The sequence below is a fragment of the Platalea leucorodia genome (assembly GCF_965183815.1).
Source record: "Platalea leucorodia genome assembly, chromosome: 7".
In the NCBI taxonomy this organism is placed as follows: Eukaryota; Metazoa; Chordata; class Aves; order Pelecaniformes; family Threskiornithidae; genus Platalea; species Platalea leucorodia.
The window spans coordinates 11,695,174-11,809,394 of record NC_138829.1 but is presented as its reverse complement, the minus strand read 5'-3'; the positions used below and the strand labels follow the sequence as shown (position 1 = coordinate 11,809,394).

Below are 114,221 nucleotides of genomic sequence, written 5' to 3'. Positions count from 1 at the left end.
AAAAGATGTACGTAAGCATTAAGTCATTAAAATGACTTAAGCCTCTTAATCTTCTCAAAAACAGATTAGGCTAGATTTAAACAAAACATGACATGAAGTCCAATGTTGGTTTTATACACTATGTATCCTTGGTACAGAATTCAGTATGTACAGTTCTGAAAACTGATTTTTGTAAGATAGTATAGATTCCTAGAGTCTCCAAAATATAATACTAGCTATGGAGTTACTTTAACAGCTATCTGCAAAAACCACTAATGACCCATCCTAGTAATACATAAATGACTTGTAAATTTTCAGGAAAAAGGAAAACTCTTTGAAGTCAGTGAAGTGTTTGTTTATGCTCATATTAACTGCTGCCACAGTGCGTGATTTCATTGTTCCCTTTAAATTCTGAGATTTTCATAGGCTCAAATGGCAGATGAAGGCCCACGTAATAGCAATTTTCTCATACAATATGGGCATGTTATTACTTACTCCTCTGACTAAAGGAAGAACCTGTGAGGATAATTCCTTAGCTCTACTGAATTTGAAGGACAAAAAAAGATAGTTGCCAATGTACTTCTTAAAAACCTCTGTAAATATTTTGCATGGTGTTTTAATAACAATACAGCTTTTGCTTTTAAACCATGCAGAACTAAGAACTCTTTAAAAAAATGTGAGGTTTTAAAAAGAACTTTTTGTACCCTTAATTATTGCACCACAAGTTGACAAAAAGCTGAGAATTAAGTCCTCACCCTTAGCATACTATAAAATGACATTTTAAAGGTAAATGGAGTATTTCAAAAGTTCTAGTCAAAAAAGATACCATTAGGAGAAAAAAAAAAAAGGCTTAATGCTATTGTAAGAAATGTTGGCTAATTCTGTGAAGTTTAGTTATAGAAATTTGGTCTCCTTCAAAGTACTATTGAAAAAGTTTAACTTGGAAGAACTGTAGAAACCAAAAAATGCTTATTTTAAAAATTAGGTTAATGATACACTCCAGCATACTTTGTCCAACATGTTTAATTCCTTGTTGCTCAATGGATTTATTCTTTCTCTAATTACAGCAGATGGATCAGGTACAGTTATAGAATTAACTTCCCTATAGTTGTAACTTGCTTCATTTATAGTAAAGATGACGAACCACCAAATTCATACTCCCAAGAAGAGAAGAGGTCTTTAATGATGGCCAGCACCAGAGGACTCTGAAACAAAGACACGATGTAGACTGTTCAAACAGTAGAGCAAATCAATTCAGGAACGTAGTTCAGAACCTAGAACAGTCAACTGTATCTACATCTGAGCACAAGAACTGGCAGATTCAACTGCCCTGTGAAATAAAACCCTCGAACTGCATACATAGTATTGGCCAAGTTTAAAAATCCTCGCTCGCAAGTTTTAAAGCACTATTATAGGCAAACATCCATTCTTCCTCAGTTTTGCTATGGTTCTTTCTAAATTAAAGTTTATTCATGCTATTATCCTTAAGTCCACTGGGTAGTATTTTCACTAATTACACATTTAAAAATGTAAATAATGTTTACATATACGATTCAACTGGGAGCAAATGGGCTATCTATCATGGTGCACAAAGTTAACCGAGATATAGCAGCTCATGAAAAATGAAATTCCAATGTGGTGTCAGAAGAAACTGGCCATAAATACCTGAACACTACTTTATAGAAATACAAATTCAAAATACAAATTTAAACTTCTTAGTTTCTTGACAGCTAAAATAGCTACTCTTGAGATTGTGCTGATTTAAGTAATTCCATTAAATGGTTGGTACTATTATTTAAGAGTTCCTCCCTGCCCAATCAAGGCATACAACTTCCATTCTACTCCTAAAACCTATGCAAAAGACAATTTAAGACAGAGAGAGCACCTGTACGGATTCACAGATGTTTCTAGGTTATAAAACCATCAATACAACCAAAACTACATATTTTGAAGTAGTCTTTAAGCATTTTCTAAATCCGTAACTTAAACCCCAAACTTACATAAAATATGCTGAGCTACTTTTTACTGCACTCGTTTAAGAAATACAACAGGGTATTAGATATTTAATACTTACTGTCTGCCACTGCTTTTTTGCCTGGAAAAGAAGAAAAAACAAGCTGAACAATGACAGTTTAAAAAGATATTTCCTATTCATTTTTTGCAGATAAACTTCAATTAGATTATACTACTTATGGTTTTCTAATTTAGCTTGAACAAGATTTAGAAAGTGTACAGCATGTACTTTCCATGGTACATGTCAGTAAACGTTATATTGATGTTTTAAAAGTTGTTTGTTTTTAATTAACCAAGACTTCATGCATTTAGAAACTGTAGCCATCAAGACTCCTCCTGTAATTCAAAAGAAACATATACAGAATGGTACTATTTTACATAATATATGGAGATACATACACAACATACAGATGTAAACTGAAGCGATAAGAATACACTTCACTTTAAAATATTCCTTTGTAAGTAAAATAGCTTATTTTACATTCCCGTTGTAATTGTTCTCCTAAAATACCGAATCACAGTGATCAGACAAAAATAAATAAATAAATAAATGAATGAATGAATGAATAAATCCTTCGTAAGGAAGGCAGTCATAAGAGGCTGTGCAATCTCCACTCTTGGAAATAGTCATTTGAATTATGAATAAGGCCATGAGCAACCTGATCTAACTTTGATCTAACTACCTTAAGCAGTGGTTTGGACCAGGTGAGCTGAAGAGGTTCCTTCCAATTTAAGTTATTCTACAACATACACTTCTATAAATATATGTATCATTTGCAAAACTGCTCCCTAAACTGCGGGAAGGTCTACAGCTATTAAAAGCTATTTTTGCTTTAAAATAATGTTTAACATACAGTTGCCCCGTATCAAGGTTTTGGCCCTCAAAACCCTACACCACCACGTCTATTAGCTAAATCATAAATGAAAATAAAAGTAGCATGACATGAACACAAATTTGACAGTCTGTCAATTTGAATTCTCTTTGAAATTAAAGAAGTTAAAGCAAAAGTTAAACTATTTATTTTTTCTCTCTGGATGTTCAAATACATATTTCCTTAAGCTTGTAAGTGTAATGTAACAGTTTTGGACATGCTACAAGTTATTTGGACAAAGCTAGAGAAATGTTGAGGTAACATCACTCAGCTGTTCCCACAGTGAAGGGTTCCTTTCCTTGTCAAGTTTGTCTACAGTTTATAACATTTCATTGTTCATGACAGTTAGTAAAGGGTTTGACTTGGAATTTTTTCAGCATAGTCTAAATTGAAGAACAGGACCTTTACGACACCATAATCTGCTGTACCCTTCTGCTTTGAGGGACATGGCCCACTCGCATTTATTTTCACATTAGATGCTGTTTCTTCCTCTGAGAAAGTGATCCGATATTACGAAGTAACACACATTTTAATGTTCAGTGATGTACCTCACATTTTTAGGTGCATCAGCCCAAAATAAAGTAAGTGCTTTAACTTTCACAAGTTCACATGGGAAAACCTTTTAAAAACTGTATTTTTTTGCAGATCTTGAGCAAAACCTCAAAACCACGAGGATTCTAAAAAAATTTCTAATCAAAGTTCAAAACAGTCTTACATTCCCCTTCAGGCCAAATCTACAGGAGAAGCCTCTGGCTATACGTTGCAAGTTAGATGTGTGTTTTTAAAACCAATTCCTACATTACCTAATCTTCATAATGTAAGCACAGTTACATTGGTATTTGAGTATTGGTATTTGCGTATTTTTGTTAGCGTAACCTTCTACATTGAGCATGTTAAAACTTCTACATTTTTATGGCAAAGACCTGGCCTTAAGTAAAAGTGTTAATTTCTTATTTGCTGGATATTTTCAGTGACTGATTTCTAACTGTTAAGGATATTCTCATCTATAAACCTTATCTATAACAGCTAATGAAGAATATCACGTGTAACTTACCGCCATATGAAATTTTGTAATAGACATAAGCTGTTAACGCTACACCAACCCATATTTCTTGATACACGGTAGTGAAGTAGAATTTCATGGCTCTCAATGACTTTGGAAACATGGTCTGCACCATCTGAAAATCACAAGAAGTTTTGCCATGGTGAGTTTTGCGACTGTATTCTTACCTGCTGTGTTTTTAATATATATACACATATATATTTATGTATATACATACTCCTGATACATATCAGCAGCAGTTTACAGGTTAAAAAAAATCCTCAAACACGCAGAAGTACTTATTCCAAAGCAAAGCAATGAAAATTCAGAGTTCAGGTTACAATTTATGGGCTAAGACAATAAAAAATAATAAATTACAGCTGACCAGAGTGTTCAGAGATGACTCAACAGTGCATTTACAGAGTAGCGATAACTAGGCTGCTCTCTCCCTATTAGTGACAGCTTTTTTTTTAATGTTTCCAGATTCTCTCAGGAGGAAAGCCTTGCTCCAGACAAGCAAGAGAGGCTCCTTCCTTGCACTACCAAGTTAGTTTCCCTCCCGCCCCCACAGCTAAGATGTCTCTCCCAACATGGTAATTTCTATTCAAAATAGCAAAATAAATGATGCTAAGCTACTGAATTCATGATTTATCATGAATATTTTACTTTCAAAATATGCCCCAAGAGCAAGAAGCCCATCAATGATCTTTTCCTTTCTATGCAGCTTTGTTAGACAAACAGAAAACTGTAAGATGTTTTAAAATAAAGCTTACCCTAACTCCCACACAACATGTTAGTACACATTTGCACCACATTGCACTGAAATCCTACATGTTCTACTGTCTTACATACAGCACTTCACTCCAATAAAGTCACTATTTACACTTATTACAACCCAGTAAAGTCAGCTATATACACATATGGACAGTACATGCTAAACGAGTCCCAGGAAAGAAAAGCAGATTTAAACTTCTATGAGGTAATACTTACTTATTTACTTATTTGCCATTACTAAATGTAAAGCATCCTTTGGCAAGCATCAAAGAGAAAAGGATGCAAGGGTAGCCAATGTCAAAACAACTGGAAAAATCTCAGTGCTTCTTAAAGAATGGAAGAATCTTAATGGCAATTAATGTATAATTGTAGACAAACCCACATTTATGTTTAATTGTTTACGGACAGACACTTCAATCAAATTTATTGTTGTGGACGGATTTCCTGAAACAATGTTGTGCTTTCACCAATTCTATTAAGAACACTGCACCTCCCCCAAAGTTTCCAGTATTTGTAGTTTCAGATGAACAGTGCCATAATACCAGTAATTCTGCTATAGCAGAATATCAAGGCATACTAACAAACAAGGAGGCTGAATAGAAAGGAAGGAAAGGATTTTCCCACCACTAAAAACCACGGAGAATAAGCAGTGCTATTTCCAATTAACCTGCTAAAACCCGGCAGAGACCTTTCCCCAAGGCCTCGGAGGACGCGGCGTTGTTCAGGCCTTTTTTCTGAAAACTATCCGGAACAACGCTAAATTTGCTTTCTCATTGATCTCCCCGCCATGACCCCCCCGCAGCCCGGGGAACCCGCCGCCCGCCGGGGCCTGACCCACACAGCTCCTTCCGCACGGAGGGGAGGGCGGTAACGGCAGAGCTGCCGGCCACGCCGCTGGGCTCCCTTCCCAGGCTGAACCACAGCTGCCTCCCCGAGACACCCCCGAGCGATGCCCGCCGACAACCGGCAGCGCTGGCTTGGGCCGACACCCACCGTTAGAGCCGGGAGCGCGCGGGCCGCCACCGAAGGTCACCGAGCGGGGACGGGCTCCGCTACCGCCGCGGGGGATGCTGGGAGAGGACGCGCCAACGAGCGAGGGTATCAGACCGAGAGGCGCCGCTGCCGCGCAGCGCCCCCTACGGCTGCGGAGGACGAGGTCCCGCCCGAGCTCCGCGCCGGCGCTCCTCAGGCCCTGGAGGGCGCGGGGGAAGCGGTCCCGCAGGACGCGCAAGTCTCGTCACGTCCCTGCGCCCCCTCAGCCGCTGCGGGGCCCTCCGCAGAGCTCACGTCGCTGTAGAAATCCACACTCAGTCCCAGGGTCCGTCTCATCGCAGTGTTTTGCCCGTTCTGCGCCTCACTCCTGCTTCCTGAGAAGGGAGCGCAGCCCGCGTCCTGGGCAAGGAACAATGCCGGGAAGGGCCTGTCGCGAGTCTTTATGTCGCTCTGAGAACAGCTTGTCCGGGAGGACCGGGAGGCACCCGCTGGGTCAGACTCCCGCGGACTAAGGCGCCTACGTGCCTGCCGGCCACTTCCTCTAGACGGGGGGGAAAGAACAGGGCGACCGGGATTCCAGAGCAGCTCCCGGCCATTGTTTTGTGGGTGTGAGGGGGAAACCTGACTGCCCCGCGCCTCTCGTGGCTGACAAGGGAGAGAGCCTTAGCCTGGGGAGAGCACGGGAGGGAGCCGGCGGGGCAGGCGGCGCCGGGACACGGACAGCGGCGACCTCCCCTCAGCTGTGGCGGCGGAGCGAGGCGCCTGGCCCTTGGGTCACGTGCCAGGGGCGGGGCCGGGCCGAGGGCGGGAAGAAGGCAGGGCGGTGGGCCGCGTGCCGCCGCCATCATGCTGCGGAAGCTCACCGGGGAGCAGATCAGCGACTGGTTCACCATCGGCAAAGCCGTCACTGCCGTCGAGTTGTTGGGCGAGGGCGTGCAGGCTGGCGCCCTGTGCAGTCCCCTCTGCCGTCCCCCGGACCCCCTCGCAGCACGGGAGCCATTAACGGCTGCGGGGTGAGTGCGGGGCGCCGGGCCTCTGCTCTTGGCACCCCGCACCCGGGGTGAAGGGCCATCTGTGAGGGCACGGGTGGCCTCCCCTCTCCTGCGTGTGTGCCCGTGGCCCCGGCTGTGCAGTGCATTTCCCCAGGCTCTGGCTGCCCCCTCTGGCTCCCCCGCTCTTCGTGGGCTTGGGGTGGTGCAGTTGTTTGATTCCAGCCTAACACCCTCAGTAGCGTTTGTGGCTGTAGTCCAGGTGTGCATAGGTGTGTTTTTGTGGGTTTAATGCTTCAGTTACTTTCTGATTTGCTGCTTACCTCCATTGATTATCACTAGACATGGTATGTGTAGGATTTGCTTCCTCTGAAGTCCTTTAGTGCTGTTGTGCAATTGCAGCAAGTGCTGCTGAAAAACTGTGGAACATTTAGAAAAGGCCTGGTTTATTCTGATTCAGGTGTGTAGTGTAGGAGTTTTGGCAGTGGCAAGTGATAAATAAAATGAGATTCAGGAGTAAACTTATTTGTTCATAAGGGAATAATATTCTCGCAGAGTGTGTTTTTATGCATTAACTATTAAATCAATGAGCAACACTGCTCATTTGGGCTGATCTTTGTTTTCCCCTCATAGCCTATTAACAGTATTACTGGCTTTTATCGTGTTGTTTCAGTGTCTAATCCTTGAATGTCAAATAATTATTTTACAGTACATAAATTTTCTGACCAGTAGTGTTTCATATGTTATTTATAAGTAAGCACTTTTGAGTAGATTTGTGCTTTGTTTATACCAAAGTTTGTAAACAAACATTCTTAATAATAAGTAGGTGTTACCTACCCTCTAACTTTGTTGATAAGTTTAATTCATTATGCTACAAATCTGTGAAAATTTGACTTATTTGTTACCTGTTCTTCTTGCTTCCTCTAACGTTCCTCTCCAGCCAGTAATTTTCCAGCAGTTGAGATACTGATGTCACCTACAGCAGATGTTTTCAGTTATTTCAAACTGAATCTTTGTTTGCTTCCCTATAGGAGCTTTTCTTTTCTCTGAGCAGCAGTTTACCATCTGTTGTCCTAAATCGACTGTTGTGTGTTTTCTAACTAAACTGTGTATGTTCATTGCTCTTGTGACCTATCTGAAGCATTTAAGTTACCAGGGTAAAGCTAGTTCAAGGTGTATCAGTCCTTGGATGTGCTTTATTCTCAGATGGCAGAGTTTACAGCCAAGGAGGAGAAATGTATGTATATTTGCATAGCAGCCAAGTACATTTGGTTTTTCACTAGTGTCTGGGTATTGGGGGAAGAAAAAAAAAAAAAACCTTTCCTCTGGATGCTGCCTAAACTGAAAGGTGTTGTGGCAGTGCATAGTAATCTTAGTATTTAGATCATATTTGGTTAGTGAGTCTGTAGTGGCTGTAGAAAAGTGTTTTGTATGCACTTTCATATGCTAAAGTCTTTTTCAAAATTAGCTGGAGGTATAGTTTAGAGCAAGTGTTTTTCTTTTCCTGTATGATGTATAGCAGTGTGGGTCACTGTGTTTCAGGAACTCTCTTAAAGGGTATACATTGGCTTCTGAGAAAGAACAAACCTTTTGCCTGACATCTTAACAGCAGATATTCTGACAGTTCAGCAGAGACTGTTCATGCTATCGGTTTCTGTCTTTGCTTCAAGGAAAGGACAAAACTGGCATGTCAAAGTACCTCTCCCCTCTCATCCTTTAATGTAAAACTGCTGCCATTAGCAAGCTCTGAATCTGACTGAGAACTACTTGGTTTTAGGCATGTAGTTAAAATTTTCCGGAAGAGACCAGGCAGAATTTTGTATTTTTTTTAAGGTTATTTACTGTGAATGTAATTCCTAAAGCCAGTGTGTACAAGATGTCTGGGACTTCTCGGTCTTTATTTAGTTGCCAATAACATTTCTGTGGTACTTGGGAAGGGTTTGACAAGAGATTCTTGAACCCCACTGAGCACTAAGCCACTGAAATCTACTAAGTAACATGAAGAAATTAGCAAGATTCATCAAACCTTGTGTGCCTAGGCAGAGGCAAATCTTTATCTTTGGTTAGACAGATACCTCTTTCCAGATAACCTAATCACGGGATTTGACAGTTGTGTTAACAGAAAGAAGTGGGTTTTTACAGTGGGTTTTTTTTTTTCCCCTCTTTTTTTCTTTCCCACTTTAGAAATAGCGGGGGTATGCATCCTAAATAGCCATTTATGTAAGTGTGGACAGAATTTGCTCATCATTAGATATGTATAAAATCTTTGAGCATAGATGATAGGTGCACATGTGTGCTGCTGCAAAATGAAAAGAACCTCTATAAGAAGGTGTGTTTGCTTAGATGTGTTTTGTTTCCATATATGCTTCTGTTTCACAGTTCCGGGAATGTGCTTACATTTAGAGAGTTTTTTGCAAAACTTGAAGAATCTTGAGAAGGTTTAGATTCAAGTAGGAAATGCTTAGATTTGATTCACTGGCTTCTTAAGAAAGAGTTTGAAGAGCTGAAAACAAAAGAATTTCTCTCCTTTTGTTGAGGCTGCTTGTAGCATAATAGTTTATTTTAGTATTTCCTTGAAAACTCTTGGTTTGTTTCTTGGGAAAATCAAAACGGAAATTATTTCAAATTTTTCAGATGCTTATTTATTTTTATGTCAAGCCAGATACACAATTATTGATGGAGACTGTCTTCCTACTTCTTTTGTCTAAATTTATATGTAAGAATGTGTAGGATTAATACCAAAGTGGTGACGGTAATAACAGGTGTGTTATTGCACACGAGTGTGTGTAATAACTAATATTTTATAAAAATGTTACTGAGACTGTCTAATAGGATCTAAAAACCTCAGGTCTCCTTTAAAAAGAGATGTAGAATGTGTTCTCTTCCTTTACCAATGATGCTTCATTTTCCAAGGCTTTTAAGATTATCTTGTTATCTGAACTACCTCTAGAGTAGCAGTATTAGTAATTGAGCTTGTTAGGAAAAGATAATAGTTCTCAGAAATTGTGGTTGGAATTTTGATCCCTAAATAGCTCGTTGATTAACTTTTTAATTCCTCTGATTATGTTGAACTGAATGAAAAGAAATTTAGACCCTTAAATCCTTCCTTGTTATCAAAACAATTGTGGTTGACGTCAAAACACTTAAAGGCTTAAGTGTGGAAAAGGTGGTTATTCTCTCTTTGATTTCTTGCATTTCAAAGGTGCCTCTCTCACCAAGTTAGCCCTTTTTTATAGCCAGCTTATTTGCGTAAAAACATTGCACGCTGTTTGTTCTGCCTGACACCTGTACAGGTGCTCTTTGAAATGATTACCACTTGCCTTTCTGTCACCGGAGTGGTTTGTGTCAGCTGCCTGCCTGCATCAGAAATATCAGCTGGGTTAGTGTAAAGAACAATATAGGTTCAGATCACCTCATGCAAATCATGTAGGACATAAATAAAAAGTGCTTAAAGAAACAGTTGAGTTCTCAGACAGTAATCTTCAGCAGAGAAATGATGACTGGCCTACAGCCATGTTACTGCTATCTTGATATAGTTGAAATCTAAGTGTAAGCTAAATCCAGAAAATAGCTCGTCGTAGCTGGCGGACTGAGGTACAGATTCTTTGTAGCATGTTGCAGTAAACCTAGCAGATTTCTTTAAAACATGTTTTTTTTTACTTTGTCTTCTTGTTCTTACACCTTTGCTTTTTCTGTGCTTTTCTCTGCTTTTTTTTTCCTGTACCCTCTCCAGTTCTGTTTCTCTCCCTTCTTTCCCCCCAAGTGTGGACACTAGAACTGGACGCAGTAGCCTGGTATCAGTTTCATCAATATAATGTGCACATAAAAGTAGGTAAGCCTTTTTGTGCGTTTCTTTAGCATTGCATTGGGATTTAACATTGAATTGGCTGTGATGCCTAGATAATTTTTTTAACTATTCTTCAGCGACTGCCTTTTAGCATATGTTATAGTTGATAGTCCTTGTTTCTGGACTTAGAAGACTGCATTCACTTACATTAAAGTGAAATTAAAGTGAAATTTATGAAGAATGGATAAGTTGTATCTGTGGTTATCTTGTAGGGTTGTGTTTGTTTTTTTTTTTTTTTCCCCTACCTGTTTGGATGATCATAAAGGTAAGTGGACCTTGCATGTTTACTGGCCTAACGTTCTCCATAAACTAAAATTTGGAAGCTAAATTTGTAGGGCTTTTTTTCACCCGTTTTCCAGTAGAAAGCTGTGAAGGTACCATTTTAAGAAACTAATTTATGTGAATTACCATTGCAGGAATCTTGCACGTTTGACCAAATAAAAATTATTTTCTGAAATCAGCATTGTGGATGTTAATTCTCAATGTAATATTAATTCTACTAATGCCTTTTATAGGCTCAGTACTTGTTACTTTCTTTCCAATGGAAAAGGTACTTAAAGCTCCCCAGAGTTAAACTTCATTGGTGAGGAAAAACCTTTCTTTCAAACCATCCTGACCTCATGCAGGGATCTGTGTCTGGATTGTTTAGAACTGCATGAAAAGAGTCTGATACCCTTTATTCTGCATCAGTAGGGCAGAGTAAGTTGAGATCAACACTTTTGTTATTTATCTGCAAACCAACAGCTGCACAAAAGGAGGGCAAAGAGTTTATACCAGCTCTGAGTGCAGATATAATGAGTTTCCACATGCTTGTGAAGTTTTGTGTATTTAGTTTATGGAAAGTGGAAGGACTGGTTACTTCTGGTATTGAGCTGCAATTTTTTATTATTCTAAACCTGTAGGAACTGATTTGCTCTAGTCCTCTGGTGCTTTGTCAGCTAGATGTATGCAAGAGTTCTGATTATTTCACCTTCTGTGTATATTATGTTTTACTCCTCTGCATGAAATGTTCTGTAGATGATAAGCTTTCAATTTTTTTTTTTTAAATAGTATTTTTATCTTTTATGAAGATAGTGTGCCTTTTGTTTCACCCAATTTATTTTGCATTATTAGTAAATTCTTTCTTGGGTGGGGTATACAACTGTGGAGCATAAGGAGATATCCTTCAGTTCTATGTTACCAACTTGAGGAAATCTGAATGTGTGCTTCAGTATGTTTGAAGAAAGTATCAGAGGAAGCAGTTTTCTTCTGTGTTTGCAAAATAGTGCATTTTGTGAATGGGGCCATGTGAGTCTTGCCCATTTTTTATGATATGGCAGACAGATTAAAAGGAAAGCTGGAGATGAAGAGGTTACATAAAAGACATGTAAAAATTTGTTACGTACAATAATGGGAGCCCAATTGGAAACATAGCAAACTGAGTTCTGGCATATGTTTTCATTGATTTTCTGCTCTAATTGTCTCCTGTGACCGTAACTGCTACGTATCCAATCAGTCTTGTAAAACTTTATTATGAACCCACAGTGATAGATGATGGCAGCTGAAAAACATGAATTTTTTTTTAAATTTAAAATGATCTCCTCTTGCTTTGGAAGTGATCTGTTGAATCTTTTGCTATTCTAGAAAAGTACTGTGTGATTTGATCAAAACGTTTAATGCAGAGTCTGAGTTTTAGGTTAACTTGCAATAAGTCAAATGAAGTACAACTATTTGAAATAAAATAATTCATTAATTTCTTAAAGAATAGAGAGCTAGTTGTTAAATGTTGTTAAATATCCAATGTTTTCATTTAGTTGTCTACTTTCACAGTATTTCAGCACGTGCAGAATACAGTTTGGAAAAAATACAGGAACAGTACATGCAGCCTGTTACAGCTTTTGACATTGTTTTTACTTTAGAACTTATTCTTGAAGTTAAGAAATAACTATTCAGCTCCAAAAAGTATTTATCAGTTTATTTGGTATAACTGATATTATATTAAACTAATTACCTTACGCAGTCTGAAGTTCTCATAGAGCCTAAAAGCTATGTGGCAAATACAGAAGTTTCTGCCTAACACTTTCTGGATTGATGCTATTTCAAAACATGGAAAGCAGTCTTTTCTTGTTTAAATACATCTAGCTGTATATGGCTAAAAAATAAAATGTTTCAGAGTTTTTTCAGAAACACCTACACTTTTGGTTAAAAGGTGCCTTCAAACACAACATCTTTAAGGAACTATAAAGACAAGAGGGGAGTTCATACTTAAAGTTGTATACTGCATACTAGCTATAATCAAGGATTTTAAATTCTGATCTTGGAAAAAAGGGGAGCGTGTCACATTTCTTATTCCTATGTTTGTGAATGGCAATCACAAGAAAGGAATGCAAACACTACATGGTTTTTTGAAAGAAACACAAACAAACTTAACCTGATGGGTAGTAGTAGGGTAGATTCCAGATTCTATGAGAGAAGGTGGGAAACATGCTTCGTGTGTTTTTGTCGACGTAACTTGAAACTGTAGGGATTTCATCTCTGTCTGATTTGTTAGAACTGTTGCCACGCAGGCTGAAATGTTCAGAGCAGTTTGTATTCCATGCATCTGCCAGTTGGTCTTGTTGGTTTTCTCCCTCAGTGGTAGTAAGAAAATCTTTTAAAACTTGCTTGAATATGTAGACTATTTCCCAAGGTAAAACATCGTTTTCTGCCAAAACTTCACGAAATCTAGAAACAAACAAAAATTGAAATCTAATCATCAGCATTGAAAACTCTTCTGTTTCCTCTCTGCTCTTGTGAGGGGAGGGGAAGGAGGAGGAAATGACTGCATTCTGGTGTCATTTATTCCTTGCTGCCACGTTTCCCCACACACCTCTCCAAAAAGATTGTAAGAGGAAAAGAGCTCTAACAATGCACTGGATGTGGTCCAGCTATTATGAGGATTGAAAGCTATTGTTATTGGGTATGCTTTTGGTTGGTTTTTTGAGAGTTGTTTGGGTTTTTTTGGTTTGTGGTGTTTGGTGGGCTTTTTCTGTGTGTGTGGTTGGTTTTGTTTTGTTTTGTTTTTTAATTTTGGTCCATCTGTGTAACTTGATTTAAACTGACTTTGCCCTTAGGTATATTCTGGGCTTTAAAAGGCACATAGGCTTGTTCTGTCATTTCTACGTGTCCCTAGAAAATTTATTTAACATACAGGCATATAAGAATTTTTCTTTGTCACATGTGGGGGGTTTTGTTTGCTTTTAAAAAATGGGATTTTTTTTTTTTTTGACACTTATTTACTAGTTTTAGAAGCTTTCAGGTATTTTTGGACAGTGAGTCTGGGTTTCTGTGTAACAGTGTATTGCATTAGTGCTTTAATTTGTTTTTTGGTTATTGGGTTACTGTTTAATAAATATTGTGGATAAATAACAGAGAAAAAAAACTGAAAGTATTGAGAGGTCACATGTTTAAGCATGTGAGAATTCCCTTGTTTTGGATTAGACCAGGAAAATCCTGATTAAAAACTTCCTTCAAGTACAATGTATTAAAGTAAAGATGTAATTTCTAAAACATCTGTAAAAATGTGTGCCAGTTGCTGGTCATTGTTACTTTGGAAGAAAGATCAGAGCCAAATATAAGCTTGGATTAGGTAGAAGAAACATTTTACGACAGAGTGCTCACAGTTAGAGAAATATGAAACAATTACCTGCTGAGAACAGTTCCCGTTTGGCAAGGCTGAATTTGTGAACACAGAACTTCGAGCTGCCGTTGCTCAGTAGCTGGAATTGTTGCTTGAGGGTTTTGGTAGTTCTTCAGCCAGTTGTAATCCATGCCAGTCTTCTGGACTTTTTGTTCATTTTCAATCTCTTGCACTAATCTTTCACGCTCTTTCAGGTGCCATTTCAATTCCCTCAGTAGGGTTTTTGTAACTACTTCTGATCCAGGATATCTTGTGGGTTTGTAGGAATCATTTTTTGACCATTTCATCCAGCCAAAAAGTGGCATTTTTAGGCTATGAGGGGAGAGAAAAAAAATAAATTTTGCTTGTTTCTGTCCGACCGATAGTATTTATACCTATGGACTTCCTACTTAGCAGCTGGATGTTTAAAAGAAACTTTATTAAAGATTCTAAAGTATTTTGCAGCACAGTATAAGTAGTGATAACAATAATTGTCAAGCCATAATTAAATCTGACAAGCCTCACATTTTATAATATTTTCTGTCTGTTTTATGAGTTAACTATGTGAAGTTTACAGCATTTCAAAGTGCACATCTATCATCTTGGAAATATTTCATTTTTTATCCTGGTAGTACATATGGTTAAAAAAAAAAAAAAGGAACAAAACAAACAAACAAAACCAAAACCAACCAAACAAGAAACCCCTCCAAAACAAAACAACAAAAAAACACCAACAAAACGCAAAACCCCAAACCTCAAAAATTGGAAGTAACCTGTACATTTAAAAAGTGATTAAATAAAGTTAGGTGCTGGAACTCTGAATGGTCTGTTTTTAAAACTTCTGTTTAAATTTTTACTTTAAATAAATTCTTGTTTACATAATCTGGAAACAGGAATCTGGTGGAATAGGCTTTTAAGTTGCAGTTTGTTACGAATCATGCAGACACAAGCATACAAATTGGAATAAAATAACATAAATTACCTTTGCAGTTGTCTGTGAACAGTGTTGTTTCAGGTGAGTTTCCTTGAAGGTCTCTTATTCTAGCATATCCTGTTTCCAGGCTGTTACTACTTCTGGAAGAAAACAAGGTTTTTTCTTTTTTCTCTCTTTTTTTTTTTTTTTTTTTTTTTTTTTTTTCTTTTCATTTATTCAAACTGTGCTTAGAAAAATGACTTTCTGTACTGAATATGACAGTTTAAGTTTTTCTGCTTTTAAGGTTCTTTTTCATCCTCTGTACCAGAGAGAAGTAGTAATCCATTTAACCTAACGTGGTCTCTCAAATACTTTCTACAAAGTCCATTAAGATCTCCTACCTTTGAATTGAGTTCTGCCGATAGCAGCAATTTAAAAAAAGATGGTAACAATTTCAAATGCTTGTTGCTAAATCCATCCAAAGGTATTGTTGGTAGTGAGATGAATAATGATAGTCTGAAGCAACTACAGTTGTGCTTCTAGCTAAAGTTAAGGCTGTCGTATGATGTGATGCTTGGCTGTGCATAGCTGTAGGTCACAGTTTAGAGCTGTATTTTCATGCCTGTAGAGTGCTAAAAATAACTATGTTGCTTTTATCATCAAACTAAACTTTCAGGCCATTGAGATGCTGGAAGACTTTTCTCCCATTAGAGGGGGATCAGGCTGCTATCCTGTCATTTTTAAACAGCGAAGAATAGTCTTTCTCTAGTAAAGATCATCTAAAGCCTTTGTTAAGTGAGTGTTGACAGAAAAGAGCTATTTGACAGTTGCCCAGGATTTTGTTGCTATATTAAATACTTCCAGATGAATTTCATCAATCTCATGGTACACGTTTTCATTACTGTGCATAGCTGTTAACATTTTCAATTAACATTTCAAATGCGTTTAAAGAAGCCAGTCTGTAACACCTACAGTGTGCCATGAAAGACACATTAATCTAATTAAAGGAATAGAATGATAAAGAGATGCAGATTGAGGTCAAACTGATGTAAAAAGCCCAGAATTGTAAGTCTTACCATAGACTTTGCTTCTCTCTCAACTGGCAGTCGGTTGCCTGCTCCAAGCTTCATTTTCAGGCATTGCATCGTGCACACTAAAGGTCGCTGAAGCAGCCATTTTCCGTTCCAGTTATCTGGTCTCTTCCTATTAATCTAAACAGTAGGCATGGTATACAAAATGCCTTCTCTTCTGCTCTTTCTTGTTCTAATGACTGTCTTTGCTCCTGTAAGTATTTTTCATTCCTACTTTTTTGCCTCCACTGGTGTGTTGAACTGTTGGGAGAGCAAGGGTTCTGTAAATTTGTTCTAGATGTCATATAATATAAAGGATGACATGTATGGCTGTTATTAAAGCTGATATTACTTATACATTGGAAAAATTCAAATGTCAGTATTAATCCTCTTCAACTGGAAGGTTTTCACATTGCATTGTATGTGGTACTATGAAAAAGGAAGGGAGCTAGGTTTATGATGACAGAACTGTCCTGACAGATTTTCAGATGAAATTAAAGTGCTCCTTGCCACCTCCTTTACAGCACAGTTAACATGTCACCACTTTTTTTCCACTGTATCAAATCGGAAAGTAAGCTGCTGTACAGTATGAAACCATTGTAGTGTCTTTGCAAATTAAGGAGATGCATACTAGAAGGTGTGCAAGTTAATTGAGAAACCTACAACATTTTTGTTTTGTTTTGGTTTTTTACCTAATCTTTGGTTGCATCATCAAATTTCGTGAGGCAGGATACTGAGAATGGTATTTATCTTTCCATTGGTAGGAGAAGGTTAAATCTGAAAATTTGTATTCCTTCTACTTTTGTATGCATTTCAGATCTGTATTCAGGAAGAGATGACTGCTCATTTGAGGCTGGCATTGGGAACTGGAACTTCAGAGTAGAGCAGCATTTTATGCAGTGGCTAGCCAGTGGTTAATCCTGGAAACTTTGTGGAGAGTTACAGTTCCATCCAACTATCCCTAAATGTACTCATGGTTCTCCAGCACTGTGTTGGGATGGAAGTTTTGGCCTGACTTTGGCTGATAGTGGGTCTGTTCCCTGAAGGCATTACTGAGTTTGTCTTTATTAGTAACTACTGTTATTGTTATGATTTAACCTGGGGGGGAAGGCTATATTTTGATTCTTCTCATTAATTTTCAGGCAGTTCCTGAAATTACAATAATAAAATTACAAATGATATGAAGTCTTTACTACTTACCTTTATGTTTCTTGCTTTTTCTTGTTTGGTTGGGTTTTCGTTTGTTTGTTTTTATGTTCTTTGACTCTGTCATTATTGGGGAAAATCCTTTTTGTCTCCTTGACATTCATCTAGCAATCTTGCACTTTCCTTCAGTCTGTAAATTTAGATAACTTAAAGATGCTTTGTTTTCAAAAGTGATTTATGGTCTTAAGCTTCTGGATCTCTCTTGTCTTTGGCCCTTCATCTCATTACTCACTTCTCCAAACTTTCTAAAAGTTTCAGTTCTAGCACTTTTGATTTCTTGCTGTAGCATACCAAACCAATAATTTTATAGTTTTAATTTCCCTTTTCTGAATTTTTCTTTGCTGGTATTAGTGACTAAAACACATAATACTTGAGTGAGACCATAACATTAGTTATATAATGATGAGTAATTTTTGTCTTTTTTTAATAAGCCATAATTTACTCTGCCACTCCAGCAGAGCAGTTGTTTGCTAATTGATTTTTTCCCCCTCTGTAAATTAACCCTAATTGTCTGTGTGTATAATACAAAATGTAAACTGGAGATTCTTTGAACATTTTTTTAAACTTTCCTTCAACCTTCTTATTTTACTTTGTTTTCCTAATTTTCAAGGCAAGGAATGTAATGAATTCCTAAAGCATCTTTTGCTTCTAGAACTTAACAATTTTCTTTGAACTGCAGTGAATGATATCTCCACTTATGTAGGTAAATCAGACAGGGTGTCTTTGCATCTAAGCATTTCTTATGCTTTCTCTTAAGATAACCTTTCCTTTTTCTGTAGCCTATTTTAGGCTTGTTTTCTGATGCTGTTCTCAAACTGAACTGAGGGAGCAGCAAGAGTTGCTGGAGCCAAAGTGCAGATTTCCTTTCATAAATCAATTCAGACAGTTTTAGTGGTCTTTCCTTTCTTGCTATGGCAGATCCAGGTTCATCAGTAAAGAGCCTTGTTCCAAAACAATAGCCTTTCAAGAGCACATGCTAATTGAAAATTGATTAGGTAAATAAGGAAATAAGGGTGGCAGCCAGTGGATAAAATGGAATCTCTTTTCATGCATGTAAGACACACAGGTTATTTCTTTCTATTTTAAAATGGCTATATACAAACCAGACTTTTTTAAAACCTTGGTGATAGCTTATTTTTACCCTGTGGAATTCTTGGTACCAAAAAAATGTATTCCAAAGTGTCAATGTCTTCCTCTTTCTCCTACACTCATCATTCTCCACCCAACCCCAAGTAAGTGGGAGGTTCGCATCAAGCGGTTCTTACTTTTTGAACTAATTCTCAATTCTACCAGTTTACAAAGATGTTTCTCTCTTAGGAAGTTGGCTAGGAGACTGCATAACCTGGTTTGTGGAGATGTTAGAGGAGTGGAAGAGAAAAGAGGAACATCTCATTTTTCCTCTTTCTTAAGAGAGTACAAAATACTTTTTCTGGCAATTCCGTAAACAATAACTAAATGATTGTATTGAACTGCATGTATGGTTTCCACCGCGGATTACTCTAGCTATGTAACTTAAATACTCATGTACTTCTTAGAAGCCTTTTTCTGAAGTAACAGTAGAAATGGAGGCCTGTGGAGAAGCTCTGATTGCATGGCCATGCAGCTACATGTATTGACTTGTCTCCTGTGTTTTCAGACCATGTGAAGAATAAATGCTTCACCTTAAGGGTGGTTGAATAGAGCTAGGCAATCTAAAATAGAGGTTTGCATGGCAGAGCTCCTGTGTAAGGAGGTTGTTAAACTTTTGCATCGGTAGGGGTGAGTGAAGACAACACACAGGAAACGGGAACGATCTAAATGCCTCTCTGCGATAGTCACTCTGCTTTGTGGTGAGGGTTTCTTATGGGTTATGGTGGATATATTTGGTTTCCCCATGGCTTTTAGCTGTGCTGGTTTCATGACATTTGGCTTAAAAATACAGAAGCGAGGAATCATTGAGGTAGCTTAACTTACGTTCCCATACTTATGTGAGTACACAAAGTAAGCATAATTTACATGAAATTACTCTAGAATAGATTAATATGGAAACGTGTGGCGTTTTTTCCCTAGTGGCTTCAGTAAACATAGACACAGCCTCTAATTTAGAGGGTGATCTTCTTAATGACTGACTCTGTGGTTCACCAGTCAGAATAACGAGCATGCCCTGGTGCGTGTGGCAGAACAGTTCCTACTGGGGCCATGTGCTCTGTTTATTCTATTATTTTCTTTCACCCTTAAAATAAATTAAACATGAGGCACTGTTCCATTTACTGCTTGATTCATTCTGGTTAGTAGGATGCATATTTAGGGAGTCTGTTACTAGTTCTTAATTGACTGAGGGGAAAGGAACATCGATCTGGTGTGGTATTAGTACGTGTCACCTTTAAAGAATTCCTTCGGAGACAGTGCTGTATCAATGGTGGCAGCTACGTTCTGGGTGTGTTTTGCACTGCAGAGACGCATCTAAACCCGACACTTGCGGTGAGAACCCTTGGTTTCGAAGTGGTTTTGTTCAGCCATGTGTGGGGCTTGGTGTGAAGGCATGGAAGTCCAGTTCATGGCTCTAATCTTTAACTTAGAAATGACTGGTACTCAGAATGTCTCATCTGTTCTGGGAGTTCCTCTTTTGCCGCTGACATTACAATTGTGAGGGGGAATTGATGATTAAGGTATTCTGGAATCAAATACCTGGTGTGAGGCTGCAAAGATTTAGCGTCTACTTAAGTAGAAGTATTGCTTGCTTGTAAAGTTCTTCAAGGTTAAAACCTCTGAATCTCTCCTTGTCAATACTCTTACAGCTTTGCATGTTACCAACTAGGAGCCCTCAGCTCTATGTTGAAGGCATAGCCCAACTATCTATAGTTGTAAGAATATTTATGTACGCTTGTGATGAAAGTACAACAGACAACGCGTGGATTTAAATAGCTGAAACTTACCACAGGGAGACAGAGTGAGTCAACGTGGGATGCATGTTCTGAGGGTGCGGGATATACCGGCATTTTAGCTTTGTTGATACAATGCAAAGCACAGCCCCTCCAAAGGAGTTCTTGAAGAATAACAGTGAGGTGATTTTGTGGATGTTTACAGGAAACTAGTATAAGCAGTAGCATTAGAAAAAAGTGGATTCTTACTTGAAAATCATCATAACTAACCTTAATACCAGCTACTTTAGAAGATGGGACTGTTTATGGCAAGGTAATATTTCTTAGCTAAGAAGAGGTGACAGAAGGTGTGTATTTTATCCTGTCTGATGCTTTCTGAAATCTCTTGAAAGCTTTTTATTTTAAAAAAAACAAAACAAAAACAAACAAAAAACCCCAAACAAAAAAACTACACAAGCCCACCCCCCCCACCCCCCCCAAAACCCCAAACACTAAGTAAAATAATCTCTAGCACAGGAAACTTAGATATTTGCATGATGTGTGGTTAAATGAGTTTTATGTTCTGATTATGACCTTTCAACACCACTGTAATAAATAATTTGCTATAATGCAGAAGGCATATTCTTGAAACACACATAATTCTTGCAAAATCTGAAATTCTCACAAAGAATAAATGTTTTCTAGGGATCAGCTGTTTTTCCAGTGTAGTGTTTTCTTGTGAACAAGTATTGTTCTGTAACCGTATTCTGGGAGAAAAAAACTGCAAATCCAAGTCAGCTCTGAGTACAGCAAGAAGACTTTAGCCTTAACATGTGTGTCTTAACTTCACATATGGAAAGGAACTTCCTAAACTGACAACCAGGTCCTATAATAAAAAAGCAGTCCAGTTAAACCTGGAGCTACTACTATGTGAGAACTACAAATTCAATCTGTGTCTGAGCTGATTGAGTGTGCTGTTGGACAGCAGGCTTTTTTTTTGACAGAAAGCTCGTTTGAGAAGTTGTTGGTGCTGCACAGCAGTTAGGTCTCCTGTCCTGTTGTGCCATGGGGCTGTGCTTTTGAACTGCCTCGCTGGAGTGATTCTAGGTAAAAAAGAAACCAACCTTTCAAAAACTCTTCCATTTCACCAAATATTGCACTGATGTTAGCAACAAAGTAACAAATGGTTTGAACAGGTGGAGGAGAAGCTTCTTATTCTTTATTTTGGAAGATTTTATGGCATCTACTGTCTGAGATGCTAGTGACTGTTACAATGGAAATAGGCAAGAAGTATATCTCTCTTCATGTATGAGACTCGTAATGACACACCAAGAAATTATCATAATTCTTATTTGACGAAAAGCGTTGATATCAGGTCATAACTATTGCTAGCTAGCTAGTATTTCAACGCATGGGGCAGAGTGGCATATGTTCCATATTTCTTTGTTAGCATCTGTGGGTAATATAGTCACCTACTGTGGTTTGCTGCCTCGGATTTTGTGTGAGGGGCTGATACTTCGTTGTTGTGGGTTAAGCCCAGTAGGCAGCTACGCACCACACAGCCCCTCACTTATTCCCTGCTCACCCCCAGTGGGATGGGGGAAGATGAATGGAAGAGTAAAAGCAACAAAACTTGGGGTCGAGATAAAAACTGTTTAGTGTGGAAGAAGAGAGAAAGAAAAGAAGTGATGCAAAGGCAGCCATACGCTGCCTCCCACAGGTAGACCAATGCCCAGCCAGTTCCCGAGCAGTAGATGGCAAACCTAACTGAACCCCTCGGCTTTTCCCTTTTTATTGCTGAGCATGATGTTATATGGCATGGAATATGTTTTTGGTTAGTTTGGGTTATCTGTCTGGTTGTGTCCCCTCCCAACCTCTTGCGCACCCCCCAGTCTGTTCACTGGGGGGGGGGGCAGTGTGAGAAACAGAGAAGGCCTTGGTGCTGTGCGAACGTTCTCAGGAATAACTAAAACATTCATGTGTTAGGAGTATTGTTTTGGTCACAAGTCTAAAACACAGCATCATAGAGCTGCTGTGAAGAAAATAAACTCTATCCCAGCCAGGCCCAGAACGGTTACATAGAAAGGTTACCAATGCTACCAGTCGTCTGAGAAAAACGAGATTTCATTTTTGTAGCTATCCATAGCTAGCAGGTCAGATGATTTGCTTCCATTTATAAATGCAGCCCCAGTCTTTGGATTTAATGATCAATTTTGCAGTGTATTTTTCTTTTGATTTGACAGAACAACTCACTGTAGCTGTTTCAGGCTGCAGACAGATGGTGAGTCTACCTCCTCGGATCACTTCAGGCAACGTTTGAGTACTGCTTTCGCTTTTTAACAACTATGAACAAAGCTTGTCATGAGCCTACACGAGAGGCCTCTTGGTAAGACTCCTTGTTTGGTCCTTTGCTGTGACAGGTAACAACAGGAATAATTCTCTTTTAGTAGTGTTAACTGACAGAAAGTTGTGTAAGCTATCATTGTACTTCTTTTGTTGTGATGAGTAAAATCAGGACATGTTTGAAGCTGATTTCTTCCCGTTGGACTGTCTGTAGCATTAATCTCTCTGGTGCTGGTGACACTTTGCTAATAGGCAGGGGAGTTACAGGTGTCAGTTTGAAATTGAGAGGATCTTGCATTTGATACTGGTCTTCACAGACATTTTTTAATTCAGCACAGTCTCTTACTTGCATTGTATTTTATTCAGACATTTATTTAACCTGGAGTTTACCGAGTTGATAAGGAAATGCTTTTGTCTTAATTTTCTTCTTATGGGGAGGGTTTTTTTGTTTGGTTTGCTTTTTGTTTTGTGTTGTTGGTTTTGGTTTGTTTTTTGTTTTGTTTTGGGGTTTTTTTTGCTATTTGGTCAAGTTCCTTGCCTTTGTGGTTAGAGGGAATGAATTTATGAATGAAGTTTTAAGGAGTGTAGATGTTTTGTGAATGTTCCTAAAAGATCAGAAACAGCGCTTGATAGAGGAACTGTGCTTATGGTTTAAGTTAATAAATACAAATACCCATCAAACTTCTAATTCATAAGTCATTATAACAACATTAATTTACAAAATTAACTGTTTCATGTGTGGTAGAGAGGTAGTTGCTGTGTGGCTTTTCACCATCTGCCACAGGTAATAGCTGCCTTCTTCCAAACCTCCCTATTTGAGCTATGGCTGCAGAAAAAGGAGCTCATCAACAGCTCATCTCCAAGAAAAGTCCAGTTCTTTGAAGCCCAGCAGTTCATCCCAGTCCTCCCCACTGACATAAAAATCCCAGAGCAGTAGACAGTAAATTGAGGATTTGGGCTGTTTCATCCTGGCATTTGTGGTTGTTATTTTTCTTGAATTTTAACTGTGGGTAGGGTGGAAGATGGAAGATCTTACAGAGCTATTAGTTTGACATGAAGAAATATTTCTGAGATGCTGAGTTTACATAGTCTGTCCTAATCCAAATGTTGGCATTTGAGTTTTTCAGGATTTTGCAAAGTAGTTTTAGTGTGCTCCCTCTTTCTCTCCCTGTCCCCAGCTAGTTAAGGTTTTAAAACAGGAGCTCTGAATAACTGCTGTGAGGAAGAGCAGTGCAAGCCTTTAAGACACCTCATCTGAAGACACTATCACTATATCTAGCTAATTGCCTTTTTAGAACAGCTCTTTTGAGTGGAAAAAAAGCATGTACCTCATTGATTCTTAGATTCTTAAAATAATCTGTAAACCACTTTAAAATGTTTATTTTAGTATTTAATAGTTTTCACTTATTCTGAATTCTATTAATAATCTTCTATTTTTGCGACTGAAACATTATGGTTTTTGAATGACAGTACAATATTTCTTTAAAGTTAGTGTATTTCTGCAGGTAAGACCAGTCTTCTAAAAGTATGGAATGCCAACTGCCAGTTGAAAGGAAAGTAATTTTTAGTATGTCCTTCTATAAACCCAGTGGAAGGTTATTTACTGTCATGGCAAATGTTCAGTTATGTAAAGTGTCACATTATTTTAGTTTCAGAAAAGAGGCTTTGAAACTGTCTACTGTATATATCATACTAAAATTGTACAGCAAAATATCGCTCTGTATGCTATAAGGCTAAGTGTGTTTTCAAGTGATTCCCCCCCAAAGGTCTCTAAGCTTGTGCGTGCGATAGAAGCCGTGACTTAGGGCAGTCCTTCTCTTGTGATCTGTGAAATGAGTGACACTAGTTTTATATTCAACTCCCAGTCCCATGTGAACGGGGATTTTTATGTCAAATGAGGCGGAACATAAATAAGCAAAAAGTACATCGATAAGAATTTTTTAAATTGTAGCCCTAGAACACTTCAATTTTTCAGTTGTTTGTCTCTAAGATGGAGATGTTCTTGAAGTTATATGGCCTTCTTCAAGTTATATGGCCTTGAATAGGAGTTTCTATCCCCAAATTAAATAGTTAATAGAAAATTATCTGAAATCTGATAAGCAAGCATCTTAATCCTTGGAATTTCGTTACATACTTGAATATTTTCTTTATACAATCAGGTTTGCTGCGTAAGCAGTGTTAGTTTTTCATGGAATAAGACTGTATGTATCTGTTCATTTATTAAGGCTTTTTTAAACATTGCTTCTAGAGACATTAACTGTGTTCAGTGTATGCATTGGCATTGTAGTATAGGTCACTGAAAAGAGCCAGATAAATTACCTGTCACAGTTATAGTTGAGATTGGGCAATTGATTCTATTTTTGATAACTAAGTGTATGCAAAAATGCTCTGGTTAATATTTCAAATGCTCAAATACAAAAATTTACTGAGTGTACTCTGTTATGATGGCCTTGTTGACTTTATTAGAGGTCATTCTATAGCTTGAAGAAAAGGAAGACCTTTCTCTAGCTGAATTTATTTAAAGAAAGGCACCCTGAGTGTATTTGAGAGCATTTCCAATTGGATGTGTCAACAATTTCTGGTGTTAAACTGTGTTTCCGTTCTAGTAATTCCCCTGAAGTGGCAGCTGTATTTAATTCTGTGTTTATTACACTGAATCTTCCTTTAAACCCAGATAAGAAATATTTTAAAAGATTTTGTCCCTTTTAAATATTTAAAAAGATTTTGCTCAAAATTAGTTCAAGTAGTCATATGTGCCAAGATAACTCACACTTCAGAAAAATGTTGTACTAGTTAAACCACATGGTAAGGAATAAGGAAAGTATCCCATTATCTCGTAAGAAACGGTGTTAATTCTCTTCCAAAAGGAGGCGTGCTGTGTACTACCTTTTTGCCTGTACAGAAAGCCTCTTACTGGCCACTACCTGTCAGGCTCAAAGTTCCCACGTCTGCTACTTCTGAGGGTGTTCTCCAAAAGAGGTAGGTCTTGAGATGCGTACACCTTCATAGGTAGCTGACGTGTTATGTTTTACAGATGCTAGGACATATCAAGAGTTATGTGTTGTTGAATGACATTACCGATTGATCGTGTTCTCAGTGCTTTATAGTTTTGTCTGCCTTTGTCCACTTAGGGTGGACATAATATCATATGTTTGCAGGTTCAGCCACAGAAATCTGGCTGCTTTTGAGGATGAAATGTGCCTTTGATTTGAATAAGATCAAACTCTCGCCTTTTTTTAAATGAGGGGGAAGGAAAAAAAAGGACCATCTGAAGTCTCCTGCATTTCCTTAAATTGATGACTTTAAATTTTCAGTAATTGTGTTAGAGTCAAAAAAATGCTTTTTACTGCCTCCTAATTTGGTAAAATTCTGAATGTGTTTCATATATGCAGCTGAAAAGTTGTTGTTTGCCAATGTTGTCGTGTATTTGGGGGATCAAAAGACCTGGGGGTGTCTAAAAGTAGGTGAGCGCCAAGGCTGGAATCTGGAAAGCTTAAGGAATATATGCTGTAACATGGCAGGTGTACTGAAATGTGGGTTTTCACTGTGTTAGATGGAATAGAAATGGGGAAGAGATAGCCGGTGTATTGACAGATACATGATTCATAAGTAGAATCCAGAAAAGTCTCTTCATTAGTGTTGTCCTTGCCTGGCCTGGAATGGATCAGAATTTTCTGAATCTTGCCATTCCTCTGCTATCAGCAAATGTTTGTTGAAACTCGTTAGAAAAATGTTCCATCCCTTTCTGTTTGTCCAGGTATGTATAGGATGATACCTCCTACTGATGGCTTATTAATGATTACTTGAAAGGATTGTATCATTCTAATGACTTTGGAGAGCACCAGAGGGCTTCATAATGATTTTTTTTTTATTTTGCTTAAAAAATAACATTATTCTGTAAGCTTTTTATTTTATTAAAGCTGCAAAGTTCAGCATTAAAACATTGAGAAATGATGTAATGAAGGTTGGTTGTTCATTTCATATGCCCATATGCAGTTTTCCAATTGCATATGATTTTCCCCAAGACTGTAGTCTGATTCAGTGCATCGAGTGAGCAATGTTCATTCTTAATGACTGGCTATTAAATATTTTCTTTATTCATTGTGTAGCCTGAGGTTTATTTACTGCATGCTGTTCTGTGAAGATGGAAAACCTAATTTCTGAAAGAAAATACCCAAATATCCAAACAAAAAAAAAATGTATTCTCACAAGTCACTGAGGTCATACTGTCCTTGTTTTCCTGGAGCTGTACAAGCAAAGGTCAAAAGCATATACATACTTCTGTGAGCCCATTTTGAAATGCTTAATACTCCATCTCCAGAAGCATTTAGTTGAATATATCTGGTATTATATAGAACTGTTTTGTTAGCTGACTTCAGCTGCTGCTTAAATACTGATGCTTCTGCAAGGTCTTTACAGCAAATGAGGAACACCTTTCTCACCCTTAGCCCCTACCCTTCAGTGGAAGTTTTTTGGTGAAGTGATTTGCTTGCTGTTGCTCAGGGCTCTGACAGTCAAGTAATACCTGCTCCTCCGTGACAGCATTTACTGTCTTCATCAGACGGCTTTTTTTCTTGCGGAGGACTGAAGGACAAGTTGTATGTACTGCATAACCAGGTTATGTTGTCAGAAGACATGTGTCCAGTGCACTTGGTGAGGCTGTGGTTTTATGGAAATGAAAAATAATTGGTTATATCACTAAAATCTGTATAGTATGTGCATACAGCGCTGCCAAATGGAGATTGTGCGGCCAAGCTTAATTATATTATTTTTAACTACTGAACGCTTGACTTCAATACCTTCATTGTATTTTGGGGTTTTACTTGTGTTTAATATACATTCAGTGGAATAACCTACTTGACAAGCGGTCTGACATGACGTGTATGAACTTTTCCAAATTGTACCTTGGATTCGGGCCTGTTTTGGAGTGTTCCCTGTCCCAGCTGTTGCAGAAGGGTTAGAGTGGTAAAAGTGGTGTAGCCTGCTTGCTGAAAGTAGGCAGCTGTTGCTCACGTAGCGATTGTGTAGATGCGTGCAATCCTGTTGAATCCTGTGTTGAGATACTTGAGAACCAGGGAAAAATTGCCTTAGCTCTATGCCTAAAATATTGTTAAAATAGGATAAGAAGCCATTTCTTGGGGGTTTTTTTGACAGCAGTAGGTGATAAATACTGCGTGTTTCCTGTACAAGGAAATAATGACTGATCTGAATGAGTAGTCTGTAGCAGAGCCAAGCTGGCACAGAGTTTGCCTTGTCAGAGAAGGTGGGTGCTCTGTAGCATCAAGATATTGTGAATTACTCTATGATGAGAGCTGTGTGACATAGTGCCATGTTAAAAGTCTCGTGTTGTTTTCAGCTTAATTGTTTTTGGAGTAAGTGTTGCTTATTTGGGTCAAGAAATAGACACTTCTGCAGCAGTGTCCTTTTATAAAATGTCTCAGATGCACCTACAGAGAAACAGATTTGCTATGCTTTAGCAAATTATTGCATAGCAAAAGCTTGCACTGGGCCCAGAGCTTAAATTAAAGTGCAAAAGCATAGTTTTGACTTCTAGTTTGTATTTTGTTCAAAAAACAAACAAACAAACAAAAAACGAAAACAGCTTTTGCTGTGTCCAAAGCTCTTCTACATTTAAGTGCATTTATGATTTAATAATCATACAATCATTGTATATATGCTACTTTATTCTCTAGTGAAATCCATGTGGTTTTCTTCACAGTGCTTATGTAGAAGAGAATTTTTTTTATCCCATTTCATTCTGTTTGTCATAGATGGACTTTGTCTTGTGTGTAATAAATTTCCATAAAATTCACTGATTGGGTGATTGTGTTAGGTTTTGGGTTTTTTTGTTGTTGTTTGGTTGGTTTTTTTTTTTTTTTCCCCCTGGCCACCGTCATCTCTTGGTTCAAAGACAAGAATTCTTTCTTTAAATCAGTGAGGTGATTGTCTACTTCCCCTGTCTCCAGGGTATCATGCAAGAATTATGTGTATTTTCTTAATTGTGTTGTGTCAAGTATTGGTGAAACAGAGGTATTTCATCTTTATTCAGAAGAAATCATAGACTTTCATTATGAGAGAAATTCTTAGGTATTAAAAACTTAGAGGATGATATTTTGGGAGCTCAACATTTTCGAGTCTAAACAAAAAGATTTAATGTGGCACTTTCCTCAGGCTAGTATCTAACTGCAGAGACAAAATTTATTTCTGAAGTTTGTTCATTGAAGTAGTTCCTGCATGACATGGAGACTCTGCACTTACTGTATAATGCTGTTATTCCCAGAGATATCCATGACTGTTAGATTAGGAAGCATTTATTGATTTGTCATTTCTTTCCTCTTCAGGCTGCCTATCACAGAGAGTGGTGGAACCGAATATGCTGAAAAATACGGACAAGCGGAGGCCCAAGAGCTAGATGTAGTTGGAAATGATCAGCTTGTCTGTAAACCAGGTAAAAAAAAATATTTATATCGGTTCCTATATATGTATAGGAGATATATAGATATATATATATATATATATATATATATATAGGTTCCTGGTATAAACTCAGATATACCCGCCCTTTTCCTCCCTGTGGGCTTTCCTCCCGTCTCCTTCCCTAAACAAAACCATGAAATGTTACTGTGTTTCTTGTTTGATGCTGTATGTGCATTTGTTTGTTTTGTATAAGGCATGGTATTAAAAAGTAAACACCCTATTTTCTGGAAGCCACAATGTATAATGCTGTTGCATAGATATATGTGCATAAATCTGGTTTATTGTATCAATAAATGTAGATATATCATTGAAATATATCTGCAAGGAAAAAATACTGTTCATTGGGTTCATGTCTTTCTCTATTCTGTTTTCTCATTTTCTGTCCATGTTATTTCTGTGTATACTCGATTGTTGCTTTGAACTGCCTTCAGAGAGAAATTTGATTGCACTTCTTTCCTAGGAGCTCTCGTAAAAGCAGTATGAGGCTGACTCACTTGTCAGGACAGCTCAGCTTCAAACTCTTACTATGCCTCTTAATTTCCAAATTTGTTAATGTAGCTGATTTCCCAAGAAAAGGACACTTGTGTGTTTTGTCTGTTCTGCGTGTCATTCTCTGTAATACTTTTTGTATCCCTTTGCTGATATACCAAAATTTGTCAAATTGAGAAATTTTCTAGAAATTACTGTCCTTCAGTGCTTCTGCAAATTATATGGAAAACCTCTGGAACTCAGGTAGATGATGAAGCCATTTGTTTGGTCCGTCATCAGCTGAGAGGCAGTAGATGCAGTTGGCCTGTCCAACATGTGCAGTCCAGCATCTGACCATCTGTCCTAACCACAAAATACTGTCTCTTGTTCAATTGACATTACATAAAATATGTAGGAGAGGAGGAGGTATTGAAAGGTGAAAATGGGGGAATAAAGGGACTGGAAGACCCTTCGCATGTTCTAGTTCAAGAACGTGGTGTTCCATAGTTTTTCATGTGCTTTACTAGCAAAGGAAGGACAGCAGTGAGTTGACTAAGCATAAGTTCCTCAGATGTTTCTTTGAAAGTATAGTGGTATTGATAATTCAAGGAAATAGTGTAAATTATTTAGTGTCCTTCAACTATTACATTGGAATCCTGCCTAGGGTAGGCCAGCAACTTAATTTAGGAGCTCTAGGGGCCTGCTTAATTTTGAATGGAACTGATGCTAGCAATGTTCCTCCTGTAAAACAAACAGGGTTATAACTTAACCTTGTTAGGAAATATTTCTGCATAGCCATCCCGGTACTTTGTTTTATAAATACCTGTTTTCTCTTGGTCTACCCTAAAATGTTTGTCCTTGAAATTTATACCTTCTAATATTTATTCTTGCCTTCCAGTTGTAACTTACTTAAACAGCATCTAGTTAGCAAACAACCTTAAAAAAATTACTAAAAAATTTACTAAAATATTAGCATATACATACTCTGGTCAGTGCTCTGCTCCCAGATGTAAGTGATCCAGTGGGGGACTCTAAGCAGACTGGATAGTGATGGGAGTGGAAGATTCCTATGGCATTCTGAGACCTAGCTGCTATATCCCCCCTGTAGAATAACATAAAAACTTCAGAAAATCCTGGTTCTTATTGCTATCAACTTTGACTTACAGACAGATTCAGGAATATTATGTTAGGATAATATAATAAAAAAGCTCAGTGAGTGAGCATGAGATTGTAATGTTAATTTTATTGCTTATGAATTTATATGTTGTTAGCGAGACTGCTATTCTCAAATAATAATATGTTCCTCATGCAGATTTCAAGAGCTCCAAGACCCATGTGTAACTATGAGCTATATCAATCTGGAGGTGGATGTTCTATTTAAGAACATGAAAAATTGTCATAAATGATCAAGGATTTATCTAGACCAGGCCCTACCACTCTAGCTGTGTTGAGTCCAAATGTAGTCAAGAAATAAGCAGCACAGCATGGAAATGAGAAGCTGATTAGCCCTGAAGGTTTCAGAGCTGGTACCCCTTCTGTTCCTCTTTCTTTCTGAATTGCTGTTCTATCTGTAGATGATATCTTCCATGCAAATTGACAGCCTATTTTAAATCTTGCAGAGTTACTGAAACTGTTGAGGTATTTGCTTGTGCCTTGGTGTTTTATGAAGTTCTGTTGAGCTTAAATTTTCTGCTTTTCAGTTTCTTTGAACGAGCCTTTGCTTTTATACTGAGAGGACAAATATAAATACCTAATCTGCTTCTCCGTTGGGAAAACTGAGATTGTCAGGGAACTGTGCTTAGAGTTCTGGCTTCTACAGAACATGGCAGAAATGATACTGCTGTGAAAAGGAAGTTGAAGTGATTAAGTAAAAGCAGAAAATACTTTGTCACAACTGTTAGCCAAAACAAGTAGAGCATTAGCAGTTCTTCCTCCCTGGCCCATTGGGCTAGTTTCACAATTGGTAGTGGCTGTTTCCGAGTCACTTACACACACCTTGGGTTCAGTGAGGTCACAGGATGTTGTGCAGAGGGAAACCTTCCAGGGCTATGCGTATGGGACTCTTGCCTACTTTAAGCATCCTGTGGAAAACAGATGGTTTTTTGGTTGGTTGTTTTTTAGGGTTTTTTTCCTAAATCTGGGTATTCTAAACTGAATGTCCTTCCTTTTAAAGGATGCTTATATCATTATTTTCATGCAGCTTTGTGTATGGCAGGCTTTTTTCCTCTTTTATCTTCATTATTTTCACACCATCAAATAGATCTCTTCTGGGGATCTTCTAGGTCCCAGGTGAAGTAATTGCTTACAGAGAAGAAGCAATTTAAACATTGTTTCTGATCGGGTTACTGAAATATAAAAAAACTTAAGGTATAGAGTTCCTTAAATGTTTTGGATTCAGAACAGATGCATGCCAGGAAAATTAATCATAGCACAAATCTTCATCCCAAATTCTTTTGTATTCAAAATATGTGCAAGTTGAAGAGGCTTGCAGTGGAGAACAGAAGGCAAAGACTAATTACTTGTGGTGTTTTCTTAGGAATTTTAACGTTACCTGAGGGCATCCTTCAGCAGTCAAGACTTCAAGACACAGAAAACTGTTAGCTTGTTTTCCCCAGTCAGGAAGGATAATCACTTTGCCCAGCCTCTGGATTAAGCTCTTCAGGGCTCAGTCAGCAGCAGCTTCATGTACTTCGCGTTATGACTGAAGTAGTGTGACTTACTGTGAAGTCCTTATGCTTTGTGGCTCACTGTTGGAGCCTGGTTGTTCCCTGGGACTTTCCTGTGAGCTTGCTTGCTAACTGTAAGCCCTTTGTGTGTCTGTAGCTCAGTCGAAGAGTGATCAGTGACATAGTAAGCATCTCATTTGACTCCCCTAACCAGCGCTTTCAAGTATATATCTTTTTATGCATCTCATTTTAATTTGGTTAGTGGCAGACACCGAGATCCAGCTGTATCCTATCTTCTCCCAAAACTGGTGAATACAAGAATCTTCTGTTAAAGAATCTCTTCAAATCCAATTCAGGAAACAGGTACCAGAAGGAATACATCTGCTATATGGGCTACAGTAACTGAGATGTTGGAAAATTGCTCTTTCCATGGGCAGTAGACTGTTCTAGTCATGGCAGTCAACATATCTCTACAGAACTTTAATAATAATTGAAAGGGAAGTGAGCAAGCAAATTAATCTTTCCCTTAACTGAGTTTTCAGTTTCTTTTTGCACTGATGCTGAATAGAGAAATGAATATCCTTATTTATTCTGGATTAGCATTAATGCTTCTTATACACAGAAATATTTTGCTTGTCATAAAATAGCATGGTGGGCAGTCACATGCTTCCTCAATTTACTATTTTCAGGTTGGAAGTTGCCTGCATTCTCTGTATGTCGGAATCCAAAGCTCATGTTTGAGCATGATGCCTTACAAAGGTGTGCACTGGTTGGGTTTGTTGTCCCAGTCTTAATAATGTTTTCCAGAAAGTATAAGCAATTGAAAAAGTGAAACTTTGTGCCTTTCTTGCTGATAAATATGTAGTTCTGTAGCTCCTTGAATCTGTAGATGCCTCTGTATTTGCTGAAGTGATCTGTTTTTTGAAAGACTGGTCCTTATTTTGGGATTTATTACACAAATAGATGTAAAAAAAAAAAAAAAAATTCAAACCCAAACAACAACAGTTGAAGGTAATTACACTGTGTGGTTTAGAGTCCACAGCTGAAAGGCTATTTAAATGAGTAGAACAACCTTGGAGCTTTCATAGGGGTGTATATTCAAGTATTTCTATTCTGCAGCGAGTCTTCGTTGTTCAGAACAACACCTTTCATTTAAAATAAAAAAAAAAAAAGTGAAAGTTTAACGTCTTTGAAGATGGTTACCCAAGTTTCCAATCCCAGTTTTGTTTTTTCACTAATAATCACATTGGATTTCAGAAAAAGTTGGTATCCTCAGTTTCTTAGAGTGGGACGTTTGATGGCTGCTTGGGTTGCATCAGTGTTCATGTGAAGCTGCCAGTTTACTCTGAGGCCCAAGACTGTACCGCCTGCTCTAGATAGAAGTCCCACAGCTGTCATGGTATTAGTTCCCCAGGCAAACTCAGGAATGTTTCTTTCAGTTTAAGCACAAAGTACATGTCTTGGAGAGAGGAAAAAAAAAAAAAAAAAACCCAAACCAAACACCATACAGTTTTTAGTACTTGCAGCATCTACTAAACAGTTATATGGCTGCTAGTTCTCAAACTCTGTGTATTGATGGTGGCTAACATTGGATGACCACTTACTTTTGGTATAATTTCTTTCCAAACTTCTGTGCTTAGGAGAAGGTAAGACATGGCTGTCATAAAACTGCCATATAAAAAGTGATATTTAAAAAAACCTGCATTTCGTCAATGAAAAAAATGAGATATACAAAATTGATTAAATTGATCTGGTTATTCAGCAGGTACGTGGATACTGGTGGTGGTTTATTTGTTTCTGGTTTGTTCCTTTGTATTTTTTAAATAAAATTGTTAATTGAATTTTAGGTTAATGATTTCTTATTAATACACTGGGTTTTTACCGAGTTAGAGAACCTTATAATGTGAATCCTACCATTTAGATTTTTTTTTTTTGTCCTTCCCTTCTTTTTTACAAGCACTATTATAGAACTGCTTCTGTCTTCTGTTGCATACTTTTAACACATTTTTAAAAATTGCAGTTGTTACATGGAAAACCTGATAGAGGTGGGAAGGCTATGTTGCTTTATCAGGAATATGCTGACACTGGGATCTTTTCCCTAGCAGCTTGAGCCTTCTTCCAGCATTGGTCAGGTCATGCGGAGCCACTGGTGTCTCAGTAGTGACATGTTTGTGCCAGAGGGAAGCCAGTCAGCCTTTGTACAGTGTTGCTGTGACAGAACGCTATGTATGAATTTTCCTGGGGAATATATTTAGAAACTTGACCAAAAGTATTTTAAAGAGGACAGTTAATATTTTCCAGGGTTGCTGATATTAAGTTCTGCTTTGTATGTATTTAGTAAATAAGTAAATCACTGTGCAGTGATCACCTATAACTGTTGCATTACACAGAATCTAGGTAAAGAACCTTTCTTGCTGGAGAGGATGGCTGCAGGAGAATTATGTTTTTTAGTGCTTTATGAAACTGTATAAATGAACTGTCCAGCTTTTGGGGGTTTGTTTTGATGTGGGAATAACTCATTTTGTATTCCTTGACACCTGAAGAAATTTGGGGGGTTGGAGCACATTCAGGTATGGTTGTTCTGCCTGCTTCTGCTTCACTGCTGTGTGAGATTGTTAGTAACCTTTCCGAAGAAAGGAAGATATAACTGTATAGTCAGTTATTTAGTTTATAGCCTTTGTTATAGTAAATATTTCCTTTGTAAAAGGAATACTAGATTTCTTTCCCACTGCTGTATTTCTTAAAGTTTTTATTACTTGTATGTAAATAAGTAAGTAAATTTCACCATAGTACCTGGTGAAACCCATTTGAAATAGAAATCTTTTCCATCTTTGATTTCAGTACAGTGGGGGTTTTTTTAACCAAATTGTTTAATTGTAACTTGCAAAATTGTCACCAAAGTCTTGTCCTGGTTTTCTCCTTCTACACCTGCCTCATCACCTGTTCAGTCACTATTTTGTTTTTCATGGTCAAACTGACAGCAGGCTGCTCAGCAGAAATTCATGGTAGCACTGTAAGATTTTTGTCCTGTATTTCCCAGTGCTAACAGTGACTAACTCGTGCCAAGAGACTGCAGAATGTAGTATCACATCGAAAGATCATCATGATACTTACCGGACTTGTTTTAAATGCCAAGTGGTAGAAATACAGTCGTCTTTGTATCAAAGTATGGGTTATTTTGTACTGTGGATCCAATAGGCTTTAAGGGAAACAACACATGGGTACATGAATAAGGCATATTTTTTCAGTATTGTCAAAAATGTTCTTGGGAATAGGTAGACTTGGCAGTTGTAATGCAAACTATGCAAAAATACTATTTTTTTTAATTAAGAGTAAAGCATATAGAATTATAGAATTGTATACATTCTTGACACTGATGGTGGCTTGTAAGCAGAAGCAATGTCTGTCAGAGCTGCTGCCAGTAAAAGAGCAGTTGCATAAACACAGAATATCTCTTCAATCTATTAATATTAAAAGGCATTAATTCTCTTAATACTCCTAAGTATGTGGTTCAAATTTGGTAGAAGTTAGGTTTCCAAATACTGTGATCATATTCTCCTGCTGGTCTTTCACTTTCTCTGTTGAAGTAACTTACTCTTGGTTATTTTTATGCCTAGATACTTCATTGTCTCAGTGTGAATCAAGTGATTGGACTTCTATACCGATAACTAACCATAAATATGTGGATATGCCTATAGCCAAACACAGGGAAGAGGTAATTTCATTGTACTTGGTCTCATTATGGAATAAAGCTGAAAATCATGTTTTGTTTTGTTGTTTTTTTTCTTTTGGTGTGGAGTTTTTTTCAGAAGGAAATTTCTATTCCTGTTTTAAGCATTGTACAAAACCTTTGCTCATGGTACAGAACCGTTGTATAAGAATTCTTAGAGGAAGAAACATTGCTGTTATACTTTCTCTTTATATGTATTTATATAAAATCTGTAAACGAGTGCATGCCCATGTACTTTTCTGTGGTCTTCCAACATGTTTTAGGAGTCCAGTTATCTACAGATGCCTAGGAGATGATAGAAAATATAGCACAATGTTTTACAGAGATTTGATATGTGGCCTGGAAGCTATTGATATTTCAAATCTTTTTGAAATCTGTTTTGAGTTGTTTTGTAGACTTACGAGTTTTCTTGAAAAATTTTTTCAGATAGTGTCTTTGATAGAAAGCAATTCAGTTGTGATTGTACAAGGAGCAACTGGCAGTGGTAAGAGTACACAGATTCCACAATATATTTTGGATTATTGCATTCAGCAGTCTATCTACTGCAACATTGCTGTTACCCAGCCTCGGAAAATTGGTGCCAGCAGCATTGCCAGGTGGATTAGCAAGGAACGATCATGGACACTAGGTGGATTTGTAGGATACCAGGTATAAGAAAATTTCAAATTGTATTTAAAGCTATATAAAAAAGTACTGTTTTGTGAATGTCCTGTCATTTCTTAGGGTCATATTTATATATGTTTGCTAACATGCATTTACATCTTTCTTTTTCTTCATTGGTCTGCAGCTCCAGGTTACATCCGAATGTACTGCATATGGTGCCATTTATGTATGTTAGATGCTTTCTCTTTGTTACCCATAAACCCGATTTTGTCCAGTTCCAGGTCTGAGGGGTTTTAATTTTTTAGTCGACCGTTACAGAGTTGTTTATAGCATGGGGTCTACAGTGCCAAGCTTCTCCCTCATCTGTTAGACCATGTTTGCCGCCTTCTACTCTGCATCCTGTGTCTCCACTTGCTAAGGTCTCTGCTACTGTACCAGGCCTGTATATCTCAACACTACACTGAATTGCTATCACAGCTAGACCAAGTAAAGCAAGGGTAGAGGCACATCAAGAAAAGTTCAGAGAGAGCAGGCCTGACATGCCTTAGTCCCGAGGCCTTGCAAACTCAGTACAAAGCTTATGGCCTGTTACTAGTAATAGCAATACGATATTACAGGGCAACACAGGTATATCAGCTTCGTTTTCACACCAAAAGGATCTTTATTGTCATCCTTACTGAATACTGTTCTTTGTCTAAGTGTCAAATCTTAGCAGTTTCTTTTGATATATCTACAACAAATGCTATAGTAGGAATTTTTTTTTTTTTTTTTACACTACTCTCAAGTTTAATTTTTCCATAGGTAGGTTGGAAGATGAAGTAAAAATACTCTTTACAGTCAGTCACTTACTAAAAGAAGCTTCAGTTCTGAGAGGTGAACATTCTGGATAACTACGTGGGAAATATGATCTGACATTATCTCAAATCTTAACTAAGCCAGTATTAATAACCTTCAGTTATTGCTTTGTAGAATTACTGCGGGTTATGTATGTTGTGTTTTTCCAAAGTAGTTTCTAAACAAAGTGTTTTATATGACTTCATACCTTGAATTACAGAGTTATAAAATTGCAAAATTGATTCATTAGGGTAATGAGTCTTAAAGGTGTTAAACGGTGCTGTGCTTCTAAACTGTCTTCGGGACAGAGTATGTGGATGTGCTGTGCCTGCTTTACAAGTGCTTGTGTGAACTGAGCAGAAGCGGAAGTAGAAGAACAGTTGAGTGTAGACTTGTCTGCTTTAGGCTGTTTTAAAAGCAGAAAGTGAAAAGATGGTCATGGCTCTGCCTATCTGCCTGGGTAGGCAGCATGTGAGATAGCTAAACTTACAGAATTATTTTAGAAATCATAAATCCATTGTTTAACATAGGGTTGTAGAACTTCCCTCTCAAGAATAAGTTGCCTGGTCTTGATGATATCTTATACCCCTTTCCTTTTCTCCTGTCCAGTAAGCAAATTATGTTTTGGCAAAACCTCTTTCTTCCTTAGTGGAAAGATCTGTGTGTGTACCTTTAAAAACCATCAAAGAATTCTTTTCAGGCTATAACCCCTAGCAAGAAATTTTGATCCTTTATTTTATAAACTTCTGGGTTTTTTTAATTTCTCCCAAATAAAATCTTTGCTTCCTGAGTTAGCTGATTCTGGGCTTTAAAAACATATTTGTAGAGAGGCTTTTACAAGTCTGAATAAATAATTCTCATGAGTTTACACTATATTTCATTTTGGAGTTCTTTCAGATGCATAATTCCTGTAAATACATGAACTATCTGTTCACATCTGTATTTTTCTCATTGTGTTAGGTAAGTTTAGAGAATATTTCCACAAAGGAGACAAGGTTGCTGTACATGACAACTGGAGTTCTTCTTCAGAAAGTAGTTTGTGCCAAAAGCCTAGCTGAATTCACACACATTTTCATTGATGAAGTAAGTTGGTGGAAATAAATTTAAATTTCATATTAAGAAAATCTTCTTCTTAGTCTCTTACCATGCTAGAGAAAAAAAATGTAGACATCTGCTTGTAAAGATGCTTTGTATAAGTTGTCCCAGCTAACACTTCTTTAAACAGGCTTGTCTCAGTGTTCCTTTGAGCAATGAAGTTTAGAACTGGGGGGGGAGGAGGGGGGGGAGAATGTTTTGAGAGTGCTTAGTTTTTGATATGAATGCCTTGAAATGTTTTCTGAAATCCACTGCCTGGATTCCAAGAATGTTTCTGGCTAGGCCTGTGAGGAGGAGGCGTCTAGTTTTTACTCTCTTGGCTGTTACCGTCCTTAGAAAGAGTCTTTACTCTTCACAGATGTCCTGAAAAATAAAATAGCCCTTTGAAAATTCTGTGTCTTCTGGCTGGATTTACAGTCTACTCCTGTGGATTCATCGTTATTGCTGTCACTTTACTAAAAAGCTAAAGAAAATATACTTGTAGGATTTTTTTGTCATTTGTGTGGTTTTATGCTTATTTTCTGAGATAAACAATATTTGACTTTTAAATATAGTCAGATGTGAAATTGTGCTTTTACAAACCATGAATGTAAATCACATGTAAGGTGTAGGACTAAATCTTGGGATATAGTGGCATAGAAGAGGACTTTTTTTTTTTTTTAATGCTGGTTTTCATTTTTATTCCATTATGGTATTGTAGCTGAGAGTGACTGTGATTCTTGGATACTTGAGGAGCAGGGAGACAGTACTTAGTATACCATTAGACCATTGCAGTAATAATGAAGGCTGTCATGACCGCACTTTAGATGGCACATTGAAAAACTGGAAAAGATTAAGCAAATAGGTATACTTTTGTACGAAGAAACTTTAGGACTTCATTCAAACAGACAAAAATAACCAAAAACCCCCAAGTCCTACAGAATTGTACCAGTTGTTTTCACGGGAAAGATTTGAGACTGCTCTAATGTATTAGCAGGGTCTTGCAAACCTTAACATTTTTAAGCCTAAGGTAAGGAAATGCAGATTAGATGCAAGACACAGAAGTTTAACAATAGAAGCTGCTTACACAGAGAAGTGTTAGATTGTTCCTTTATTAGGTACGAAAATTAATGAGTTGAGTTTTGTGGCCCCTTATGCAGGAGAAGAGATTTATGCAGAGGTTTGAAAAACCTTGTTTGCTTGGGTGCTGTAATTTGAACTGATGATACCAGCTTGTACCATTACTTCAGTAGCTCTTAGCTTTCAATACTGAATGTTTTTTTTGCTTCCCGAGCCAAAATTCCAGTCCCTCCTGTTTCCCATATGCTGCTTTTTTGTCTCCGCATGTACCTTGCAAATTGTGACCTTGACCCAGTAGTAACCATTTTTTGAAGCTGTCCCTGCTCATTTCAGGGGCGTTGGACTAGGTGACCTTTAAAGGTCCCTTCCAGCCCAAACCATTCTATGATTTTAGCAACAAGATATTTTCCACTTCATTCCTAATTGCAGGTCTCAGCCCTGTTAGAGTGCTGCAGGTGTTCAGGAACATCCATAGGCAAACCTAAGTCTGAAAATCATGACTTCTCACAGCAAGATCTTGCTGTCAGCCTGAAAACTGCCTTAGCTAAATCTTTTTTGTAATGGGTCAGTATAGAATATAAGTATATCTTCATATGATGTTAGAATATGCTAATTATCTTACAGGGGATGAACGTTGACCTTTGAAGGTTAAACTCTGGAAAAAGCTGCTACACTTAATATATTTAAACTGTAATAATTCAAGAAAGGAATATGATTATCATCAATAATGTTGAGAAGAAGTATTTATTGAACTGCAAGGAGCAACCAGAAAAAGTCAGGTGCTAGGGTATATAAAGAATCATATGGAAAATAATGTTTCAGAAAGCAGTTGTGTATTTTGATCATAGCTAGAAGCCATTGGGAACACGGGGAGTCAATTCAATTTGCTTAGCTGTTAGACAAGGTGACTTAGTGCCTGTCTGGATCATTTGTGGTCTTACGAGTACAATTGACTTACCCACCTTCAGTATCACTTCGGCTGTTATTGTTTGTCAATTCTAGTAGAGCTACTGGCTAGAGCTCACAATTGGTTTTCTAGTCATTCTACAGTTTTTATGACTTAATAGTGGCATATAATTTTTCTCAAAGGGTAGTCATGTGAAAAGCTGTGTTGGGATTTTAAAATGTGATTAACATGCATAGTCTTAAAAGGTGTGTTTTCTTCTATGAAAATGTATTGTTGTTCCAAGTTACGAAAATAAAGCATGAAATTGAGTAGCAAAGGAAGAGATTGTCAAAAAGAACAGCATGAATTAAGGAGAATTAAATTGTGAATAATGTCTTCCAGGTGCATGAGCGTACAGAAGAAATGGATTTCTTGCTCTTGGTGATCCGTAAACTGTTGCGTACAAATTCACAATCTGTAAAGGTAGGTTCAAAGTACATTCTGCTACTTTTTCTTGCAAGAATAAATTTTTACATGTTTTTGATCTACAAAGGGCATGTTTTAAAGAACTTACCTTAAAATGTGTCATTATTTTTTACTAAAATATTATTTAGTTGCTGTTCTTCATAAGCAAGCAAGCTAAAGGGCTTTCTTTTTCTGGCTGCTGTAATGTGTTCTGAGAGACTTTTTTTTTTTTTCCTCATGTTAGAATGCATTAGTTTCTAAAGTCTGCTTAAGGCTAAAAAATGCAAGATGGATATTTGACTAGAATTACGTATTGGGTATTGAGGGCAGTGCTTATCCTTGGTTAAATATGGTAGCGTTAACTCTTGGAAATACTGAGCTTTTTTTTTAAATGGGACAACATATTTTGAAAAACAATAAAGCGTTTCTGGCTTTTGCTGTAATTTCTATGTAGAACTGGTAAACGTGGCTGAGATTTTTCTCTGCATGTTAGGTAATTGTGCTTTGTACTAAAGCAGAGTTTGCAGAGATTTAGCATGACTTATTTAGTCTTTGTGGTCTCAAAGTAATGGACTCTTGAATTGCAAGAAATTAAATGCAGGTGATAGAGTTAGGCTAACTAGGTATATTTCTGTGCAGCTATTTGGGACTGCAGAAATTTTGTGAGACTATATTTTCTTTAAGTGCTTCAGTTAATTGTTCAGTTAATGCAAATTGTTCTGTTCAAAACAGATATAACCTGAATCTATGTTGGCTATTTTTGTTGCTATTGGAAGGGAATCTGTTTTCTTCTGTACAATCCACTGCATTGATTCAAACTCAGATAACTTGGTCTTTAGATCTTCCAAGCATGTTCTCACTGAAAGTACCCTTCCAGTTAGCATAGGGCATGTCTGTGCACTTCACATCTTTTACTTTTTATCCCTTTTCTTGCCGTTAAGAAAACTCACTTGTCTTTAAATTCAGACACAGTAGTGTGAAGCTGTTCAGCCTCTTGTAGCACTTGTCTCTGTCTACTAAGAATACCAAATAATTTGATCGTACTCAGTTTGTGAAAAGTTTGCCCTTGATGCTGATTATCTGGTTGTTGTCAATGGCCTACAGGTCCTATCATCTTTTCTGTTAGAAAACATTTTTATTTTATAGGTTCCTGAAAGATATTTTTTTTTCCCTATATAATTCTGATTAAATCTCTCAAAATTGTCACTGGAAAATTTTATCTCCTTTATATCCTTCTCTGCAGTTGCTTCTTCAGATGACACTTTCATATTGTATAAATCTGAGACAATCTTACATTTTGGGGGAGGGGTGTCCCCCTTTGAATTTTTTTTATGGGGAGGAAGGGGGACTCTTGATCTCAATTGCTGAGTTTTAGCAGAGTGGAACAGGTAATTCAGTTTGAATTTATACACTAAATGCAGTGTCTCCTACTTCATCCCTTTTTAGACCCTTTTGAAAAACTATAAAGGAAGGGAGTGTTGATCATGTGGCAAATTCATTTAGAAAATGCAAGGTTCTCCTCCCAGCCCCCCTGAATTCATGAAACAAAAGGGTGCAAGGAGGCCCGTTTAAGGGAAAAAATATATTTATAATTCGGGGTGATATGAAATACACGAGGTGTTTGTCTCCTAATCTGGACATTGCAGACCACAGAAATAGCAGGTAATTCAACATTGCATCAACTAACAGGATAGCAAGAGTGCTTCTGACATATGGAGGACAAGATCTACCTGTTGTGGTTCACCTACCAACTCTGCTGAATTTTCTGGCAGATGGCTGGTGCAGATTATTGCTTTTAGATCACAGGGCAGACATCTGACTGACTGTTCTAAGGTTGCTCTTGCTGGGATGGGGTTGTTGTAAGAAAACCTACAACTGTAAGAATGGCTCTACTGGGTCAGACCAAACAGTGCAATTTCCAGTAGTGACTAGTAACAGCTGCTTAGGTAGGAAAGTAAGAACAGGATAAAGATGGTCGTATTCCCAAGTTCTGGTGAATTGCCATTCAGGGACATCTGAAGTCAGAAGTCGGTACTGTGCATATTTTTGGTATCGTATGGTGGGACTTTAGACATGCTCAGGCTGCACGAGTGTTTTTGGACTGCTGATCTTGAAGAACTGTCTACTTCGATTACCCTCTATTCCCGTGTGTTCCTCTGCCATGTTGGTGATACATGCTTGCTGAATTTCTGCTTTGCGAGTAGATCAAACTCTTGGTTTAGTAATGTGATCCTTCAGGCACTCTGTTAGGAACCTATGGTTTTCCTTACAGTTTGGAAGAACTCCATGCAGATTAGAGAGTGCAAATTACAAAGAATTGTCTAGGAGAAGAGTTAATTTAGTATTCCTTGCCTGTAACTGCAACAATAATAAAGGATAAAAGGATAATTTAGATTGGGTTTTGTTTCAGTAGCCTTCAGGCAAGGTTACATTTAGCTTACTTTCCTAGCATAGGTGAGCCAATATCTATTGGGCCATGAGGCAGTTCATGCTGTAGTGCGACAGGTTTCATATAATATTTGCAGAATTATGTCCTTTCAGATTTCTTCTCCTTTCAGGATCATGTTAAATGACTTCATGATTTAGTCTACCCTCTCCATGTATTCCTTGTGCGTTTACATGTGCTTTGGAGCTGAGCACGGTGGTACAATGCCCACTTCATTAGCTTGCCTGCCTGTCCCTTCATAAGGGGGATGCTCTTGTATTTCATTGCATTTTTGGTTTGGGTGTTGATGTCTTTATTTCATTCTATTTTTTTAATTCATGCAAGGTGTCAGGAAAGCAAAAGAAGACTGACTGTGTCCCATTTTACAAGTACTGCTTAGAGTGGCTCAGAAGACCTGGAGATAAAGAAGCTGAACACTGCACAGTTCATTATAATTCCTTGGCTCTTTGTCCTTTTTCAAGTTGAAGCTGTCTAGTTTATTCCAGCTGGCTGTGCAGAGCAGTGGGAGCACATTCCAAATAGAAGGGTTAGAGGATAAATAGCCATAGCCACTAAGTTACTTCATTCTCTCCCTTCTCCCATTGTGTACATGCCGTGCTGTCTAACCAGGGAGAAAACAGTAAAGCTGTAAATTCTGAATTTCATAATAATTGAAAGAATTTGCTGCCAGGTAGCAAATGTGATTTCTGTTCTTCTGTTTAGGTGAATACAGGTTAAGAATCTTGACAGAGTCAGCAAACAGAGCGAGGAGCTTAGTGGGATCCTCAAGAGTTTTAAGTTGCATAAATTAATTGAAACTGAGAGAAAACTTATTTGGCATGTTTCAAAATCTTTATAGTAACATTTTTAAGGCTGGGTTATAATTACAGTTACTGCTCTGACAGGTGTAAGCCCATCTTTTGATGGAGCTAAGGGCATTGATATCTAATCTAACTGTTTAGTAAAACAGGAGTTGAAAATACTTAGTGTAGACTTTTTTCTTTTAAGGACCATGTAGAGATCATAAGCTTAAGGAAGAGTACTAGATGTTTTTAGGTTGAACTTTTACCACAGGAAAAAGTTTTTCAGGTTGTCTGCCCTAGGCATCTAGGCTGAGCCGTTCTCTTACAGATGGTTACCTTTCTCCACATGCTACCTAGGGAATCTTAAGCATTTAGCTTTGATTGTCTTAAATGCGCCTAGGATACATACCTGTAGTAACCAAAATTAGGCCATTTTAGCATGAAGAATAAGTGGAGATTCCAGCGTAGTGTGGCATTTTGTGTTAAAATTGATGTTTTACATTTGCTGTGCAATTTTTTAACAGGTAATATTGATGTCTGCTTCCATCAACTGTAAAGAATTTGCTGATTACTTTGCACTTCCAGTTCATAACGGTCTGAATCCAGCCTATATATTTAAGGTAGAAGGCAAACCTTATGCAATTGAAGAATATTATCTTGATGATTTGAAGCACACTGTTCATTTCAAGGTATTGTAAATATAACTTTATTTCTTTGGACATAGTAAGAAAGAAATTGGAATAGTCAATTGAAAGCTGTGTAATAAAATTAGAAATAACCAATTTTACATGACAGTTCTAGATAAGAATTAATATATGATGATAAAACAGGAGTCTCCTTACCAGCAGCCTGGTTTTTCTTTCATATAACAGAAATGGAGTGTAAAGGGCTGGGAATGTTAAGTAGTATGTGGCATTTTGTTCAGTAGGTTGCATCCAAGAACAATGTAAAAGTCAGTGCAGAAAGTAACATATGAGGATTTATAGATCTCTATAAATACAGCTGACAAACTCAGGGAATATTTCCTGGGTTGGTTCATGTTGCTGTTATGTGTCAAAGGCAGAAAGAGCTAGGAAATGAAGAGAGTCATCAGAAAAGAAGCATTTATGATTAGAAGTTGATATTATCAAGTTGGCTCCTCTATCAGCTGAGGCTCATGGGCTTCCTATTTTTTCCTTTTTTCTTTTTTTTAATACTCCCAGAGCTGTTATGCAGTAGTTTTGAACATATTTATGTTGTAGCCATGTAGGCCACCATGGCAAATACGTAATTTTGAGTAATGAAAGTATGTTAGAACAATAGATATTCACCACATCTCTGGTGGCCACTTAACAGCCTGTATGGCTTGCACTGGAGAATTGCTGCTCTAATGCCTAAGGAGGGTAGTAATGGCTAAAGATTCATTTACTGTGTCAATCTTCAGTGTATAAACTGCACAGTGTATTTGTTTGTAGAACTCCTGACATGCTATTGTATAGCATGTAGCTGCATGGACAGCAGATAATGGAGGAATAAATGTAAGTTTCTGTTAATCTGGTGTCTGGGCCCGTGCGAACTTCATGAAGTTCAACAAGGCCAAGTGCAAGGTCCTGCATGTGGTTCGGGGCAATCCCAAGCACAAATTCAGGCTGGGCGGAGAATGGATTGAGAGCAGTCCTGAGGAGAAGGACTTGGGGGTATTGGCTGATGAGAAGCTCAACATGACCTGCCAATGTGCACTTGCAGCCCAGAAAGCCAACCCTATTCTGGGCTGCATCAAGAGAAGTGTGACCGGTAGGTTGAGGGAGGTGATTCTCCCCCTCTACTCTGGTCTCATGAGATCCCAGCTGGAGTACTGTGTTCAGCTCTGGGGCCCCCACCATAAGAAGGACATGGACCTGTTGGAGCAAGTCCACAGGAGGGCCACGAAGATGATCAGTGTGATGGAGCACCTCTCCTATGAAGACAGGCTGAGAGAGTTGGGGTTGTTCAGCCTGGAGAAGAAGGCTCCAGGGAGACCTTAGAGCAGCCTTCCAGTACCTGAAGGGGGGCCTACAAGAAAGCTGGAGATGGACTTTTTACAAGGGCATGTAGTGATAGGACAAGGGGTAATGGCTTTAAATTGAAAGAGGGTAGATTTAGATTAGATCTAAGGAAGAAATTCTTCACTATGAGGGTGGTGAGGCACTGGAACAGGTTGCCCGGAGAAGCTGTGGATGCCCCATCCCTGGAAATGTTCAAGGCCAGGTTGGATGGGGCTTTGAGCAACCTGGTCTAGTGGAAGGTGTCTCTTTCCATGGCAAGGGGGGTTGGAACCAGATGATCTTTAAGGTCCTTTCCAACCCAAACTATTTTATGATTCTGTCTGTGGTTTTATAATAGGAGTTTGTTTTATAGTTGAAAAACAGCTGTGTAGGAATTTACTTGAGTGTCTGAACTCTTTCAGTATTATGGTTCAAGGCAAAATAAACAGGTTAAAGCAAAGCAGAACAAATGCACTCGGGCTTTAATAGTGACAACCATTCTAACAATAACGGGTGCATGGGAGTAGTTATTGGTCAATTTTGATAATTCAGGACACTGTTATAATGTTAATACAATGAAGAAAACAGGGGATGCACTTAAAAGGTAGCAGTATGTGAACATACTGTTATTCTTTAGGTTTCATCCCTTAATTCTACAGAAACTAAATTAGAGAAATAAATAGGTAGTTTATGGGAAACCCAGAAGTAAATAATTGCTTATGCTGTACACAGCACAGGCATTGGTTATGCCTCGACACAGGCAAGCTAAAATAAAAGGCTGTCAACTGTTGAAGTTTTAATGCAGCCAAAAAAATAAACTAAATGCATATAGCAGTTGGCCTGTCAGTTTTTATACATCAGTATGGCAGCTCAGATAAATAATATGGAGGACATTACGTAATATATGAGTTTTGTAAAAGATTTTTGATGATAGATGACAACAAAAAGATAACGAAGAAATTTAGTTAGAGGTCTACTTCAGTCAAGTTGCATCTGTCATAGCTGCACTTTGAGCTGAATGTCAGCTGCCACACCTTTCACCTCAAAGGTCGCAAACAAAAGGAACAGCTTTCAGTGCTTATGCCTTTTTATATTTTTTTATTTTCTCTGTGTATGTGAGCATTTAACTTTGATTTTATTTTTTTTTTAAGTTTTCATCTGTTTCTTTATGTCGTGTTGTCCTAGCTATAGCCATTGTGTTGTTCAGTAGAAGAGTATGATTGTTCAAGAAGTTATTTGTACCTTAGGGCAATAATAGAAGCACATAAGTACTCTTGATTTTCTTTTTTTTTTTTTTTTTGTTTATATGTATGAAAAAAAGAAGTAGTAGTTGAATTAGAAAGCACTGATGTTTGCTCTCACATCCTTTTTATTATGGCACTATGTGTGGAGACTTTCTCTGAATAGTTTTATTTAAAAAATACTTAAAAACATAGAAAGTCTAAGAAGATTTATGTAACATCCTAATAAAATGAAAGCGGAATCTGAGTGTTAAGGAAGTTAATGAGTTAACGCTGTCATGCGGAAGCAGGCGCGCATCTTTCATCACACTAAAATCAAAGTCAGTTAGATAACTGCCTGAGGTACAGGCTCCAGGCTTTAGTTCTTAATATTTTATTTTTGCCTATAAAAGCCTGTAAAATTCACATAAAAGAATACAGAAGTTAAAAGAAAAACGTCTTTGCTTTTTAGGTAAACAGATTTTTTTTCCAAGTTTCATCTTGATTTTAAAATTAATAACTATAAAATCAGATGACATAAATCATAACTCATTCCTTGAAGCATGTTGATTGGAATCAGTTTAGTCCTTTAACTGTCTCATTTGCTGTGAGGGATGACCCTTTGTCCCTTTGCAAAAAAATCTTAAAATAATTGGATGTTACTGTATAAATGTAGAATTCCTTTATGAATCCTGCAGAGCTCTTTGCTTGAATATGTCACTCATTTCTGTAGGTGATAATGTTTTAAAACTATGCTTGAAAATAAAAATTTTCTTTGAGCAATTCTGACTTGGATAATTTGGGAATTTACTTATATCAGTTGTGATTTGGAAGATAAATAGAAATGCCAGTCATTATTTTTCGTCTGTATGCGTGTTTGCACTAAGCCCTTTGCTATGGCTAGATAGACGTCTAGCTGAATCAAAGATAAAGCTTTCCACTTGAATTGCTTCATTTGTAGGAAAGAATAAAAATAAGAGGGAAGGAAGGGAGAAATACTCTTCACTGTAGCACTGGCTACCCTTGCCCAGATATTGGGTCACTTATATATGCTACTGTTTAATTTTTGAGTATAGGTTTATAAAAAGTAGTTTCTCTTTCTTTTGGCATAATGGCCTTTGTAAGTACATTGTTCTGGATATTTAACTGGATCATTATTTTCTCATATCAGCACCTTCTAAGCCCCAAGGCATCAATGAAACAGGTTTTGATGAAAAATGCATGAAGGCTGTATATATAGGCAACTTTAAAGGTAGTGTGTAAATGCTTACCTATTGCTGTAGTATAGTATTAGAGATATCAGATGCAAATTAATTGTGTAGTTAATTCTGTGAGCAGATTTTTAAAATGTAAGCAACTAGGGGGTCTAGATGTTAGTCTTTGGCAGTAGATCTGTGAAATTCCATGTCTTTTCCCTAAGGCAAAAAAGAGAGTCGTATTTTTGGCTTGCAAGTGTAAGAACTCCTTCATATCCCTGGAACTGAAGTCAGAGCCCAGATGAAAGGTAGCGAACTGCTGTCAGAAGCCATTCCGATTGTGTTGTACTATTTCAGTCAGCTCTGACTGGGCTTTTGGACTTGCTGTTTGTCACATCATTACCTTTTATTAGGAATGATGTGGCAGCCTTGTCATATTAAAGAATGCTAAAGGTACAATCGGTAACAAAATTGAAAAGTCAAATTTGACAGTTATTTAAGCAGGGGTAATCTAAAACCAAAAATCTTACGTTCGAGCAACCCAGAACAGATAAATTCCTTAGATTATCACATATATTGGGGGGAAAAAAAAGTACTACTACTCAAAACTACTAGAATGTTGTCTGTGGTTTCTCGTGGACTAGTCAAACTTCACTGGAAAAGCATTACTATAGTGGGTGTAAATAGCAGTTAAGAAGCGCTGGGACTGACAGAGTTGTGGACCTGAAAAGTCTACGTTGCTATTTGATTCAAGGGGGTCAGAGAAGTGGAAAGAATATTGTCAAGTTCTTGCAGATGGCTTTTCTTGATCTTCCCATCCATCCTCTACCAGAACAAAGCAGGATAACTTTCTCAGGGTTTTCAGAAAGGAGTCCTTCTGCAGACACCAAGGTGACACATGATGTAGTGTTACAGGTTGGCTGTTCTGGTAAAGGTTGGAAAGCTGAGGACTGAGATTGCAGTAGCAAAAGCTAATCTAAATCATTGTTGCCAAATTAATGTTAGCAGTGGTGCTTTTGTGATTCCATCGTGAGCTGCTTTATAAAAGGAAACTGGCAGAAAAACAACTAACATAATTTTAATAGTTCAGATAGTTCCGTTTTCTGTGGTTTTTAGCTCTCTGAAACATCTCTAAATGTGTACAATGTGTACAATTGCAGGCAAAGGATTTCTGATCAGGTTAAAACAGTCTTGGCACTGAACCTTGAACTTGGTGTGGATATGCAGTCCCAGTCCTGGAGCTGGGAAAGGAGCAAGTGAATGGACACTTCTGCTTCCTGCTGCCTTTTCTCCCAAGAACACCTTGGGAGATTGTGACAGATTAGAGCCAACACTGAGGGGGTTTTTGTTTTGTTTTGTTTGGGTTTTGTTTTGTTTGGGTTTTGTTTTGTTTGGGTTTTGTTTTGTTTGGGTTTTGTTTTGTTTGGGTTTTGTTTTGTTTGGGTTTTGTTTTGTTTGGGTTTTGTTTTGTTTGGGTTTTGTTTTGTTTGGGTTTTGTTTTGTTTGTTTTTTTAGCTTAAAATAACTGTTTTCCTTCCCACATTCTTATTTACTTTTGGATAGGTTTATAGGTAGCAGTAATATCTCTTTCTGACTTTCATTTTGCTTTGTTAGATAAGGTAAGTCTTTGCGTTTCTCCTTTTACAAGACAGTGTCTTCATTCTTGTGGTCATTGAAGTAGTCATAATTTGCATCTGTTCAAGTTCTGGCTGATCCCCTTAAAACCTGGTAAGAATTACAGATATATTTTCAGTCCCCACCAGTTTCCCTAGCATCACAAACTGAGTAGCTTTTGGCTTCAAGAGTTTTTTTTTACTTCAAGGACTGACAAGTATGCTGGCTGAAAACTTTGACACGATTTGAGTCACTTGAGAGCAAGGGGCAGTTCTGTACAGTGTCACTAACACATCACACTCTTAAAATAACCTTTTCTGATTCATCCTAGAGTCATGTTTGCCTTTCATTCAGCAGCATTACATTGGAAGATAGCTATTTTCTTATGACCAAACTAGCTGGTTCAGGTGGTTCTTTATTTTCAACCAATACACTGTCTGCTTGTATCCAAAATTTGTAAACCCAGATGCATAGGTTTACATTGTCCTATTGGATTTTATCTTGCTTCAGACACTTGAAGGACACATTAAATGAATTATAGTCTTACCAGTACACATATGGTGCATTCCAACTTTATCAGTATATCTTTCAATTGCTTTTTTTGCTCATTGAAAACTTTTACAAAATCTTATTTTGCTTATATGATAACTGAATTGGAATAAATGTGTAATCCTAATTTTGTGCTTGATTAAAATCAAAGCCCTGTGAAATGTGGAGAACTGGAACCTTCTGCTTCTTTTACAGGGAAATCTGGCATATCTTAGGTTTGTGTGTAGAAACCTTTGAGTATTACTCTTGGCCATTCAGCTTCCATTTTGAATTTCTTTCCAGGAGAGGCTTTTTCCTTACACTTTATATCCTTGTTAAATGTCCCTGGCTACCGCTGCGTCTTATCTTATGTTGGTATTTATCTGCACATATTTACCAATTACTACTGGCTACTGCATTTTTATTCTTATCATGCAGTCCAGTTCTTATGGAGTGTTATGCTTAAAGCACAAATGCTCTGTTTTCACTGTCGCTTCAATTATAGTACCATTCCTTAAAAGTAAAAATAAGACGTTCAAGCCTAAATAAAGATATATTTGAATGCTGAAATACTATTGTAGTGTATCAAGCAGCAGGTGAAAGTGAGTGATAGGCTAGGAGAAATACTTGGTTGAGCATAAAGGTATAAACAGAGATTTGTTAGCTAGTGAGAAAATACATGATTTCTTAAAGCATACACACACAACCTGCAGAGAAAGACTGTAGAGGTTGATCACTTGAATCTACTGTTTTTCTTGGGAAAATCTTGGATGACTTATGCTGAAATCTATCAGTTTAAATGTAAATAAAATATTTCGCTTGAGGGTGGAGAGAGGGAAGAGGAAAGAACTTCAAAGGCATAACATAAGGGGGAGAAGCGCAGTTTGACACTGGGATTTCTAATCATGTGAAGTATGTGAAGGGCAGATTACACTGTAATACACTTCTAGAGAAGTTAGAGATAGCAGTTAGTCCAGTAAAGAGTTTCCCGTAGAATGAGGAGAAACCCTGAGAGTGAAAGGTGAGCAATGATCAAAAGTCTTTTTCCCTACAGGGGACAATGTGTAATACTACAGACCATTCCCAGAGCATGTCTTGTTCATTAAGCATTTTCTTTTTAAAACTGAAACATGATTAAATTATTGTCTTTGTTCTGAAGACTTGATCATTTATGTTCTCAAATATTAAAGCCCTGAGTTTGTGACAGAATACTAGAAAATGGTGGAGATATGACTGATCACGGTTATATTGTGTACAACAGAACCATAGTTCTTTGATAGGATATGACCTAAACCACAAGATCCATTAAATGCAGAGATAATTTAATGAGAAGGAGGTACATGATTTATTCAGCAATCAGGTAGAGACCTGCATTATAGCACCTCTGTGAAGGATTGTGCCTGCCTTATATAAATTCCTCTCCTTGATGTCACCCTGTTCCCATGGGTTGTGGTTAGTCTCATGTGCTTAACATTCCTGGGTAAAGAGCGTGTCCTGCAAATGTTAGGGTATGGAGTGTGGGCTAGTGCTTATCTTAAGTAGGTAAATAGCAGAAGTATTTCTTTAGCAACAGAATGGTAGGATGCTTGAAGGAAAATGTCTGTTTAGAAGGTAATGAAGCTCCAGATTAAGTTACTTCTTTGTACAGCTGTGCTGGATCAGTTTTAATCGAAAAGCACTTGACAAATTGACACACGCCTGTGATCTACAGTCTTTTAGCCTGTTGTACTGTGTTAACCTCAATACTTTCTTCTCCACACAGCTTCCTTCTCAACACATTGAGGAACCAGTGATAGGAAGGGAAATGTATGAAGTAGCAGTGTCTTTGATTCAGTCATTTGATGAGTTGGAGATGAAGAGCAATAGGTAAGATACAGTTCAAGATCTGGAATCAGTGGTTCTTTGGGGAAATGAGACACTAATTAAGGTACAGCAGCAGCCCATGTATTATAGTTATTAGTAGTAACAATTTTCTATGCATCTCTGCTTTTATGTTATATATTTGTGTGATTGCTACTCAGGTTAGTCATACTAAGACTGCTTTGTAGATCTTGCTGAATGCCCTGGAGTGTAAGTAACCGTTCAAGCCAGCCACATCATATGGAAACTAGATTCTTTGCTGCAGACCAGAGCTGAGTATTATTTATACAAAGAATAAAACCAGAACTACTATTTCGTATTGTAAACTATAACATACATTAAGCCATGAAAAAAGAATACAAACTAGGCATTAATTGTCACTGGCTGGTTAACTAATGGCTTACTGTCTTTTGAAATAAGTGAATATTAATTTGTGTTACTCTCTCTGCATTTTGTAAATTGATGTTTAGTATCTGAAAATGTAGTACTCATAGAATCATAGAATGTCCTGAGTTGGAAGGGACCCACAATGATCATCGAGTCCAACTCCTGTCCCTGCATAGGACAACCCCAAAATTCACACCATGTGTCTGAGAGCGTTGTCCAATTGCTTCTTGAATGTTGTCAGGCTTGGCGCCATGACCACCTCCCAGGGGAGCCTGTTCCAGTGCTGTTCCAGTGCTCTACCACCCTCTGGGTGAAGAACCTTTTCCTAATATCCAACCTAAATCTCCCCTGGCATATCTTCCTGCTGTTCCCTTGGGTCCTATCATTGGTCATCAGGGAGAAAAGATCAGTACCTGCTCCTCCTCCTTCCCTCGTGAGGAAGCTGTAGACTGCGATGAGGTCTCGCCTCAGTCTCCTCTTCTCCAGGCTGAACAGACCTAGTGACTTCAGCCACTCCTCATACGGCTTCCCCTCTAAACCCTTCACCATCTTTGTGTCTGTCCTCTGGACACTCTCTAGTAGCTTCATATCCTTTTTGTACTGTGGCGCCCAGAACTGCACACCATGCTCAAGGTGAGGCCGCACCAGTGCAGAGTAGAGCAGGACAATCCCCTCCCTCGACCGGCTGGCAACACAGTGCTTGATGCACCCCAGGACACGGCTGGCCCTCCTGGCTGCCAGGGCACGCTGTTGGCTCATGTTCAACTCGCTGTTGACCAGAACCCCCAGATCCCTCTCCACAGGGCTGCTCTCCAGCCTCTCGTTCCCCAGGCTGTATGTACATCCAGGGTTGCCATGTCCCAGGTGCAAAATCTGGCACTTGCCCCCATTAAACTCCATACGGTTGGTGATTGCCCAGCTCTCTAATTTGTCCAGATCTCCCTGCAGGGCCTCTCTGCCCTCGAGAGTGTCAACAGCTCCTCCCAGTTTTGTGTCATTGGCAAACTTTGATAACAAACCTTCAAGTCCTTCATCCAAGTAATTTACGAAGACATTAAAGAGCACGGTCCCTAAGATGGATCCCTGCGGAACCCCGCTAGTGACTGGTCACCAGCTAGATGTAACCCCATTTGCTATAACTCTTTGAGCCTGACCCGTCAGCCAATTGCTCATCCATTGCAATATGTGGTTATCCAGCTGTATGCTGGACATTTTGTCCAGGGGGATCCTGTGAGAGCCTTCGGCTGGGGCTGCGTGGCTTGAAGGCGCGTCCCCTGGGTGGTGGATAGGGGATCCCTCTCTGGAGGGTGCACCGGATAAAATTGAAGAAGGTGCCGCGAACCAACGCAGCCTAAGGGAAGGCCACCCTGACAGAAAAACCACTGGCCGTCCAAGTCATGGGGGTTGGGCAGGAGGCCAACTACCTCCTCCCAGAAAAAAAATAAAAAGTTGCAGAAACGACGAGCATCAACTCGGAGATAGAGAAAATCAGTAATAAAGTGAGGAGGAGGAGATGGAACCGGATCGGTCATGTCTTGAGGAAAAAACCAACAGAAGACTGCGCTGTGGCCCTTGGGACTCCAGAGCACGCAGCCGCAGACCGATCGAAGTGGAAGAACGATGTTCGCGCCTTGTGTGCCTCCTGGCACTGAGAGAATTCAGATCAGATCCTGTGAGAGACAGTATCGAAAGCTTTACTGAAGTCCAAAAATATATCGACTGGCTTCCCTTGGTCAACTAGCTGGGTAACATTGTCATAGAAGGAAATCAAGTTTGTCGAGCAGGACTTTCCCCTCGTGAATCCATGCTGGCTGGGACCAATGACTGCGTTGTCTTTCAGGCGTTTTTCAGTAACTCCCAGAATAATCTTCTCCCTGATTTTGCCAGGCACAGAGGTGAGACTGACAGGCCTGTAGTTAGCAGGGTCATCCTTACTGCCCTTCTTGAAGATTGGGACAACGTTTGCCAGCTTCCAGTCAACTGGGACCTCTCCAGATTCCCAAGAGCATTGAAAACTCTTTGAGAGAGGTCTCGCTATGACATCAGCCAGCTCTTAAGTACCCTCGGATGAATCCCGTTGGGCCCCATTGACTTGTAGGGATCCAGCTGGATCCAGTTGCTTCTACAACTTTGGTCTAACACTGTGTGTATTTACTTCAGGAATGGGTTTTGTTCCCATATATACTAATCATTTATAAATATATGCTGAAGAAATTTTGTTTTGCAAGCTTAATTTTTTTCAAACTTAGTATTATGTAAACTTTGAAATTTTAAGAAAGCATTACTTAAGCTCACCTGAGCAGTTATGAAGTGAACCACTGAAGTACAACTATTGATGGAGGTACATAAATACAATACTTTGGGCACCAAGTTTTTTACAATATATAGTGACTTCTGAGCTTTTTTCTTTATGATTTCTTTTGATCTTTTCAATTAAACTACCTTTTACTAATAAGTTACATTTTATAAGCAAACATGAAGGCATTAGCATCTCAGCTTTCAAATACCAAAAGGGCTATTACAAACATCCATTGTAATGTATCTTCCATTAAAAACTACACTTTCTGTTCATTATATAGTTTGAGAGTAGAGACTCTCAAGATGCCAGAAAAAATTTTACATCAGGAAGGAGTTCTATATTATGTTAAGGTGATTTTAGCTTCTTGACTTGTAACAGATAAACTTAGAGGGAGACATCTTCAATTAATGTCATGACCTGTAGTTCTTGATAATAGCTTTTTTATATGCTAGGCTTTTGTTAAAGGTGGCTAATGTCTTGTATTCTAGAATACAAGAGTATTACATATACTTGAAAAATTACTGAATAAGTTTTTTGCATAGAATTCTGCAGTAGTATACTACCTTTTCATTTTAAGATCTTTGGTAACCCAATTTTGATTAATTTCATTGCTAAATAAGGATGTTTCTCTTCTGACAGAATTTTGAAGACAAAACTAAATGTAAAGATCTAGTTCCAATGTTTATATACCATGTTTTTCGTAAAGCATAGTTGCGGATAGTGTTTTGAACTCCATTTCTTCAAGAAGTTTAAATAATACGTGTTACAAAAAAATGTGCAGTTCTGCTTGTTCTTTCAGAATAAAATAACTTGGGGTAATAAAGACTGAGGCTGTAAAACTAAAGAAACTGCATTTTCTTGTTAGGGAGAAAAAAAACTTGAGTATTGCATCAGAACGTGGAAGTGTGCTAGTATTTTTACCAGGTAAGTATATGTCTTAATAACTTCCTTTTTCCTTATTTGTCATCTAAGAAGATTTCTTTTGGCACTTCTTCCAGGGGCTTATTAAACACATATTTAACTGGGGTTGATTTGATCTATTTGGGTATTTTCCTTGCAAACTTGTTTAAATACGGCAATAATTGGAAGAGCTGTGAATCAAAAATTAAGATTTTGTATGTGTTAAAAATGAAGTTACAGTAACAAAATTAATTCTACAGTTAATCCACAGAAATTCAGTTGCTCAATTTTTTTATATTAGTTATTAAATATTGTATGAAGTTGTTAGGATTCTTTTAGAGACGTTTTCTTATCTGCGTATAGTGTAGTCTCTTCCCTGGATTTTATTTAGATTCTTGTAGTAAAAGTTAAAATTCACTTTTTTCTTTCCATGTACATTGTTTGGTGTAGTAGGAGTGCTCAAAAGCACACAGGGCAACGTAGTATATAATGATGAGAGAATTGGTTATATATAGTTTTAGTGTTCCTGAAACAGTAAACCTAAGTTATCTTACAGTGCCTTTAAAATCTGGCTAAGGGGTTGAGGTAAGAATGACTACCAAAACAAAAGCGTACAGTAATTTTTGTGTAACTAGGCTGCAGCCTAGGTTTCCTCAGCATCGCAAACCTATTACCTGGTGCTTTCAGGTATTCTTTTACTTCATGGACGTGAAAGTTTGCTAGTTGAAAACTGAAAAGACTTAGGTGCGTTATAGCGGAGAGTCACCTCGGAGTCACGAGCAGCTCTTTCCTTGGGCACAGTGAGGTCTGTCCCTACCAGGACTTTCTAACTCTCTGTAAAATCTTTATGAACATCATTTCCCTGCTGTGTTGAGCGTAGCAGTAGACGTGCTAGCACTAGGGCTGGAAACACAGCACACCACTTCAAAAATATACTGCACTTGCAGAGTGGCTTTCAGTGGTGGGTGCTCCCTGCCAGCTAAAAGGCACTAGAACTGCCTTTCTTAGAGTCGCCTTCTCTATCAAATCAATGGGTAGAAGCAATTACTTCATCATGTCAATGTAGAACCCATTCCAGTTTGCCATTAGTAAAGTAGGGAGACCATCTTTGTTGCCTCTGGCCTCTCATATTGGTGTTGTCTGGTGTGCTTTCAGACTTCCGCAGGCCCTCTGAGTCTTTATTTCAGGCTGAAATTACTCTTTAGCACTTGCAATTCCCAAATATTTTTTGTCCTTCACTTTGACTTTTTTTTTTTTTACTGTGCTGCTATCCCCGATGGCTTATAACTGATAAAATGAAACTTTTTGTTCAAATATATTTGGTAAATTAATGAAAACCTGGGTAGATAGTGCTTTCTGAATGAGCTGGTACTCAGGTTTGTTGTTTATTGTTGTTGTTCAGTGTGTGACCTTGACCTGTTTTATAACTGGGTACTCAAGACTGATTTTGAAGACAGGATTAGCAAATACCTCTTGAAATTTTCTTCACAAATAGTCTTTATACAGAACTTGACAAAAGGGGAGAAGAGCCCTCAGTTTACGAGAGGGCAGCTGAGACAGAGATTTGGGTAAAAATAACCTCCACATTTAGGACACTGATTTGAGATGCCTAGATTTTTTGAGTGCTTACAATTACATAGCATTTTGTAGATTCAAAATAACACTCCCACTGACATTTCAAGCTGAGTAGGCATCAGCAGCCAGAAAGAATAGTGTCGTGCTGAGGAGTACTCTTAAGGGGTTTTTGCCCACTGTCTTTGTGGAACTCGGTGATGGGGCAGAATCTGCTTCCACAGAGCAGCTGCAGCTGTCTCGAGTAGGATGCCCTGTTTTCCCTTCCTGTTGTAATTGCCTGTCTTGTTCAGTGCTTAAATTTTTTTTTTTTTTTATGTTATTGAGTCTGATTCTTTACAGATAAATATCCTTCAGTACTCAGCTCTGCTTTGATTTCAGAGCTAGTCCATCCCTAGGTACTAGGTGATACAAAGTGCGATGTTAAACTGTACAGTGATTTTTTTTTTTTTTTTTAACATGTATGCATAAATACGTTCCCAGTGGGCTGCATTAAGTTTGCACAACTGATCTTAATTCTGGCATTTTTTCATTTTAGCGCTTGCTTGACATGGCAACCTTAATGTTTCTTGAGCATATACATTGATGTATAATTCTTTAGGCTTTTAAAGAACAAATTGGAAAAAGAGGTTGGATTGTGATGACTGAATCATCACTGAGCTACACCTTCAAGTGTATAACAAGCTTCTGCCAGACTAGCTGACAAGCTAAATGAAAGCAACAGTAGGTTGTCATCCACTTCAGGAGCTTGCACAAGATGGGGATGGCCTGATTTCTCTGTGCTTCGCATGTGCTTGCTGATGGCAGGAATTGCATAGCTTAAAGCTTTAGGGTTTTCTTTCAAAGGCATTCTGCTGTTAGTGTCCTAAGCTTCTATCTGTTCTGCTCGTGCCAGTCTCTTTGTCTGTTTTGTATTTTCTTTTGTGCTTCTCCATGCCCTACTCTCCTTATTGTCCTGGTATGTTTGCCAAACAAATTTTGTTACTAGTTTCTTTTTCATTCCAAGATCTGTCTCTCCTTGTGGCAGCCTTTTGTTCTGTAGGCGTCATGATCAACTCTTGTCACTTCCAGAACTGGGCAGCAGATATTGCCTGCTGTGCCTAGTCAGTAATTACTAGACTGATTAATAATTACTATTAATATTCGTTATGCAGAGTCTGCTTCTACCAATCATGGATCAAGGTTTTTAATTGTTTTTAAACATAAATTGGATTCAAGCCTCGATGTCTTACTCAGATATGTAACACAGCAGTATGGCAAGTAGGAAGCGTTAGACAGCGAGACAGTCGAGCAGTACGTAGTGGGATCGAGTAGGTCTGGCAGGCTGTGTCCAAACGGACCATATCATGGTGTTCTTGTGTTTTCTCTAGATCTTTAATTACATGCTCTAGTTCACGAACAGCCACATTTTTTCTTTATTATAATAATCTTTAATAGTGGTACTGTTTTTATATTTCCCAGTCTGAAGGTGTTTTGCTTAGAGCTTTGTTAATTGCTTCATTATTATGCTAGTCATCAGTTTGTTATTTGGCCTGTTACTTGCATTCTCAGGTACTCTTACTTCATTTGAGCTGTGATGTAAATTAGGCTTCCTGGCTGTCTGTTTTAGGTTCTAATGACATTGCTTTCCCCTGTAGTAGCTTCACACAAAGGACATCTCTAAGACTTTTAAATTTCCCTCTGATTGCCCCACCACCACAATTTTTTTTTTTCTCCTCCAACTCACCTGTTCTCCCCCCAACCCTGACTTCTTTTATCTCCCTTACCTATAGTCACTTCCCCTCATTTTCCAATTTCAGTCTTTCTGATTCCAGTAGTTGACTAATGTCCATGTTCTAGTGCAATTTCTTTTCCCAGTCAACCCTGTATTATCACCATGTTGGTTTTTTGTTGAATCTTTCTCCTTTTCTTGCCCCAGTTTCTTGCTTTCTGTCCTTTTTTTTTTTTTTTCCTTGTTTACCTTAGCTCAGTCATGATTTCCAGCCCTTCACATATCCCTCTTTCCTCTCGTTTCTGATTTAAGTTATTCTTCTCTCTTTATCTTCCCTGAAAATACCTCTCTTCCTCCACTTGCATTTGTCTTCCTTCTTTCTCACTTCTAAAGTCAAATAACAGTCATCTAAGGAGTGCAAGAACTTTCATATCCAGGTGCTCAGACTGCATTTAGCCTCACTGAAAATTGCAGCAATCCTGTACTGCAGTTACAGAATAATTTTGTTTTTAGTATCCAAGCGGGGAAGCCCAGTGTTGGACAGATTTTTGAAAATGGGGTTTTTGGAATTGAAGTGTCAATAAGAAGTATACTAGGCTTCTCAGAAAGGTTTATACCTGTGGAGATATTCAGGAAGACAGCAAAAATCCCTTAGTCGTAAGATTTCCCCTGGCAGACGTGAAATCCCATGCCCTAGGGAACGGGCACTGGAACTGCCAAAGATGAGATGACTAAGGCAGAAATAGCTTCCCCCCCCCCCCGTTGGTCCCGCTCTTGGAAACAGCTTGTTTTGCCTGAAATGCCCAAATTTATCCTAAACCAGACATTCAGCATGGGCTGAGCGTTGTCAGTTGTAAGGAACTGAAACAAGGGCTAATAAAGGGACACTGACAGATGGCCTTTATATCCGATATTGCCAGTTCGCTTTAGTAAGTGTAAAATTATGCAAAATGACTCTTGAAAAATTGACTCACAGCGTTTCAGTGACACTTTATTACATTTACTGTTTAATGCTTCTGCCGTTTTATTATACGGTGAAAAGGAGGTAATAATGAAAGTCAATTAAGAATTTAAGTAGACGTGAAAATTGGTTTACAATTGTTAGTGATCACTAAAAAGAAAACAAACTCTTGGTTACTTTTTCTCTAGGTTTGAGTGAAATAAGCTACATGCACTCGTGTCTCTCAAATATGTTTAACAAAAGGTAAGTTAAACCGCATTTGTTTCAGTTCAGTTAAACTTGAACATGAATCCTTCAGCTGTATGAGTTCTAAGTGCATAATATGATTTAGCACAGAGGTGTAATTAATTTTTATATTCTTGCATCAGTAAATATTTCACTAATTTATTTTCTTTAGGTGGCAAGTGTACCCACTTCACTCACGTGTGACATTAGAGGAACAAAGTAATGTATTTTTGACTACAGTTCCTGGCTACAGAAAAGTAAATATTGTTGACTCATTGCTTTAAGCGTGTGAAACCTTTTGCTAGAATAATAATAGCAAATAATAACGTATCTAAATTAATATTAGCTGTGCCAACTCAAATTATTGTGTGAGGGCAAAGCAGTTTTTTTCAAGGTGTAAACTGATTGCCCTTCTTACCAAGTTGTTGCTTTAACTGGTGTTCAGACCTCAAGAGAAGTGCAGTAACAGGAAGTTATTCTTAAATTGTTGTGTGTCGCTGTTTTTATCCTTCAGACTAGTTTGTGCATTTTGATACTTCCTCCTACATGACAGTAGTATGCAGCTGGTGGCACTGGTAGCGAAGTAGTCCCCCATTATGGATGTCTCTTTTCTGCTTTGTACCCCACGTTTTGGCTAGTGTCTTGGTTTTCTTTATGACTGCTAATAGTGTGATGTTTTGTTATGACAAAGGTATAAGGAAGTATTTCCAATCTTCCTCTGTATTGTCATATGCTATACTACTTTATTATGTTTTTCTGATCTTAGGACAAGAAAATACAAGCTTTCCTTTGTTGTATAGCTTTTTTTAATATGCAGAGCAGAAATACTGTGTTGCCATTACATTTATATTTCTTCATAGCAAGTTGGATTTTTCATGTAGAAACATTAATGTGAGTATTTTTTTCTTTATGCATTTGTTGCTCATTTTTTTTGCTTCAAAACTCAGGTTATTCTATCTACAAACATAGCTGAGAGCTCTGTAACAGTTCCTGATGTTAAGTATGGTAAGTCATTTAAATCTTGTAATTGTGTATACACTGTATTTGTAATGTTTTCCTTTCTTGTGCTAGCCTAAATCTCTGCAACATGTCACTGTTTTACGAAGCATTGCTGTTGGAGTTTAATTTTGATAGTTGTTGAATTCTTTCTTTCACAACAGAGAACAGTTTTTTAAATCTGGGGTGTTGGTTTTAATCTTTACGGGGGAGGCGGATTTTAAATGCAGTAAGAAGCAGAATCAGACCTCATGTGACAAGTACTTTTTATTCACATTCTGACTATATTTTGAAATAATTGCATCAGATTAAGCAAATGCTGATATAGAATGTCTAAGTGCAGAAATGGTTGCCTTTTAATGCTTGTCATCCACACTAACTTTATTATATTTATGTTAAAATCTATTTGCAGTTCTGTTAGTATACAGAGTACCCTGGGTCTGGTTGTTTATAAGTCTAGTGTTCCCTTTATTGGTTTTCAAATAATTGAAACATCCCTGTTCTGATAACACAAAATCACCAGTATTTCTTCCACTGCCATAAGGATAAATTGTTTAGTAATAATACTAGATTTTTTTTTTCTTAATTGCAGTGATAGATTTCTGCTTAACTAGAACTTTGGTTTGTGATGAGGAAACTAATTACCAAAGTTTGAGACTTTGCTGGGCATCTAAAACAAACTGTAATCAAAGAAAAGGTAAGATAACCATAGGTAATGGAAAGGAATTTTAGAAGCTAATCTTCATGGAGAATTCTATGTTGCTTTTCATTTTGTTAACAGTAAAAGGCACAGATTATTTTTGCCATGAATAGTTTATACAAAAATATAATTCCTTACCATGTCAGGATATTAAACTGTGATTAAACAACTATGCCTGAATGTTTTATTTTCTTCAAGTATTTTCCCAGAGGAATGTTTTGTATTTTACTGAAAAATATTAAAATTCATGGACCATAAAACTTATGAGGATTCTTTGTTATTTAATAGTAATTTTTTTTTATCATGGGCCATTTTTAAAAAGGGGAGATAGGTACTGCTAGGTATTTATTAACTACTTGTGAGTTTCAGCAGTAAAAGAAACTTTCATGTCTGTTTGTCACTCTTAAATCGTTGAAATATCTACAGCAGTCTCTCTAGTGTACACCAGTGTTTGTAGCACAAGGTTAAATAAGATTTCATATCAGGTCTTCTAGTAAGACAGTACTCTTAAAATCTTTTAGTTTCCATTGAAAAGCGTACTAAATAAATTAATAACAGTGACATCTTTAGATATAAAAATATCCTCATTTTTAAATATTATGAGGACTTCACAATTACAGCTTGTCCCTGCTCATTGCAGGGGGTTAGACTAGATGACCTTTAAAGGTCCTTTCAAACCCACACCATTCTGTGACCTTGGCTGGATGCCAGGTGCTCTATCGCTCCCCTGCTCAGCTGGACAGGAGAGAGAAAATATGACGAAAGGCTCATGGGTCGAGCTAAGGACAGGGAGAGATCACTCACCAATTACTGTCACGGGCAAAACAGACTCGACTTGGGGAAATTAGTTTAATTTATTGCCAATCGAATCAGAGTAGGGTAATGAGAAATAAAAACTAAATCTTAAAACACCTTCCCCCTACCCCTCCCTTCTTCCCAGGCTCAGCTTCACTCCCGATTTCTCTACCTCCTCCCCTCAGTGGTGCAGGGGGACGGGGAATGGGGGCTGCGGTCACTTCATCACCCGTTGTCTCTGCCGCTCCTGCCTCCTCAGGGGAGGGCTCCTCACACTCTGCCCCTGCTCCAGCCTGGGGTCCCTCCCACGGCAGACAGTCCTCCACGAACTTCTCCAATGTGAGTCCTTCCCACGGGCTGCAGTTCTTCACGAACTGCTCCGGCGTGGGTCCCTTCCACGGGGTGCAGTCCTCCAGGAACAGACTGCTCCAGCGTGGGTCCCCCATGGGGTCACAAGCCCTGCCAGCAAACCTGCTCCAGCCTGGGCTCCTCTCTCCATGGGTCCTGCACGGGCTTCCCACGGGGTCACAGCCTCCTTCGGGCATCCCCCTGCTCCGGCGTGGGGTCCTCCACAGGCTGCAGGTGGATCTCTGCTCCCCCATGACCCTCCATGGGCTGCAGGCCCATGTATAGCAGACTTGGACTTGATATGTGTGTGACTGAAAAATATGGCCTAATCCTCCTGTGGAGTATCCCACTAAGTGAAGTACGCTTTAGTTTGTTGAAGTGAATGGTGTTTGGATTTGTGAAGATAAACTTTATGAATCAGTGTGTCTTCTGTAAATAGTAGATCATAAAGATGTTTTGCTGTTCATCATGGTATCTTAAAAACTGTTTATATAGAGCATTTTTGCTAGCTGTGGAGTCAAATAGGAAATCTGAGTACACTCGTGTAAAGAAATGCAAACGCAAAGCATATTTACTCTGCATATAGAATCTTCAGTTTGGTGGTATGCTAAAGCTTGCATTGACATATTTATCTATATTAAATTTAGATTTGGTAGGACTTGCGTTTTCCTGATTTTGAGGAAATGTATTTTAGCGCAGGATTTGTCATGTCTTTTCAACTGAGAAAGATGGATGCTCATTTGAGAGTAGTTATGCGAAAGAGGTATTTGAGCGAAATACTTAAGTAACTCTTTTGTTAGTTGCTGCTATGAAAGCAAAATTATTTCATCCAGTCCTTATGTAGGAAAGGATAGAGAGAATGTCTCCACTGGGCCTGTCTGCTGCAAGAGAGCAAAACCCTGGTCAGCCTGCAGCATCAGCTGTCATGTGCTGCTTAGCTGCCCAGAAGGCTTGTAGATGGATGCGTTTTGAACAGCCTGAAACTTGGGCAGTTTACAAATTGGTAATTTGTTCTTTTATGTGAAGGTCGTGCTGGACGTGTTTCCAAAGGGTATTGTTATAGGCTTGTACACAAGGACTTCTGGAGAGACTTTATTCCAGAGAAGTCAGTACCTGAGATATTGGTAAGACTTTTAGGGAACATTAAGAATTTTTTTTAATGTGTGTGGTCATAGCAGAGACAATAAGTTGTTTGCTTTACTTTTCCTGAAGACAGTGTACAATTTGAATAGTTACTAATAACTGTAATGATGAATAGAATTCAAGTTGTTAAATAATTGACAAAGACTGTTCCACATAGGTTTCCTCATAGAATGAGATGCGTTGTAGCAGTAAAATGGATGTGGATTAGAAATAAGCAATCTCTTCAAAAGAAAAAAATATCCTTACTTACACAAAATTAATTTCAGGTTTTACTAAATTGTAAACTTTAGCTTATTTTTCATGTAAAACACTCTGTCACACTTCCCATGGGGGGGAAAGTAACAATAACATTATTTTCCCTTCAGCGTTGTCCATTGGGAACTACAGTCTTAAAAATAAAAAAGCTTGATATGGGGGGACCAAAAGCCTTGCTGGCAACAGCTCTTTCTCCACCCAGTGTAGGTGACATTGAACGTACCATACTTCAGCTGAAAGAGGTAGGCGTTCTTTTAACGTTAAAATCAAGGTAATAAAAATATACTGTAGAAGTGTTTTTTCTTAGTAGTAGTAGCCTTAATTAGAACCTGAAAAAGGAGCTGTGTCTAGAGAATCTTTTCTCACATTTGACTGTTGTTTGGTTACCATCCTCTTCAGCATAATTTCTGCAGTTACCTCATAAAAACAGGATTATGATTTCATCAGGGAGTAATGATGCTCTTTGTGAACTAGCATCTGTGGTGAGAAAGAATAGGAAAAAAGTAAGAGAACGTGAACTCTGTAAGTGAAATTGTTTATTAATAAGTAGGAAAATCACAACCTTACACCTTATGACGTATAGGGGTCAGCCTGAATATCCCCTTCTGACCTGTACAAGGAAGTTAATATTTTGCTTTTCAATTATAAAGTTGATATGGGGTAGAACATTCATTGCATTACACTTTTTCTTTTCCAAAGTACCTAAGAAATTATATTTGTATCATTTGTAGCTTGCTTTTATATCTAGTATACATAGTAGAAGCTTTGGTTTCAAAATACTAGGCTTTTAAAATTTATTTAAGAACTTCAACTTAATTACAGTTTTGATACTAATTTATGTTGCTTTGAGATAATTGCTTGCTTCTTGTCTTGTTATCTTACAAACTGGTCTTACATTTACTTCATCAACTTTTACAAGTGAATAAATTTTAATCTCTCTAGCTGGGAGCACTTACAGCTTGTGTGCAAACAGAAGAAAATCCACATGATGGTGAGCTGACTTTCTTAGGAAGGGTATTGGCGCAGTTACCAGTGGATCTGCGTCTTGGAAAATTGATAGTCCTTGGGCATGTCTTCGGGTGCCTGGAAGAATGCCTTATTATAGGTAACTGAAAGAAGAACATGTGAGAACATTTCTCTAAAAACAAGTGATTTGCAGGTTTTCATTTTGATTTCTTTTTGTTGTAGCTGCAGCGCTCTCTTTGCGGAATTTTTTTGCGGTACCTTTCAAACAGCATGTCGATGGATACAGGTATAACCCTAGATGTTTTACAACTTCCTGACTACATCTGGGGGCAGAGGATGAAGCTGACCACTAAATATAATTTTTCATGTCATGAGTCTAATTTTCTGTCAAAGTGCCAAGCAGTGCAAAAAGAAGCTTTTCCAGGGCAGCTGAGATACTGAAATCTATTTCAATGTGAACTAATTAGTATCACAGAGATATTTCATCCTTTGCTGAGTACAAGATGTGATTCTTCAGCTTTGCCTTTCTGATACGAACATGTGGCAGTGTCTATTAAAATGCTTTTTTTAATAATTAAAAAAAATAATCCTTGCCATCCTGCCCACACAGTTTATCTTCAGCAAGGAGATGTGAATAAGAACAAATAATTACAATAAATGTATTGAGCTTCTTTATTAAATTCCTGGAAGGTGTTAATAATGTAGCATTCTGGGCTGTATAATACATTCAATATTTGAAAAAATATTGTTCGTAATTCTTTTTGTTTGTATTGTCAGGAACAAACTGTTTTTTGCTGGGAATAGCAAGAGTGACTGTATTGCAATTGTGAATGCATTTAAGGTAAGTCTTTTTTCTGGCTTATCTTCCAGTGAAATCTGATAGACTAAGATAGAGCTTCTCACCTTCGTAGGATCAGTGCAGCATTTGTGCCTTGAAGCTGTTAAAAACTTCACGTTACTCCTAGCTACTTAGTGATAGTTTTGAATGCTGTGTCCTACTGTTCTGATGAGTTAATTTTTACCACTGTGAAGGAGCTGCGCAAGTTTGCACCAAAGTAAGGTGGCAAGAAATGGGGAAAAATGGGTTGCAAGGCTCAATTTCTGGGTATATTCCATACTTTTCAGTCTCCTGTGGCTTTTGAGGTATTTGTTCTACTAAACAGATGGAAAACAGCACAAAGGGTGGAGAAGGAGAATTAGCATGTGCTGCTTATCTCAGTCTTCTGCTTGCTAGAAGCAGGAGCTGAATTTGAACAAGATGGGAACCAGAGGCTCAGGTTCTCTTGACCCACTGTGATCCTTTCAATAAAGGAGCTGTTTTACAGGGGGAGGTAGATTCTTTCCAATCCGGGAGGATTTACCTGTGTCATTCCAGCTACTATAAAATTGATGTCTTGTTGCCTCCAACAGAACAAATGGTGGCTAACCGGTAAGCAGAATGAAGTTTCTGGAACTAATAACTTGAGGTGCTGAACAAGTTTCTAACGTAGCATATCTGCTCTCTGTGTGCTACTGAGCTGACCGCTGCAGCTGTTAGAAATCTTGTTATGAGATTGAAGTCTTCTGAACTGTAATATTTACTGGTACTGTGCTTTCTCATGCTTCTCTGAGGTCTGCGTGGTTTATTTTCCTGTGCCTTAATACTTTGTCTACATCTGTGCTGCTTCAAGGCTTCTTTCCAAATTATCGCTGAGCCTTTTTAGGAGGGAATGATAAAAGCCCTGTCGTGGGCAGCAAGAAATTTGTATTTGCTGCAGACCTGTGTCTTCCACATTACAGATACCCAGAACAGAGAGCCTTCAGCGGTTCAGGGAAGTCTTCGTTCATACTGAGTTCTGCTTCCTAATAAACCAAAATTTTTTAGGAAAATGCCAGTTTTTTGGGGCAAAATGTTTTTGATCAACCTTGGAGGTTTTTAAATGCTGTTGAATTAAAATATGATTTTTTTTTTAAATATATACCATAAAACATTTATTAATTTATCTAGACAAGTAAGCTTGTCTCCTGTAATTTGCACAGTTTGTAGTAATCGGGATAAAATCCGAGTAAGAAAGAGTATATTCTAGGTTTTCCAGAGTGTTCCTTACTTGTTCTGCAAAAAAGTCTCGTCTTTCACCAGATAATAGTCATGTGGACAATGTGGCATTTCAGCTCAGTAAGAACAGATTTACACAGGGACGTTTTGTTGTTACCAATACTGATTAATACAAAATCACCACACTTGTGGTGTGAACTTGCTTCAGTCTGCTAGCTAAGAAGTTACACTACAAGCGAGAGCAAGTTGCCTCTTTTATCTGCACTGTTTTGCTTCAGGTCAGCTTATTATCTAGGTAGGCTTGCAGTGTTTGTACATGAATGTTAGCATCCTCTTAAAGCAGGACTGAGGTGTTTTGTCTCAGACCACGAATGTTAATAACCTGATGACTCTTCATCTTTTCAAAAATGACTGTAGCTTTCCTGCTACTGTGCTTTTGTGTAGGCAATCCACTGATGATCAGAGGAGATTCTGGTTTATCATAAATTCACTTTAGTAAAGGTTGAAAAATGTACAGCTTTTCTGTGGCATTTCTCTCTCTCTTGTAATAACCAAAAATAAAATGCCAGAGACGTGGTGATGTTGGTAGCTCCCTTTTAACCAAGGGCAGTTTGGGTTGGTAAATTCTAGCACAGAATGAGTTTGGTTTCCTTTCTTCAGCCTTCATAGCTTTGACTTTGTAATTTTTTTATTCTATCCAAAGTGATTTTTCTGTACGCTTGGCTGTTCTGTAGCCCAGTACCATGGACAGAGATCGGCCCCCACAGTTACAAGCTGAGCTGGCGCAGTATGGGAAAGGCTTCTGCTAGAGGAACTTATTATTCAAAATCCAACATTTTCCATTATGGATGGTCTGACATGGTCTGTAATCTTCTGGAGACTCCAAAATCTTCAGCTGCAGATTTAATTTGTTCCATTTTGTGTATGTTAGCCTTTTTTTCACTTTGGTGAAAGCTGACTTGTTTTTCTGTACTCTGGTGTCAGAATTTTATGAAGCACACACAGGCACGTATGCCACATATACCCACTGATCCTGGGGCTCAAGCATCATCTTCTCTGAATTGCCCTTATCTTGTATACTGTATTTCCCTCGTGTCCTGTTGATCTGAAGGTGATATTTCTATAAGCTAGTATGTTTTCCTGGAGAGTAAACACAAACATTCGAAGAGAGCTTCCTGTGCAATATCTGTATGTGAGTGATGTGAAGGCTTTGTTTTGAATGGCTGAGTATCAGAAAAGAACAGGGAAAGAACTGGTTTTCAAACTGCGAGGTTCAGGTTAGATTTCTTCCAGGGTAGGCTGAAGTTCTGTGAATCATTAGCACATATTTTTTAAAACCTTATTTATGCAAAAGTTTCAGTGAATTAGAAAAGGTCATAAGCTTTGTTAGCAGAAAGAGGAGAATCCAGGAAAGTAAAGGCTAATCAGCCTGGTTTAAGTTCTGTGGTTTAAAAAAAGAGGGAGTTTGTAAAAGAAAAAATAATGTCAAATAAGTGGAGTTTATTTTTCAGACATATCATAAGGCTTGGGTATGGAAGTGGTGGATGTCAAAAGCATTATTTAAAATCAGTACATCAGACAGCTTTAGTCAAGGTATAGAAAGGCAGTCTGGCTATTCAGCTATGCTAATAGTCAGTGTCCACAGTAAGCTGGAAAATTTACTATGAGGTGGCTTGCTGTCAAACTAGAAGAATGGATTCTGCAGGCTTCTGTCATAGATTTGCTGCTTAATAATGAAATTATTTTCATTAATAGCCTGCGTATGTTAATTTCTCTTCAAGCCCTGTTTTCTGTGAGGCATCTATGTCAGAATTGTATCTGAATCAGTCAGTTCACTTACTTTTGTCCCAAATCAAGGAGATGAGAAAGGCTCTGAAAGTAGCCTGCTGTATTACAGCACCAAATCAAAGCATCCAAGTTGTTCTGTTAACTTATGAATGTTTGCATGTGCTTTAATACTCAGTCCATTCCTCTCAGAAAACTAGGTGGGTAGCCTGTTGTATGTTGCTGTGTTATCAGGTGGCTGTTGTACCTCTCCCAGCACAAATCGGGACTTACTCCTTTAAAGCTTTGGAACATAACATGCTCGGTTTGCTTTTGGAATGCGCCAAGATCCAGAATCTCTAAGCTATGTCCAGAAATTCAGTGACCTAAGTGCTATGTTTCCAATTTAGTTGCAGGAGCTGGTGGCAAGTTTGAGGCAGTATATGTAATTACAGTTCATCCAATAGTGCTTAAACTCCTTTTCAGTCTCTAGATGTGGCATTGCATACCATAACCTCTAAGCTGACTTGAAGGCAGAATAGTTGTCTTCCTACAGCAATTCTTGTTCTTTAAGCATGTTGTGGTACAACATTTGTAACCCTGCCACACTTTCAGCCCTCCAGTAATGCATTCTTAGAACTACATTTTGCAGTCACACCACTCTGTGTGCTGGCATATGAGCAAAGGAAGACCCAGAGTTCTTGCCCACCCTCAACAAAATAGAGTAAGACTATTCATAAGAGTGAGAAATATTTACATCTGCTTAGGAACCAACCAGGCAAGCATCATATTAGACTAGAATCGTTAAATAATTAAGGCTGGAAAGGACCTCAGGAGGTCTGTAGTCCAGTCTCCTGTGCAGAGCAGGTTCAGCCATGAGCTCAGTCAAGGTTACTCAGGGTTTTATAGACAAGATCTTCAACAACCTGATCTAAGTTGGCCCTGCTGTGTGGGATGTTGGAACAATTGATCTGAAGAAGTCTCCTCCAACCTAAATTACTGTGATTCAGATTTCCTTATACTCTTTTGTGCTTAAATATTTGTAGTCTTTGTTAGCCCAAGGGCATCTCTGTTTTTTAAATTGCTGTTAAAAAATTATCTTCAGTATAGGTATAGAAAAAAACTTCATAGTGTGAAATATCACATTAATATTTGTAATAGTTATTACTAAAGCACTACAGTTTGTGGCTGAATACTACACCACTTCTTTCTTAGGCATGGCAGTCCTGCAGACAAAAAGGGGAGCTGAGACATCCTAAGGTTAGTTAAACTTTATTTCTTATTTTCTATTCAAGGTTGGTGACTTCAGTGCTGGAGTATTTTATATTCTTAGTAAGGAATTTTTGCTAGCAATCCTCCTTTATAATAGTTACGATTTTTCTTAAGTAACGAGAAGCATAGGCTTTGAGAGAACATGAGTCTTTGAATCTAGTGCTGAGTATTTGAAGGCAATCCCTTATGTAGTCCCTTTCACAGATGGATCAACAGTGGCCAGAGGGTTTGAAAGCTGAAAAGGGAAATTGAGCTGTAGTTGAAAGAAATATTTTTAATATGACTAAGTATCTCTTTATTTTTCTTAAAGAAACACACAAATCTCCCTCCTCCCCCCCCCAAAAAACCTGAAAGATGGAAGATCTTTATGTGCATCAGTCACAAAAATCAGTAGTAAGCACACAATAACTGCCTCCAGTCTTTCTTTCGTGTGTATAAGATAAAACCTTTTTTATTTCTCTGCTTCTTTCAGAGCATAATATGCTTTATGAACACCAGTAGGTAACATACACTGAGTTATAATGAGTAGCCAAGATGGCCAGAATCTGTCTGATAAAGTTATGCATCCAGGTAAAGACATTCTGGTTTTTTTTGGAAGAAGTGTCCATCTTAAAGCAGATTCTGTAGTAGCAACACAGAGGAGTTGGACTTGTGGGCTTATATGAAAAATTTAGATGACCCACAGATGTACTGGTGGTAACCAAAGTACAGTTTATTAGTCAAATATGTAATTGTCTTATATTTTCATACATGTCATAATACTCGATTGATATGGATGCAAAGAAAGCAGTGAAATGAGATCAAATTCTTCTATCGCCGTATATAATTATTTGTGTCTACACTGAAGAATATGAGAGAAAGCTTAGTAGCAGTAGAAGAAACAAGTTTCTAACAGTTTTTGCATTTTCATTTTTCACTTTCTTTTCCAGGAAGAGCTTGAGTGGGGTCGATCAAATTGTATTCACATCAAGAAGGTCAGAGAGGTAAGATGAAATAGATAATCATTTTTATAAGCAGAAGGACTTAACTTTCCTTATTTTCTACAGATATTAAGATCTTGGATAAACCTACTGTATTATTATGTATCTATCAATATATATAGATGTATATTTTCTTTAAATAAACTGTGATTTTTTATTTTTTTTTTTTTTTTTTTTAAGGTTTTGTTTCTTTGAGGGAGGAGAGATGGTACTATTTAAAGTTGTCGGAGAATATCAGGGCTCCAAGTACAATTTAAGACAGATCAGACAGAAGCTTTATTAACTATGATCATAGTGAGCAAACATGCGGGCAGCATTTCCCCCTCTGCTCCTCTCTTTTCTCTCAAGCGGTTGCAGAGACCCCATTTATATACAGTTTCAAGGAAGGGAAAGATGTGAGGAACATCATTGTAATGTTAACAAAGCTAGCTGTGCATTCTTGTGAAGAATGGGCTTCAGATAATCGTATATATGTTAATAAGGGCAAGTACCCGTGCCTGGGAGCTATGGACTCTTTAAGTAACTTTTTAACTGCCACAATTGACACTATGGAGAGATGGCTCTTGGTGGAGCCTGTAGGAGTGGCACATCCAGTTTTGTCTTAGCTCAGAAGTGCGGGTTGGAAACAGTCAAACTGCTAGGTTTTAGACGAAAGGCATTTTCCTTTTATTAGGATAAACAAAGTCGTGTTAAATTATTAACTGTTTAACATATTTTTAACATTTATTTTTTTTTAAGAGACCTGCAGTATTACTTGCTAATTGTGTAGGTCCCTCAGATACACTGGTGGTGGTGTGACTGCTGTCTGTTGTTACGTAACTTTTTTTGTCTTATAGTTAGGATAATTTTAAGCAAATACAGTTATGTAATGAGGACTGGGCTTGAAAATTTGTGGGGCTTTGTTGCTAACATTACTGCAGCAATTAATGAAAACTCTGCATCACAAAGGTCTTCAAGCTTAATGTGATATGTTGAGAGGGGAAATAAGTAAAACTCCTGAATAACTGTGATTGGCAGAACATGGCCTTGCCCGTTATTCCAGCGGGTCATACCTTTGGCATGAGCAATGTGTAGGCCCTGTGTTCAAAAAACACGGGGGGGGCAAGCTTTTCATAGTAAGCAACCATCTGGATAAGAAATGCCAATGGGTTTTTAGGTTGTATATCTGATATCAAGGGAAAAAAGATGAGAAAAAAGCAAATTGTAAAACTGGAGAGCTGAAGGATCCGTCTTATATGATAGCCTCTTGGGAAGCTGGTGTTCTCTTGGCCCAATTTCAGATAATTCAAGATGAGGTTGTGCATGACATAATAGTTCAGGAGTTTAGAATGGACACCTGCACTAACACGTATTAAGAAGATTTGTGGTTTTTTTATTTGCCACGCTTTCAGATACTAATTTTATAATTTCTTCTGTGGAAGTGGATTTGCAGAAATGAAGCAGCCATGCAGACTGGTTTCTGATTATGGTAGTTGTCCTATGAGGAAAATAACAGGACTTTTAGTATCCTAAAACTGCCAACAGCAGAAAGGAAAATGTAGATATGAAGTGGCTGAGTGGACTGTACTGTTCTACGTTGGCTCCAAAATCAGTTGGGACAATGAAGGCATTTACTGTGTGGTTGGAGGACCAGTGGCTGCTTATAGAAGCTTCTTAGAAATGCTTAGGATTGAAAGCATAACAGAGCATGTTCTGCTGTAGGGCATAAGTTTGATCTCACTTAAAGTCATCATGGTTGTCTGCTGAACTGAGGGTGCAGCATGTGTGGTCACTGCTACAGTTAGGTGCAGAAGTCCAGGTTGGTGTTGGCATGTTTTTTACCTTTTAAGATAAAAACCCAAAATGATTTAAATGGAGAATCAGTATATCATCTTGTAAAAGGTTATTTCAGTTCTCTTTCTAATTTTCTTCTATGTCATATATGCATAATATGCTTTGTGACTACAGACTTCTACTTTATAAAGAGATGTCAAGAAAACTGCTTGAGTCACAGTACTTAAATTATTTTCTGAAGTAGAGATGCTAAGTAGTATATTAGGTGAAATGCATGCTAGCATCACCTAAAAAGGAAAGGGAGTTTGCCCACTTATTTAGACTTTTACTAACAGATTTTTTGTTAATTTGTGGATGGTTTTGATCTGTTTAATATGTAACTTAGAGTTCAAATTTCAGGTGGCAGAGTTATTTCACGACTTGAAGAAGCGAGTCAGAGCATTTAATATGTATGTTAATGCTCAACCATCTGCTATGGATCAGGAATGTGTATACAAACAACGCTTCATTTTGCAGGTAATGCTTTATTGACTCGTCAGGGGAGAGCCATTATTTATAAAATTTATAACTCGATTTTTATATACTAGCACTGGTGAACTAAAACTGCACACATTTCAAAATTCTCTGTAGATTTTGAGATTGCAGGTGAAAAAAAAAGTAATTCTTTTTGACAACTTAGAAGGACAACTAATGTTATTTTTAACAGTTCAGAATTCACACTAAGTTGGTCCTCTGGCTGTCCCTTCACTTCTGACAGTTCATAAAACCAAGTCATACTGAAATGAATTAAACTGCTTATCAAGATGAATCTTTGTTAAAGTCATAAAAATACTCTAAAGAAGGATGGTTTGTGTTGGAAGGCTAAGAACTAAGAGTTTTGAAAATTATGTTTCACTTGTTTTGAGTGCTCTGTTTGGACCATCACTGGCTTGGTTAGTTATTGGGGGGGTGGAAATTAGGTGTCTTTCAGCTATTGTAATTTTGTTGAATTTCCAGTTAAATTTCTTGTCTTATTTGGCCTGATTAGTAGTGATTTTATTTTCACAGACCTACTTATCATTTCAGTGGCAATTGGTTTAACTGTATAAGCAGCGAACTTTTCAGAGCTGAATTGTTATATACTGTAAGATGTAACATGAAAACTGAACAAATTTCATGTAGCTATTTTATGTGAATGTATTTAAAATTGAGGCTCTTCTTGATATCCGGGCTAACAATACTACTTTTCATAGAGCAAGTCTGCATACAAAAATATTAAAATGTTGTAAAAGCGTTCCAGGAGTTGAACTCTTCATGAAAGTATGTTTTTAAGGATTTGCATGAGTTAATGTTTAGTCTGAAATGACAGTAATTCCTGGAAGGAGACAGGAAAAAATCTTCATATGAAGACCTGTCAGTATGTCTTTTATTTTGCTAGTGTATCTCTTTTCAAGAAACTGAATGTAACCTGCTGTGTTTTACAAAATATTCTCTTGATTTCAGGTTGTAATAGCTGGTGCTTTCTATCCAAACTACTTTACTTTTGGAAAATGTGATGAAGAAATTGCTGTAAGAGACCTTGCTGGCAAAGATCCAAAAACCACTGTAATGGTACGTTAAGAAGGTGAATGACCTAATGAAGAATCGAGTAATAAAAATACGTAGTGTTTGGGCGGTGTTTCAACTTTTGTTCTGTCTTGGGCAAGGACAGAAATAATTACCTACTCTGATCCTCACTTGGTAAGTTGTCTTCTCTCCCATCTCCCTTTCTTCCAATATAATAAACATTGTGTGGGTGGGCAACGTTAGAAGAATTCCTGCTGAGAACTGCCTCTATGCATTTGATTGCTAGTCTTGCACAGGCAAACAACTTTCATAAAACTAATAAAAGTTTTGAAAAATAGAACAGGACTATCAAGGGTGCTTTTTAGTGATTATTTATGAAATGTGTTGTTGCAACTTTAATGTTACTTTTTTGTAATCTCCTACTTGATAGTGCATGGCATACATGCTTGTTGCTTTAAGGTTACTCAGGTATTGCACTCTGCTTTCTTTTTATTTTCTTTTAGAAATATTTTTTTATCTGATTGAATAAGTGAAAGTTTGAAATGGCTGTTTCGATTTTGCAGAATGGTACACAATCTAAACTAGGAAAATGTTTGGTGAATTTGAACGAGGTATAACGCTGTAAAATAACCATGACCTATGCTTAAAGAAAACAAACCTATGACCCAGTGAGCCTCAAAGAATAGACTTGTATTGGCACAAGAGAAAATAGTTAGATGAAAAGGCAGGAGAGAAACTCATAAGAGCTTACTGACAAGGAATTTTTTTGTGCTTTACTGCTTACCCAAGAAGAGAGGCTAGTTCTATACTGGAGGAGATGCTGGCATGGCAATATGTGTGTACAAACACATTTACGTGTGCTTTTGAAATTTCTAACATATTGTTTCAGGGTATTGAAGTAAAAAAAAAAAAAAAACACCAACCAATTCTGTCTAAGAGACTAGACTCAAGCTGGTGGAATAAAGACAAGATTAGTCTTGCCACAACAACATTGATAAAGATTAAACTGTTAAATCTAAGGAGCTATTTACTTTTAATGTATGTAACTCTTGATCTGCTCATATATCAATTGCTTGTTACATTGAAGAACGAAGAAGTATCTACTGTGTCTTCATCCATGTAAATGATCTTCCTGTGCACAAGTGCTGCGTGTTCCTCAAGCTCTCAATCTGAGACACTCTTCTTATAGCTGTATGATGCTCCTAATGGTGAGTGCCAAAGATATAAAAGGCTGTTATTCCTCCCACTCTCTGGTCTCTCTAAATCATTTTGCCTTGAGGCAGTTTTTGCAGTCTGACGTAGACCATGTTTTTGACCAGCAGCTGATCTTAATACTATAACTTCAAGGCATACAAAGATTTTCTAAAAATAATCTATTCTTTCCTGTCCGAGATTGTAACAACCGAAGAGAAGAATAGGCAGTTGTATAGCCTCTGAAAAATAGTTCAAAGTCCAGAAGTTTGAACTTGCTAGGTAGGAGTTCTGTGATTCTGTATCAAAGCAAGATCTCTTACGAGAGATGATTGAGTAAGAAAAAGGTAGAGAAATGGCTATCTGGCTACAGTGGCATATGAATAGTTGTGAAACTACAGCCTTAAACTGATGTAAATTAGTGCTGCTGGAGTCTTGCTTTGCTTTTGACTGCACATGGCCCTTTCTTCTGTTGGATCTTGTCTGCCTCCTGAGTGAGCCAGGAGAAGGCTTTGTAAAGTTAGTTTTCAAGCTAGTTTAGCTCACAGAATTTGTGAAATGCATGACTATCTCTCTTGTTGCCTTGGTCATACATGGTAAAGTCATAATCCATTATACTTAACTATATATCATCTATAGAATCCACTATACTTAACATTATACAATCCAATATACTTAACTAGAATGTTATTCTTAACAGAATGCCTCTGAAAAGATGTTGCAACTCCAGTAACTTCAGCAATTTGTAGTGATTTCAGGATTAAAACCCAAGAAGAATAATGAAATCTTTTAATAATTCAACTTGCAAGAGTTGTCTCGACATGAAGTCGTCTAGTCTGGTGATAAGGTCAAAGCAGGATTAACACTGAATTCAGACCATGTTGCTTAGGCCTTTATCCACTTGGGTTTGGAAAAAGCTCTGAGGATGAAGATTCTGCAACTTCCCATGGGATCCCACTTACCAGTTCCCCGAATAAACCAAACTGTGCTGTTCTAGACTTCAGGATGTGTACTCTGCTACTTGTCTTCCTCATTCTTCTCAGGATCTTGGGCTCCCCTCTTCCCTGGTTGCTCTGGCCCAGGCTGCTGTTGATTATCACTTCCATAACAAGTTCTACACTGTTGCTGATAGCAGATCCGGAAGAGCCCTGTTTGGCTCATGACCTGTGTTAAGAAGTTACTTTCAAAACCCTTCAGAAATCTAGGAGCTTGTGTCCTGCCCTTCTAGCAGCTTATCAGGGACCTTATCTCTCTAAGATGCAGGGTCTGTGATCTGGAGACCTCTGCAAGTTGCTTAAAGATTGTCTGCTTTGTCCTGACTGATGCTCTGTTATAAATTCCCACCTCAGTGTTACCCTTACTGACCTCTTCTCTTAATCCAGACCCACAAGAGCTGGGTTGTCCCATTGTCTGCTCCATGTAAGAGCACCTTATGTTTGAGCTGCTCCTCCACACAGGGAAGACCAGGAGGTTGCCCTTTGTCTGTCATCCCTAAGCAGCATGTATCCATCCATAACTGCTCTCCCACCATACCTCAGTAATTCAATATGTGGTAGTTCCACCAGGACGTGCAGGGCTGTAGCTCCTCCTCTTTCCCAGGCTGTGCGCACTGTCTGGGATGTAGTTCCCCATGGTGGACAAGGAAGCATAGCAATCCATTGCTTTTCTGTTACAAGCAAAAAGAGGGATACTAGACAGCTTCTAGGAAATATTATCAAAGAAATATATATAATTACAAATGAATCTGCTTCATTTATAGTTGGAGAAAGAAAACATTTATCTACTGGTTTGAGGCAGTAGGACAGCATTAACAGCAAAATTCTGATTTTATTGTCTTTTGAGATTTTTTTAATTTAATATAGTATATAGCATTTTTGGAATTTGGGGTTTAGATTGTGTATCACTGTTGCAGCTCAAGTGAATGAGGATGCTAACTATTTAGGTGAACTTAATAACACATTAAAATAATTGCATGTATCCAAATTTAACTTCTTAACAGCTGAAGAATATTCCTCCCTATGGATATCTGTACCATAAACAGTTGCAGTCACTGTTTAGACAGTGTGGGCAGGTAAAATCTATTGCCTATGATGGATCAAAGTAAGTATCCTGCCTTTCTCATATTCTCAGTTATGAATCTAGTAACCAATTTCTTTCTTTGTCAATGGTGCACTGACAAAATGAGTTTCTCTTCTCATCTCTTTGGAATCAGTAATTTGTTTTTAATGTATTGGCTAGAGTAAGAAAGGTGGTTTTGAAGTTTGATATGCATTGGTTGGAATAACATTAGATAAACTAGCTGAGTTAGAGGCTGCATTCTGTTTTTTCTCCTCTGTTGTCTGACAGTGGACCTTAACTGCAGCCGATCTGTCCGTATTTATTTCTAACTTGTATACTGAATTTAGCTCATTTGTACAGTTAGATGGCTTTGCAAAAAATGCATGTCACTGGCTGTTTTAGCTAATCTTCTGGCTAACTTTGGACTACAACTGCCCAAAGTTGAATTCATGTAGCCCTTCTTATGCCTTTACTAGTCTCTAATTCGTTTCTTATTCACATATATTTTAATATACATTTTCACATCCTTTCTATTTGTATTTAATATGCTCAGTAAATTTGGTATGTGCTTGTGAGAATATTAGAAAGTTTTCTTATAACCACCATGATAATTAAAGTTTTAAGGTGCATAAAAGCAGTAGGCAAAGCCTGTGAGGAGCCTACTTTTTACTGTTTGCTGGGTGGCTAAGATAAAGACAGGGAGAAGAAATGATAGCATTTGTGGGTTTTTTGGTTGGGTTTTGATTCCTCATCAAGTACTTATTGCAATTTTATTTGGTGGGGTTTGTTTGGTGTGGTTTTTTTGTTTGTTTGTTTTTTTGAACAGGGCTTTTGTGGAGTTCTCCCGTAACCCAATGGAGGGTTTTAAGATTCTTCCTGCAGTGTACCTGTCAGTCAAGATGTCACAGCTGAAAATTCCTCTTGAGCTGAACGTTCATTATCCAGATGATATTGAAAGGCAGTTGCAAGGTGTGACAGCTGCAAGTGTGGAATCTCTAAGGTAATTGCATTGAATATGGAAAATGGGTTTCTTTGCAGTGTGAAGTTGAAATGAGGTTTGGATTCTGTGGGAATTTCCTTGGAAGCGTCACGAAGGAAGACGGGTTAGGTTCAAAAAACAGATGTTGAAACTTTGTATAAGCAGAATGCTTTTGCAGTATTACAAATAACATGATTGTCTTATATTTTATTTCTTTATAAATAGATACATAAATTCATAAATTTCTTTATAAAAGAAATATTTCTTTCTAAAAGGTGTTTTACTGTGTAAGAGAACTCCAGGTATAAGCTGTTTTTTTGGGAGCTTTTTGTTTTTGTTTTGGGTTTTTTTGGTTTTTTCTTTAAGGTTCTCATCCATTTGCCTTTGCCATATGGAAATATGGATGTACACAGTAATTTCTGTTCATGCTAGAGACAATGTGAGGATTGCTACAACCAAAGTAAATAAGGAGGGGCATTTGGGGACATAGAAGAAAGGAAGAGAGGAGGGTATAACAACAGAAATTGAGGGGAAATGTAACAACATAAGGTGGGGAGGCATAATAGAAAATACTGATGAAGGAATGCAATGTAGTGAGTCTCTTTGGTCCACACCTGCTTTTGATAGAAAAATCTGGCATGTGGGTTTCATTGTTATTATACGCTGTCTGTGATTCTCGGCTTCAGGCAACTTGCTAAAATGGTCATCTGCCTAACTCCTGATTGGTCTGCAGCTATTTTAATATTTTAAAATAAAATATCTAAAATAGGAAGGCAGGAATGAACTGGAAAGGTTAAAGTGCAGGTGAATGCTTCACTTCCAGTTGATTGTACTTAGTTTTCATTTTAGCAGTTTCACTGTGCCCAAAACAGCACTGAAAATCTTTGTGAAAATTAATTCTTGAGGGACTCAAGAAAGAAGCTTCCTAGGCTGAAAGACTAATTTTAGAGTTCTTAACTTTTGTCAAGTAAAAGAAATACTGTATATAAAAAAAGATATACTGAATTGGAGGGGAGACTCAATTTTTACAAGGAGTCACATGGTGAGGACAAGGGGTAACGGGTACAAGTTACTCCCAGGGAGATTCCGATTGGACATGAGAGGAAAATTTTTCACAATGAGAACAGTCAATCATTGGAATAATCTCCCCAGGGAAGTGGTTGACTCCGCTACACTGGACACGTTTAAGACTCAGCTGGACAGGGTGCTGCGCCATCTCATCTAGACTGTGCAAATTCTTGCCTAGAAAGGTTGGACCAGTTGATCCTTGAGGTCCCTTCCAACCTAGTATTCTATGATTCTATGAATTTATCTTTGTGCTGTAATGTACTCAATTTCTTTTTAAAAAATAAGCTTAGAAGGGATGCCATAGCAAAAAGCCTCACTATTTAACCTTAATTCTTTGGATTTCTAATAAATTGATGGCACAGTTGCGTCTTGGTATGTATCTTTCTGTGTTTGGTCATAATGGAATTCAAACAGTTTCTCTAGTATTTTGGTTCTGCATGGTCATTTTACATTATAATTGAATTAATATTTTTCTAAATAAAAGTCATAGAAAGGTAAATAAATGTGCCCTAGTGACACCTTGGGAAGCAAATGAAAGCAAAAAAATTGAACTCTTGAGTTTTTGCTTGTGAGTGAAGTATTTAGTATCTCTATTCCACAGACTTTTTAGAGTAAATGTGGACTGTCAGAAGCAGACAGTGGAGCCTGTGGAAATCTCATTTGGTACTTTACAACAGTCGAAGATGATCCCAAATCGTCTTCTGTCCATCAAGATAACAGAGGTAGGAATGTTCTGCATCTGAAGTAGGTCATATCTAATAATAGGTACCTGGATAACGTTGTAGAGATGAATATCTGACAAGCTTAAATGAAAAGAATGGGTACTAATAATGTTTTTAGTACAGAGTTATCTGTAAGAGGTACAGAGAATATTCTTGGTCTAATTTTCAGTAGTTCTTTGATAAACAGTACTCGCAAATGTTAAAATTTATTTGTACTTGACAAAATTTGTGTGATTCACTGGCAGTAAATGTTAGCTGGAAGTAGGCATAAATGTAAAGAGGATTAATGGGAGAGGTAAAATATTTGTGTGTGCTATAGAAATGAGAATCAGTCGGTATTTGGGCCATTTACGTGGTTATTATTAACTGGCAGTTTTCTTCAGAAACTGTGGATGTGAGAAATGAGATAAATTAACAGTACTGCATGCTCATTGGGAAAAATATTGCATGCATAAAAGTGTGTTAGGAAAAGATTATATCTGTATATAAATATTTCTGAATTCTGAAGCTGAGAATTTTTAAATCTTGTGTTAACTATCGTCTTCTCAAGAAATTGAGTTATAGCAAGCAATATATATGCTACTGAAATAAATAAAAAAAAAAAAAAAAATAAAAAAAAAATCCAAACCACTGAGCTAGTGGAAATTATAGGCTGAAGTATTAAAACAGCTCTTGATAGTAGTGACGTATTTTGCAAATGCAGAAAAGAATATTTTCTTCATTTTATTCAGCTAATTCTCTTGGATCAAAAATGTTCATGGATTTGATCAGACGCATTCCAATCACTTAGCTATCTATGCTACTTCTGTTTAATACATCAGCTTTAATGATCACATATATTGTAAATATTCTTTTTTTTATCACGAGCATTCAATGTAAGGTCAGAAATGGTATATGAGTTCAGTAAGCCATTTGAAAAGATGACTTCTTCTTCAATTTTATTTTAATAGTGGTGTGTTCTTTTTGGTTTCCTAAAGGATGGCTAATCATAACAGTAACAGTGCTGATTCGCTGCTAGAGGTAGCTAACTGGTATTCTTTCACTAATAAGCATATCTGTATGTATCTGTCGAGTCAGTTGTCTTCCTTATATTTTCTGTATGTTAATTTGGTTTAGAAAAATGGAAGCAGTCTTTTATTAATTTTCTGTATTTTAGTAATGCTTCTATCAGGGTCTGTTTAGATGAAAAGTGTATTGCAGTTGCACAGCTGTCGTGGTTTAACCCCAGCCAGCAACTAAGCCCCACGCAGCCGCTCGCTCACTCCCCACCAGTGGGATGGGGGAGAGAATCAGAAGGGTAAAAGGGAGAAAACTCGTGGGTCGAGATAAGAACAGTTTAATAATTGAAGTAAAATAAATTAGAGCAGTTAAATAGGCAAAGCAAAAACCGTGCACGCAAACAAAACAGAACAAGGAATTCATTCACTACTTCCCATGGGCAGGCAGGTGTTCAGCCATCCCCAGGAAAGCAGGGCTCCATCACGCGTAATGGTTACTTGGGAAGACAAACGCCATCATACCCAATTTCCCCCCCTTCCTTCTTCTGCCCCCAGCTTATATACTGAGCATGACGTCATATGGTATGGAATAGCCCTTGGGCCAGTCTGGGTCAGCACCCCCCTGGCTGTGCTCCTTCCCAGCTTCTTGTGCACCCAGCAGAGCAGGGGAAGCTGAAAAGTCCTTGACCAGTGTGAGCGCCACTTAGCACCTATTTAGCAACAGCTTAGCACTACTTAGCAAGAACCAAAGCATCAGTGTATCATCGACATTGTTCTCATCCTAAACCCAAAACACAGCCCCATACCGGCTACCAAGAAGAAAATTAACTCTATCCCAGCTGAAACCAGGACAACAGCAAATAAACATTTTAAAATAACATTATCTAATTATGAGAGATAAATGCTTCACTGCACTATTGCACTATGAGAGCATTTCTGTGTGTGTCAGGAGTAGGAGTGCTTTCATGTATTTTGCTCAGATGTGTTTTATGTTTGATGTAGAAGGATAAAATAATATGAAATCTGATATTGTCTAATTTTTATACTTTCAGATAGTAGAAGTTGGACACTTCTGGGGTTATAGGATAGATGAAAAAAATAGGACTGTACTCCAGGCTCTAACTGCTGAAATTAACTACCAGAACCTGATGGATTTGCCAGTGTCTCCACATCCAGAGTTGGTTTGTCTGGCACCATTCACTGATCTAGAAAACAGAGGATACTACAGAGCTCGTATTCTGTATGTTTGTGGAGATTTTGCTGAGGTACAGTAATATGTTATGTCATATTGAATTGGTAGGATGTAATTGGGTTAACAGTCTTGGAGCTATGCTTTTTTTTTTCCTTTACAAAGCACTATATTCATGATAATTATAAATATTCCAGTAAAAAAAACTGTTCAACTAGAACTAAAATAAAACCTTAATAGCATGTTTCCAGAATAGTTAGGTTTTTTCCAAGAACACTGGAATATTTTAGTATTAAACTGAGAGGGCTGTTGTTGATACAGTAAATTGTCTTGTGTGCTGAAGCAGAGCGAAGCAAAATAAAGACTAAAACCTCCAGTAACTTTGAAAACATGGTAAGGAATGCCTAGATCAGAGTCCAGTGCTGCATTGCTGGTAGCAGCCCCATCGCTTCCTCTTCATAAATATATTGACATCCATCTGAAAAGTAAGTTTCTTGCCCCCACTGTATTGGCAGTTTTCAGTCATTCATGTCCAGTTCATCTAAGCTCGTTCTTCTGCCAGTGTTTCTTCCCCTGGTTTACATAGGTTTTCTTCTTTTCCTCCTCTTCCCCTCCCCTCCAGTTTCTTGTCTACCTTTTTCTTCCTGGACTTTGTTTTGCTAATTGAAGCACGCTGTACTCTTTCTCATCTCACATACTGCATTGACTCTCTGTTCATCTCGTCTCCATGTCACTTCTCTATTTTGTTTTGACCTCAGTTTTCTGAAGCAGAATTATGCATGCTCCCATACGTACCGTTCTGCCTTTGCTTATGGTACTCCTCTTCCAACACAGTGTTTCTCCTCTGCATTCAAAGATATTTCATGTGGCACATGCCACATTTGCCTTTTCATAGCTTTTTTGCATGGGCCACCTCTTGTCATTGTATACTCAGTTCTGACTCCTTGGTAATTTCCAACTAATTAGAATTTATAAATAATGGAGTGTTTATAGCAGAAATTGTTAAAAATTCCAAAGGATATGATCTTTTACTTCATACCATGTGGTTCTCCCTGTTGAATTCTCAGGTCTATTCAGTGTGATCTTTTTTGTATTAGTGTTTATGTTGCTGAGTTCCATATCATCAGCAAATCCATCAGAACATTTTGGCTTTTTGTGCTGAGATCAGTAATGGAAATTGGTGGCACAGTTCAAGATTGGTATTCATTTTTCAGGCCAATACTTTTCTTTCAGCACTTAAGGACAGATTTTTTTTTTATTTTTGCAAGATTGGCCTTTGAACAGCCCATTCCTCCTTTGAATTTCTTGATTTCTTAACATAGCTGAGTGTCACCACTGTAGAGTTAATACTGAACATTGTCATCTGTTTAAAGTCATGGAAAACTAGTGAATAAAGGTGCTAATCTCATCACTTTCTCTTTTGCATGTATAAACAGTCACCTGATCCATGTTAGCACTTGCTTATCTAAAAGCAGTTATTAGGTAGTATCACTCACTGTTAAGAAGTAAGGTTATACAGATTTAATTGCAGGGAGAAAATTAGAGGCTTTCAGAGAAATTTACCTTTTCTAGATTTAGCAGATTATTTGCACTACCAGTGGATGTTTAAGCCAAGGGATCAAATAATAGACATGCTAAAATTTGACCTATTATTTTCGACATGACTTCATTTGCATGTTTTCCAGACTCTGAATTTGCTTCCATTTCACTTGATAAGATTGTGTTGTACTGTAATTATTAACCTTGGGTTGTCACTTTCCTTGCCACTAAAAGTAGCACTTCTAATGTTGTGGAATCTCTGCAGATGCTCTTGATTCTTTTTCCAGGTTTTTTTTGTGGATTATGGCAATAGATCAAAAGTGCCTTTAAAGAAGTTAAAAGAGATTCCAAGCTGTCTTCGAGAGCTTCCTTTCCAGGTAGGGGCGATGCTATTTGCTGCTGCTTAATAGATATTTTCATGTCTGGTCTGGTAAACAAAAGTGAACTTCAAATCATAATGCTTTTCGGAATAATAATGAAGTAACATGTATGTTGCTAATGGGAGTACCTACAAATCACTTTCACTAATAGGTGGATAAATGGTTTCCACAGATGTGTATGCACAGAGCAGTAATTCTTGAGTGTAACTGAATTGCATTGTATTTAATTGTAGAGAAATGTTATCCAGCCTTTTGTTTCCAGGGGCACTTGCTAGAGAGAAAAACAAACAAACAAACAAAAAAACCAAAACAAAAAAAAACCCTGAACTTGCTGCCTGACAGGATGTGAAAAACAGTGTTTGTAATTTTATTGAATGTTTGAACTAGTCCTGTTTCTGTGGGGACAACATAGTGGGATCTATCTCCCACCTGTAATCACAGGAACAGTGGAAGGAGAGAGGAAATTGCTCTGACGGCTGTCTTTTGCTGTCTGTTGCTTTTGGTTATCAGTTTCTTTGCTGTCCATCAGTTCTGCAAGAAGTAGAACTTCTCTCTGGAAGGCGAATGTTGGTCTGGTTCCTGCTTATATGCAAAGCTCAGAAGTAACAGGCTGAGCAGATCAGCTTTGCTTTAGTCTAAAGAACCTCTGAGCAAATGACAGAGGTTTATACAGCCTAGAAAACAGCCCAGAGAGGAGAAACTATCAATGACTAGTTTAATCTATTGTTCCCTGCTTCAACCTAGCTGCTCCTACAACAGATAGTGGCAGGATAGGGCCTCTTCTTGTCTGCATGGCACAAGTCTGCAGTGACAAGTATCTTGTGTACAGTTACTGTATTTTTATTATAGTATTTTTGCTCCATCAAAGCTCCTGCTCTGCTACGCTATTAGTTACAGGAGAAATGCATAGGAGATACCTGATTTAAATTTCGCAAAGCTAGAAGTCTCTGGCTTTGCTTTGTGCTGCTTTGCTGTTCTTTGAACTACTGGCTTTACTTGGATCTTTTCAGAGAGAACTCTCTTGGTAATTACAGTGATCTGTAACACAAATCTGAGGGACTTTATAGTTAGCTTTTCAGAAAAATAATTCTCTTGAGTTATATTTACAAATAAAATAACTAGAGACTTAAAGTGAAATTCAGCTTTTCAGTCCTCATTCAGATATTGTTAAGCTAATTGAAACAGCTATATCACACTAACGTTGTTCTCTGAGGTGTTTAATGATAAAAATGAGAAATGAACCAGCAGAAGTATGGTTTTATTTTATTTCTCTCTTCTTAGTACTAGATCTTGACAGGGTTAATTTTGTTTAGTTTTCTTTTATAATTTATTTTAAAAAATAAGTAGAATTAATTTTGGCAAGAAGCATCCTTTTTTGTGTTTTCTTCAGATATATTAAAGGGAAATGTATTTATGCTTCAGGCCTAATCTTTTAATGACCAGTTTTAATGACCGGCTAGAAAAAAAACAGGGTTTCTGTTGTAAAGTCATTTGAAGACATAATTACAGATAGTCATTGTGGAAAGGGATTAAATGAGAACTTAATTACTCTTGCCTGCCAGGGACAGAATAGCTGCAGTAGTCTTGCCAAGTTTTCTGTTACCTTAGTTGAAAAGAACTGTGGATTGTAAAGTTTTTTCCAGAGTAGGCATCTCTACAGTCCTAGGATTTTAATGTGGATGGTGAATTAATACCAAATTATCTTTTATTTATGCTCTGTTAGCTCTGATTCATTAGCAACTATGTACAATATTGAAGTAATATCAGATGTAATGTGTAGCTGCATTGGCAGTGACAGAATAGGAATTATGCCAGTAGCTTTACAGCAGTCCTAGGAATTTACGTAAGCCACTGCAATAATTATGAAGTCATTTATAGTTATTAATTCAAACCGTTTGTTGAGAAGATGAAAGATTTTTGTGCTGATTCTCTACTCAGGCAAGCGTCATTTTCAATGTTTTTGCTCTAGGCTTTAGAATTCAAGATATGCAAGATGCGTCCATCTGCAAAATCTCTTGTATGTGGGGAACGGTGGAGTTACAGTGCTAGCCAGAGATTTGCCTCACTAGTAAATGGCTATACTCTTCTAGTGAAGGTGTATTCACTTGTGCACGGGGTTCTGCATGTGGATGTTTTCCGTTACTCAAGGTGCAAAGAGCTTGTGAATATTCGAGATGTGCTTGTTGAAGAATGTTATGCTGAAATAGCAGAAGAACCGTACGAATCACAAGTATGTATTGAGTAAGCTGCTTCTACTTTTCTTATACTAATTTATTTCAGCTCAGGCTGTCTGAAGTCCTGAGAAGTTGAGCTGAAGTCTTGACTAATGCCATAGGATTAGGCAAGATTAATACTTGAATGGGACAGTATATTTTTATGTGTGTACATAATTCATATCGAGCTGTTGGCCAAAAGCATTGCTGCTTTGAGACGCCTTTTGAAAGAGAATTTTCCCAGGGGATAATGGCATCAATTGAACTGCTCCACTGTTTCCTGAAACTTTGAAAAAGTCTGTTTCATAGTTTTAACTGTCTTCCATTTGTATGTTTCATATAATCTGAAAGGTGATAAGAACATTGGTTTTTGTATTCATGTGCAAGTATGCATGTTCTTTGAATCATAGAATACCAGGTTGGAAGGGACCTCAAGGATCAGCTGGTCCAACCTTTCTAGGCAAGAGCACAGTCTAGACAAGATGGTGCAGCACCATGTCCAGCTGAGTCTTAAATGTGTCCAGTATAGCAGAGTCAACCACTTCCCTGGGGAGATTATTCCAATGATTGACTGTTCTCATTGTGAAAAATTTACCTCTCGTGTCCAATCGGAATCTCCCATGTGACTCCTTGTAAAAAGGGAGTTGCCATCTTCTTTGTAGCTCCCCTTTAAGTACTGGTACATGGTGATGAGATCACCTCTAAGCCTCCTTTTCTCAAGGCTGAAAAAGCCCAGCTCTCTTAGCCTGTCCTCATGCAGCAGGCTTCCCAGACCCTTGATCATCTTGGTGGCCCTTCTCTGGACCCCCTCCAGCCTGTCCACATCTTTTCTGTATAGCAGGGACCAGAACTGTACACAGTATTCCTGGTGTGGCCTGACAAGCGCTGAGTAGAGTGGGATAATGACTTCTTTATCGCTGCTGGTGATGCCCTTTTTGATGCAACCCTGCATCCTATTGGCCTTCTTGGCCGCAGCAGCACAATGTTCACTCGTGTTGAGCTTCCTGTCCACCAGCACCCCCGGGTCCCTCTCCACGGAGCTGCTCTCCAGCCAGGTGGATCCCAGTCTGAGCTGCACTCCTGGATTATGTTTTCCCAGGTGCAAGACCTTACACTTGTCTTTGTTAAACTTCATAAGGTTCTTGTTAGCCCACTCTTCCAGCCTATCCAGGTCTTCCTGCAGGGTGGCTCTCCCTTCCAGAGTGTCTGCTTCCCCACTCAGTTTGTGTAGGACCCTTTTTGTAGAATTTTTGAAAAACGTAGCTGTTTCATGGTTTTAACACTCTTCCGTTATTATGTAGCAAAGCCACGATTTGCTCAAGAGATTATTTTTGGATGAAGTAAACAAAGAAGAGAAAGTGCCTGTATCTTCAAGAGAGGAAGAAAAGCATCTCATTGAAAGACTGTTAAACTTGTTTTCTGACAATAAATCTGGTGCGCCAACCCATAAGGTAACTTGAGTGGTGGTTTTGGTATGTCATTACATGACCCTGCTTCTCGCATTGTTAGAATGGAGATGAAGACTGAAAGTACCTTTAGTAAGCAAACCATACTTGGTGCCTTTCATAGTGCATCCTACTTTCTGTTGGTAGAAAGCTGCAATGTGACCACAGTTGCAGACTAGTCTGTTGCAGCTTTTAACAAAGTTTTGAAGTATAGCCTAAGAGCTAAGTGAACCAACTCTTCTAACACATTCTAGCACTTTGAACCACTGCAGGATGAAGATAAAATTGAAAAACTGAACACAGTGTTTCCGCATGTGGTAGTGTTCATTATATAAGCTACAGCAAAAAGCAAGATTAGGACCCTATCAGTTTTTCAGAAAATTTAAAACATGATTTTTACTATACACAGTGCTTCATTCTTCCTCAGCTAGTGATAGGTGAGCAGCTAGGGTAGGTGATGCAGCAAACACTCCAATAACTGATAATAATGGAACAGTGGGTGTTTCTTCCACTGCTAATTCCAAACTCAGAATTTATTCTTATATATTTTGAGGTATCTAGTCACTACTAAGCTGGAATATAAAACATGAAAATGTGTGTCCTGTTCCACATTCTGATTACAAGTTAAGTCTCATCTACATTATAATTCTTTTCCCATTTCAGACCTGACAAAATTTCAGGCTTTCAAGCGCCTAATCATGCTCAGTTTACCCACAGGAGTAATTCTGTTTAACTACTGACTTTCATAAAGTGAGATATTTTCAAGATTAAAGACCTGCTCACGTAAACAAAAATGATCTGGTTTTGTTAGGTGCTCTATGAAGTCTGAAGTTGTGGTTTTTAAGCCAGAGGAAAGTCATGAATCTACAGCACCTGTGAAAATACATTATTTTTGTTTAGGTGCCTCAACAAGCAAGGTTTGCTTTAGATGGGTGAAATGAAAATGCTCTTTACCAATTTATCAATTCAGTGTTGCTCAATACATGCTGAAATGTGTTTTGGTTTTCCTTTATAAAGGATTTTGATTTGCAGAGATCCAGGTGCTGGCTAACTAGAATATCATTTGTTCTCTCTCTTTTTGAAGGTAACGGTTTTTGGCCCGTTCAGTCCTTATGAGGTAAAATGCTACAGTATGACTAGAGTATCCCAGTTCAGGTATGAGAAGACTTTTACTGTGAAGTATTGGCATGTTCTCAGCTGTTATTTTCGATAAATAGGCAAAAACGTGCTAGCTACTCTTAGAGATTTTTACGGAATTTTTATTCATTGAAAAGACTGAAGTAGTCAGGCCTGAATTGCATTAATATGCACACTATTGCTATGTAAAATTTTAAGAACAGTTTTATTAAAGATGCTTTAATGTCTTACAGAGAGATTATTTATTAACCATCATATACATCTGCTAAACGGTATTCAGGTAATCTTCAGCCAGTAACTGCTATCCATTGAGGTTGCATTGTGAATTTAAAATAATTCTTTTTTTACATGTTTGTATGGGTTTTGTTTTTTTAATGTTGAAACTATTTCTTATTTCCTCCCCAGAAGTGCTTTCATACGAAAGGAAAGCATAAACTCTGTTGTCGTCCACGATGCTCCAGAAGATCCCTTTCAGCAATTGTTGGTTGCTGCTGCTTTATCAGCAAATGCAACTGGTAATGCTTAATAAAAATGTTTGGACAGTTTCTCTAGACTTTTGATTTTATATGAATAGTTCTATGAGTAAATGTATCACTGTAGTTCTATGTTACATCTTTTTGAGGTTTCATTGTCACCCCTTAGATGATCTGTTTGTTTGTTTGTTTTGCTGACAGGATCTACTGTGATTTTAGAGGAAACATCTTTGATGCCTCCTATTCCTGGCCTGCTTGCACTCCTCAGTATGCTGTTTGCTCCTGCTATAGAACTCAGGTATTCCTGCATTTTAAAAAGTGGTGGTTCTTTTATTTTTTAGGACCCTCATAAATTGGTGACAGATCTTTTTTTTTTCTTTTCTCTGCTTTCAGCATTTAGTATATTCTCTTCCTGTTCATGTAATTCTTGTACCTTTTATCAGTTTTAGTATAGTATGTAGCTAAGCTAACTTCTTTCACGTACTTATGAATTGGTGCTGCAGGCTTCACCCTCATAATAAGGCAATACAGTTCCTGATAATCGTGCTGGAAGCCTAGGAAGATGAACTGTAGAAGTGGGCAAGTTTTAAATCTATGTGAGGAGAGGAACTTGCATGATTTTTTTAAAAGCTGAGTTCTGGCAGTTGTATTACTGTTGTGTTTTGTTTAAATTCTTCTATCTGTGGATTGTCATTTCAACATAATGAAACTAGCTTTCCTTAATTAAAGTTTCATTTTGAGTATGTATGATTTTCTTTAAGTTTTATTAGTATATGTTTTCATAACCAGAACTTTAGTTTTGCTTCATCACTATATTAAAAAAAAAAAAACCCAACAGTATGACTAGGTGTGAATGCCTCTCAATTGTTTTAACTTCTTTAAAACACCTGTATCTTGCTTGGCATGGCTTAGACAAATCAATTTAAGTCTGTCTTCATACAAGTTTAGTTTTTTCATCTCTAGGTGAGACTGTTTTCTTTCTTTTTCATATAGGGTTGATAAAAGTGGAAAGTATTTTACTGGTGTTCTGTGTGGTTTGGGTTGGAGTCAGACTTGTGGGGCTCCACTGTTTCCAGAAGATGACATGGAGCTGTCATTTGATGTGCGTTTTGGAGTGGAAGACATATCAGAGGTAAAACATGCATGAGAATTTTCGCTATAGTAGGAATTAAGTAGAATTGAGTGCATCAGACCTTGTTAACTCTTAGAGTTAGTAAGAAAACTTGGTTTAAGCTGTGATTTTTGGGTTGGGTTTTTTTTTAGTGCACTACCTGTTTATAACCTTGGATTCTTAGCAGAAGAAAAAAACAGTTATCCCCTCCGTACACTTTGAACAAAATAAAATGTTACTAGAACAATACATTGTACGCTTTTCAAAACCAAAGCATCGATTTTGCGCTAATCAGATGTCAATACTTGTTAGTTATGTTCTTAGGATTATTGTGGTTTTTACTGATCGGCCTAGCATTATTGCTTTGCAATCTTCAGTTTGATTTTACAGCTCTGACAAGTCTGTAAAAATCTGTATCAAGCTACTTCTCCCAGAGCAGAACAACCAAACAAACAATAAAACCCTCTGTATTCCTCAGTACAGCCTTTTTGCAACCTGTAGGTAGAGATCTGTCAGAGGGAAGTATATACATATACTCCGTTATGCAGGACAGTAAGCTCTATTTGACCTGTGCTTCAGATTGGACATGTACTTCAGACAGTGAAGGACCTGACATGCCCTGATTAGCTCTGTGTACAGAGCAGGTACATTAGGTGATGACCAGCTGTTTCTAGAGGCTTTTTAAGGACACAGTGGACATGCTGGTGTACGTATCTGAGAGCCCGTGTTTTCCGAAAGCACTGACCTGGCGTGTGTAATGTCTATATTCATGGCACCTTAGCCAGAATGGTAACACCAAGCTGTGGTGCATGTGAAAATGGACAGGTAGAGCAAATCCTTAAAACTTTTATGGAAGGAATTCTGTGTGGGAAAAAATCCAGGCAAGTGGTAGCCTGTATGTTTTATGGCATATCTGAGTAACCTCGAAGACTGTGATATCAAGTGGCTGAACATTAAGGTCTTTGACCAGCAGAGGTGCATCTGGAGGAAGAAGTGTTTCTAAAGCTTCAGATGTTTTTGCTTACATTAATAATATTCCAGTTGAAGTTTGGTGGTATGGGTGCCATGACCACCTTCATGTCGGTATAATATAATACAGAACAAGTGCTGGTTTAGAATGCTTTATATTCTGTCACGGGTATTTTTACAGATAAACATCCTAAGGACAGCCATTAATAAGCTGCTCTGTGAATGTGCAGTGTGTTCTGGACAAGAGAGAATGACACAGCTGCAGGAAAACGTTCGTCAGAAACTTCTATGGTAATAATTTTGTAGAAATAAGATCTGTTTCACGGTCTCAGCAAAAACAAAATAAATGATTGCTTGAAGCATAGCTCAGATTAGGCTTTGGGGAAATAATATATGTTCTCATGTAATGATGCATTTCATTTCCTTTGTTTATTTATAAAGCAGTATACTCAACAACTTTAGACTTCTTGTGGAAGCACTGGTTCTCCAGGGAACCCTGATCGCTTAAGAGTCATGAAACCTAGACTGTAAAACCTGTTCTACAGGATACCAGTTCTGATGTATCTTTGTGCACCCAGGACAAAGCTAATAAAGTCCTATGGCATAAGAGCGCAGAAGGATTTAGAATTCTTTCTCCCTATACATTAAATTTGAATTGCGTGTGCTGCCTTTCCTCCCTCAACAGACCTGTGTAGGATAGGTGTTGGCCAAGTTAATTGCTGGAAGTCCCAGGTTAATTTATGAATTGAAGTAAGGCCACCTGTCTCTTTTTCCAGCAGGCCTCCCTGCTTCTCATTACTGAAGCAGTGTTTCTGAAAAGACTGTTTTGAGTCAGTGCAGCCAGTCTTGAGAAGTTTTTCAGCTCGTGCTGTGTGGGAAGTTTTTCAACTCGTGCCAGTTCAATGAAGTGGCCCGGTAACAGCTCCTTCTAATGTCTGCCACTGCTGAGCATGCTGTGAAAAATCTTCCCTTGTTTGTAAATGTAGTGTGCATTTTAGTGCTCTCTGTATCATCAGTAGCCTTTTCTCATCCTTACCTGGCTCTGTGCTGAACAGATTTCAAAAAGAACTCTGGCTCAGCCATGAATTAAGAGTTACGTTATGCTCTCTAGTTTTGGCCTCCTCTTTAGGAAATGTGACCTTTTTTTGCGAATAGAGCTTTTCTAAAGTAACTGTATGCCAAAGTGAGGCAATTCCTCATGCTGATAAAGATCAGAAGCTTTTAAGCTTAGCTGCCCTTACCCTAGGTTATCAAAATGATTATCAGAGCAGCTGTTTATGCTGAGTTTTCAGGTGTTTCTTGTTTTTGAATGTACCTGCTCAGTTGATTTTTTTTTTTTTCCCCAGCTGTGAAAAAAATATTACAATGCCTTTAGTTGAAAGCAAGTGCCCATACTTGTTATTTCCAAAACTTGAAAGAAAACTCAGTGTGGTGCTTTTTATAATAAGTTAACAAGTGCGGGAGGAGTCAGCCTTACCTTTTGAGGCACTGGAAATGAAATTAAGAGCATAAACAATTGCCAGAAGATGTGGAGATACTTACTGTCTGTTAGCTGACCAGCAGATGCGTTGGATATGACAAGGGAGCAAGGTGATTATTTTTGGTTTGGGCGCTACAGTGTGCACGCCACCAGCAGGTCAGCTGCTCTTCTCTCTGAGACGTGGCAGCTTCCCACCAGCTGTTGCAGTGGGTTATGTGTGCCTCCAGAAAGCGGTGGTACAGCTTCACAAAGGCTGTACCTCAGAGATGTGCGCTGCTTGTGCTTTCAACTTCAGGAGCACCAGTGCAGGCTGATGGCACGCTGTTCACATTTCACGTCTGCAAAACTCTTGGTAAAATACCAGCTGTCGAGCGTACTGCTGATGGAATATTTAATTTCCTATTTGTGTCCAGGCACCTCAGGCCAGTTGGTGTCTGCATTGCCTTTGGACACTGCCATGTAGTACCATGTTTAGACTTCAAAGCTGAATGAAGATGGCTTGCATGATTCATGTGGTAATAAGTGTAGGGAGAAGTCAAGGAAAGTGGATAGGCAGAAAGAAGCAAAACCACAGAACCTTTCTGGAGGTGACTGCGACAATAACAGGAGCTCATGCTTGGACATCAACACTGATATGCTAAATTGAAAGCACAAAAATGGCACTGCTATTTCTTTAGACATGTGAATACTTGCTACTGTTTTGGCACCTTTTTTGGGTTGATTGTTCAGACAGCTCCAGCCAGTTGGGAGGGGAAGGAGCAGCCTGTGCAGGTCCTCGGCATTGACATGTTCCCCAGCTCAGTCCATGCTGACTGCCTGACTCAGTCATTCTCATCAGCCTTCTGGGCTTTTTTTCTTTAGGATTTTACACCTTTCTGTGGTAGAATTTTCTCTCTTGGAATCTTCATGCTTTTACTGATCCTGTTCTGACAGTCTTAGAGCTAATTTTTCTACGTTTTTTTTATTTTTTTTTATATTTTTTTTTTTATTTACCTTTTTGAAGGAAGAGACAATCTGGTTATTGTCATGATATCTTCTTTTCCTTTGTATAAAATCTTTCTTAGTTTTGAATATTTTTTTTTTCTGATTGTACTTTTAAGTCTTGGAAAAAACCTAATCTTTTATTAATAAGAGTAAATATGTAAAAATTTAGCCCGAACAGTCTTTCATAACTTTTTTCCATTTTTCAAAAGCTAATTGTATTTACAACATGTCACCATTACTTAAGACTAAAACGAATGTTTGAAAAACACATCTAGACAGAATTAATTAATGTCTACTACTGTTGTACTTTGCGCAGCTTGAGGAAATAACTGGAGCAGACAGACAATCTGTAGTAATTGAGTTGTCACGCAAAACAAAATACCCTAAAAATAGCTGTATTATACATTCTAGCGAATAAGCATGCATAAAACTTATGGAATAAATGACAGCTGCAAATTCCAGTACTTTGTGAATTAAAAAAAAGTCATTATTTTCTTTAAAAGCAAATACATTCTGATACACTTAATGTCCCTGTGCAAATTTGTATTTTGACTTCTTACAGTAGAGGGGCAAAATGCAGAGAAGTGGACAAATCAGACTAGATTAACAAGGAAATTTAAGATTCTCTTTAGCACAGGCACCTCATAAATGCTTAGCTCTATCCAATATAAAAATTTTTTTGTATTTATAATTAATCAAATACAAGTGTATTTCTTAAGGCTATTTTTATGTAATTTCAGCTTAATCTGCAAATCAAAACCTCGAGATATAATTGTTCCTACATGGTATGACAAGCCGTACGCATGGAATCAGGTAAGGGTATAAAGATAATTCCCCCCCCCTTAAAAGAGACATTAGAGTACCCCAGTACAGTTAGTTAAGAGTAGTCAAAGGGGAGAATTTCCTTTGGAAGGATGCCTTTTTTGAGCCTGAGGAGGGGGGAAAAAAAGTATTGAATTTAAAGATACTGAAAGCACTGTAAAGTCAAATTTAAGGCATAAGAACTGTTGTGAATACATCAGCCTCTATTGGTATCCTGTTATTGTACAGTCTGTTTAGTTTGGGTGGGATTTTTTGGGGTTTGTTTTTTTTTTTTAATTTTGTATATACAAATATTTGCGTCTGAAGAATCTCAGGACATCTTTCTTACATCATCACATACAATACTACCTGTAATGCTTTGGAACTGATTGTGGAATAGTATTCTGACTCAGGCAAACCGTGAGATAGAGCATCTTATAGTACTGGCTCTTATGTTGAAATGTGTGGCATGGAACTGAAATGTCTGTATGATTTGAAACTGTCAAAACTCTTTTCCTTAATTATGTTATATAGGAAAACATGATTAAGAATGCATTCTGACTTTCATCTTGCTTCTTTTGATTAGGTGGATTCTCAGTGTATCATTGACCAGTCAGAAAAGCACCATGAAAGAGGAGGTGGTCTTTATCAGCTACATAAGCTTGTTGTATTGAATGTTTAAGTATTTTTAGGAGTCTTTCAGAGGAAGAGGTATTACAACTAGTCTAAAAATTACTTTTGTCTTCTGTATAACCCTTGGATGTTTGTTTTGCAAGACTGTTCTGTAAGATTAGTGTAAGTGTACTAAAATACAGTTTGGAGTATGTTAATTTTTTTTTAAAAAGCTAAGGTTTGCTGACCTAGAGCAGACGAGTTTATTCATTAAAAAAAACTGACTTAAAGCATGATGCAGTTCTCATTTTAATAATACTTCTGAGCAGGTTTATCACAAGGTACATGAAAGACAAAGCAAATCTAAGTTTAGTTGTTCGTTTTCTGTCTAAAAGCTCATAAGCCATGGAGCATGATTTTTTTTGTCCTTAACTGCAAGTTGCATTTTCCTGTTCTCTTTGTCATTAGTTTTTCAAAAAGCTGTACGACAAAGGTGTTTGTGTTTTTTCTTAACCAGAAGCTAGAGGTCAAAGGACACTGATGATCCAGATTATGTTCTGATCCAAAATAGAACTTCATATGCTGGATACAATTTTTTCACTAATTTTTCATACAGCAAAATATAATATATGATTTCTTTTCCTGTATGGCAGAAGAATGCTTTTGAATTACTGATTTATGGCACCTTTGTTTCATCCTTTCCTCTTATTTTTAGCCATGAGATCTTTAGTCCTAAAAATGAGGTCAGTGGTTTCAGAATAAAATGCAAAACTGAAATAAAATGTATTTGACTCTTCTCTTGTGCGGTCATGCTTAATAAAAGCTAAATTTAGTTATTAATGGTATGTGACTGCATTCATGAAATACATGAATACAAAAACAGTATATGGAAAAAAGTATCTTTTCACTATTCACTCAGTGATTTGAAGATCATGTAATATCCAGTCATCCTCTGAAGAACAGACAGAATCAATGGTATCCATAAAAAAGTGGCAGATTTGGGGAAAATAAGGCGATGCTTAAACTCAGAAATTATTTTAAGGTGTACTTAAACAGAGGGCCAACCATATAATAGGCGATTTCAGTGGCTTATTGTAATTATTACTTCCTTAGACCCATTTTACTAATCTTTGTGAATTACAAAACATCATACTTATATAGTGCGATAGGTTTAATAGAAAAATTGCATCTCAAGTGGCTTAGACAACAGTATTTCTCAGCTGTGTTGTATGCAAATTAAGTGTTGCCGTTAAACACCTTTGGGGGCAAATGAAACAGGCAGAATGTCAAATCTTTGCTTTGCCATTAATGATGGGAATTTCTATAGGAAAAGGTAACTTGGTAATACCAAAAGGCATGAGATAAATAATGTAACTTACTGTGAGTCCTCATAAGCAACACTGAAATTGAGAGTTGAGAGGAACAGATTTCCTTTTTCTTTTTTTCCCTTTTTTTTAATTGGGTGGCTAAGATGTCCTGGTCCGTCCATGTGCCTGTGCTGCCATCTGGTGAGGGGTTACTGATGTGCTTCTTGTTCTCCTTTGAACATCTGCTGCGTGTTGTAATGCTTTCAGTAAAGAAGAGGTACTCTGTAATGGCTCATGTCCTAATAAAACTGCAAGGTTTATACTCTCGTCCTTATGATGAGAGCAGTAGATAATGCTAACTCCCCCACAGTCCAATAACCCGTAACCTGCCACTGGTCAACTGAGAAATGAGAACTGTGTATTAACTCTTTAAGAGCTCTCAGTTTTGTCCTGGGTACATAATAAACCTGCAGACGTGATACGTGATAGATAGTCCTTGAAGGAAACAGAACATCTTATAAGGTAGCCTTGCTGGGAAATGTTATTTATTGCGAGATGAAAATGTAGTACTAATATTTAAAAAGCAGCAGTTGTATTTTATTGTTTGATTTAGATTTCAGCAGCACCGCAGAGTCACTTAAACAAGTTTAAGGCAAACAGCTTCAGGATTTCTCCCTTCAAGGTTAATAGTATGTAGCACTGGAGAAAGAAGTATTGTGAAGTAGTAGTGTCTTTTGTGTGGCTGTAGACCTGATCCCAGTCAACCTTGTGCCTTTCAGGGGTTACTTCCATAAGAAAACGGCCATGACTGCTTGCCAAGATTCGTTTTATCTCCAGGTGCACACCAACATCTAGCAGAATGAGATTTCACTTACCACAATTTATTAGTGATCATCTACATTTATGTTTCTTCCATCACTGAGTCCAAGGTAGAAATATTTGAATCTATAAACGGTCACTTAACCCTCTTGAATGCCTCCAATAGTAATGATAAAGTGACAAATTGTATTGATAGGTGCTTCTCAAGTCTCAAAACATGTGCATTCACTGTTATTGATAATTTCCCCCACAGCTGCAATGAAATCAGGTAGCAGTTTTAAATCAAAAGGAGTTTTTTTGCCATTGCATGTAATTCATTTTGGAATTTACTGCCACAGGCTCTGCCTGAAACCAAATATAGAAACAAATATAAAAAGGAATCTGAATTCCAGAACCTGAGAAAATATACTGAAAGAATGCCTATTTTTATCCTTTCCCAAGTGTTTCCTTTGGGCAGATACAAGGGTGGAGAATATTGTTTATGTATCCTTTTAAAGATGCTGCAACAGGACTAATAATTCCATCTGTAGCTGAAACATTCTGGAATCAGCAATAGTACAGTTGCATAGCATGGATGATCACTAATAGAATGAGACATCATTTAACTAAGTCTACACCAGAGCTGTTCAGGATATGTAGTCTCTGTTTCTTGTCATCTTCTGCTGCCTCATAACTCTGCTTATATAGGATTCTGCAGTTGAAAGGAGGTGGAAGCACAGCTGGTGTTCTCTGCCCTCAGGTCGTCTGTAGGAAGTGTAGGACTGCCAGGTCGCGGGTGTACCGTGCAAATACAGACACTCCTGGCCAAAAGGATTCCAGCCAGAACGTAAGGTGTCTGCACCTCCGTAGCTGGATGTGATTACGGACAAATACATCCTAAAAACCCTCTAGTTGCTACATGATCAATGACTTCTCATTTCTTCTGTAAATTAGTACCTGAAAAGAACTTCAATTAATTATGAATAATTTGAGTTGATAATAGATTTGGTAAATCACCCAGATACTCCTTTGGTTTACACTGAAATCTTGCAGTTTTCCTAGATTGATACTTATACTGGTTACATCTGGATTAGAACAAAGATACGAGATTCACAGAAGACTCTTGCCTGCCAGGCTATTCATTTAGTCTTCAGATCATTAAATAAAAATAATAATAAAAAAGAATAGTGTTAAAAAACAATAGAGCTTGTGAAATGGAATACCTTTTGGAACGACAGTTCAAGAGATGCACTATATGAAACCTGTGCCTCTTGAGGAAATTTGAGAAGCCTAAAGTGAAGTGATAAATATGCTGTATCTGAGAGAGTTTATCAGTCTGTCTTTGCGAGGGTGTCACAACAGACAGTCATGCAGATTTTGTTGGGCTGGAACAGTTTTAGCCTTAGTTTGAAGTCTGTTGTTCTTGCCCCAAGGGGCAATGAGAACATTACTATCCCTCAGTGACAAGAAAATGTTCATGATATCTTCAGTTCCTTTAAGCTATTACGAACACACAGTGTTGACTCAGCCCAAGCCAGCTAATTGCATTCAGCATCAATACCCTTCTTTCTTCAAATAAGTATATTAATCATTCTTTATCACTCAAATTATCTCTGTATTTTGCCTGTATCCCTAAATGTTGCAGAGTAAGGTGGTTTCCAGAAAGATGTGTTTTGAGAGAAGAGGGCTGGAATGACACGAAACCAAGATCTTTTCTGATCTCAGTGTTATGGGTTATGTACAAAAAAAAAAAAAAAAGAATTCCAAATATCTACCGGCATTTTTCAGGAAGGCTTCTCTATTAAAGACAACCAGTGTAGCGTCTAGACTGTGGTAGCAATGGCAGGACTAACAGTGTTTTCAAACTGCTCAGATTTAGTTTTGCTAAACATCATCTGTTTTATTAATACTTAGCAATAGCCTATGAAAAAGTACAAGAGAGAGATGGAGCTACTGGAGAGAGTCCAGCGAAGGGCCAGTGAGATGGTTAAGGACTGGAGCATCTCTCCTATGAGGAAAGGCTGAGAGAGCTGGGACTGTACACCCTAGGGAAGAGAAGGCTCAGGGGGATCTTACCAACGTACATCAAGTATATGCAGAAGATGGAGCCAGGGTCTTTTCAGTGGTGCCCAGTGCAAGGGCAAGAGGGAATGGGCAGGAACGGAAACACAGGAGGTGCCACCTGAACCTCAGGAAACCCTTTTCCTCTGTGAGGGTGACGGAGCACTGGCACGGGTTGCCCAGGGAGGCTGCGGAGTCTCCATCCCTGGAGACAACTCGGAAGCCATCTGGACATGGTCCTGGGCAGCAAGGGGGCTGGACCAGGTGACCTCCAGAGGTCCTTCCAACCTCAGCCTTCCTGTGATGCTGTGAAAAAGAGGCTTTTGCAAAAGCATGTGTAGACAAGGCTGAAGCCACCCGTTAGCTGAGGAATGAGTGCCTGTACTGAGGGCAATTGGATTTTAAAAGTGAGAAGTGCTGATGCCTCCAGTGGTTAAGTGCCAGTCAAGGACTGGCGTAGCTTAGAGGACCAAAAGCTCTCAAGATGGGCTTCTGAATTTATTTATTTTCTGCAAATTTGTGTGAGCCTGTCCATAATGAGCAAGGGAACGCAGATCCCACGCCTGTGATGTGTGGTTAAGGCTGACTGTCGGGACATTCTCTGATTTGGGGTAGGCAGTTCGCCCTCTAGTATCATAATGACCTCTTCTAGTCTTAAAATTCTGATCTCTTTAACTGGTATTTAGGAAGGTGACGGGCTCTTCATAAATGCTGAATGATCTTGGGCCTGCTTTAAAGAATTGATAGTGTAGTTGTCTACACTATTGAAAAGGGTAAGCAGCAACAGAAGCAAGCCAGAAGAATGCCTGTTGTCTCTTTCCCTATGCATACTGCTGGTAGACTACTTCTACTTTAAGCAAGGTAAGAAAAGAATCTGCTGTGGATCTCAGGATAGAGAGGCTGCTGCTGGTCAGACGGTGCCTGCGGTTCCCAGACTTCTTCCCGGCTCCAGCTTCCAGTCTGACTTCTTTTCAAAGTGCAGTTGACCCAAAATTGTCTGTCCGTTAACTACACCAGCTGTTTCTCCAGGTACACAGAGGCTGCCAAAAGATTAGGGAATGTTACCTCCGGTTCCTAAAGTGCTTCTTTGTGGTGCTTGAGGGCGATTGCTCTACAGCTATTTCAGTAGAATCATATTGTTACGATGAACGCTTCTACGCAGTGGAAGAGAAAAGGATCATAGAATCATAGAATCGTTAAGGTTGGAAAAGACCCTTAAGATCATCGAGTCCAACAGTTAACCTATCACTGCCAAGTCCACCACTAAACCATGTCCTCGAGCACCACGTCTACCCTTCTTTATAATACCTCCAGGGATGGGGAGACAACCACTTCCCTGGGCAGCCTGTTCCAGGGCCTGACTACCCTTTCGGTGAAGAAGTTTTTCCTAATATCCAACCTAAACTTTCCCTGGCGCAGCTTGAGGCCGTTTCCTCTCGTCCTATCACTCGTCACTAGGGAGAAGAGACCGACCCCCACCTTGCTACAGCCTCCTTTCAGGTAGTTGTAGAGAGCAATAAGGTCTCCCCTCAGCGTCCTCTTCTCCAGGCTAAACAACCCCATATAATACAATAAAGGATCTAATTCTTAAAAATAAGGAACAAAGCCGGACACTTTAGTCACTCAGGTTTGCCATAGGGAATCAAGGACAGGAGTAATGCCAGCCCGTAATATACCTGGAGTTGTGCAATGGAGCGATTACAAATGAGTTTGGCCTTCCTTGTGGAAATTCAGCACTGATCACAAAGCAAGGTTAGGATTTTCACATTTCCTTCCCCAAAACGTGTGTTAGTGGGGATGTGGGTGCTTTGAATGAACCCTACAGATCTGCTGCTGAGAGCATGGACACTTGCGAACTGGCAGCCTGGGCATTCTGCAGGGAGTGCGAGCGTAGGAATCAAGAGGATTATGGATGCCAGTTTTAAGTGATTATTTTCCCAAAGAAAACAGGACTCTCCTTTTTTAACTGTATGTGATTTTGAGAGGTACAGGGGAGCGCCTGTATTTACTTTAGAAACGCTGATCTTTTCTAGCGCGGTTGTGCTGTTGTAGGCATCTGAGCTACCTGTTCCTAGAGCTTGCTCATGGATTTTACGTGAGCTTTTGTTTGCAGTGCAGATGGAGAGAGCTGACAGCTAACAGGGAAAGGAGAGTAGGAGATGGCATTGCAACAACGAAGGGACGGAGCGACTAGGGTGACTTCGGCGAGCACAACGAGTGCAGTCACGACAGGCCCTGCCTTGCTTAAGCCATGGTCAGATGCCTCAGGTTTATTTACGCTAACCACCTCACTTTGGCGTAACTCTGGCGTGCCCAGAATGAGAACTTAGTGAGACAAAGGACTGTTGGAGCACTCGCACAGAGGATGGTCCAAGTGAAAAGACTTGGAGCCTTGGAGGAACTGCAGAAATGCTGCAGCTTGCTAACCGAAGGCGAGACTTTTCTCTAAAACTGAGATTTATGGAGAATTGGTATAACCTTGGGAAAGAAAAAGACCATTGTGTGCAATCAGTAGTGAGTTTTTCAGGGCTTCTCCCCCCCCCCCCCCGCAATCTTATTTTATTGCATAAGAAGTAGTTAGCCTTCACTTAGATGCAGATGGGGAAAGGGGAGGCTCTCTGGATAAATGTAGAACTGTAACTCTGGAGACACCTGGGTTGGTCCTTGAAACTGCTGAACTATTTAAGTTTTAAACGAGATGGCCTATTCTTAGGGCTCCATTCCCCTGTTCTTTGAAATGGAAACAGCATGCCATGAGGAGGATTGTGAACATCTGCCACGCTGCTTAAAACAGATTAAACTGAGATGCCAGTCTACACTCAAATGTCAGAAAAAGGCCATGTGAATTAGGATAAATGATAGAATCACAGTTTAAACCAGGATACAAGCGTTGGCATAGACTGTGGCAGGAGTTATACTGGTTTTGGAAAATAATGAGCACATTTTCAAGGGCATTGTAACAGGGGGCTTTTTGTCTGCCTTAGCCTGTAGAATCATAGAATCATTAAGGTTGGAAAAGACCTCTGGGATCATCGAGTCCAACTGTTAACCTAACTGCCAGGTCCACCTCTACGCCATGTCCCTAAGCACCACATCCACACTTTTTTTGAATACTTCCAGGGACTGTGATTGCACCACTGCCCTGGGCAGTCTGTGCCAGTGCCTAACCACTCTCTCCATGAAGAAATTTTTCCTAATATCTAACCTAAATCTCCCCTGGCACAACTTGAGGCCATTTCCTCTCATCCTGTTGCTTGCTGCCTGGGAGAAGAGACCGACCCCCACCTCGCTACAGCCTCCTTTCAGGTAGTTGTAGAGAGCAATAAGGTCTCCCCTCAGCCTCCTCTTCTCCAGACTAAACAACCCTAGGCTCCTTCAGCCACTCCCCATAAGACTTGTGCTCTAGACCCTTCACCAGCTTCGCTGCCCTTCTCTGGACACGCTCCAGCACCTCGATGTCCTTCTTGGAGTGAGGGGCCCAAAACTGAACACGGCACTCGAGGTGCGGCCTCACCAGTGCCTGTAGAAAGGGATAGAACTGAACAGAAAAACAAACAAAACCCACCATCACTGTATAGTCTGATTTGGAGTTTCCTTTCTGTAAAAGAACCTGAAGAAAAGCAGATGAAACTCCAAAAAGGCTAATAAATGAAAGAAACGTGAGGCAAAGAGGATATGTCTGAGGAAGGAGAAAGGTCTATATTAGTCCTCCAAAGGAATGTTGAGGGAAGAGGCAACCTCTGAGATTATCTGGTGAATCTGTAGAAAGATAGATTGGTGGTTTAGGCACCGAGCGCAGCCACATGGGTAGGTGTTTCTGTCATCTCTGTCTGATCCTCCTGTATTTAGCTTTCGCTCAAGCTCCAGAAATGTCTCGTCTGGGAGATGCTATGACTTAAATCCCTTGGGGAAGCAGAGGGTATGGTGGTCGCTCCCTCTGCTGAGGGAGCTCTTCCATCCTGCAGGACAGGGACAGGACCCTCCCAGAGGTTCCCCCGTCAAGGGAGGGGAGTCACCCCCTTGGTGACTTCACATCCCCATGATGGTGGTTCTGGAAGCTGGTTCTTGTCATGAGGATGAGCTCTTGGCTCTTTCTTGAGCCAGTGGGGCCCCCTGGGGCCTTTTCCAAAGGGGCAGAGAGCAGAGCTTGGGTGCTGGGGCCCAGTAAGGGGGTACTGATGCTCACTGTGGGGCTCTCCACAGGGGTGGTGAGGCAGCAGGCAGGTTGAGGTGAGCGGGGCAGGGGTGAGCTGCATGCACCACGTGCCTTCCTGAGGGGTTACGGCCTTCACTCCTCCCAAGCAAGTCCCTTCTTGAAGTGAGTCACCTGAGGACAGAGGGCAGTGGGGACATCACTTGGTGCAGGGGAAGGAGGGAGGTAAACAGTATGCTCCAAGTGCGGGTATCCATTTCCTCTTACCCTTCAAAAAGTGCAGAGACTGCCTTCTCCTCCAAAAACTGCCATCAAAACTTCGTCTCTGATGGTCAGACGAGTTCCTGTCCTTTTCATGGAACACTTAGGAAGCTTGTCTCCTCTCCTTGCTGGTCATGGTGATGGGCCCAGGTGTTCCACAAACACACCACTGTGATGGTTTTCTTTTTCCCTCCCGTATTTGGTCTTCACCCACTCCATGGAGGGTTTTTAAATCTTTCACTTCTCTCATTTTGTTTTCTTCCTAAACAGGGAATAAAGCACCCAGGCGTAACTTTTGCCCTGGATACCTGTGTTTAAAAAAGGAACAATACAGCTGTCAGCAATATTTACAAAGCTCTTTTTTTTTTTTTTTTTTTTTTTTGGTCTGTTAGTAGTGAAACTCTAGACTGCATAATCAGTAAATGAACAGCACAGAGGGTGCATATATATCTCTGGGCCTTTTTTGGTCAATCTTTTTAATAAAGACAGAAAGCCCACATTTAAAAGATGGGAAAGTAGATAAGATTTGATTAGAATGCTTGATACGGGCAGTATCTTCCACAGCACGCATTTCAAGAGATCACAGAAAACAGCTGTAGGGAGTTCCTCTGCTTTCTCTAGTTTAAAATGTTAGCTCTCTCTTGAACTAGTCTTACTCTGTCTGGAAAGCAATCACGTCCAGACTCCTCCTGCCCTATCACCAGTTAAGTCGGGAATTGAACAGGCAGACTTTCCATATGACTATTTTACATGTTCTGTAAGGAATAGATATTTCTTAGATTTTATTTATGAAGTAGAAGATAAGGAGGTAGGAAATACACTGGGGGGAAAAACCAGTGATTGCTGCTGATAGCAAGTCCTAAAATTAGAATAGTTACTGAAGCAAACAGGTTAGCAGAGCCCCCCCACAGGATGCGGGTGCTACAGGATGAGGAATGTGCCCAGGGAAGCAGTCTGTGACACTCGTGAGCTTCCAGGGAATTTCACACTTGCTACCTGGATGCTTTCAGCTGAAATATATGAACGATAGCAAGATGCTTCTAGAACTGGATGTTTTGTAATACTATGTTGTAAAGCTTCGTATCACAGACTAGAATCGGAATGGAAGGGACTTCTTGGATCCTTCCCCTGTGTGTATGTGCAAGATAGCCAGTTCAACTCAGATCTTTGTGTCATGCTTCTGAAAGCATTCACTGGTGATGCCGTGATTATTATTTTCATATTAAAATGTTTTTGTCTTAATTTTATTGCTGCCAGATTTCAAGTTGGTTTTTAATTTATTTGAACTGAGACAGTCCTTAGGTTTTTTTCCTCTATATTTTTCTGCTACAACAATATAGTCTCACGTGACTGCTTGATAACTACAAACCTAGTTATAGTTCATTTAGATCCTCTAGCATGGTATTACATCATTTTTGTATTTACCTCATGCTAAGTATTGATGTACAGTCAACGTGAGCTGGCTACCTTTTGATAAAAAATTTCCCAGTTCAGAATAATTTCAATACCTACCTAGCTTTAATATAATCTGAAGTAGTTTTTGTTGGAAGTAAATGAAAAGCTACTGCAAACTGTTCTGAAACAGAGGGAGATAATGACTTAGGGCCACATTACCTGCTGTAAGAAGAAGTAGTAGTAAAATGGCTATAGTTTACAATAGAAAAAAAATTTATGATATAATTTTTTCTTTATAGTCTCTCTAAACACAAGAAGGATTACCTGTGCAGTCCCAGAACACGCACCACTGCTTGATTCATGTAACAGGACAGCAGAAGACTTGGCCAGAATTGCCAGGTATCCTGAAGTACTGGATGTGGTCTTCAGTTCTCTTATTCTCTTTTATTTAGGGCTGGGGGTGAGTAGGGAATGTGTTGTATATTTTATCTTTTTATGGAATTGGAATAAAAAGGAACTTTTGGGCTGGAGAGGCTGTTAGTGCTAGCAGGCATTTACAGAAAAATGACCTGTGATGTTGTCTTGTTCTCTCGTAGTTATTATAAAGAAAGTTAGAGGCTGAGGGAAATTTGTGTAGGCCTACACTACGAAGGAGTGGCTGCAATGTGGTTTTCTGCCTTTTAGTGTCAGGAACAAGAGACGCGAGGCAGGAATTTTCTTGATTCAAGCAGGGGTGGGGCAGTGTACAGGAATCTGGACCATGCGGTCCAGGTTCCTGTGTTATCTGATAGAAGAGTTTGGGGATCCACCAACAAGGGCTCTGGTCTTTTATTTATGCAACTCTCAATTGTGTCAGTGGCCAGTTAGACATCAACTAATTACAAAAATATAGAATTCCAACTAGACACGTCCACTGTTGAGGACTGTAGCAAGCACCCTAACAGTTGCAATTAAACATAATTTTCAAGAGCTCCAGCCAATCTAGAAGCCAGCTAGTTTTCAAAGTACAGTACTTTAAGGGCCCCTGTGAAGGGCAGGATGGTTCTTTCTGACCCTCAACAAAATTAGGAATGGTGAACTTCCCCAGAATACCTGGTCGCACCTTTAAGGCTGTCTTTGATGCTGTGTAAGGCGCTGATGCTGTTGGACACTGTGAGCAGCTCCGAATGCAGGTTGTGTTGTTTGGCACTCTCACGTGATTTCTGTCTGCCTCACTAAACTTTTAAGTAGGTCTTACTTCTCAGGAAGGCGGAAGGGACCTTGAATTCAACAACGTTGCTTTTATTGCGGTTCTTAGGAAGGATCTTATTTCCTTGGATACAGCAAAGAAGGCCAGGCAAGAGAAAGGGACACATTGACAACGCATCGCTCCTGTTTCTCGCTTTCTCATGTTGTTACGTGTAGAAGGGGTAATAACAAATAGGGAAACGTGTCACTTTTTGTCACTGCATAAACATTAGAAATAGTGAAGTTCCAGAGAATTTCTCAGATACGATAAGGTTGAAACATGACTTGCTGAACAAACAACAAGGTGATCTTAAAGCAACAATAAGGGCAGACAGACTGACTGAGATGAACTGAGCTGAACTTAAATTCTGGAGAAAGAGGCACACACTGTTGTTAGTAACACCTTGTCATATTGTTCTAGTAATTGTTATTAAAACTTAAACTCAGCCAGTACATTGAGTTATTTATGTCAGTGTTTTGATGGCATTTGAACAGAATGCAGAAACGATGAACTAAGAAACCACTGAGCCAGCATAATGAACATAACGTAGGAAAAAATAATGCAATAGTGGTGTGATTAAGACAACTATGAATAGAAGAAAAGGGAAAACACTTCTCAGTCAGTTCGTTGGAAGTGATTTCCCCACAGCAGGGAGGAAGGACATCCGCAAGGCGAGACCACCGTGCCCGATGGCTCAGCAGCCAGGGCTCTTTGGAGAAACCTGGGCTGGGCAGGCTGCAGAACCAAGGAAACAAGCCACAGGCTACATCAAGGTGGGATCAGCAGAAGAGGACCAGTGTTGTAGACCTCAGTGGATGAACACCGACTCCTGTGGAAGGCAGCATCTTCTCCAAACCACCTCAACGCAGGTAGGTTTGCTAATGCCGCTTGGCAACAGGGCAGGTAAGAAAAATCAAAGATGAAAGGTATTTCTGACTTGTTATTCAAAAGCTATGTTATGTTTCACAGATGTTTCTTCTCTTCGACTTCTAGTCTATATATCCTTTCGGACTTTCTGCTTGTGCCACAGGTACTCAAGAACAGAGAACCGCTTCAACGTCACCGGTACGCAGCGCGCTGTCCCCGGCCTTCACCTCCTGCCGACAAGCCGGTGTATTGGTTACAGCGCGCTCCACATCCTCGGTGGGGCTGATCACATGCACGTGTTTTATTAACTCATCCTGGCGTTCGTTCCCTTCTCCTACTTGTACATCAGGATGTTTTTTATTATTAATTGTGTTTCATTTTCTAAGGCCCTTAAAAAATGTCAGTAGTTTATCTTGCCTGCAGTCTCTGTGAGGCCTGGGACTCATGCTGCACTTTGGTGCTCATGCATCCTCTCTGCCTTCTTCCAGTCGTATTTTAGTTCTTGATGCCAAACCACTTATCGCACTTTGCCTAGAGCCGTATGCAGCCTGCACCCTTGCGAGTGCCTACAGCCTAGTGCCCAACGGTACTTGAGTACCAGGTGCAGGGTCTGTTGCCAACCCAGACCCCACAGGTGACCGAGCGGTAACTGCAGAAACTTCGCCTTACTGAGCCATTTGGGGGCCGCTCTAGACTTGCCATGACTGGATTGGCATGTTTTGTGTCATCAGTGGCTTTTCTAGAGCTATGCTTCTAAGGCTGAGACAGGATAGTTTCTCGGACAAATGCCCTCAGACGTGCCTGGTGCCTTAGCCAATACAGCCCGCTTTGAGGTGCGATTTCCCCGTTCTCAAAATGGTGATCAGTGATGTACGGAGCCTAACCCTTCAGCTTTCTGGCAAAACTAAAAAAAACAGGCAAGGATTAACCACCTGAAGCCTGAAAAAACCCAGAGGGTGAGCAGCTCCTCTTGTAGAGTAGTCCACCTACTAGTACTGCTAGTATTTCATGTCGTATCAGGATTTTTCCTGGCATTTGCACTGGTGCTTTTAGCATGACTGACTGTTTCTCTGAGACTTGACACCTACGGCAGACGCGCGATTCCTGTGGATTCACCACCACCACCTTTTATCCTGGAAATACCTCAATGCCATTGTCACCTCAGTGGGTCTCACAGAATCATAGAATCGTTAAGGTTGGAAAAGACCCTTAAGATCATCGAGTCCAACCGTTAACCCAGCACTGCCAAGTCCACCACTAAACCATGTCCTCAAGCACCACGTCTACCCGTCTTTTAAATACCTCCAGGGATGGAGACTCAGCCACTTCCCTGGGCAGCCTGTTCCAGGGCCTGACTGCCCTTTCGGTGAAGAAGTTTTCCCTAATATCCAACCTAAACTTCCCCTGGCGCAGCTTGAGGCCGTTTCCTCTCGTCCTATCACTCGTCACTAGGGAGAAGAGACCGACCCCCACCTCGCTACAGCCTCCTTTCAGGTAGTTGTAGAGAGCAGTAAGGTCTCCCCTCAGCCTTCTCTTCTCCAGAATAAACAACCCCAGCTCCCTCAGCCGCTTCTCATAAGACTTGTGCTCTAGACCCTTCACCAGCTTCGTTGCCCTCCTCTGGACACGCTCCAGCACCTCGATGTCCTTCTTGGGAGTGAGGGGCCCAAAACTGAACACAGCACTCGAGGTGCGGCCTCACCAGTGCCGAGTAGAGGGGCACTATCACCGCCCTGGTCCTGCTGGCCACACTATTCCTCATACAAGCCAGGATGCCATTGGCCCTCTTGGCCACCTGGGCACACTGCTGGCTCATGTTCAGCTGGCTGTCAACCAACACCCCCAGGTCCTTTTCTGCCAGGCAGCTCTCCAGCCACTCCTCCCCCAGCCTGTAGCGTTGCACGGGGTTGTTGTGACCCAAGTGCAGGACCCGGCACTGAGCCTTGTTGAACCTCGTACAGTTGGCCCCGGCCCAATGATCCAGCCTGTCCAGGTCCCTCTGTAGGGCCTTCCTGCCCTCCAGCAGATCGACAATTCCGCCCAACTTGGTGTCATCTGCAAACTTACTGAGGGTGCACTCAATCCCCCCATCCAGATCATCAGTGAAGATGTTGAACAGGACCAGCCCCAACACTGAGCCCTGGGGAGCACCACCGTGACCGGCCGCCAACTGGATTTGACTCCGTTCACCACCCCTCTCTGGCCTCGGCCCTCCAGCCAGTTTTTAACCCAGCGCAGAGTGCACTTGTCCAAGCTGTGAGCAGCCAGCTTCTACAGGAGAATGCTGTGGGGGACAGTGCCAAAGGCCTTACTTACCCATGCTGGCTGAGCCCGATCCCCCGATTTTCCTGCACGTGCTGCGCAACGGCACTCAAGATGATCTGCTCCATGACTTTTCCCGGCACCGAGGTCAGGCTGACAGGCCTGTAGTTCCCCGGATCCTCCTTCCGACCCGTCTTGTAGAGGGGCGTCGCATTTGCTAACTTCCAGTCATCTGGGACCTCCCCGGTTGACCAGGACTGCTGATAAATGATGGAGAGTGGCTTGGCAAGCTCCTCTGCCAGCTCCCTCAGTATCCTCGGGTGGATCCCGTCTGGCCCGTGGACTTGTGCTCATCCAGGTGGAGGAGCAGGTCGGTGGCTGCGACCTCTTCCACAACCGGGGCTTCGTTCTGCATCCTATCTCCGTCTCCCAGCTCAGGGGCCTGAAAACCCCGAGGACGACCAATCTGACTATTAAAGACTGAGGCAAAGAAGGCATTAAGTACCTCAGCCTTCTCCTCATCCTTCGTGGCAAAGTTTCCCTCCGCATCCAACAAAGGATGGAGATTCTCCCTGGCCCTCCTTTTGCCGCTGATAAATTTGTAAAAATATTTTTTGTTACCTTTAACGGCGGTGGCAAGTTTAAGTTCTATCTGGGGCTTTGCCTTTCTAATCTTCTCCCTGCATAACCTCACAACATCCTTGTAGTCCTCCTGAGTCACCTGCCCCTTCTTCCAAAGGCGGTAGGCTCTCCTTTTTTTCCTGAGTTCCAGCCAAAGCTCTCTGTTCAGCCAGGCCGATCTTCTCCCCCGCCTGCTCGACTTATGGCACATGGGGACGGCCTGCTCCTGCGCCTTTAAGTCTTCCTTCTTGAATAACATCCAGCCTTCCTGGACTCCTTTGCCCTTCAGGACTGCCTCCCAAGGGACTCTGCTAACCAGACTCCTAAACAAGCCAAAGTCTGCCTTCTAAAGTTCAGGGTAGCGGTTTTGCTGACCCCCCTCCTTCCTTCTCCAAGAATTGAAAACTCTATCATTTCATGGTCGCTGAGCCTAAGACAGCCTCCGACCACCACATCGCCCACCAGGCCCTCTCTGTTCGTAAACAGCAGGTCCAGCGGGGCACCTCCCCTGGTCGGCTCGCTGACCAGCTGCGTCAGGAAGTTATCTTCCACACCCTCCAGGCACCTCCGAGACTGCTTTCTCTCTCAGACTCCCACCAGGATATCTGCCTTATTAGCCTTCCCTCTGATCTTTACCCATAAGCACTCAACCTTATCATTACCTTCGCTGAGTTCTAGACAGTCAAAACACTCCCTAATGTACAAGACCACCCCACCACCTCTCCTTCCTTGCCTGTCCCTTCTCAAGAGCTTGTAACTGTCCATTGCAGCACTCCAGTTGTGTGAGTCATCCCACCAGGTTTCCGTGATGGCGACCACATCATAGTTTTCCTGCTGCGCAATGGCTTCCAGCTCCTCCAACTAGGACCGATCAGAGACTTAGTTCACCTGCCGTAAGCTCCGGTAAGGGCTGAGAGCTCAAAGTGATAAACGGGGTCAGCATTACACGTGAAATTATACACTGAATTAGATTAGCTACTGTGATTATTGGTTTTTTAAGACCTTTTTTCTGACCAATTAGAGTTTCTTTAAGGAGCTGCTGGTTTGGTTCAGAATTTAATTCCCTGTGTTGAACTCCAAAAGATTTCTGTTGACTCATTTGCTCAGCCTGTCCAGGTCCCTCTGAATGGTGGCACAACCGTCTGATGTATCAACCACTCCTCCCGGTTTTGTGTTGTCTGCCCATTTGCTGAGGGTGCGCTCTGTCCCGTCACCCAGCTCATTAATGAAGATGTTGGTGCCATTATCGGCCCCCGGGGAACACAATTTTAGTGACTAGACTCCAGCTGGATATCGTGCTGCTGGTTACAACCCTTTGACCTTGGCAGTTCAGCCAGTTTTAAGCCCACCTCACTGTCCGCTTCCCTAGCCCACACATTATCAGTTTGTCTGTGAGGATGTTAAGGGGGACAGTGTCGAAAGCCATAGTAAAGTCAAGACAAACAACATCCACTGCTCTCCCCTCACCACCGAGCCAGTCATCTAGTCATAGAAGGCTGTCAGGTTGATCCAGCACAATAAATCTGTCATGACTGCTCCTAATTGCCTTCTTGACCTTCATATGTCTGGAAATGGCTTCCAGGTTTATTTGCTCCACTGCTTTTCCAGGGACCGAGGTGAGGCTGACCAGCCTCTAGTTCCCCATCTCCTCCTTCTCGCCTTTCCTGAAGGTACAAGTGACATTTGCTTTCTTCCACTCCTCGGGAACCTTCCCCTGATTGCCATGACCTTTTGAAGATTATTGAGTGCCCTCAAATGGCATCAGCCGGCTCCCTCGGCACTCGTGGGTGCAGCCCATCAGGTCCCGGGGACTTGTTAGTGTCCGGCTTATTTGAATGTTCCCTAACCTGATCCTTCTCCACTGAGAGTAAGTCTTCCTTGGCCCACACCTTCCCATGGGTCTCAGGTGCCCGGGATTCCCGAAGGCAAATATTACCAGTAAAGACTGAGGCAAAGGTTGGCATGGTCAGCTTTTTCCGTGTCCTTTGTCACCAGGTGCCCTGCCATCCAGCAGCGAGCCCACGTTTTCCCTAGTCATCCTTTTGCCGCTGATTTACCTGTAGGAGCCTTTCTTGTTGCCCTTCACATCCCTCTCTACATTCAGTTCCAGGTGGGCCTTGGCTTTCATAACAACATCCCTGCGCTCTCCCACAGTGTGTCGGCATTCCTCCCGGGTCACCTGTCCCTTCTTCCGCCTCTCGTACACTTCCCTTTTATGCTTGACGTTTGTCTGCAGTTCCTTGTTCATCCAGGTAGGCCTCCTTCTGCCCTTGCTTGGCTTCCTGCTCGTTGGAATGGATCATGCTTGAGCTCAGAGGAGGTGATCCTTGAAAATGGATCCAATAACGTATGGAGATTTTTTAAGAGCTTCATGATTTTTGATGGAAGATGTAGCTAGACAGTCACTTCAGCTGTTGTGTACCAACATAAATAAAGGCTCTCCAGAGCTTCCAGGATGGCTGCAGGGAGACTATTTGCTGGAATTGCTTTTATGACGGCTCTTAGCTGTCATGTACTTACATCTCACTACTGATTGCACACAATGGTCTTTTTCTTTCCCAAGGTTATACCAATTCTCCATAAATCTCAGTTTTAGAGAAAAGTCTCGCCTTTGGTTAGCAAGCTGCAGCATTTCTGCAGTTCCTCCAATGCTCCAAGTCTTTTCACTTGGACCATCCTCTGTGCGAGTGCTCCAACAGTCCTTTGTCTCACTAAGTTCTCATTCTGGGCACGCCAGAGTTACGCCAAAGTGAGGTGGTTAGCGTAAATAAACCTGAGGCATCTGACCATGGCTTAAGCAAGGCAGGGCCTGTCGTGACTGCACTCGTTGTGCTCGCCGAAG

The 114,221-nt window shown here is 39.1% G+C and overlaps 3 protein-coding genes across 3 annotated transcripts; 1 reads left to right on the top strand and 2 right to left on the bottom strand.

The window, feature by feature from the left end:
- Nucleotides 1–984: 984 nt before the first annotated feature.
- Nucleotides 985–6,009, bottom strand: ATP5MJ (ATP synthase membrane subunit j). Its single transcript, XM_082316880.1, has 4 exons — nt 5,674–6,009; nt 3,919–4,042; nt 2,054–2,074; nt 985–1,184 (listed from the first exon to the last, which is right to left on the bottom strand). Exons 2-4 carry the CDS (start codon nt 4,040–4,042, stop codon nt 1,159–1,161), a joined length of 171 nt encoding a protein of 56 aa, XP_082173006.1. The 5' UTR covers nt 5,674–6,009; the 3' UTR covers nt 985–1,158.
- Nucleotides 6,010–6,519: 510 nt separating this feature from the next.
- On the top strand, nt 6,520–97,098 carry TDRD9 (tudor domain containing 9; the record flags this gene model as incomplete). Its single annotated transcript, XM_082317399.1, has 36 exons — nt 6,520–6,686; nt 28,860–28,966; nt 35,747–35,844; nt 36,286–36,507; nt 38,257–38,379; nt 40,739–40,819; nt 44,554–44,718; nt 52,353–52,456; nt 56,002–56,060; nt 60,469–60,523; nt 60,678–60,762; nt 61,453–61,510; nt 62,094–62,198; nt 64,371–64,468; nt 64,853–64,984; nt 65,685–65,847; nt 65,931–65,994; nt 66,486–66,549; nt 70,723–70,767; nt 71,709–71,762; nt 73,932–74,048; nt 75,015–75,122; nt 78,268–78,368; nt 79,153–79,326; nt 80,975–81,095; nt 83,146–83,358; nt 85,109–85,198; nt 87,171–87,431; nt 88,716–88,865; nt 89,944–90,014; nt 90,402–90,511; nt 90,671–90,767; nt 91,463–91,601; nt 92,731–92,840; nt 95,754–95,826; nt 96,401–97,098. The coding sequence occupies 36 exons, from the start codon at nt 6,520–6,522 to the stop codon at nt 96,494–96,496; spliced, it is 4,080 nt and encodes a 1,359-aa protein (XP_082173525.1). The 3' UTR covers nt 96,497–97,098.
- Nucleotides 12,915–16,173, bottom strand: RD3L (RD3 like; the record flags this gene model as incomplete). Its single annotated transcript, XM_082318837.1, has 4 exons — nt 16,136–16,173; nt 15,129–15,220; nt 14,174–14,479; nt 12,915–13,212 (listed from the first exon to the last, which is right to left on the bottom strand). The coding sequence occupies exons 3-4, from the start codon at nt 14,470–14,472 to the stop codon at nt 12,915–12,917; spliced, it is 597 nt and encodes a 198-aa protein (XP_082174963.1). The 5' UTR covers nt 14,473–14,479; nt 15,129–15,220; nt 16,136–16,173.
- Nucleotides 97,099–114,221: the final 17,123 nt, after the last annotated feature.

Excerpts from the sequence above, each read along its gene's own strand:
- ATP5MJ (XM_082316880.1), bottom strand. The coding sequence starts at position 4,042 with ATGGTGCAGACCATGTTTCCAAAGTCATTGAGAGCCATGAAATTCTAC. Across the intron at positions 2,075-3,918 it reads TTACAAAATTTCATATGGCG|GCAAAAAAGCAGTGGCAGAC; the intron begins GTAAGTTACACG and ends CTTCTTTTCCAG. Across the intron at positions 1,185-2,053 it reads CAAAAAAGCAGTGGCAGACA|AGTCCTCTGGTGCTGGCCAT; the intron begins GTAAGTATTAAA and ends TCTTTGTTTCAG.